Below are 112,664 nucleotides of genomic sequence, written 5' to 3'. Positions count from 1 at the left end.
TTGTTTACTCAGTTGGCTAAGCATGCTGTGGCATTTTCTTTGAAGACCAAGTCCTGGTTACTTTCTCAGAGATATATTAAAAAGGAACAAGAAAATCAAAACAAAAGAACACACAAAAACAATGAAAATCAAAACAAAAGAACACACAAAAACAATGTCACAAACACATTGAATTGAGTACAAACTTCACTTGCAACTGCATCGCTTACATATACTGTAGATATGCGTATTGATGAAGTAGTGCATTGCTTACATCTACTGTAGATCTGTGTATTGATGAAGTAGTACATTGCTTACATCTACTGTAGATCTATGTGTTGATGAAGTAATGCATTGCTTATGTCTACTGTAGATGTGTGTATTGATGAAGTAGTGCATTGGGAGACATGACCTTAATCTTCCACACAGGGAAGGGAGTGTGAATTTCAAATGGAATCACCCATTCAGGTAACCCTATTTGAAATCTGCACTCCCAGTGTTGGAGATCAAGATAATGCCTTCCATAGGGGGTGTATGGATTTCAATTGGAATAGCCCACATTCTCACTTCCAATGGCATAGTCCAATAACACACATTTAACAAATCAAGCTCAAAATTTGACCTTAAAGCCATATTATAACATTTGCTGAGGAGAACGCCCTCAAAAAAATTTTAAATTCTGTTTTTTACACGATTGTAATCTACTTTAGTCAAAAAAGATACTCTGCAAAAATCAAGACTTTAGGTGCTGTAGTTTTGTCAAAATCCGAGATCTTGAATAAAACGATGGAACCGGAGTTTTATTATTACGATGGAAATATTAGTCCAACACATATGCACAGTACGTACACGGCGTGCGGGATACACATACACACACACACCCCAAGGATCGTATCGTATTACAACCGCGGGAGTAACATGCATGGGCGCTAGTAGTAAATTCCAATTTTCTATGCTTTACCTCACTTGTTCGGATCAAAATTAAACTGGGACATATCTGACAGTAACATTTATGGAAAATAAATACTAATCTATTTTTACAGAAATGTTATAATATGGCTTTAAGTTTAAGAGCATTATTTCTGTACCCAATTTTTCAAAGGTCATATCACATATTTGTTAGGAAATTTTCCAAATAATTTGTGTCCCTGAAAGTTATAGTTTGTTTGACTTAATAATTGGCAAAAAAGGTCCAACTTACGCTCACATATTTTTATAAAAGCGCCAGTCAGCGCCAGCAACTATTTTAGTGTAAGTGCTGCTGTCACCTGCATGTACACCATTCTATATCAATGATGAGTCTTGCTTTTTTCACCAATATAAGCTGAACAAATTATAAGGGATTCCAATGTATCTCTGCACTACAATGATAATTAAACTGCGATATTGGATGACTTTGTATCAAATTACCAATATTTTTGTTCAAACAATCAAACAAATGTTAAAAACAAACACTTTCCACACAAATGCAATATTACAGATGTCAAGTAGTGCTTTAATATTGAAAGACAAATTTAGATATAATCTTGGCTTTTTATTACGTCTACATTTACTAGCAAACTACTTGAGAGCAAGGAATATACACTGTGGCTGCTATGATAATGCTTATAAATAGAAAAGCTAACAGCCTTGATCCATGGCTTAGTCATAGTAAGTCCGCATGTTACAGGTTTTGTCTGCAACTTTTGCTCCTATACTGCGGTTTACTCGCCTCATACGGCAGCTATTTTTGCAATTCCTGATTTGCTGTCTTTGAAACCTTATCTTATCTATTTTACAAAATTAGATGAAGAAAAAGTCGTAAGATTTCAAACCAGATGATTTCTAAATCTGTTACACCATACACCAGAGCCTCAAGATTTTAATTTGGATAAGTACCGGCATAATTCGCTGTCGCAGTGCATGTAAGTAACCATTGGTTACTGCTCCAAGCCTGGGCTCATACACCTGTTCGAATTTTGATATGCCATAGGCTTTGTGTTGTGATCATTTCGATCAGTGGTTCAGTAACAAAGAAGCATGATCCAGTTGACCTAGCAACGGTCATATTCTAATGTGCACTATGACAGCGAATATCAGAACTACCACATCTGCATTTTGGCCATTTTGAGAATTCATAGGCCATGAGGATGTGTTTCACTGAGCCTTCACACTGGTTTGTGGCTTCATTGGGTTTGCAATGAACATAAGTCTTTGTGTCACTGGGAAGCCCATTATTTTCTTAAAATTTTGGTACCAGTATATTTTGTGCAGAGCCCTCAATTTAACTGATTCATAATTAAATGGAAAATGGTAGTGAAATAAATTCAACAACTAGTGGTATCATGACGTGAGAAACTATTTGTGCTCCTGTACCACAAGTTAAGGACAGATTCTGCAATTTGCCAGTTAGATAACTAGAGATGGGTTGGAGCTATTTTCTGAGTGAGTGGTCAAATTTTGCTATAAAATGTTATAAAAAAGAGCAAAAATTTTTGAAATACTTTGACAAAACACTCCAAAATGTAAACAATGTTTTGGTCAATTGGTAACCAAGTGAACCACATGATTTTAAAAAGATAATGTCATTTTATGTCATGTTAACCCTAACTGAATACAAGTTGTTTTTTTTTGCTATTGGATGGGAAAGAAGAAACGAAAAAGGAGAGAAGATGAACAAAGAAGTCACTTGGTACCCCCGGGATTCGAACCTCGGACCCCTCGCATGCCTAGCAGAAGATCAGCGACCTGTAGCCACACAGGTGACGCTTGTCCGGCCAGGGATTCCCTGGGTATGCATGACGTAGGCTGATTGCATCATTACATCACATGCAATGCATGCACGCAGGAGCAGTGGTTTTAATAGTGAGATTTAGTGAGACCTGGTTCAGTTAGGGTTAATTAATGTTACGCTTTTATACTTTAGCTTGGAAAGCTTTTACTTCTCAATCTTTGAGCCTTTACTTGCTCAGTTAATCAAAACACTGAAACACAAGAAAATCATTTCATCAAAACTTCAGTCTTTCAATCTATATAGTATTATGCAGACTTTCTGAGTATTCACACAGTAAATTACAACATTTGAAAATTCTTAGTGTTGGCCTGTATGTCACACATTTTGTACTGCTTAAAGTTATCTATACAATAAAACAAGTTTTATACATTTTAGGCATCTGTACATTATATTCCATTCATTATAATGAATATTATTCAAATGATTTCAGTATAAAATATTTTACCTGACTGTTTCACAAATTGATACCATGATTGACCAAACAGCATAAATATAGGTCATTTTGATCATCACCGCTCAGGCTTTTTCATAAATAAGAGATGTACATATTTTAACATCATTAATGAAGATTGCCTTTACATTTACAATTTACATTCACAAACTGAACCAGTGGCGTAGCTAAGGAGAGGGGCAGATGCCCCCCCTCCGATGAGAAGTCTTTCACCCCCCCCTAAAGCTCTCTGAATGCTGGCCTCCCTGATCTTTAAGATTTTACTTTTTACTTTTTCTTGTACTTTTTAGCACATTTTTTACCATTTTCATGAAATTTTAGTATTTTCTCGAACAACAATTTGTAAGCAACATTTTTATACAAATTTTTATGTTCCTCAACGGATCTCTGAATCCCTTTAACCATGTAAACTGCAAAATCTGAACTTTATAGTTATCTCTTTTTGAGCAAATCAATATCCATCTTGACTATTTGTACAAGTTCTCCCAGGCTTGTGGTCTGTTATCATAGAGCTATAAATAAATGTCCACTATTTCAGGCCCCAATAGAGTATTTACTTTACTATTTTGTCATCTAGATTCTCCATAGAATATATCTTTTCATTTCATGAGTTTCATCAATGGTGGGACAAAGAATTTTTTTCGGGGAGGGGGATTTGGAAAATTTGTCTCCAAGTTGCCATTGTTTGCCCAAATAGTATGCTTTTTATTGATTTGTTTTGGGGGAGGGCAAATGGCTTCTCATGCCCCTAACACTACCACCAGTGACATATTCAAGATTTTAGTGTGAGGTGGGGGAAAAGCTAAATTTTCGTCCCATTTGTCAATTTTTTGTCCCATTTGTAGGCATTTTAATAACACTGTACTCTTTGCCAACCACATTTTATTCCTGAAAAATCTCGGGGAGGTGGGAGGGGCAATTTCCCCCCAGCTCAACCCTGGCTATGCCCCTGAGTCTACCACTGAGTTTCATACTGATACACAGCTTTTGATTGGTTCATTACAGACTCACCAATGGCGATAATAGAGATCAGAAAAGCAATGCGGATCAGGGGTATAGCACATGAATGAAGATGACGAAAACTTCATCTAAACCAAACATAATTTTTTTGCTGTAAAATTGGAAAAGCATGCAAGGTCACCATATTGAATTCACAGGAACAATCACAGGTTTGAATAAAACCATTAAAACCATGTGTCAAAGTGAATTCCGGGGGTGGGGGAAATATGTGTATCTTCAGCAATTTTTAGCAAGAGCCCAAAATCAAACAATAACTTGCGTCTTTATGCTTGAGCATCGTTACAAAGGTTTGCACGCTCTAAGCTTAGAGTGCATTTTTGTAACAACATGTTACACACACAACACAACAATTCCAAAATAGGAATTATTTATTTGTGATTGGATCAAAACTTTTAAACTTTAGTCATTATTTACACCAACACAGGTGTACAACAAACTTTGAATAGAAGTTTACGGGACATATAGTGAAACTATCTTCACTATTTTGCCCTCCATGAGCGACACTGAACTGAAACTGGACACAAACATCAAACATGGCAGAGTTGGTACTCCTTGGTTCTACCTCGTTGGATACAACTCACAGACCTGATTTGCCTGATTGCATCCAACTCTCAGTCAGTCTGAATAAATTGAGTTATTTTGGCAGTCACTTTACTATTTAACACTGCCAAAGGCCTATATAAAAGCTATTTCTTCAGACAAAATATTCAAGACATCTGATATATACCGGGTGTCCCCCAAAAAAGGTTACATGTAGATTTTTGAAAATAATCTAAGTTTATGTTAACAAATATAAATATCCTTTTCATGGCATAATCTATGTGCTCTCTACTAGCACCCCTGTGAGTTTCAAGTTCACAACCTACGTACTTAGCCCGCATTCCAGAAATTCCTGACCAAGCTCTTTACGTGACATAATGCAACCCGAGGTTCATTATGTCACCGTCATAGCCACCGTGTATTTGGCGGGGCACAGCCATAGCATGTCAGATGCGGTATTTTATTCTGCTAAACAAAGAATAAAACTTTTAGTTTTATTTCAAGAGTTCTATCAGAAATGTAAAAGCAAACAGCAGCGATTTCAAGTCAACAAAATCCAAGCAAGGTCTAAATGCAAAAGATTGTTATTCATTTTACTCTGTTAATGACATGAGATACAGCATGCAGAACTGCTTTTCTTCTCTAATGACCATCTTCCTTTTTTGTTACCACCAAGAGTCAAGAAGCTCTAAAAGTGATTTATTTGCAATGTACAACATTTAATTTTTTTATATGTTTCTTTTGTGCAACAAGTTCAACAACGAAAAGTAAGTGAAACATAAAAAGTAATAGAGAAAAAATCAAAGGTGTGCTTGTGTTCAACTTTCGTTGTGCGATATTTTGATGGTTAGCCACTCTGGACACGCCTGTCATCTTGCACTCATAAGTTAAATTGCCTTGAAGATACGGAATTGAAACTTAGCAAACAGTTACAAGAAGGATGAATAAATAATATCTGAAAAAATGACATTGTTTTATTGTACCATGACAAAATGCAGTTCATTTTCTACATGTAACCTTTTTATGGGACACCTTGTATATTGGTTAATGTATGCTTTCACCTAAACAACACTGGTTAAAAAGTTTTAAACAGCTTTTAAGCCGTGTATATACAAGTAGATTTAAATTACCCTGTATAGTATTCATAGCATTATTTTATGACTATCAAAACAGTTTGGTCTGGAAAATTTCTCTGCTTTTCTTGTCATTTTAGGGGTGGTGCAATAATTACATGTACCTGCCTAGGTGGTGAACTACACAAAATTATTGCACAGCCCCTAATGCTATTCCAAATGTAGACCTACCTACATAATTATAGAAGTAGGATACATGTAAAGACTAACAATTTATATGTCTGTAGTATAATTATGTACAAATCAAGTACTTACATTTCAACCAGCGAAGGAGGAATAATTCATCGCATCAAAGTTACAAGATGTTCAAATAATTCATGTACATATAAAATAGATTTTCTTACAAATGGCTAAAATACATCAAAAGTTGCTTCAATATATACACTGAGTAATAACATTATCAAATGCCTTGTGGAATAAAATGATTCTGATATAACCTATATAATTGTAAAATGAGCTATTCCAGTTGAAATCCATACACCCCCTATGTAAGACATGACCTTAATCTTCCACACAGGGAGTGTAGATTTTAAATGGAGTCACCATTCATGTAACCCCATTTGAATTTCACACCCCCTGTGTAGAAGATTAAGGTCATGTCTTCCATAGGGGGTGTATGGATTTCAACTGGAATAGCCGATTATAACCAACAACATACGAAGATTTCAGATGCAAGACATGATACATCCAATACTGCCTGGTCTTAATTCTTAATGGATTCATAAAATATGACAAATCAATTCACTCAGGATAGTAAAAATCCTGATAAAAATACTACACTCTTTAAAAAAAGGTTCTTGGCTGTCCTGCTGACCTATGTAAAACCTTCAAGATGGTTCTTGAAAATTTAAAGAATACCAAATTGGTTCTCTCTGGCCTTTCAATAACCCTTTTCATATCTAAAATGGTACTTTCTAACCTTGCTAGAACCATTTTCTGTTCTTTGTGAACCTTTACAGGTTCCACAAACAGGACAGCTCAAGAACCACTTTAAGTTCTACTTGGAACCATTTTGTCTTAGAGTGCATATTGGTCATTTCCCAATATCTTTTATACTGTTTTCATTAGTTTCCTATTTTGATAAAAGCAGAATCTCAAATCATAGTCTTCTATTTCAGTGAGAAGAGTCACTTGGATTTATCATGTATCATTTAGGCATTCATTTTGCCTTATAGCATTTATATCTTTAAAAAGTTATACATACATATTTATATTCCATAATGTTGTAATAATAAGTACAATTTAGATACAAACAATTCTTCTTTTATAAGGCAAATCATTTCGTAATGATGATTCAACTTTGTTACCATAATGTTATTTAATGTTTATTATTTACAACATTTTAATATACACAAAACACTATAAAAATGAATTAAATCTAGGAATGGGAAAGAAGTTTATCGGATAAATTTGTTCTAATTAGTTTTTGTACTCCTGACTTCAAGGTCAAAGGTCACTAAATAATGTTTGATTAGGGTTAACCTTCTGAGAATTACTGCCTCCATACAGCACTTGATTGGTTAATTATACCATATATTAATTTGAGTGACCAATTAAAATGTAGCTTATTTCCCGGCTTATGCACAATCCTCTTCAACACTATCACTCTTCTTAGGGATGAAATGAAAAACTCGACCGGCGGTTGACAGCGCGCCGGTTCCGTCAGGTCCCGTCCGTTTGCTATTGCTCTAAACAATGGTAACCTGACAGAACCAGGTGGAACCAGCGGTCAACCACTGGTAGAGTTTTGATTTCATCACTTACCATGTTACCAAGTTTTCCTGTAACCAATCAAAAGATTTGCCTGGCCATTTCTGGCCATAATAGTGCAATTTTCCATGATTTTTTTGGTCTGGTGGGGGGCACCAACCAAGTTTGGATAAAGGAAAATGCCTCTGTGCACAGACTCTGACATCAACACCCACCAGCATGCCTCATTGTGGTTGACTTTTTACATTTCAGAAGTACTTGTGGCAGTGTTAGTAATTCAAATATCCACTAAATCCACTAGAAACTTTTTAAATTACTGACCCAGTAACTTTTTATAATTAATCGCCTGGCTGACAAGGAACAACAAGAGGAGAAAGTTCTCCACTATGTCTCAGTCCGGGGGTCTCCATGGTTGAAGGTATACAGAGTTGAGCCACAGTTTTGGGTACCTTTTCAGCGATTTTGGTATATCGATGGGTGGGTTTTCAGTGAAGACCAATGCGCCCAATTGGGTACATTTGGGCAAAAGTGTCCCTAAAAGCGCCTAATTATGTCAAATCTTGGTGCGTTTTGGGTGTTTTTTGTGAAAAATTGGTATACTGATGGGTAGCAAAAACAGCAAAAAGTAGGTATAGAGAAAGTCATCGTCCGAAAGTCTGCGAGGCACATCCCTATACACAATTTTTAGAAGACCTCCCTGGTCTCAGTAGTGTTCTAAACTGAAGGCTACAACTACAAGCTACATGGCGATAAATGAGGCATTGACTTCTGATTTTCACTCTATTATAAGAAAGATTATGGAAAGAGTTGAAAGAAACTATACATAATTCCTGATGCTTTGTACTTGTATATTCATTATCACATAACACTGAATAAAAAGCACCTTTTTGTTAAATATAAAATCCATTCAATAAACCACAATAGATACTCCCTTAATATGCATAATGATAATACACACAATACACTGAATACAAAATCTATCTGAGTACAAGAGTTAAAGCCATAACCAGTGATTTCCATGGAAAAAACGTTGATATTTGAAAATAGAGAAAGAATCTCATGCTGTATCAAAATGATCCAGGGTCTTACAGTCTGTCCACATAGAAGTACAAAGTAAATAGACCTCGGAAACTGGAGGTATGAGAATAATTATTTCAGTGCAATGCGTGTGTATGCTTCTTTGGCGCACCAACTGATGCACGATTTGTACTTGCTGAGTAACCACACTCTTTACGCGTCACATTTTTTTAACACGCAGTGCGTGTGACGCAAGGCATATGCCACACATTTGGTTTGTACATCTGTGAACAGACTGTAGCCAGTTGGGGTGATGTAAGGAATATGTAGTAACAGCTCAGTATAAACAGATTGGGTGAAAGGTGATGTGAGTGAACCTCACCATCAACCACCTTTTGAGGTGGTTAATAGTAGAAACAGTTTGTGTGACGATAGTGGGTGACACCAAAAGTCAATTACTATAGATGTGTTGACTTCTGACGTCAATGCCTGGCTGTATGCATGCGCATCATTACAATTTCCATTGTTGTTTGCCTGGCAGAATCCGCACACATCATATTTTTTCAGGGCCTGTGGTTTTAAAATTCCCGCCACAATAAGGCTATTGAACAGTGTAGTTGTTGTACGCAGTTCGCTGAAGCATATCGATATACCAGCCCCTTGCCTTTGTTGATAAACATTGAGGTCAACTCATCTATACAATACAGCAAGCAATCAATCTTGAAGGTCACACAAAATATTTTCTGGACTTCTACCATCCCCACTAAATATGTGAGTTGTGAATTGTTACCTTGCATTTGCATTACAGCAGAAACCGTCCTGTTGATGGTGAGAGGATTTAAAATGCAGGGAAATAAAAGAGCAGTAATGCAATGTGCTCAGTATAAACACGCTCTAAGTGCACATATCCACAATCTCGCTCACTCAGTCAAATTAGGATGTTTATTGACAATGACATATGCCGCAGTACTGTGAGATCTCATCGTCACCTCAAGATTAGATTATTGCATTGGACTTTTTAATGGTATCACTGGGGAAAAAATTACACCATCTCCAACTTCTCCAAAACTACTTGCCTAAATCTTACCAGAAGCAAAAACACACAAACATCACCACTGTTGTACGATCTTCAAAAGCTACTAATACCACAACATATCCAGTTCAAGATTTTTCCACAATTATAAATATTGGACTATACCAGTTGAAATCTATACAGCCCCTATGGAACTGAGACAAGAATACCAATGACCTGAAAGGAAAGTGACCTGATATATTTGGAAAATCAAATTCTTTAAAACTTACGAATGCAGATTTTGGTATCAGGTGAAAGCTCATATTTTTCTCATTAACATATTGAAATTAGAAGTTCCAACTCAGTGTATTTCTGAAGATATCATCAAAAAACTGTCCAATTAGTCTCAAATGTGGTATACCACAGTTGAGACTATAATTCGACAGTTTTTTGATAATTTCTTCGGAAATATACCAATTTCAAACGCCTAATTTCAATATGTTAATGAGAAAAATATGAGCTTTCACCTGATATCCAAATCTGCTCTGCATTTTGATGGGGTAAAGTGGGGGTTGAGGTTGTCAGTCAGGTTACCTACCTTTAATCTCCTACACAGGGAGTGTAGATTTCAAATGGAATCACCCATTCATCGAACCCCATTTGAAAGTCACACTCCCTGTGTGGAAGATTAAGAGCATGTCTTCCATAGGGGAGTGTGGATTTCATCTGGAATAGCCCAGTTGGGTTTTTCTGTTGCATAAATACTGCCTACAATTATCTTAAGTTGTAGAAACCACTGATTATGACTTTAACCAAAAATTTGTATAAAAAAAATTTCTCATGGCACTATAATTCTGTTGTTACATCATCATAGACTCTTCCACCACCCCTGTCTTTCTGTACTGCTGAGTATCTAACGGATGAATTATATTTGGCTTCCTTTAGTTTGTTACGGTATACTATAATAGCTACGAATACTGTGCAGACGAAAGCCACTAGTAGAATAGGTAGTACTATGCTGACGGCATCTGTAAAAAAACAACATGGAAAATACAATTATTTGTAGAAATAGGATTTGAAATTCAATACCATGACTTAACCATAAGGGCTGCAATCTAAAGGCATTTGGACTGGATTTAGGGTCTATGTGGTTATAAGTGTCAGCTGTGATCCCTGCCTCCGGGTACTTGTGCTAGGAACTATACTTTGTCCCACCGGGAGTTGAAGGTATAGGTAAGTATCTTGCTGATAACCGTATCCAATCACACTTACCTAACTGTGCATAGCATATACATCACACGTACAAGAGCGGTTTGTCCGCAATGCACTACAAAGGCACTGACATCACCTTCAACTCCAAACTGGACAGAGTATAGCCATCAGTCCTTATACTCTGTTCAACTTGTAATAGGCGAGACTCGTAATATTATGGATTGGGCACATTTAGTTGGCATAGTGCCGCCAAATACGCTTTGCATATTGCATGACTGATGCACACTTAACAAAAACTGAATAATTCTTGCCAATTACAAGTTGAACAAAGTATAGCAGGGGATTGGGGAATTCCAGTTGAAATCCATACACCCTATGGAAGACATGATTTTAATCTCCCAAACCACAGAAAGTAAGAATTTCAAATGGGGTAACATGAATGGGTGACACCATCTGAAATCTACACTCCTTGTGTTGGAGATTAAGGTCATGTCTTCCATAGTGGGATGGATGGATGTCAACTGGAATAGCCCATTTGATCCATGTCCCCACCGGCCAGGATTTGGTCAGGGCCAACAACTTGTTGTGAACTTTACAATATCCAAGAAAAAATAAGAAATCTAAACCAAATATTCGATCATGTTATCTAAATTTACAGGTTAGGTTTCCAAATTTAGAAATCTTCATCGACAGAAGTGAAGAAGCTCTGAGTTAAATTATAATGGGCTATTCCATTTGAAATCCATAAGCCTCCTATAGAAGACATGATCTTAACATTCCATACAGGGAGTGTGAATTTCAAATGGGATTACCTGAATGGAATTTGAAATAATACACACACACTGTGTGGGAGATTAAGATCATGTCTTCCATAGGGTGTATGGATTTCAACTGCAATAGCCAAATGTCAGACTAAAAGAAAACCAACTTGGTTTCCTGTAGGTCACTCACATTTTTTGAGCAATTTTAATGCATTTACGTTTTTGATTTGAAAAATCCAGTAAAATTTTTATTTTCATGCAACAAAGACTAAGGACAACAAATTATTTAACAAAACATTATTAAAAATACAAAATTCAGTGCTGCAAAAACTTACAGCTTTTGTATTAATCCTATTTTTTAATTGACTTGAAAATAATGATAAAATAATGTGCAATATAAGGATAAAATACTTAATAATACTGACCTTAAAATATTTTTAATGGATTTTATGTTTTCGTTTTCAGGCCACCTACATGAAACAAGCTTGTTTTTTTCTGTTTTTGCCTTATGACATGTTTTTATTTAAAAAATAGGAGAGAGAGAAAATGTACTTTTTGAACACATTCCTTCACTTATTTAAGAAGATAAGTAAGAAATATATTAGTTGTAAGCATACTCAGAGTTAGCGTAATATCAAGTAGGATTATACAGTTTATGGAATAAAGTTGTCTAATCCCTCAATGAAGTCTTGACAAAATCAGTTCTCAGTAGAGTGCTTCATGCTTGTATGGAATAGAATATCTCATTTGGGTGTATGAAATCATGAAATCTACTTCTCCATGACCCTGACTAAAATTTTATAACATAAATTAAAATTTCACATTTCAAATGTATCTGCCCTTCTGTTTAGTTCAGCACATTATCAAATACTATATATAGCAGACAGACATATTACATGAAAGCAATTATGACAAGCCGCTGTGTTGGCTACTATCATTCAATTTTGTCCTTTATTCTTAGTACTCTGTTACCATGGTTACTCACATATTCTAGCTGCACTGGGATGGTGATCATCTTTTGAATGGTTGTTGTCGGTGTCATTCATAGCGTTACGTTTCGTGTTTGCTGTAAATAGACAAAAATAGCAGATGATTAAAAAATAAATTGATGGTATGTAATTGATCATGATGTATCCAAATGTTATGGCTCAACAAAAAACATGGTCATGGAGAAAATACTAAAAGGGCTTATATTTAACATTAAATTTTGTTCTTTCCATCCTAATTTTACCCAAAATATTTGTCAGAGGGGGATGGTCATGTCCCCCAAAACTTGGTTACACCAACATGTACTACAGTATATTTGTGCTTTGATGAAATAGTGCATGGCTTATGTCTACTGTAGATCTGTGTATTGATGAAGTAGTGAATAGCTTATGTCTTCTGTAGATATGTGTATTGATGAAGTAGTGCATTGCTTACATCTACTGTAGATGTGTATATTGATGAAGTAGTGCATTGCTTACATCTACTGCAGCTCAGTGTATTAATGAAGTAGTGCATTGCTTACATCTACTGCAGATCTGTGTATTGATGAAGTAGTGCATTGCTTACATCTACTGTAGATCTGTGTATTGATGAAGTAGTGGATGGTTTACATCTACTGCAGATCAGTGTATTGATAAAGAAGTGCATTGCTGACATATTATGTGTATTGATGAAGTAGTGTGGTACATTACATATACATCTCCATAGATCTGTACATTGGTGCAGTACATTGCTTTCATCTATTGTATTATTGTATTGATGAAGTAATGTATTGCTTACATCTATTGTAGTTAAATTGATGTCGTGTATTGCTTACATGTCAAATCTTGATTGAAAAAAAAAAGAATAATGTCAAATCAGGCCTTTTGGTTTCTGCATTCCCAACAACTAGACCATTTGAGGTATACAAGTCAAACATGAAAAAGTGTACTGTTTTCTTGCATATTTTAACCCAATTGGTTATATTATTCTCTCATTTACAATCATGAAAATGCATTATTCACTTCCCTCATTATTATTTTTTTTATCAAAACTATACGCCTACTTTCTGTATTATTTGGTGCTGTTCCCATTTACAGCTTAATTAATGAAAGATTACAATTCAGTGATATATATGAGCGGTATTCAAGTTCTTATATGATATTGTAATCCCGGATAGTGAGTTGAGCAATATTCATCTATAGATCTAGGTTGAGGATATTTCATCAACATCTTGATTGCAGATGTAGAGAAGAAATCCAGTGTTGATTACATCTCTACCCACAATGCAATGCAAATATTGGGAAACAATTCACAGGCTAATTGGAAAATGGATGAACACTCACCACATGATATGTTTTGTCCATGGTGAAAAAACAAAACAGTAGACTTTACACTGGTTTAGGATATTGTCACCCAACTACTAACTTTAAACACCAATGACCTCTTTTGTTAAGGCCAAGAAAAAAAATGTTTACTTGCCCTCAAATGAATTTTAACAATTGGGTCGGCCAGTCAGGATTTTTTTTTAATTACTAGCAAACTCTACTGCATGTTTGTATTAATTAAGGCTCAAAATATGAAAAATGGTGTCAAAATGAATCAACGAACATTACAAAACAACTAAAATGTTGAACACAAGCTCTAAAATACATCTTTTTTTTACATCTTCAGAATGCAAAAATTTGAAAAGAAAAAAAACACTTTTTCAGGAATTTCCAAAAATAGGGTCGGTATTCTTTTGTACAGAAAAAAACTTTTTTCCAATTTCCAAAATTAGGGTCGGTCCGTTGAGGGCAAGCAAACATCTTTTTGGGGGGGGGAGGACTAAGGGTGAAAGTGTGGAGGTATGTAAGATGTCATGCACCCTGTGGTACATATTTGTGCAATGCATTGTGGGCCTGTGTTATATATAGTGAAAAGTAGGTTGGTTGAGGGAGATTAATGTCATCTGTACTGGATGTATGTTATGCTGAGACATAAAGCCAAAATCCATAAAAGTATTAAAGGTTATCTGCAAAATTCCGATGCCTTAGAGAACAGATTTTTAGTTTAGTGATGATATAATGGATCCTGATTGGTGTCATATCCTCTATATTATCCAGCCTTGGGGTGAACACTTATATTCAAATTATGTTTTTGCCTGGAATGCTGGGTAATAGTATATATGGTTGAGGCATTTTTCTGATCTGGTACAATATTGCAAAATATGTTTTAGAGAAGGGGTGCTTTTTATAAAATGTGATGCGATCAAGCTAAATGAGTCTAAAATGTTGATCAAAATCAAAATTCAATTCTTAATTTCATTACATGAGCCGTATTCTCAGAGCCTTGAGGAGATGACACCAGGAACAGAGATGAGGGGACATTCTTTCTAAGTCACATATTTGATCCTTTGCTTAAGACCAACTTTTTTCTGGGGAAAACAGACAGCATTGGTCTTGACAAAGAACTCTAAATAACTTTTAACCCCCTGAGCACTACATGCCGATCTAACATTGCCTCTGATTGGTCAATTACATGATATCTTCATTTTAATCACCAATCAGAATGGAGCTTTGTAAATAATTCGCCCCAATTTTTTTATGTGGTGAAATTATTCTAACAATGTTGCTGATTGGTCCAATTGATAATGAAAATTTCTTTTTGGCCAATCGACAGGTAGTTCTCATGGGGTTAAAGCTTACCAATAAATTCTGCTATAGTTTCTCCTGATTTACATGTTCCTTTTACTTGTTGTATTGATGCTAACCACTTCAACTTGTCATCACATATGATTGGATTCCTAGAAATATCTCTGAAATAAACACAGACAGACAGACAGACAATTAATTATATGATGGAATAGAATACGATGCATTATAAGTCTATCCCCATGGTCATGTTGACTCTAGATTAAACCGTGCTGTAGCTGCATGTCTAAATCAAATGTGGACCGAAGAATTTGACTAAAAGCTTCAGCAAATACCGAATTCACAGATTGGAAATAACTAATTGAAGGGGAAAGCTTTACAGAATTACAAAGTCTCACGTCTCGGTTCACACTGTTCAGCTATTGCAACAATTCTTCTTGTCATCATTTTTTATAGCATAGACATGATAGAACCAGCCATCATCATCTATACTCGGGTTCAGCCCATATGGGCTTTAATATTTTTTGCTGACATATTAAATACCAGTTGGAAACTGAACAGCTTCCGACAAAACATGAAAATCACTACCCTTAATGCCGACTTGTAAGTGACTAAAAAGTCAAAAAGGCTGTCCTATTTTGCAAAAAGCTTGAAATTGATGCCCTTATTGCAGCCCACGCGGGCCGTGCCACAGGCTGAAACCTTTTCGGTGTTTTTCTGCGCAAAGATGACTTCAAGTTTGATTTGAGTGCCCCCCCGCATTTTTGTGTTCATTCCTTTTTTTTAAATTATGATCACAAGCTTTAATCCATTTCAATACCATACTCACACTAATTAATGCCCCTAATTAGCAATTACAAAGTATCTCGTTGCATAAAATGACAATATAAATACAAAATTACACAAGGCAGCCTTTTGATGTATCACATTGGGCTATTCCATTTAAAATCAAACTCCCCTGGGGAAGATTTTGGAAATATCTTCCACAGGGGAGCTCTTTTGAAATTCACCCTCCTCTGTGGAAGATTCAGGTTGAATCGTATTCAGAGGGTGTATGACATTCAAACGGAGCTGCCTAATGTATTCATACTCCCCTGTGGAAGATATTTCCAAAATCTTCCACAGGGGGAGTATGGATTTTAAATGGAATAGCCCAGTCATTCAAACTACATGTTAATGATATTGTGTAAAGCATTTAACACAGTCTCTTCCTTCACTGTCACTAATTATTATTATGTTGCTTCATTCCACTAAAATAGCGAGTTCAAACACGATATAGTAACGATAATCGTCTATCCAGACAGAGTCAGTCATGGTTATCGGTCATAAGCTGATTACTGTTTGGTGGTAAGATATCTTTTTTTATTGTAGTGCTTTCCCCATTTCATTTCAGAATCGTAAATTTAAAAGCCAACAAAAATATTTGTCACCATAGGCTTTAATTTGCAGCTGAATACTTCAAATTGTGAAAAATGAATACTGTTAAAATGCAAATTTTCATGGTTCACTAATTTTTGTGCTTTTCACACGCAACACAGCTACCACGAAAAAAAACCACGCAAATATGTTCTTTTAAGGGATCTGGATACCCCATCCCTTAATGTATAGGTTTTTGTAAGGAAATTCAAAATCGCGAAATTAAATACAAACAATGTAGTTCAAACTTGGCAAAGCGCGAAAAATTACACATGCAAAAAATACTCATGCAAAAATTACCACTTTTACAGTATACTACTGAAATAGCCCACTATGGAAGCCCACCTCACTGAGACTTAAAACAAGTGATACACAGCTGGCAAAATAGATTTCAATTTTGACATCTTTAAGGCCATAAAGTGTGATTTGTTTCAAAGTGACGCCCTCAATTTCTCTTAAATTCTTACTTCTTGCATGATTGTAATGCCCAATGGTGTACTAAAATACCATGTGAAAGACAAGCCTGAAGTGCTTTAATTACAGTAAAATTTAAGAGTTTTTATAATAAACTCAGGATCCCGGTTTTTCATTGTGTTCTCTGATCGAATTAGTGATACACGCATTGACAATAACTAGGTACTGGAATGAAAAGCAATTATACCACATAAGTGGTTTCCTTAATTTTATCCATTATTTTGGCTTAAAATGATCAGAAAACCTCTTTGACAGTTTTTACCAATATTATGTAATAATCTTAGGTAAAGAATAACAAAATTAAAACAAAATTTTACCAATATTATGTAATAATCTTAGGCACAGAATAACAAAATTAAAATTTGATTGGAATCACACATTATGGCTTTTAGGGTCCCTCGCATAGATGTCATTTATTTTTGAATAGGTACTTTTGTGAGTGTAATGCACCACAAATCATTTAAAGTGCAACATCCTATTTCCCTGGTACCCCTTTAATGTGATACATGTGTTACTTATCACACTGTTGAATTTTTGATAACTGGTAATATCTTATTAAAACTGATCAACTAAAGATGAAGTGTTAATTTGGTCCACTAATTGTGACATTTTAACCCAGTGAGTTCTATACCTGCTGATTGGCTATAAGAAGACTGTTATGATTTATTGAGCCAATCAGCAACATGGTAAGAATGGTGGTAGGACTTAAGAGGCTTAACCCCATGAGTTCTACTGCATGCTGATTGGTTACAAGAAGACAGTTATGATTTATTGGGCCAATCAGTAACATGGTAATGGTGGTAGGGCTGAACCTGCTGAAGAGGCTTAACCCCGTGAGTACTACCTGCCGATTAGTTACAAGAAGACTGTTATGATTTATTGAGCCAATCAGTAGCGTGGTAAGAATGGTGGTAGGGCTTTAGAGACTTAACCCCATGACATGAGTAGGCCTACTACCTGCTGATTGGTTACCAGAAGACTGTTATGATTTATTGAGCCAATCAGTAACATGGTAAGAATGATGGCAGGGCTGAAGAGGCTTAACCTCATGAGTACTACCTGCTGATTGGTTACAAGTAGACTGTTATGATTTATTGAGCCAATCAAAAACATGCTAAATGGTGGTGGTAGGGCAGAAGAGGATTGAGCTTAAATATCTAGAAGCTGTAATTTAATTGGCTACTTGGTTGATTATATCACGTAATTAACCAATCATAACTTGTGACAATAATTCATTTGCATAATTGAATATGGATCATCGTGCCTAAGCCATGATACCCATTCATCGAGTGAACAGCGTATTATCCATTAGTTGAGCACAGTGGAGCGATGTATTGCCTGTGCTTTTCTAAATACTTCACTCCTTGTTGACTCTCCAATAGGGTACAGACGTAACCAGCCCGTCTCCTGATGTTTAGTTTAGATTGGTCAACAAGATGGTGAATATATTGTTACCATGTCTTGCACGTGAATTATATTCAATTATACTAATTGTGCTGTAATGTGACTCTGGAAAGATTTATTAAGATATACATTTATTAGTTTGATCCATTTGTCTGAAGATGTAAATTCACAATAAATTTCATAAACACAATTCTATTTCATCTGGTTCTTTCGTGTTAGTCATTCCCTTTCCCGTTCATTATCCCTATCCTTTGGGACTCCAAATCTGATACCTTGCTTTACGTTTTTCTTTGGCTAATTCCCCAGTTTTGCGTCATAATATAACTGTTGTAAGAAAGACAGCACTCATGAGGTTAAAACTGACCAGCATCAACCAAAGATGAAACGTTATTTTGGTCCACTTATGTCAGACAGTTTAAGAAATGTGGATAAATTATTTGTGAAAGCTAAAATCTCTTGTCAACAAGTCATAGTTTCTGCGTAGGATTGAGACGTTTTCCTTGGAGGTGCATATTTATATTGTTTGTATTTTGAAACATGGTGACAATTATGCAATAATAAAATCCCCTCTAAAAGGGAGTGCACAGGTCCTATGGAACTCACATGCACTCTAAATTACAAGGATTTAAAAATAAATCCTTAAGACTGTAGTTAGGGACCAATCAATTTTAGATTTAAAATTAATCTTATAGATTTGAATTTTAAATCTTAAAGATTTAATTTTAAATCTTAAAGATTTAATTTTAAATCTTAAAGATTTAATTTTAAATCTAACACTTGATTGGTCCCTAACTACAGTCCCTTGGGATTTATTTTAAATCCTTGAAATTTAGAGTGTGACTGTCCCCACCTTGGCTCTGCATAACTGTGAAGAAGTAGGCAATGTATGCAGTATATAAAACAAAGGTCTTCTGATCAGCCAAGAAGATGGTGAACCGTGATGTCACAACCAAAGAACTTAATTTGTAATCCACGAGCTATGATTGCTGAATGAGGTTTTAACCGGATATGCTACAGGCCATTTGATTGCAGTAGCATCACTCCCCCTTGCTTCAGTTCTTTAAAGGCCAGCCCAAAAATCTGGAATTTTACGATTTTAATGTGCATTGAATTCAGGGGTATTACCTTTATGTTTTAATATCTGGGAAGGCACTTGATCGCCCATCAACATCTCAGAGAGTAATGCGGCCCAAATGCGTTCCAATTTTTTGATCAATATCAAAGACCCTTGGTACAAGAGTGGATTCAAAATCTACCATTGTACACGCACAATGGTAGAATTTGTATCAACTCCTGCATTTAGGGTCCGCAATATTGATCAATAACATTGATCGTGCATGGGCCGCATAACATAACAGTTTTTAGCTTTTAGGCTGCGTTCACATAGAAGTATACTATTCGGGTATACGGTGCACGTTTTGCAGGTGCACGCATAGAGCTTAAATCGAGCAAGACAATTTCATAATACTGGGTCACATAAGGCTACGATCACATAGAAGTATACTATTCGGGTATACGGTGCACGTTTTGCAGGTGTATGCGTATAGCTTAAATCGAGCAAGGTAATTTCATAGTACCGGGTCACATAAGAGGACACTATTTGAAAAGGCCGTATACCTGCTGCGTATAGTAGTATAGTGGGAATAAGTGGGAATCGTGCGTGTTCGATTTTAGTGCAGTGTATACCGTCATAATTTTAAAACTAAACCAAATGTGGGTAAATTAATTTTTTTTTAAATAGATGCACTATCTAACTCTGCACATTATGACACCTCATTGAATGCAATGTGACCTCTAGAAGTAAACTTACAAGCATTTGTTTAGACGAAGAAAATTGGTAAACTGACCTATCATGCCTAGACTCGCTAATCGCTATACGAAATACGCTCATTCGATCAGGCTGAGTTCACATAGTATACTCCTATGTGAACTCAGCCTGATCGAATGAGCGTATTTCGTATAGCGAATACCGTATACCGTATACTTCTATGTGAACTCAGCCTTATGGAATTATGTTTCAGTTTGTAATGTTATCCAACCTAAAACTAATTTATTTCAACTAACAAACAACAACCTGAAGCTAAACACTAATTGTACTGTTCAGTCCCATAACATGGTTCAACCATCATTGTCTCAACTGGGAATGATACATGACAATAATTCCTGTTTACAATACACCATGACATGCATTTACAGAAAGCAGGGCAAGAGTTCTAGAAACACCTCTAGGTATTCATATCATCTCAGCAATATGTATTATGCATAAAAAGATGTGTGAGAATTCTATATCCGCAAGAATCAAGCCTACCCACAATTCATTTATATCTTACTCTCTTAATTTGGCCGATTGAAATATTTCAAACTTTTAACAATTGATGATAGGAATCAATCTAAATAGATTGAAAAATAGATTGAAATGGTTTTTTTAGTTTTACTGATTTCACTATCCAATCATGTATTACTCCTAATGTACTGCCACATAGCATGTGTTGCATAAAGTTTGGAATGAGATTTCAAACTTTTTAGTGATATTGTACATCTATACTTTTGGGAGGTTGCTCCTACTGCAGTTTTCAATATAAGTAGTTTCCTATTCGCTACTTGCACGGTTCCGCCATTATGCACTATGTGCGGGGAGAGCCTCTAACTGGCAGCATACATGAAAGGAAGAATTATGTAACCTTACACAGAACGTTATGACTAGTTCAATTCCCATTCATGTATGCTGCCAGTTCGAGGCTCTCCCCGCATATAGTGCATAATGGCGGAACCGTGCAAGTAGCGAATATATAGGGTAATTCGCACGGTTCTGTTATGTGGGGAGAGCCACAAACTGGCAATAGACATGAAAGAAAGTATTATGTAACTTCACGCTATGTTATATGACTGCTTCAATTCCCATTCATGCATGCTGCCAGCTCGAGGCTCTCCTTGCATAATAGTGGAATCGTATACTGAAGTACTTACTGCAGTGCATTATGGGAAGACATTAAAATCCACCCACTGCAATCATTCCATGATGAAAAGAATACGAAGAGAAACAGAGAATAGTTAGAATGTATTCAGTCAAATGGCATATAACTAGGTCAGATCATATACAAAAGACACATTACTTAATGTCTTCCTCAATCATCCAAAATCCATTAGACCATTGAACAAAATGTCTTCACAAGGGGGTTTGAGAGCCAATTGGATGGACAATATAATGGGTAAAATAAGAGGGACCTGGCAAGATTAGGACCTGGCAAGATTTGGCATACATATATGGGTAAAATAAGAGGGCCTTGGCAAGTTTTGGCATACATATGTGACCTGGCAAGATTTGGCATACCGGTACATATGGGACCTGGCAAGTTTTGGCATACATATATGGGTAAAATAAGAGGGCCCTGGCAAGTTTTGGCATACATATGTGACCTGGCAAGATTTGGCATACCGGTACATATGGGACCTGGCAAGTTTTGGCATACATATATGGGTAAAATAAGAGGGCCCTGGCAAGTTTTGGCATACATATGTGACCTGGCAAGATTTGGCATACCGGTACATATGGGACCTGGCAAGTTTTGGCATACATATATGGGTAAAATAAGAGGGCCCTGGCAAGTTTTGGCATACACATTTTGGGATATAAAGGGGTGGGGGATGGGCAAACTAATTTAAAATTAACTTTCCCAGAGGTAGATAATCATTGTACATTCCATACAGTGGCTGTGGCAGGACAAATAGAGAGTGACACGATCAGCTTTTTACTACAAGAACTCTCACAGATTTTACTGGTGGTATCAGTTATCAGTACGATTACAAAAGAATGGAAACAAACATACAGGTTTATATGAAATACGTTTGCTGAATTTGCTGATTTCAGGAAATTTTTACTTTGCAAATATGATTTCAATAGAACTTGAATATTTCATACAAAAATCTTGCCTTTTTGACTCTATAGACAGCGTGCAAAGAGAAACTATAATTAATACACACCTATGACGTCGCGCTATTGTTTTAGCGCTCCATTATTTTCCACGAATGGAGCGATGATTACAATAACACGCCATTCAGTAAATGCCTTTCTCTTTTTCTGAAAAGCAAATACTTTTCAGGGAAAAAGTACTGTCATTTACGAATGTAGTGTTAATAACAATTGCACTTTCGAAAAGCATGTATTTGCGTAAAGTGCAGTATTGTTATCATCACTTCATTCATGCAAAACAATGATACGAAAAAACAACAAAACTATGATTTTCATTAATACAATAAATTAAGGAAGCGGATAGCAACATTTGCACATTATTGTTATGGGACATGAGAGCACATCAGACATATCGAATTACATGCTGAATACGAGGATTGTCCTTCTGATATAAAAAAAATAATAATTTTGATTTTGTGAAATTCGTGATATAATACAAATTTTATGGCAAATTATTAAAATGTCATATTTTTTATTTTAACATTCCTCGAAGTATACTTTATAAATCTAATAAATGATATGTAATGAAACTGTAGGCCTATGTAGGCCTAGCTGGGATGAAAAGCCGAATTGAAAATTTTTACCTTTCATATTGAACATAAACATTTTTTCCAAAAAGACCTACATTTTTAGTGTTTTGAGGAAAAAAAATCTGTAATAATGAAGGTCAAAATTTTCATATGATCAGTGGCGTAACTAGGGTTGAGTAGCGCCGGGGCAAGAAACAAAATTTGCCTTACCCCACCCCGAGACGTGGGCAATTCTTGAAACACTTGCGCGCGGAGCGCGCGAAATTTTGGACAAATAAGGTCTACCACTAACTAATTTTGGTTACTAGAAGTTCTTAAAATCGGTCTTAAAATGTTCTTTCAATTGATTTTGTGCCGAAATTCGCGCGAAGCGCGCGAAAATTTTGACTTTCATCGCTTGGAGGGGCGCAGAATCGATACTGAATTGGTCAATTTGGCGCCCCCCCCTAAGGGTAGCACCCGGGGCATGTTGCCCCCCTCTGCCCCCCGGTAGTTACGCCACTGAATATGATGGACAGCTGTTCATCCCAACTTCATAATCTTTAGGTGCATATCGTTAGATTTATACAATTTACTTTTTTACAATTTACAATTTTTAATAATTTGCCATAAAATGTGTAATGTATAAATCGCGAATTTAATAAAAATCAGAATTATTTGATATCAGAAGGACATTCTTCGTGTTCAAAATCCAATTCGATGTGTCTGATTTGCTCTCAGGTCCCTCAAATATATTATATAGGCCTACGCGTGAAAACGTCGCTATCCGAGCCCTTAAACATAAATTTACAATGCAATCTGTGAAAAGTAAGGCAAGATCAAAACGGGCAGGTTAAAAGTTGTATATACTTATTATGCAAGATGTGTTTTTACCCTCACTTTGGTGGAAAATGCTTATTTAGGCTTAACTTAGTAAGCCCGTAACTTTAAATTATTTGGACCTTTCTTTCTACGCTTAGTGTTTTTTATATCATTTTTTTTTGTTCTTTATATTTTTATACGTTTTCAGTGGCTTGGGACCAACGTTTAATTTGTTACATTTTGGGCAACATTGCTACATAATACACATTATGTATCATGTATTTAGGCCTATGTATCTGTTTATTTTTAAATCGTTTGCTTTGGGCATGTTTAATAATGATAAAAGCCACAGTAGGTCTATTTTCGGTATAATTTTTATTTCACTTTAGTACATCTGATGTTTCATCTGATAGTATTTTGGCATGTTTGAATATTTACTTACATCGATCAGTAGGCCTATCCGATAATTAAATATTATAATGTTAGGGACGCCCAGGGGACTGGAAGTTGAGCTTTTATTTAAAGCGTATGAAGCGGCGAAGTTTGTTTGTTGTTTTTTTTGCCGCCGAAGTTCAGGGACATAATAGGCCTAGGTAAAATGGGTTGCAATAAGGCCAACCAAATAAAACAAAGTTTACACATTTAACATTTTCGTACCTTACTTGCTTAAAGTAGAATCATACCTGATTTAGGTCCTTGCTGCTAATCAACGATATATATCCTCGAATGATTCCATCACAAATTATAATTACTAGTATCCAAGATAAATAAATAGTGTCCATAATTGCAAGGTTGTCCAAAATCGAACACTCGATTCATAGAGAAGAATATCATTGCTCATGATAGCGGCAGGTCTACCTTTCTTGAGGTACAAAACTGCAATGATCTGCATTTAACTATTTCATATTAACCTATGACCAGTTTGCCAATTTTCTTTATTATGCAAAATACAGACCTAAACGCAACTACTTCAATCATGTCAATAGTTAACACATTAGAAGTGGGCATAAAGAACTATTGATTGTACTTCTAATCACTTTAATGATTTTACGAATCTACGTTTATTCAATTTGGGTAACAAACATTTTAGATCTTTATAATTCAAGAACGTGGTTACGGATGATTTAAACTAAACACCTGGATCGTGATATGATGGGTAATTCTATAGAAATTTTACATAAAGCTGAGTCCGTGTATTTTTCACCCGCACCTAGTACGATCATTCTATTAGTGTATTTGATAGTGTATTCAGTGTGAGCAATTGATCAATTTGTAAAGAGCATCAAATTTCAATAACACTCCATTCGTGGAAAATAATGGAGCGGTAAAACAATAGCGACGTCATAAGTGTGTATTAAGTCGGTTAATGGCGCGGATTAGAGCGTGAGTGGCTAAGAATGGCCTAGGGCCTCCGGCCCACGGCCATTCTTAGCCACTCACGTTCTAATCCTTGGCCATTATCCTATACTTAATGCATGGGAATAAAGAAAATGATAGTCTAGCTACATCTTATTTAAGAAAATCCTGCACTCAATAACATGTCAAAAGGGATCTTGAATCATTATGTAATGTGATGAAGGAAACCTTAGTCTTATGTCAAGTCAAACTAGATCAATTTGACTTGGTTCCTATAAAAGTCTTATAAATAAAGCCTATGTCTAATGCTTCTGATCATTTTAAATGTCTATAAAACATCTATCATGCTACTGATTATTCTAAATGTCTGCTACAACTCCATCATAAGCTATCATTAAATAATGTGATTCGCTTAGGTATGTGAGTCCATGTACGAGGGGATATCAAAAAGTTATAAGCCTCGTAGATGAAATTGATAGGGTTGCAAGACTTATGCTTTTCTAGTAGGCAACTATAGTCGACTAAATAGTTGTGACTATAATGACTATTTGGCAGTTACAATCGGTTGATTTTGTGTCACCTTGATGCTGAGCATCATGTTGATTTTATTTTATGCAGTACAACACACCATGATGCATCAACAAGTATATTACCATTACAGAAATTACATTGGCAGAAGTAAAATTGGTTTATTTCTCATAGAAATTAAAGATTTCCCGCTATTTTCATGTTTTCTTTGAATATTCCAGCCAATTTCATCAACAGAATGCATGACGTAAGTGCCTTTATAATTTCTGTTAACTTACAATAGTCCTACTTCTTTGTAAGAAAAATTTAATTTATGTCACAAATTCCACCAAAACCCTTGAAATCCAGGCATGAGATAGGCTCTACTTATTAGATCTTATATGAGACTTCACACTTAAGGGCAAAATAGTTTGTTATGATTTTGTAAATTAAAAATTCAAATCAAGTAAAATGTCAAAGTAAAATCAAAGACATTTTTTTTTTTTTACAAATGGACTATAGAGATTATCCGTGTTCTATAAGTTGCATATCCTATCAGCAACTGCGCTACCTTGTTTAGGATTTTCAAAAGAAGTACCTGCATGTGCAGCCATGACTATTTCAAAATAGCCTGCCAAAGTCATGCAGGTAACTCCGAAGTTGTGCATTTAATTAGTTTGAATGAGGAAGACTATGGGAATCAGCACCTTTTGTTAGAAGTCACACATGAGTAACGTGGATAACCTCTATAACATTAAAAATCCACCTCCCCCTGGAAGATTTTGGCATATATCTTCCACAAAGGGAGTATGTTTTTCATGTAATCTGTCAGCCTTAATCACATTGAAACCCACACCCACCTGTATCATGGCTATACCTATCTCTTCCACAACTGTAGTATTTCAAATGGAAGTTACCCAACTGTCTATTCTATCCAAAACTCATACTCCTTCTGTGGAAGACTTTGGCTAAATCTTCCACAGAGGGAATGTCACTTGACTTGCTCATGGTGAGCATACACTGGAGTTATTTTCCTTAACTCAAGGGTTGAAGGTACTTACAAGGGCATACAGAAATCTGTTGTTCAAATTAGCTAGCTTTTAACATGTGTACAGTAAATCCTTGGACATGCTCAATTTTGAAAGGTTGCACTTCTCTTCAATTTTCTGATTGAATATTTAAAGCCATAATGTGTGATTTGCTTCACAGCGACGCCCCCAATTTTACTCGGATTTCTACTTTTTGCATAATTATAATGCCCAGTAGTATACTAAAATACCACGTAAAAGACTAAGCCTGAAGTGCTTTAATAACAGTAAAACTTTTTGTATTAAAACCGGGTCGACCCAGTTTTATTCAGAGTTCAGCGATCAAGTACTTGCTAATGTGTACCGTGGATGTCAGCTTGTATGTACACACATCGAGCGCGATGCTCTGTGCAGTTACATGTAATACGATCGGCGAGCGTAGTACACACATTGTACTCTCTAAATTCCTAAGATTTAAAAATAAGTCCAAGAGACTTATTAAAATGACAAAACTTTTGAAAGACTTAAAATTCAAATCTTTATTAGAGTATAATTTAAATCCATTGGATTTGAATTTTAAGTCTTTTCAAAGTTTTGTCATTTTAATAAGTCCCTGGAATTTAGAGAGTAGGCGTTGGAATAAATCACAATTTTCTTCGTTATACCTCATTTGTTTGGCTCAAAATTAAAAGGGACTAATGTGATCAGTGAATACATACATTTAAATAAGAATCTATTCTTTATGCAAATCACACATTATTGCTTTAATCAAAAAAATTGATTTCTCAAATCTTTTGCTGATTACAAGTGGGAAAATGTGTTTTTGATTGAATATTCAGTCAATTTTTAATTTTCCATTTTTTTAATCAATCAAGAGGAGCGATTCTCAATCTTGTAGCGATCGAAGTAGGGACAAATCTTTTCTAATTGAATATTCAGTTGAAAAGATTGCTTTTTATTCTATTACCGACTGACGTTATGGGCAAATTGTTTCAAATTGAAAATATTCTCTCTAAAAAGTTTGAAATCTCATTCCAACCTTATGCAGCGCATGCCATTTGGCAGTAAATTAGGAGTAGCACTTGATTGGATAATAACATCAGTCTACAAACAGATTAACAGTTACACCAACTAATACCCTGCGGTGCAAGATTTTGTCCACCTCAATCCTGGCATTCCCCGGTTAATACCAACCCGACCCAACCAACCCAACCCGACCCGACCTGTCCTGAAAAAATTGGAACAAACCCACCCGATTCAGGCCAATTCATTTTTTTTGCACACCGTTAACCTCATTCCGATCCGTTCTAGCTTTTAAAATCGGATCTGATCAATGTTAAATGAAAACTAAGAATGAACTACATGTATGCAATCACCCATATTCATAATAATAATACCACATGCACTTGCACTCACCTGAAGTGAAATTTCATTGTGAATAAAGAAAAGAGTGAACACAACGCCGCTGTTGTGGGCTACTTCCGGTGATACTCGGCATGACAGGGTCCATAATTCAGCTATAATATACTTTTGGATTTGTATAAAAGAATCTCTGAATTATCTGTTTTATTAAAAATCCTGATGAACTTATTTGCAGATCTGATAGTAGATGGTTCATTTAAGGTTGGTCTAAACCCTGGAATTATGGAAACTTTCGGGCCTCATAACTGCTAAATTGTTGGTCTAAAGTATACAAAAGTATACATAAATTTAGAATGGCAAATATTTGATAAATTCATATGTGAGGTCAAATTTGGGCCAAAATGCTCATTTTTGGCCCCAATTATTTTTTTTTAAATTTAAAAAACGGCTATTAGATATTTTTATCTAGTTTTTAAAAATGAATAAAAAAAAATTTGGCCCAAGAATTTTTTGTTACGTTTAACGAAAAAGAAGTTTTTGGGGATTTGGGGCCAAAAATGAGCATTTTGGCCCAAATGCTCATTTGAATTTATCAGGTCTTTGCCATTCTAAGTATGTATACTTTTATATACTTTAGACCAACAATTTAACAGTTATGAGGCCCGAAAGTTTCCATAATGCCAGGGTTAAGACCAATCTTAGTCCGTTTATTTTATAGCACCCTTTCCTATTGATAATGTGTTAATCATTTATAGCCAAGATACTTTCTATACTGTCATTGATCATTACTCTGTTGATCCATTTCCTCACCAAAATTGACTCGCTGAAATAACAAGTTTAAACATGATAGTGCCGTCGATATTTGTGCGGTCGGAACTCTGTGGTTGGTGTTTGTTATGGTTATTCGGCAAAACCTTGAGGAATTGCATCTGTATGAGTAGGAAAATGTTATGAGGATGCTTTTAAAATGTGATGTTCTTATAGGTACAATTATCAAGATTTAAAGTTCATAGAATTTATATAGGCTATGCTTTATTACCAGGGTATGTGGAATAGTTTCTGACATGCTTTTACTTTAGTAAGGCCAGAGAGAAATAGTGTAAAAGAGTAATAAAGCATGCAAGAGAATAAGAGAGTAACTGAGAATAAATGTGAGCGAGAAAAAGAGAGAGAGAGGTTATAAGAATGAATGTGAAAGAGAAAGCAAGACAGGGAAACATTACCTTCAGTAGACAGTAACACCAAATAATGCTATCTTCAGTAGACAGTAAAACCAACTAATGTTATCACCAGTAAACAGTAACACATAATGACGTTATCTTCAGTTAGACAGTAACAACAAATAATGCTATCTTCAGTAGACAGTAACACCAAATAATGTTATCTCTAGTAAACAGTAACACCAAATTATGTTATCCTCAGTAGACAGGATCACCAATAATGATATCTTCAATAGACGGTAACACACAATAATTATCTTTTATCTTCACACTGTAACACCAAATGATATTATCTTCATTAAACAGTAACACATTATTATATTATTGTCAGTAGACTGTAACACCCAAATGTTATCTTCAGTAGACAGTAACACTAAATTACATTATCTTCAGTAGAAAGTAACAACAAATCCTGTTTTCAATTATCAAGATTTAAAGTTCATAGAATTTATATAGGCTATGCTTTATTACCAGGGTATGTGGAATAGTTTCTGACATGCTTTTACTTTAGTAAGGCCAGAGAGAAATAGTGTAAAAGAGTAATAAAGCATGCAAGAGAATAAGAGAGTAACTGAGAATAAATGTGAGCGAGAAAAAGAGAGAGAGAGAGAGGTTATAAGAATGAATGTGAAAGAGAAAGCAAGACAGGGAAACATTACCTTCAGTAGACAGTAACACCAAATAATGCTATCTTCAGTAGACAGTAAAACCAACTAATGTTATCAACAGTAAACAGTAACACATAATGACGTTATCTTCAGTTAGACAGTAACAACAAATAATGCTATCTTCAGTAGACAGTAACACCAAATAATGTTATCTCTAGTAAACAGTAACACCAAATTATGTTATCCTCAGTAGACAGGATCACCAATAATGATATCTTCAATAGACGGTAACACACAATAATTATCTTTTATCTTCACACTGTAACACCAAATGATATTATCTTCATTAAACAGTAACACATTATTATATTATTGTCAGTAGACTGTAACACCCAAATGTTATCTTCAGTAGACAGTAACACTAAATTACATTATCTTCAGTAGAAAGTAACAACAAATCCTGTTTTCTTCAGTAGATAGTAAAACCATGTTATCTTCAGTAGACAGTAACACCAAATTATGTTATCTTCAGTAGAAAGTAACAACAAATCCTGCTTTCTTCAGTAGATAGCAAAACCATGCTGTTATCTTCAGTAGAGTTACACCAAATAATGATATCTACTGTAGATAGGAACACCAAATGTTACATCCAGTAGGCAGTAACACCAAATTATGTTATCTTTAGTAGAAAGTAACAACAAATCCTGTTTTCTTCAGTAGATAGTAAAACCATGTTATCTTCAGTAGACAGTAACACCAAACAATGTTATCTTCAGTAGATATGAACACCAAATGTTATATCCAGTAGACAGTAACACCAAATCATTATATTATCTTCAGTATAGAAAGTAATGTTATCTTAAGTAGATAAGAACACCAATGTTATTTTCAGTAGATCGGAACAACACATGATGTTATCTTCAGTAGATAGGAACACCAAATGATGTTATCTTCAGTAGATAGGAACACCAAATGTTATCTTCAGTAGATAGGGACACCAAATGATGTTTTAACATAGGCCTTTATGGAGACAGAGAAAAAATTAAATGAGACAGAAATCAGAGAGAACCAAGTAACAAGATATGCTATAGAGCAAGATTAAATGAAACAAGACACCAAAAGGAGAAAAAGAGAAAAAGTTTGATAAAACTGAAAAGAAATGAATGAGGTGACAGAATACCACATAGGGAATGCATGCAATACAATGTATCCATGATGCTACATGTAGTTGTTTAAATGCCATTGATACATAATATGTGCAGAGCAATTGAAATTTCCTCAGAAACTGTTGCACACATATCACAAGGGACCACATTCCAAGTTTCACGCATTTCATTTTTAAATGTCATGCATACCCAGCAAACACGTCTTTATACAGAAGTAAAGGTATAAAAACGTTTTAATAATATTCATAACACATTTTTGAAAAAGTTCCTTGACTCGACCCACAGCCTCATCCTGCATTTTTCTACATCAAAACTGAGATTATGGTATTAGAATAAACTCATATTTTTCTCAATACCCCAGTGAAATTTAATGCCCGCGATATTTTTCGTTTAAATAGTGTGAACAAAAACATAGTGATTTGTGGTTACCACTCTGGAAGTGTATGTACTATCCTATGGGCAATGCTATACACATTTTTTTCTTCTCATATCAAAACCGCTGGAGCAATACAACTCAAAATTTGGAAACATATTATTTTAATGGTTGTTAGGCCTCAATCTAAGATAGCAAACAGAGCATGAAAATTGGACCACACCTCTTTAACTGTTGACAAAATATTTTGCAAAAATGTTTGCCCAAAATATTTTACAATGTTTTTAAAACGTGAATGAAGGAGAGGAGAAGAGCGAGAGAAAAGAGTGAGGGAGGGGGAGAGATAACAAGAGTTTGTCATAAAATGGAGACGGATCATCGCAGGCGACTACAAGCTTTCTCCAACTATCTTGGGCAAGCGAAACAATTTTGTTTGGCTGCAGCATCCTTTCAGTATCTCCCAAGAGGTGCTGGACATATACTGTAAGTACAGTGTGCGTGGCAGTCCAATTTTCCTCTTCCCATGTGGTGGAATATAAAAGGGATATTCATTCACAGGCTCGTCATCTTCAAGATGCAGTATATGGCCGAGAAATTTGAGTTGATGAATCTTGACTCTGGCAAACAATTTTGTTTGGCTACAGCATCCCTTCAGTATCTCCCAGAAGGTGCTGGACATACTGTAAGTACAGTGTGCGTGGCCGTCCAGGTTTCCTCTTCCCATGTGGTGGAATATAAAGGGCATATTCATTCACAGGCTCGCCGTCTTCCCGGTCGTCTTCAAAACGTGGTATATGGCCGAGAAATTTGAGTTGATAAATCTTGACTCTGGCAACCAGAGACGGATATAGATGAAATGAGACAAAAATTACCAAGACTGAAGTAACATAGAGAATGCATGCTACCTGTAGATGTTTAAATGCCATTGATACATAATATGTGCAGAGCATTTGGTATTTCCCCAGAAACTGTTGCACACTTATCACAGGGGAACACTTGCAAATTTCACTTTTAAATGTCATGCATCTTTTAATAGCGCATTACAATGCTATGCACATACTACATAGCATGAACTGATTGGAACTTAATAGCTTGCCATACTTTGCATTTTCAACAAAATGCATACAAAATTGATACAATTTGTTTGCTAAGCATACAAGCGAACTTGATGCAATTAAACTCCCTCACCATAGGCATAATATTATCAAATGCACTTAAAATGAGTCGGAATAAGGCGTAATAAAAACATTATTAATTGATCATGACTACATGTGGCATGGATTGATTTACTAATAGCTGCAATCTTCTCAAATTCAGCAAAATTGTGTACAAAAATGACATGATTTGTTTGCCGAGCAGACATCAAATTTTATGCAATTTATTGAATGCAAATCTTTTAAGGCGGGTCGGAGGAAAGTATGACTTAAAATTGAGACAAATAAAGCTGACACACAAGATAAATGGTATGGGTTCTATAAAGGAGGTACCAAGGCTTACTTCATGTGCCTGATTCTACTTGGAAGGGATAAAATGCCAAAAACTTTCATTTTGATATATTATTGGCCTAACTCAAGAACTGCAAGACCTATGGAAATAAAAATGCAATTATTGGCTTCCTCGACTCATATCCTATGATCAATGTACCAATATTAATAATCCCCTGGACACTACTGGTCATCTAACAGCACTTCTGATTGGTTGATAACTTGAAATACTCATTTCAATTGCCAATTATGATTAGGCTTTAAACTATTTATGGTCAAACTTGCATTTGCAGATGCTCTTATTAAAACCCTCCTTGATTGGTTCAAAATTGGACACAATATTCATTTTGGCCAATCGGCAGGTAGTTTTCATGGGGTTAAGAAGTGCATTGCAGTTTTTTAGGTAAATGGTTAAAACTGGAAAAATATGGCTCCTGCCACCCCACTCGCCTTATTGAAGTCCTTAACAAAATATTATCCTGCGCACGTAAATGAGTCCAAATTATGGGTAATGGGACCATTAGAATATCAATTTAACATGACTTTATAGCATGACTTGAATTATACTAAAAATATTTCACATAATTTGCGGCAGAACTGTATACACACTTGACATGGTTTGTTTGCGCTACATCTACACTTGATGCCATTATACAAAGTGTATGTCATTAAAAACCACTCAAAATAATGTTATCCAATGCATATAAATGAATCTGAAATAGATGTAATGGGAAAAAATCAATGAAATAATAATTGCTCCTGATAGCATATTTTCAAGTATATTTTCAATGTATGAATATTATGAATATGAAATAAAAATTCCTTTAAAAAAGGAATGGGGCGCCCAATGTGAGCTTGGACGTGATATGGTGAATTCCATGGTGTGTAGATTTGGTATTATAATGATTTTTCTAGGGAAGAGTAGAAGATGATCAAATGCAAGAGAAATGTGTTTGATTGGGGAAGGTGTTCTGACAATCCAAATATATACTTAGTCCACCTCAGATGACCTGTAACAATTTTGGCGCAGAATTGTGATCGACATTACTTAATTCACCTCGGATGACTTTGATCTGACATTCAACATTTTTGCGCTTACACCAATCATGTCCATAAAAATCTAACTCTTACAACTTCCGGTCAACTCTCTAATTTAAAACTCTAAATTTCTGTCTGTTTGCCTTTTCTGTCTTGTACCATTTAGTACACTACATTTTTTTACAATTAATAATATAAGCAAACATTGCTGGGTAGATAACAGGATTTAGTTACAAGCACTACCTCCATGATCCAATCTTGCATTTTCTGAATGAATTGAATTGTCAAATAATGTCGTAAAAACTTTATTTGTGAACGGATTTTAATCGTTGACAAAACAAAATGTATGTTTAATATATCAATTATTTCAATGAGAGCAGTTCCATTAACTTTCTTCCATAAATAATCACAGAGTATTATCTGTTTACAAAATAAGCGGTTTTTTAATTGTATATTCAGATTTAATTAGCGTGCAATTATCATTATCAGTACTACTCAAAAACATGGCCTTGCTCATGTTTACATTGTATAGTCACTGCCTTGTTTGATCTTAGGCCAATAAAAAAAATGTTTGCTTGCCCTCAAATGAATTTTCAAAATTGGGTCGGTCGGTCGGGATTTCTTTTTTTTTTTCTTTTTCTTTTTTTTTATTACTAGCAAACTCTACTGTTTGTATTAATTAAGGTTCAAAATATGAAAAATCAGACAATTTTGGTGTCAAAATGAATCAACTAATATTACAAAACAACTAAAATGTTGAACACAAGTTTTAAAGTACATTTTTTTTACATCTTCAGAATGCAACAATTTGAAAAGAAAAAAAACTTCACAGGAATTTCCAAAAATAGGGTCGGTATTCTTTTGTACAGTAAATAGAAAAAAAAAAACACTTTTTTTCTGATTTTCAAAATTTATAGGGCGGACGGTTGAGGGCAAGCAAACATCTTCTTTTTTTTTTTGCCTTATGGTCAACTTGCACTACATGTAGGATCCACAACATGCGCATCTATCAGCACACGGTTCTTTAACCCCAATAGATTTGTACATTCATTGAATGACTTTGAAACTTTGGGTACAAAAACTCATACTCTGCAAATTAGGTCAACATTTGCACTATGATTGTTTAATTGAGGTTATTGGGTTATGTCATTGAGATTAGGCTATTGCAGTCCATGGTGTTGGTCACCGTCTATCGGGTTCTAAGAGGTGGTAAACTGGTTTAAGTCATACAAAGGTCAAAGGTCTCGGTTTATTTGGTGTTTTTATAAGTCCATTAATTTTGTATTTTAAAGGGGGGTAACCCTATCGGTTTAGGATATGGATTCTCTTCAAACTTACATACAATGTCAAATATTGTCCCCTTTATCAATCTATGTGAGAAAACGGAACAATTTCAGCATAAATGTGAATAATTAGCATATTAGCAAGCCAATACACTGGTACGAGTGAATTGCATTCTGGTCAGGCATCCCGAAACAACGGCCGAGCGCATGTCCCGGTGGAAACAGGAAGTGTTTGCCTTGGCACTGAAAACCCTCTATTACCCTCTATTGATACTGATTAATCTTAAACAACATTACATATCACTGCGCTCATTATCATTCTTGACAAGATAGCCCATGCTGTATTTACTTCGCTTAATTATTTCTTTATTTTTAGCTATATGATGCACATTTTCACATATTTATGATTTTTCTTTGTTTTATTTTTAAACTAATTTTTTAATGGGGGGAGGTGCTCGCATAATTTTTTTTTTTTTCCTCGTATCATGCTTGACAATATAGGTCATGTTTCCTTATTTATTTCCCCTCTTATGTATTTCTTTATTTTTGTTTTTGTTTTATGTCATTATAGCGCCATCTATAGTTTGACATTAGGGACCTATTTGATGTATTTTTATGGACTAATTGGTACTGGGGTGAAGTCTTCCGAATCTATTCCGATTTCATTCTATGACTACCCAAAACTCCCGTGTCGTGTAAAATGCGAACAACTGGTAGCCTGTAAAAACCGCTGTTTCATGATTTCTCCGGAAATACATCGACTTGGAGCGTCAAATTTCAGGATAGTAATGAGAAAAATAGTATTTATTATGTGATACCAAAACCTCATTAACAATGAAAAAAATCGGGGGGATGATGCTGTCGATCGGGTTACGGACCTTTAAACAAAGAATATACGCACAAGATTTTATCCTGTGCATATCAGAAAACAATAATAAAATAAAATCCAAGCAAATTGTGGTTTTATTTTTATGCTGGGCATACTTTTAGCAAAACAATTGCGAAGTAAATCTAGCAATAGTGAAATTAGAAACTTTTTGCAAAGTCATGCCAATAAGGTGCCCCGCCGTTGCGGGCGCCCCAAAAATATTGCAGGTTTTATTAATGTAATCAGAGCTCCTATCAAGATACATATCAGAAATTTGATGTTTAACAAAAATTACAAAGACTGCAGTAACATGATAAGCTAAAGAGCAAGATAAGATAAAAGTGAAAAAAAAAAGTTTAATGAGATTAAAAAGGAACAGATGAGGTTACAGAATATCACATAGAGAATACATGCCAATACAAAGTATCCATGATGCTACATGTAACACATTTTTGGAAACGTGATGCACAACATTCTAACAGAATGTTATATATTTAAAGTTCCTTGACGCGATCCACAGCCTCATCCTCCATTTTTCTACATCAAAATTGAGATTATGGTATTAGACGAAAGCTCATATTTTTCTCAATACCCCAGTGAAATTTAATGCCAACGATATTAATGTAATCAGAGCTCCTATCAAGATACATATCAGAAATTTGATGTTTAACAAAAATTACAAAGACTGCAGTAACATGATAAGCTAAAGAGCAAGATAAGATAAAAGTGAAATTTTTTTTTTAATGAGATTAAAAAGGAACAGATGAGGTTACAGAATATCACATATAGCGTGTTTCTATTAAGCATCCGGAATTTTTCCAGTGAAATTGTTAACCGGATAATAGCAGAGAATGACGGCTAACGGTCAATTTCTATTGGGGACTGTTATCCGGAAAATGCAAGCAGCCGTGGCCGGATCGTCACACTTCGTGACTTTGCCGGAGAAAGGTCATATCTCAGGTCATTGCAAGTCTTGTATGGTTGACGATGGCGATCGTAACTTGCTCACTTTTAATGGGAATTTTAACATGTTAATTCTACCTTCAAATGAATCTTGGTAGATAAATCCGTCCGTGCTATACACAGAAAAGATTAGCCTAGCCTACAAATTACAAAACATGTTGTATTATTGAAGTTGTATGCCCGGCTTACTATCGACCTACACACACTTTACACCGCTGTAATCACTGAACATGCTGAAACCTTCTCGGGCCCTTAGGCCTATTCCTTCATTCAATTCAGTTGTCCACACAAAAAGAGGATTTTCAGCCATGATTTCTGATTTATTAATAATCTATACCTTAATTTATGCCTCTTTTAACAATGTTTAAAATATTTTTTACTCTGAACGAAAGTTGTACGTTGTATTCGTCAGCTCAGCTCCAAACACACACAGCTGATGAAATGGTAAACAAAACAGAACACACATTGCGATCATGACCGTGTCAATTTCCAGTTTCTCTCCTGTAAGCGCAGTCTGTCGGAACGATGTCAGTTTACATTGGCGTTATCCGGATAATTTCTCCGCCATTATCCTACTAAAAGTAGGATAAATTCCCCGGAAAACGCTCGCCGCTATTATCCGGAGAATAGCGGAGAAGGTCAGTTTCTATTGGGCACAGTTAATCTCTTAGCCGGTTTTTTCCCGGATAATGACCCCAATAGAAACACGCTAATAGAGAATACATGCCAATACAAAGTATCTATGGTGCTACCTGTAGTTGTTTAAATGCCATTGATATGTAATATGTGCAGAGCAATTGAAATTTCCCCTGAAACTGTTGCACACATTTCACAGGGGAATTTTCACGCATTTCACTTTTAAATGTCACACATCTTTAGCGCATTACAACAATGCTATGCGCAGACTACATAGCATGCACTGATTGGAACTTAATAGCTTGCCATACTTTACATTTTCATATAAAATTGATATGATTAACAGATTAATTGTAAAAAAATTAAAATTCTGTGTACAAAGCCTAAAAGTGAAGGATATGTCATTAAAATTGTCATCAGGTATTTTTTTAATGGAAAAATTGGCAAAAAACTGAGGAAAACATGCACAGTATTGACAAAGTTTAAGCCCCATTCAAATGTGAAAAATGACAGATTCATTTAAAATGTCTTATTTTGTCTTAAAGGAGTATTTCGTGATCCTAGCATCCTCTATTTATGTCATTTTTCATTAGATATCCATGAAAAAACCTATTCCCAAAATTTCAGTTGATTCTGATTTTGCGTTCTCGAGTTATGCATGATTATGTGTATTACACTGCTCCATAGACAATGCGTTGTAATTTCGTTCTGGTGCACCAGAACGAAATTCAAATTTCACGATATCTTTGCTAAACGAATCAATCTGCAAGAAATATTTTGTACATAAACATTATGTAGCCAGAGGTTTCCAGTGATATAAAAATCTCAACTTTTTTTGAGAAAAGTGGGGGGATGAGGCTGTGGATCACGAAATGCCCCTTTAAATGCAGGGTTTCATGTTAACCACTAGCAGGCTGTGTTAGCACACCTATATGACACTAACATATTTGTAACAATCTGAAATTTAATGATTTTTACGGTTCTCTGGATGTGCAAATCACTGAATGGGCCTTTAAAACTAGAGTTACGTGGTATGTAATTAAGGTGGCCCTCACAACAAAGGTGTGTAAATAACAAAGGTTTGTAAATACAAATAATATGTATTTGAAATGTTGCACAGAGCTTCTGGTAGATTAAGGTGTGTCCATAAGGACTAATGCTTGCTCTACAGTGCCCTGATCATCTGATCATGCTGATTAGTAAATTACACAAAATAATAATCTGATTAACCAATCAAAATAGAGCTTATAATTATATATTAACAATTTTAAGCTTAATCCCCTTCAGCCTTACTGACTATTCTTATCATATCTCTGATTGGCTCATTACATGATATAGAGCTCTTTGTAACCAATCAAAATAGTTCTTAGAGGCTGATAATTCGACCAGTATGTCCATGGTGTCAATGGCAAAATGAACCACATCCTGGTGACACTTTTAAAATTATTTCATTCCTTTATTTTTATATTTGTACGACAAAGCATGAATCATACATTTGTTTGCAAATTATTCAAAATAAAAAAGCCAAAACAACAAAATCAAACATTCAACATTTTAACCTCTACCTGTATACAATTTCAAAACTAGTCAGTATCATAAAAAACTGTTCATAATCACAAATTAATAATTAACACTATCTTATTAATTGATAATTAGTACCAGAAGGGTCTTTGCAACACATCAGTGAACACCTTATCAAATATCTTTCATATCTCATCAATATTAACCTATATAGTGAGAGATATGCTTGAGGTCTATTTTGTATCATTCTTGAAAGTTACGTAAAAGAAGAAGTTACTAATGTCTAGGAAGTAAATTTAGAGAGGATAATAATAAGGCCATTGTCAGATGTGCTGAGGGGTTGTTTTAGGGACTTCTGCCCAAAGGTTTTATGTTATTGACTTTTTCTGTTTAAGCCTATGACTAGAATGCAGAGCATTAAACTCATCTAAGTTTACCTAGAGAAATTTGACCTTTTCATGCTCTTAACATATTCGACCTATATCTAAATCTGTAAACCTGTAGTTTTATAATTTAGTTGATTTAGTTGGTAACATCAACTTAAAACATGGTGTTAAGTTAAGCACCCACAATATTTGTGAACTAAGACTTATAAGTTGTTCAAATGATTTCTTCCTCTAAATAATAGACAAATCCAATTTTATGCATTTCTCAATGGCAGCCATAATTATGGCCATCCCACCTGAAATGTGAAATGGTGCAGCCTTGGCGGATATTTTAAACTGCATTCCATCACAGGTGTCACATGTACACAAAATAATGGTGAAATTGTACAACAAAATATAATATAACATTGACTTTTAAGCAGCTTTAATCCACCCAAATTATTGGGCAGTCGCACACCAATTAAGGGCGGAGGGGACCCAGTAATGGCCGAATGAATTCTGACCATCACTTGGCTCGTTGGATGTATGTATAGGGCCAGATATTTCATCCAATGGACAAACAGAAACATATTTATTAGTGTTTTAAAGAATTACTTGAACACCGACACATTTAGATTCTAAACTTGGATATTGCTCTGCTAAGACAAATCTTATTTTAGATTTTAAAAAAGTAACAGAAATGTCAACAGGTCAAGGGAATGATGTTATGATACTAGTAGTGATCCCTGGAGAAGAAGAAATGATGATTAGCAATGACATATATAACTTTGATATGGACATCAATTAACATCATATAAAATGATAAATGTCACTTAAATGCTTTTATTATTTTGGATTAAGCAAACCAGGGAACGAGGAAGGAAGAAAGTAATCTGAAAGAAGAAAGGAAATCAGGGAAGGCGGAAGAAAGAAAGAAAGAAATCAAAGAAGAACGAAAAGAAAGAAAGAAAGAAAGAAAGAAAGAAAGAAAGAAAGAAAGAAAGAAAGAAAGAAAGAAAGAAAGAAAGAAAGAAAAAGAAAAAAAAAAAAAAAGAAAAAAGAAAAAAAAAAAAAGGAAAGAAAGAAAGAAAGAAAGAAAGAAAGAAAGAAAGAAAGAAAGAAAGAAAGAAAGAAAGAAAGAAAGAAAGGAAAAGAAAGAAAGAAAGAAAGAAAGAAAGAAAGAAAAAAGAAAGAAAGAAAGAAAGAAAGAAAGAAAGAAAGAAAGAAAGAAAGAAAGAAAGAAAGAAAGAAAAAAAAAAGAAAGAAAGAAAGAAAGAAAAATGAAAGAAGAAAGAAAAAAGCAAGAAAGAAAAGAAAAGAAAGGAAAAGAAAAGAAATGAAAAGAAGAAAGAAAGTAAGAGAAAAGGAAAGAATGAAAAATATAAATAATAAGAAGGAAAAGAAAAGAAAGAAAGAAAGAAAGAAAGAAAAGAAGAAAGAAAGTATGAGAAAAGGAAACATTGAAAAATAGAAATAAAAAGAAGGAAAAAAAAGAAAAGGAAAGAAAAAGAAAAGAAATAATGAAAAGTCAGTATCCCTTAAACAAAGGAAAACAAAGTAGCCGCATGTTTGTATTGTCCACATCTCAGAATCAATTATATCAACATCCTGCACATCTTACTTGTTCGCATTACATGGAAGTACTACCTGCTTATAATACATCTCTTAAAGCGGCAAAAACAATCCATTTTCTCGGTACAACCTCGTCCAGGTATCCCAAGAGTGAGGTTTCAGTTGCGTTTGGCGACTATCTCCAAATAAAATCTATGGAACATGATATGTGATGCGATTAAATCAGTCGGAACTTGGAAATATAAAATTTTCAGTTTCTTACAGGATAGTAAAAAACATTTACAAAGCTGGATTTTGCCAGAATCCCCATTGAAATTGAACCACCAGTTCCAAAGATATGAGCAATTAAAGAGTTTCCAAAACAAGAGGAAACAAAAGGAAATGTTTCCTTTGTTTGACTATACCGTAAAACCCCGTCTACAAGCATATATAGTGTTTTTTATAAAACCTTAATTAATTCGATGCAAGCGTTATTATACCAATATCGGTCTTAAAATAATACTTGTTTGTATATGCTTGGATCCGTAATTTATTTGTTCAAACTCCATAATGGCGACTGGATTAATGTAGCTTTCATCAGAAGCACACTATATGCTTGTAGACGGGGTTTTACGGTATCTCAAAATCAATATTGCCGAGTTCCGACTGATTTTGCTTGATCGCATCACATATGATATTACCCTGTGTGTTCATCCAGTTCCCTGTTGGCTTTGATCTTACTCATTTTTGAAGCGGGGAAAACATGGTTGTTTTGGAACATGATATCACAAACAATTACTTGCAGAAAAATGATGATACTGGTAAACTCCCAAAACAAGAAATGACATCTCCGGTCTGTCATATTGTCATTATACTGAATGCAGTTCCATTTTCTATTTGTTATTGATGTTTGAAATAAATCAGTGGGAGGGAAAGAAAGCATTAACATAAAATTTATGTGGGCGAGAATTTTGTGCCAGTTGCATTCAGAAATATTTTAATGTCAGCCAAATTGAGCCCAAAATGAAGGTGCATTTGATGGGCCAGTGCGCATGTAGCATGCAAACTTTTACCATAAAAATGGTTAACTAGAACTTGTAATTAATGTGGTGTGTAATTAGGTGTGTAACACCAAAGGTTTGTTAAATATTTGGCAAATTATGCAAATAAGCTCATTAAGAAAGCATGGTCCACCACTATCCGCAAACTTCAAGGCGATCCAACAACAGCCCCACAGCAGCCCAAAGTCACACCCAACCAGGTTGCCCACCAACTGCTCCTGAATGGAAGAAGTGGCCAGAAACATAAGAAGACCAAATTAGACCTGAAGAAATACAGCGGAGACCCCGGCTTCACCAAGCCCTTTACTATGCATGAGCTGGAAGCAGGAATCGCCAAACTCCAACCAGGGAAAGCAATTGGCCTTGACAACATCGCAACTGAGCAGCTGAAGAACTTTGGTCCAGAGGCAAAGAAATGGATCTTACAGCTCTACAACACCTGTCATCGCAACCACAGACTCCCTAAAATCTGGAAGAAGTCTCATATCATCGGTCTGCTGAAGCCAGGGAAAGATACATACATCCCAAAGAGTTATCGACCAATATCGCTTCTCAGCCATGCCTACAAGCTATTTGAACGCCTCCTGCTCAACAGACTGGCACCTGTGGTAGATGGGCAACTCATTCCAGAACAAGCAGGTTTCTGTCCTGGCAAGTCAACAACAAGCCAAGTTCTCAACCTTACCCAGCACATTGAGGATGAATTTGAGGAAGGATTAGTAACCGGAGTTGTTTTCATAGATCTGTCAGCAGCTTACAATACCGTCAATCATAGATGCCTCCTCAGGAAAATCCTGGAGCTAATCAAAGATATCCACCTGAGGGAGCTCATCGAATGCATACTTGACAACAGGATGTTCTTTGTTCAGCTTGGAGACAAGAAGAGCCGGTGGCGAAGACTCAGGAACGGACTACCCCAAGGCAGTGTTCTTGCACCTCTCCTGTTCAATATATACACCAATGATCAACCGAGAAGTGAAGACACCCAACGCTTCATATATGCAGATGATCTTGGCATCAGTGCACAACACACCGACTTCACTGTTGTGGAACAGAGACTCTCCAAAGCCCAGGATGAGCTCACACCATACTATGAGGAAAACTACCTCCGTGCCAACCCATCCTAGACACAGGTGTGTGCTTTCCACCTCCGCAACCATGAAGCTAAATGTCAACTGAAGGTGACCTGGTCTGGAACCACACTAGAGCACTCTCGACCACACACTCTCATACAAGACCCACATTGAGAGGACAAGGAGCAAAGTTTGTTCATGAAACAACATTTTGAACAAGCTCACTGAATCCAGATGGGGAGCTCGATCAGACACTCTCAGATCAACAGCCTTGGCCTTATGCTACTCTAGTGCTGAATACGCCTGCCCAGTGTGGGGAAGATCAACTCATGCCAAGAAGGTGGACCCAGCACTCAACTCATGCTGTTGACTTATCACTGAATGCCTCCGATCAACACCAACGAAAGTCTCTACACCTTAGCTGCTATAGCCCCTCCAGATGTACATCGACAAGTGAACAGCATGCAAGAGCGTAGCGTCAGACCACTGATATGAAGCACCCCATGTTCAACCAGACTGCTGCACCCAAACGCCTTAGATCCAGAGGAAGCTTCCTAAGCAAAGTTCATCATCTCGGGACAAGGAATCGGAAAGACTCAACCTGTGGAAAGAGAGATCTCCCAATTCACCAGCTATGGGACAGCAACCCAGTGAGCAGCTAACACCTGGATCTGATTCCACATGGCCTGAGTGGCGGTGTCTCAACAGACTAAGATCAGGGGTCGGAAGGTGCAAGGTCGCTTTGCAGAAATGGGGCTACCTACCAGTAGGACAAAACACTACCTGTGAGTGTGCATCAGCCCACCATATTCTATCACCATACCAAATTTGAAGATGATCGGTTATTGCATTCAAACTGCAGAGTGGATTCATGGAAATTTAGGCAAAATATGCAAATAAGCTCATTAATATATGCAAATAACACGACACAGAATTATACAGCAGTTACAGCACATCAGCCCACCATATCCCATCACCACACCAAGTTTGATATAATATTGGATGGCTGAGCATGATACCATAACATATCGGATGAGTCATAAAAATATCGGACGAGCCAACGGCGCAGTTCGATATTTGTATGACTTAATCCGATATGTTATGGTATCATGCAAATAAGCCATCCAATATTATCATTATTAGGTTTTCTTAACTCCTAATAACCCTGAAAACATAATAATGAAGTTGATCGGTTATTGAATTTAAGTTGCACAGTGGATTAATGGTTTCACTTCCGTATGGACAGACAACCAACCATCTGGATGATAACTTAAGGCCCACATAATGTGTGGGGCCAAACTTGGCCATAAAAAGTGGACATAAATTGCATCAAAACATGATTTTATAGTTAATCTGTCATAGGAAGAATGACAATAAAAGTATTGGTTTAAAAGATTTTCTTTTTTATGAGAATACTTGTTTAAATCTGCTTTTAAATACATATCAGAATATTGTATCATTTTCTGTTGTAATGTTTTCATAAAGTACAGTTCATTTACTTTCAATTCACTATAACAAATCACATAATGACCTTCATTCCTGGTTCTAGAAGTAGATACTTATTTCAGCTTGATGTACGATATTACTCATGCTATGTTCTAATATAGCCTGTATATAAATACCAATAAAGCATGCTGTATGAAGTGAGTGTAGTACTGCTACATAAATGATACTCCTCAATCCACACTGATTCATGTCAATACTCATAATGCATTGATACAGGCAGGAAGCTTAGGTCTGATTTCTCGAAGATTGGCCAGTGGTCAGGCTTCCTAAGCCAGCAGGCTAGTCCTACCAATATGGATCCATTTTATTGATTTATCTTTCTACGTGTTGTATGATGTGAAATTGTAAGCACTGGTATGTCATGTATGTAGGATTAATTTGGGCTTAAGGCTGGTGGCTTAGGAAGCCTGACCACTAGCCATGCTTCAAGAAAGTGGCCCAATTTGAAACTTAATAGTACTGTAGTCTTGCCCCCCCCCCCCTCGGATGTTGGCTGCTCTGATATTGAAGATTTTAGGCCTTTTTAAATTTTCCACCTTGAAAGTTGCCTCCCCTGCCCCCATCTTAAAAAGTCCTGACTACACTACTGCTATCAGCACTTGAAATTGCCTTTATTATGCAAATAATAAATGTCCATAATCTACAGCATTTGTTCATCTTCTGGGAATATTTTTTTTTCAATTACAAAGGATTTGTCGCTAATTGCAGTTGACAAATGGTTAAACAGCAATGAAAATCAAACATTCTCAAATGACAAAGATTTGTCCCTTAACTTCAATCACTAAATTATTGAGAAAATGAGAACCACTCCTTCAAATCATGAGTGAATATTCAGTTGAAAAAGATTTGTCCCTAATATCAGTCTGCAAATGATGTGATCAATATTTTTGATTGAATATCCAATCAGAAAATGTAAGACACGTTCACATACTTGATCCAGATCAAAAACAGTTCAGATTGGCTTGATTCCATAAGCACCCTGTATATTTTTCGCATATACCATTAGATATTAAAGTACCATTAGGACTGCTGTGCAATGATTTCAGCCATGCATGATCTACTCCTCTCAAAACATCAATAATAGGCTATTCAAGTTGGAATCCATACACCCCCTATGGAAGACATGACCTTAATCTCCCACACAGGGGTGTACATTCCAAATGGAGTCACCCATTCAGGTAGCTCCACTTGAAATCCACACTCCTTGTGTGGAAGATTAAGGTTGTGTTTTTCATAGTGGGTGTATGGATTTCAAGTGGAATAGCCCAGATTTCATTCACAGTCAAGACTGTGAAGTTGATACTTGGCTTTACACTTCATTTATTTACCGCTTAATGCACAATTTTATGATGAGGAAAGAAATTATATGACTACATGATGTTAGAAATGTCAATAAACCCATTTTTAGTTTTTATAATATTCAAAGATGTCAAAATCAACATGACGATACAATCCTCCTCCAGTTTAATTCAAAATTGTCACAACTCAAAGCAGTCTTAAATTATATATAAATATTAAATTCAAGGAACATTATATGATTAAAGATAAAATGGTAGAATAAGTAAAAGTAAAAGCACATTTTGCTGAAATTTGGCACAATAAGTGAAATGCATGATGGAGAAGGCAAGTTTTGCACCCACAAAAATTGTTGTGCTCAAGCAATTTAGGTCTTGCAAACATTGACTCAATCACCCATAGTCTAGATACAGTATTGTGCAAGGGTCTTGTGTAAGGTGTCTGACTTTAAATCAAGCCCGTAGACCAACACAATCCCTAGGCCCTATCCACCAAAAGGCAATATTTGTGGATATAAGGATGTGTTCAAAAAGGTCTTAAGGGGTCTGTCATTTTCTTCGGAAGGGGGGGGGTCATGAATATACTGGGGGTCATAGAATTTTAGACCAAATATAGGGGGGGTTATAATTTTTAACACGCAAAATAGGGGGGGTTATAAAATTATTAAGGACTGGTGACTCAAAATTTTCTTTTAATATAACATTCAATATGCACAATCTTTCAATGTATAATGCAAATTTTTGGAAGCTCTGCCCACCTTCTTTGCACACACGATCAAATTTTAACACACTCCGCACACTTTCTTCACTCTAAAGTTTTGGTTCGCTCCTCGCCTTTGTCTGTAAAGGGGGGGTCATAAAATTTTCGACCCAAGATAGGGGGGGTCGTAAAAACTTTTTGCGCGCGATAGGGGGTCATGAAAAATTTACTCTGGTCACCGACATATTCATGACCCCCCCTGCCGAAGAAAAATGACATCCCCCACAATTGGACACAAAATTTAAAGAAACACAGGACAAAATTTCTTGAAATTTTAGGTGCATGACATGCCTTTTTCCAAAAAAGGTCCACATTTTAAAAGTTCTGCATCCCTAAAATATGCACTGGAAAAAACAACAATACTGGCCACAGGCATGCTTGAAAATGCAGTGGTGAGCCTCTTTTATATGCATGACTGTGTCTTGCAAACTTTGGTGGTGGCTACGCATAGAAGAAAGTGTGTTATTGTGTTTGTAATGGAGTGCTTGGAGCCTTAAAAAGTAAAACATAGCCTATAAAAGTTACAGTCATTGATGTGTGTGCTCTATAATGTGTCTGCTGCAAGTATTTCTGAATCATGTTTTTTATAAATGCTTGTCAATTTATGGTTCTCTTATTAAAGTAAACACAGAACATATAAAAGGGGCCTTTGGGGGTACAGGCCTGTACAATTGAATATATATGGAAAATATTCAATGTTGGTATCAGCAAGAAAATAACTGATGATCTCCCTTTAATTCTATCTGAAATACTACTGATTAAAGACTAGTTATGTTTGTACTCATTTTAAGTGCTTAACATACTCAGTGTAAGGGACCGTTTACAAACACTTGTTAAGGGGGCCTGATGCAACAAAATTTCATCTTGAAATTTTTTTGGGGCCCCTTTCAGATCTCAACAATTGCAGGGGCCCCTTTTTGACATGAAAATTATGGGTCAACCACATAGAAAATCATATAAACTCAATTTTTCCAGGAAAATTTTTGGTTATTTTTTTCAAGCCCCCCCGCCCCCTAGGAGGGTTAAAACTTTTTAAGGACCCCATTTTTGCATCAGGTCCTCCCAACAAGTGTATGTTAAAGGTCCCTAAATAATTATATTCACAAGACGTACAGATTCAACAACACCAAAAAAAACCCACCAGAAACCACCATTGTCCTGATGATGTATTGAATTAATTGCTTTGTAATATTTATATGGAAAATGGAAAAATTTAAACTTCCTCCAAAATATGTAAAACTATCTCAAGAACATTGAGCCAATAATTGTAGCCTTTTGAATGTTTATATTTGTTAATTTATGGAAATACAAATCACAAAGTCTGAATATATTGTTAGATTTTTACATTATTTTACTAAATAAGACGTTCACTGTCATGTGTCATTTTAAAGGTATAATGTTCCCTCCACTTAGTTGAGATGAGACATTTGATACCTAATGATAGTAGGTTTTTGTATTAATGTCAAATTGTCTGCCTCAAATGATGCTGCTGATGCTAGAATAGAGGGGTGTATTTTCTGGTTACATCATTAACTCTCTCCACGCAGGTGTCAACTGCAGAGGACAAGTTTAAATCTTTTTCTTTTACAAAAAATTATGAATTGTAAATGTTCATGACCATATTTGGAACGAAAAAAGCATTAAAATGAGTACAAACAAGCCTGTGATAGCTTGTGATATTTTGAGAAAATATATCAAAACTTTGACTTTTTATGTTGGCTTACTATATGGCACTACTTTGGTAACATTAAGTATTTTCCTAGCTTGTCTAAATTACAAATCACATCCTTTTACCATGTGAGGGTCACTGAAAAAGGGTGACCAAAGCCCGGGGGGCACTTCAATTTGAAATGGATATAGGTGTAGGGCTGGCACTTTCGCACTAAGGGGCATTCGGTGAGAGCAAAATGTCAAAAATATGAGGTCATTGGGTGAGAGCATGATTTTTGGCATTCGGTGAGAGCAAAATGTAAAATATAAGGGGTCATTGGGTGAGAACATGACCTTATTTTTGAATGGAATCTTTTGGGGAGAACCAAAACAGTGCCACAGAAACCTCAAAAATCAAATTTCTAGTTCTAAATGGCTTCAAATTTCTTTGTTTTTTTCAAAATAAGTAACAAAATCAGTGATAAATGAAAGTTGCTGTTCAAATTGAACTTGATCAAATATAGGGTCTTCGGGTGACAGAGCATGTGTTCGTAAAAAAATATGGGGTCTTTGGATGACAGCGATGCTGAAAAGGGGGTCTTAACAGCTTACATACTCGTCACCTCCAAAGTTGGAGTGCTCCCCCTGGACCAAAGTTATGTCAAAAGGAGTAACATGTTAGTCAAGTAAATTTAAGATACACAATTTTACAATATTAAGGCCCCTCACTTTTAGTCAAGATGAGATAACTTGACACCAGAAGATGTTGCATTTTTCCAATCCAAATGTCAAAATGTCTACCTCACTGATGATTGTATTTCCTGAGTAAATCACTTGAGGAGAGATATCAGAGATAGACACACGCTGTTCAAATAATAATATCTTGTTCCGCTCATGTGTACAACCATGTTGATATTTCAAAGTATAGTGTGTCATTTATTGTAAATTATTCAAATAATAAGATTTAATAGATGAATCGTTTGATTTATCAAATTTGATATTGTATAGATTTTAAAAGTTTTGTCATGCACAAGATCTTCATTGTCTATTCAAATAGGGTTTTCACATTGTCATTTCATTTTTGCATAATTGCAAAAAAACAGAAACAATATTGTGTGGATTGAATTCAGTTCATGAAGAGAATATCTTAAATATAATTTAATATTATAATAAAAGTGAATTTTCAAATATAAACTGCTTACCCAGCAAACATAAAATGTTTTACATGAAACATTTAAATGTCAGTTTATATAATGGGTATAAAAGTTTTAATAACATGCAGAAAACATTCTCTAAAATGTTTAGGTCTTTGGGGGGAAAATGTAGAGGCTACCTGCAATATTTTCATATGATATGGCCGGCTTTTACTCCCAGCTACATACACTTTAAGTACATATCATTATATTTATAAAGTTTACTTGGAGGACTCTTAAATGTAAAAAATATAAATTCTTAATAATTTGTCACAAAATTTGTACTATATCACGAATTAAAAAAAAATGATATCAAAAGGATATTCCTTGTATTTCAAAGTATAGTGTGCCACTTATTGCAAATTATTCAAATAATAAGATTTAATAGATGAATCGTTTGGTTTATCAAATTTGATATTGTATAGATTTTAAAATTTTGTCATGCACAAGATCTTCATTGTCTATTCAAATAGGGTTTTCACAATGTCTTTTCATTCTATAAATTAATTTTTATGATGATAATAAAGTTCTATTAAATATAAGTTTTTGAGTTAATATTTCTACTTTCCATAATTGCAAAAAACAGAAACAATATTATGTGGACTGAATTTAGTTCATTTCATGAAGAGAATATCTTAAATATATTATTTTGAGTTTTAATATATACATGTAAGCTGCTTACCTAGCAAGCACAACACATTTTACAGGAAACGTTTAAATGTCAGGCTAAAATGTTATAATAACATACAGAAAACTTTCTTGAAAGATTCAGTAGGTCTTTTTGTAAAAAAATGAAAATCTTCAATACTAAAGGTCAAAATTTTCATATGATGGACAGCTTTTCCTCCCAGCTATACATACACTTTAAGTAAATATCATTAGATTTATAAAGTTTACTTGGAGGACTGTTATATGTCAAAAATATTAACTTTTAATAATTTGTCATAAAATGTGTATTATATCACAAATTAAAAAAAAAATTTAATATCAGAAGGATATTCTTCATATTCACAATGAAGTTTGGTGTGTCTGATGTGCTCTCAGGTTCCACAAAAATCAGAGCCATTTAAGTGTTGACAATTTTGCAAAAACATTGAAACAAAAATATTTTGCAATAACATTTTGACACCATTTTTAAAACGTTGTTGTAGTTTTTTTCATATAAAATGTTTTAAAAATGTTTTTTAGGACCTTTATATAACCCAACATTTAAATATTATTAAGACATTATGACCAAAACCAAAACATTTTTGTGTTTTTTGTACTCTAGAGGAGATATGATGAGCTTTTGGATGAAAAGATGTCAGAGGATCAGTAACATCTGATTTAGACTATCAAGTCAATAATTTAGTAATAAATATACTTGCCCCAAAAATGCCAAAATCTGAATTTTGTTAATATACCTCCAACCTGATATCTCATTGTCAGCTTCTGCAAGTAGCAGCCCATTTATTTTCCATGATGACAGGGGCGGATCCAGGAATTTTCAATAGAGGGGGCGCCGAGCCACTGTGCGGCTTGGCGCCCACACAAAGTCAGGCGCAGCTCTGCAAAAATACACAGAGTCAGGCACCGATCTGCAAAAAATAGAGGGGGCACGCGCCGGGATGATAACCTACGGTCATATCAAGCTGATGAAACAATTTTGTTTGTTGTAAGTGAAAACCAGGATTCAGGAACGGAGGAAATGCAGAAACTATGTACATCTACAAAGAACACATAAGTAGACCAAATTGAAGTTACCATAAAATACAATTTAGCCACTTGAAGCTGACATAAGAAAAAATATTGAAAATTATGTAAATTGACAAAACTGCACTTCTCTAACGAAAACTGTTGCTTTTTAGCAATGGAAAAGATTAGAGCAGATAAGAACTGTAATCAAATTGAATGTTTTTCTATGCCCCAAAGACATTTATGCAGAAATTGTCGGTATTGGAAAAAAAGGGCTAAGTGGAAGCATTTTAAACCTGCTATGGATATGGCACTTGGTAACTGAACACCAAGGAAACTAATTTGAAAATAGCAAGTGACAAAAATGGTTGGGTTTCTATATTTTTAACTTTCAGCTCTAAGACAGAACTTAAAAGTCATTTCATATAGATGGTCCCCAAGCAGATTCTCATGATCTAAGTTAGAGACATTAGATATAACAGTATAAATTGGATGCTGGGATAAGTTTTTTTTTAGATAGGCATTGCAATTATAATCTGTTAGAATACTTGCATATCGAGCTAATCTCGTAAGAAGGATACACTCACATTTTCATTAAAATCTTTTACAACATTTACTGTTTGTGGTATATCAAATCTTATTTTGGTTCTGAGGTCACCTTCAAAAATCTGGTAAAGTTTTATCACCATATTGGGAGTGAAATTGTACAAAATAATGCAAGCGTACTGAGATGTTGATGCGTCTAATACACACGCCCCGAAGGTGGGAGTGCATTAGACGCACCAACATCTCAATCAATTATACACAATCAATGTACTCCAAATGCTTTTCTAACCGCTTTTCTGATTGGTTACTTTGATATAGGCGCGTATGATACATTATAATGAAGTGTTGGTGACATTCCAATGTATTATCATTCCAAGTTTGAAGAAGCTACCATTTACAAAACCAAAGTTAGTTAAGAGTGGAGGTACATCATTTGATGTTGCTATCTACTGAAGATAACATTTTATACATAACATATTTTATGGTTTGTCCCTGATTGTCCCTTTAAGTTGTTCAATAAATGGCCTCTGATCTAAGTGATTTGATACTCGTTTTGTGCGTAAATATAGCCCAATGCATGCATGCAGGGTATGATTCTTTGCACTCTAAGACATTCTGTTCCAGAGTTGGGCTATTCCAATTTAAATCCACACACCCCACATGAAGTCATGACCTTAATATAAAAAAGGGGGTGTAGATTTCATATGGAGTCACACATTCAGGTACCCCATTTGAAATTCACACCCCCTGTATGGAAGATTAAGATCATGCCTTCCACGGGGGTGTATGGATTTCAACTGGAATAGCGCAGTCTGCTCTTACACAAATTGAAAAGAGAATCAACCAAAGTGTTCATTTTAAAAGATTGCCAGCATTATTCTAGATTGCTTTTTAGATGGAGCTATAAAGGCTATTCCAATTGAAATCCATACACCCCCTATGGCAGACATTACCATAACCTCCCATGCAGGGGTGTGAATATCAAATGAAGTCACCCCATTCAGGTAGCCCCATTTGAAACTTGCACTCCCTGCGGGGAAGATTAAGGTCATGTCTTCCATAGGGTGTATGGATTTCAACTGTAATACCCCAATGTCTCAATATGGCAGAGAATCTTCAGTCAAGCTTGTTATGAAACAAGAAATGTAACGCTAGGATTCGGATTCCACTTATAGATGTGATTGTATAGCCTATGTGTAGCATATAACTTCCAGATATCGGGGTATTGCATATCAACAGTTCATTCACATTTTGTTTCACATTTCACTTAAGAAAACCATTAAACACTGATAACTTTACAAAGGACACCTACTAGCAAATGCACAGAACTAGCGTAATAAGATATTTAATTAGCATTTTAAGCATAGCGCATTTAGCAAATAAGATAACATTTTTTATTTTCAACAACAACAATAACAACTACAGTAACAAAAATACTGAACAACAACAAAATTGTCAATAACAACTCTGACAACAGTGAAGACAACAACAGCACAAACAACAACAGCAACAACAATAGTATCAACAACAACATCAACTATAGCAATCACAACAGGAACAATGGTAACATCAACAGTAAGAACACTGAGATACCACCACCTGCATGCCAACCTCTATATTTATAAATATGCTTTCTACCAACGACTGATACCATTGTGGAACAAGAGGCTTTTAACTTAGTTGCGATGCCCTTCATCAGGCAGTTGCAGCCTCTGGCAAGAGTTGGTAGACAGCAACTCATCAAGTTTTTAACCACACCACACCTTAAGTTTCTTCAGCATTTAATTTTCTGCACTTTGGACCACATGCACATTGTTGCCAGCTTCCGGGACAGCAGTTAATGCTTTTATGGAAGTCACTATCAAGTATCAAGTACTAACAACCACAATAACAATAATTATAACAACAGCACCACTAACAAAGAAACAGCCTATTATATTATCCATCACACAGTCCTCTTGAGTTTTAGCCATCACTGACACTGACAGGTATTCAGCCTTGTTGCTGTGTGACTTGTCACCTTGTATGAATTTTAATGTTTTCATACACAGCTATGCTTAAATTTCCTGCGTTATAGTCCACTCAAACTTTTTGTGACATCATCACAAAATACCATAGATTGTAAACTATCTCAAGAACCACTGTCTCAGTGCTAGATTTGTTTGGACTTATTCCAATACATTTTCAAACTGGTTTCAAATCGATATTAAAAATACTAATTTATACACAAATTTGTTTTTAAATAATTCACCAATCATCTAAAATGACTGTATCAGTCTGCATAGGGTTTTTGGTATTCCTGCATGGCTGCACAAGGACAGCTCCGTAAGACCACATGAGACCAGCCTACGTTGTTTTCATACTAATTTATTCCAAGCTATGTACACACTTTGTAAGGTTTTGATGAAGTAAATACATGTTGACATGTTTGATAGGCTGAAAATAATGCAACATGATGAATTGTGATGAAATGAAATGAAATGGACTGAAGCAGACGATGGAATGAAGCAGACGACACTTAACCCCTGGACACTACTGGTCATCTAACAGCATTTCTGATTGGTTGATAACTTGATATGCTCATTTCAATTGCCAATTATGACTAGGCTTTGAATTTTTTATGGTCAAACTTGCATTTGCAGACGATCTTATTAATACTCGCCTTGATTGGTTCAACATTGGACAAAATATTCATTTTGGCCAATCAACAGGTAGTTCTCATAAGGTTAAGCTTAATGGAACGAAGGAGATGACACCAACGCTTAAAATAGGCATGTAAATTGTTTCTTTTAAGAAACAAATTGCTCCATTTGATATAAAAGGTAAAAGTGTCAAAATGTATTCATGTTAAACATATTAAAGATAAAATTGGGCATTGAAACAAAATTTTTCTCTCTAACCAAATCATGAATATAACAAGGGAATATTAAATACAGTGGGGGCACTAGAGGGGGGCATTGGGGCCAAATGCCCCCAGACAGAAGCTCTGCCCCCAATTGCCCCCCCCCCCTGAAAAATTGAAAAGAGGGGTGAAAAGCCACTTTTAGCCAAAATTACGTGAAAATGCCCCCCTGCCCCAGTTAGAGCCTCTGCCCCCCTTTTCCCCCAGAAAAAAAATTATGCCGCCACCACTGACTAAATATTTCACTATTAAGCCTATACACATACACTACCCCTGTTAACTTGAAACTGTGTTAAAATCAGCAGAAGGATAAAGAAGAACTTTTAAACTGCTTACCGGGTCAATTTGACCACACTGTTTTAAGAGAGCACGGCAGCATTTAATTTTATACAGTACGCTATAGGAAAGTTTCACTGGGCTAAACACTTAAACACTGAAGTGAATACAACGTAAGAGTAAACACATGACTCCCACAAGTATATTTAGATTCTCAAAGAAGTATCTGACATGTTTACTTTTAAATTGAAAGTAAACATACTAACCTTAAGAAAGTAAACACATATTGCATTTACTTACTGAACAATTCAAGCAAACATGGTAAATGTTTAGAATCTAAACACTTGAATTTGCAGTGTTTACAAGGTATTTTTACCAACCTATATCTCACACAACTGGAAGTTACCCAATTTGTCTATTCTACTTGAAACCCACACTCCCTCCCTCTGTGGAAGAGGTCAGCTAAATCTTCCACAGGGGGAGTAAGGAATTCAAATGGAATAGCCCCTTTTAATTTACCAGCAAAACATTTGTTTTAACAGCAAAACTCTCTGGAAAAGTAAAAAACAATGAATTCTACAAATTACTAAATTAAGAAGATTGGCTACTTACATAGTTTGAAGATTTGGCACATTGCTTATTTCTTCTAATGTGGTTAAACTATTTCCATCTAAATATCTGTAAAAAGACAAAAAATAAAGCAGAGAATATAAATAACTTGCTAGTTACTCTGAGAGGGTTGTGATATGGTTCGAACCCACAACCTTTGGATCCATAGGTTGGAATTCCGAAAGGTGGTTTAAATTAAGCCGGTGCTAACTTAAACCTGGGTCTAACTAGTCCCGGCTTAAGCCTAAACCTAGGTTTAAGGTATTTTACGATTCCGAAAGCTCGGACTAGTTAGACCTGGGTTTAAACCTAGGTTTAAACTTAGACCTGGTTTCGTAGCCGCATAGTACTAACTGTGGTGTATACTATTACGCATATTACACCGAACTTTGTGCATGGGTATGATGTTTCAATTTATTTAAAAGGCTATAATAGTAGGGATGCCCACTCTCAATACAGTTTCCACTAGAACGATTTTTCATTTACTGTGTGCGTGCACTCACACACGTATTGTCTATGGAGAAACTGATCGATACAAGAAATCCCAGGCATGTTAAATGGCGTACATACTTGTTTTGATCCAAATGTAGGCCTATATCAGGGTGTTTCAAGAAATTCCTGATTCCACCAGAAAACATTCACCAAACTTTTTCCTGTTTGGTCAGTAAATAGAGAGGACCTTCCTGCATGAAGAGATCAACTTTTTAATGAAAAATTTAATGAGATGAGAACTACAACAGGTTGAAGTGACACCATTCCGTGCATCAGGTGTTCAAACGCAATTATCTCCGAATTTGGAGTGAATCAGACAAGCAAACTTACATACTCATAAAATTTAACTATTTATGAAGACAAAATGTGTAGGATGTTAAGAAATTTAAGAATGTTTAAGCCTACCATGCCCATCTCAAATCATGCACTTCCCGTGCACTTCTCACTACCATGTCCATTTCATAGGGAGTATAAAAACCGGGGACCATCATGGCTTCCATGCACACAGTGTATTGCTCAATGTAGTAAAGATAACCTTTGAGTTGGAGCAAATTTCTCAAAATTGGTAGTGATTAATGTTACCAAACTTATGCCATGATGAAATATAATAATTTTTGAAGATAAAATGTGCTGACCTTAAAAGATTGAACAATGTTTAAGACTACCGCTTTTCATTTGAAATAATGCACTTATTGTTCATCTCCTCTATGGAGATATTTTCCATGGCGGCCATCTATGATCATGCTTGAGGTTTCAACAAACAAACCATGGGTTTTGAGGTCTTATAGTTTTTGTTGTATGTCAACAAAATCGATTAAATTTTCAGGATGATCTTATTTTCATGTTGTTATAAGCAAATATAATGTTCCAGATAAGATAGTTAATAAATACATTAAGAAAAAGTACCTTAAAGTTGCACTTTCTGTTAGTATTCCTTTTGGACTTTAACTTTTTAACATGTTCTAGCAGCCCTATATAAAACCGTGACACTCGAAAGGCCATATCTCTGGAATGAAACGTCCGATTAAGATTATTTAAACGCCAAAATGTTTCTTTCATCAATTCCCATCCAATAAGTTAGGTCTGAATTAATTTAAAAGTACTTCAATTTTTAGTGGACATGCCTAATATTCTGAAATAGGCATTTGCGTGGGAAATTGTGAATAAACAGCGGGTAGTAGGGCCTAGAGTTGTTATCTTTTTCATGTTTCTGAGTTTATTGATGAAAATGGTTTTTATTTTTTTAAACCAAATACGGAGATCTATAATCCATGTAAGTTCAGTCTTATTTTACTATGATTTCCCCAAGTTTTTTTAACAACACTCACGTTGCATCATTGTAGGCCTAACAGTGATTAAGCTAAAATGGTATTTTCTAAAATACCGGTGCAATAATTATGAAGCCTGGGGGAAGGTAAAATAAAATAAGGGGTGGGTGGGTTGTTTTGGCAAGCCAAAAGAAGAGCAAGCATATTTTACCCAGCTATTTTTGCACACATTTATGTGGCACCTTTTAATAAAACGCTCTAAAAGGGGCTTATCCAACAGAGTATGAAAACGTTCTTTCCGTTTTTCACATGATCAATTATGCTCGAATTTGCATATTGGGTTCCCACAAATTTGACATGGTGTGACGCAAAAGTTTTTGGCAGGCCAAGGGGGGGAGACATGCAATTTTTAGCAGCCGACAGGGGCAAGCAATTTTGTCAGGCTGAGAGGGGCATTCAAAGTGGCACGCTGTTTGGAAATTTCCGTAAGGATAGGATCATGAGGATTGGGCCTGTAGACGGAATACCCTCCGCGCTGTAGGTTTATTTCGTTCGTTACATCATGACTATCGAGGAGGCATCACATCATGCACATGGTTCTCTCTTTTACGGACAGCGCGGTGGGTAGGCCTATATAATTGAAGATGCCTGGTGTATCCTATTACAGGCATAAAATAGCTATAATTTAGATTCAGAATATTAAAACAAAACACTGACCTATTATAATACAAAGTGCAAACTGTGTAGCATATTTATTTTATTATATTAATGTTGAACATGATACATAATCCATCACTTCAAATAGTGAGGAAGTAATTTTTAACCACCTTAGTACATTAAATAAAACTAGAAATGAATGAATTCGTTTCAAGTAGCATAGAGGTTTGTTGTTTATTTATTTATTAAAATTATGTCAGGCCTATATTGTCATGTCATGTCATGGGCGGCGTTGATCCGTTCTGAAAATGGAGGAGGGCAGGGATGTGAAAAGGTATGTCAGCACCGCACGTATGAGAGAGATATGCCCTTTCAGAAGTCAAAATTTTAATGAAGTCATTTGGTGGACATTTTACATTATTTTTGGTTATTTTAGTGCAGATCTCAAAATGGCTATTATACTGTAGACTACCCGGTACTTTTTTTGTACTTATGTTAAATCGATAGGGGCCTAATCACAAAAAAAAACAATAAAAACAACAACAACCAAACAAACAAACTTGTACATTTTTGATTTAGTTACCAAAATGCGAAGGGGGCATAGGCCTTCTCGGACATTTGATATTATGTCCCCCTCCAGGATAGACGCCCATGCTGGTTTCATATAGGAAAGTATAGTGAAGACTAGTAGACCCTTAATTTAAAGTAAAGCCACAATTTTTCCGTGTTACAAAATTTAAATTCCGTGTTACAAATTGGACGATTCCGTGATTTTCCGTTTTACATTATAAAGCACTGAAAAGTGAATACAAGCATGTTTTTAAAAGTGTAATTTGTCTTATATAATTATATGTACCTTTTTACTGTAGTCTCCCCTCATGCTTAATTTTAATGGGGATGTTGATCAACATCCTCATTAAAATTAAGCATCATCAATTGTCTTGTGTGTACTTCCGATAACTGTATTGGCCAGAAGATTGCATCGTAGGCCTAGAATAAATGCTAGAATGGATTGTTTAATGGTTGATTACTGCTAAATTATCACTTTTATTTGTTTTCTTTTGCAAATCAACACAAAAGTTACACATTTTACACAGTTTTCACTATTTTGTGGCATTTTCCAATTTCCGTGAGCAAACCCCGAATTCCGTGAATTTTTCCGATTTTCCGTATCACGGAGAAATCATGGCTTTACCTTAAAGTGTTACCTAAGGACATGTTTAAAATTATTAATACCTTTCTAAGACTTAATAATAATTACTATAGTGTGTGAAACGTGCAACGTAAAAAACTTGTCTTCATTTCCATTGAGTAGTATACACAAACTAGTATTCCGGAGTAATAAATATCGATACCAAAAGTCTCATGTATGTTATCATGTTTGTGTTACACTATTAGGCTTAAAGGCCTATAACATTCAGCAAGGTAAACATTTTCATGTTAAAAACACTTGTGCTTGTACTGCTCATCGATTCTGTAGTCCAGTGGATCTCAGCCGGGGATCGCCGTTACTTCATCATGTAGATTGTTCTGTAATGAAAGAAAGAAAGAAAAAATTTAAATATGAATTAGACCTATATCCAAATCTTGCCCCCCACACTCTCAAATTTGAGATTTTGGCATGTGAAGAAAATTTATAATTTTCTCATAATTGCTGTTGTCTGTTGAGATGTTTCTTTTACTAGGCCTGGTATTATATTCATGAACAAAAAGTACATAAAGATTTGTACGAAGTCTAATTTAAATTTATGCATTCTAATTTTTGGAAAAAGCATGATTTATTCTTTTAACCAATCATTTCAAAAGTAACACACAAAAAGTAAAAATTAGAGCAAAATTGTGGCATATACTCAAGATTTTGAATGCTTAAACATGTTCCAAGTCTTTGATTTTTGTGACTCGATTGTCAGAAAAAAATGTCGAAAATGTATGTTTTTGGCCTTTTTCCCCAAGAAATTAGTACAATAGTGAACGTTTTCTATTATCTACAGTCAGTACCAAATGAATGATTACGATTGAGCTAGGCAGATTTGATAATGTATTTTTTTAATCCAATAAAATCCAATAAAATCAGTGCTTTATTTTTCTGGAATGGGGCAGTAAATTACCTCATACCTTGTACATTGCCATACTTTTAAACTTACCAAAATAACCTCAAGTTATGGTGCATGGGAATCATCCATATCACTCAGATTAGAAAACATTCCTCTTGACATTACATTGATAGTTCGACCTGTAAATGGAAAAAACAAAGTATACCATTTTATTTGTCAAAGGTACTGCTGTTAATCAGTCGCAGAGTTTCATTAAAATTTGCAATTCAATAATGTAGTAATATTTAGGCCTACATGATCATGATGGTATCTAAAAATCATACTTCAGTGAGCACTGAGAATTCAATCAAATTAATCAGTCACAGGAATGATGAGCAATCTATTGATATGCCTGATACGCCTGTTTGACCAAACTTTCATATAAATACCAGTTATACCACGATGACCTGATAAATGCCCTAGCACGAGTCAGACAAAATATTAAACAAACGGTAGATTTTATATTAAAATAATTAATTAGGCGGAGCTTCAAGTTCAATAATAAGCCTGGAACAGCCTGAGTCCAGGCCTAGCCAGTCAGTAAACATAGAGCCTATGTAGGGCATGTCATCACATAATTATGCCCTATGCCCCTAAATGGTACAGACCGGTCACCGGTATTAAGGCTAGGGCCTAGGATGTTCTACTACCAAGCTTGAACTTGAAGTCTGGCCTATTATTTACATAGACAAAATTCTGTGGGTAGGCCTAAACGTTTTACTACCGGCTTCTAACACCACAACATCACTCTACCGTGAGTAACTCCTGAGTCCTTACATCTTCATTTCAAGCTGTTTCATTTCAAGCTGGAACTCATTGGAAAAAAAGCCCGGACTTCCATAAATAAGGGAACATTGAAAAAGCTTTGTATTATCCGAGCTTCGTTTGCTGATAAAAATCCACAAAGCCTCGGCTAGGCTATTCTCATGTGCACGGTATTTACATGTAATTTGTTAAGCCTAACCTAATCGATTCCTAAGCTTGACTAAAACAATACCACAGCCTAAAATCATCACTAATAATGAGTGAAGATTTACATAATTAGGCCTATATAGGGGCTTTTAAGTGGTAAAACAGTATTAATATGTCACGAACAAGCCGACGTTTCTTACCTTCACTGTCATGATGCGGCCCTATGCTATTGCACTGTGCCGTGAGTACCGGTATCGGTATGACTGTCACTGCCGTGTATTGCGCTGTCACTGCCATGTCCATGATTGCAGCTGTGTCCCGGGAGCTGTGTACAAGCTTGGCCGATCATCTCCACTTTTAAACTCTGGTTACAATGCTCACAACTCTTCTCTATTCATTATGGAACATAATCCTTTTATTATGACTTCCAAAAATTGGTTCTGTGGCACATTTTTCCAGTTGCAAATACCACGAAGTGCAGTGGTCCGTTCCGTAACAAGCAGGCCTCCGTGGTTGGTATGCAGACAAATGCACTTAAACCTGGACTTAAACCTACCCCCTGCCAGGTTTAAGTTAGACCCGGCTTTTGCGACTTTAGTACTCAGCTTTAGACCCAGGTTTAACTTAAACCAGCTACGGGAAACGCAACTTTGGTTTAAACCTAGGTTTAAACCTAGGTTTAAAAAACCTAGGTTTAAACCACCTTTCGGAATCCCAGCCTAAGTCCATAGGCTATTTTACTATGCTAAGAGTAGTTCTGTCAGAAAGGTGTTTGGTTTATTTGTTGCAATTTGCATTGTTGTCCCAAACCCACCAAACAACAAATGTACACTGCCCTTGTTCACCCTCACTCAGAATATGCCTGCACTGTATAGGATCCATACACAACATAAGATATCCAAAAAAAATAGAAAAGGTACAGTGCAGAGCAGCTAGGTTTGTGATTAGCAACTACAAAAGATCTGATGCTACTGTAACTAGCATTCTAAATGATTTAAATTTGTGCTTACTGCAGGAATTCCGAAAATACATCCACCTTGCAAAAATTCATTCAGAAGATAGGAATCCAAAGTCCTGATTATGTTCATAAGCAAATCGCTACAACCACTACACAATATCAGCCTCTGAAATTCCGGTCCGTGAAAGTATCAAATGTGTATATAAATCAGCGCTCGAGTCATGCAACATTGCAAGTTTTAAAACTGCACTCTGTGATTTGTAATGTACATATTTGTTAGTCATCATGTAGAATTGTCATTTTGTATATATTTTAGGGTATATTTACTGATCTGTTTTCATCGGGTTTTTTTCTATTTCTCTATATGTTGCTTCAGCAATTTGATTGAGTATATGGTTATATTTAGATTCAGAAATGTCCAGCATGTAGAATCATGGTAGTCAACATTTTGCTGTAACTGCTTTCCCAACTAGATAGAGTTTTGAAAATTTGGTGTCATATGAATCATGCCATTGCCCTCCTTGCTGCATGGTACTGCTTGTTACAAGAAGGCAAATATCAGAGTCCATAGGATGACAAATCATGTATTTAACGCAAGAGTTCTCCCTATGTAAATGCACTTATAGTTGTGATGGGGACAGCTGTCACCAAACAAAAAATACTGGGTCTCCTGTTACCTAAGGACTGTTTGTTTAAAGAAGACTCACCATCTTGTACATTCATACAGTATTAACTAACCATTGAAAATAGCATTATTTGATGTTACTATCTACTGAAGATGACTTTATTTGATGTTGCTATATACTGAAGATAACTTTATTTGATGTAGCTATCTACTGAAGATAACTTTATTTGATGTTGCTATCTACTGAAGATAACATTATTTGATGTTGCTATCTGCTGAAGATACATTATTTGATGTTGCTATCTACTGAAGATAACATTATTTGGTGTTGCTATCTACTGAAGATAACATCATTATGTGGTACTGTCTACTGAAGATAACATCATTTGGTGTTACTGTCTACTGAAGATAACACCATTATGTGTTACTGTCTACTGAAGATAACACCATTATGTGTTACTGTCTACTGAAGATAACACCATTATGTATTACTGTCTACTGAAGATAACACCATTATGTGTTACTGTCTACTGAAGATAACACCATTATGTGTTACTGTCTACTGAAGATAACATTATTATGTGTTACTGTCTACTGAAGATAACACCATTATGTGTTACTGTCTACTGAAGATAACACCATTATGTGTTACTGTCTACTGAAGATAATATTATTATGTGTTACTGTCTACTGAAGATAACATCATTATGTGTTACTGTCTACTGAAGATAACATCATTATGTGTTACTGTCTACTGAAGATAACATCATTATGTGTTACTGTCTACTGAAGATAATATTATTATGTGTTACTGTCTACTGAAGATAACATCATTATGTGTTACTGTCTACTGAAGATAACATCATTATGTGTTACTGTCTACTGAAGATAACATCATTATGTGTTTACTGTCTACTGAAGATAGCATCATTTGGTGTTACTGTCTACTGAACTGAAGATAACATCATTATGTGTTACTGTCTACTGAAGATAACATCATTATGTGTTACTGTCTACTGAAGATAACATCATTATGTGTTACTGTCTACTGAAGATAACACCATTATGTGTTACTGTCTACTGAAGATAATATTATGTGTTACTGTCTACTGAAGATAACATCATTATGTGTTACTGTCTACTGAAGCTAACATCATTTGGTGTTACTATCTACTGAAGATAACATTAGTTGGTATAGCTTTCTGCTGAAGAGATAACATTATAGATGTTGCTATCTACTGAAGCTAGCAATAGTTGGTGTAGCTACATGCTGACTCTACTGAAGATAGCATTAGTTGGTATAGTTTTCTACTGAAGAGATAACATTATACGAGGGTGGGTCAGTATGTAATAAGAGTTGACTTGTGACGCCATATGTGGATTGTTTTCATGGCATTTCTCAATGATCACATGAACACTTTACCTTTGTCTTTCAAACAACACATGTAAAAATTACATCACAGACATGATTATGTAACATCATTAGCATAAAGTCAATAGACTATGGACACTGCCAAATCATGTAAAAAGGTGGGCCTTTTAAATTACAGCAAAGGCACGTGTTTAAGAGAACAGCAAAAGTACAAGGTGCATATGGCTAGTGTTAGGCAGGAATAAACACTAGGTCCTCAGTTTGCTTTTGGTAAAATATGAGACTTGCCATTAAACTGGAAATGGGACGTCTGGGAACTTCAACAACTTAAAGGCTTGAATGGAAGCAACATTATTCTGCAAAAATGGCGAAAATGAAAAAGCAATTATTACAAATGACATTGATTATCTCCAAAATGAAACAGATTAAAATCTAATGACTGGTCACGTGTGAGAGCTGGTACTAACCAGCTGGTGATAACTGGTGCAAATCAAACAACAATCTGCGCATGTATAGGTGGGATGACTGCAGTGATCGAATTTAGGAAAAATAAATGGTTGTCCCACGGACAACCAGATTACAATTTCTGGTTGTCCGTCTAAGTTTTTGGTTGTCCATAGGCCTACAAATGTGACTTTTGGCTAGATTTATGGTTGTCCGGCGGACAACCGAATCAGTATTTTTGGTTGTCCTGCGACTTTTTTAGTTGTCCCGGGCAGCCGGACAACCAAAATTTCGAACCCTGGATGACTGATACAACATGCTGGAAATGCACGAAAATGGCAAAATTCCATGTAAATAGGGCCTAAAATATTACAAAATGCTATGAAAATTTTAATTTAAATATTCTTATGAATTGTTATGAATGATCTCAACCTCAAATGAACAGAAAAGTTTTAAAATAAATTTCTCATTCAAACGATGGCCTCTCTCTCTGTACCACTACTTTTTGTATAAATGTAACAATAGTAGAATAACAGTTATATTTTAATCACGGATTCAAATATTTTTTAGGGAGATTCCCGTTTTAATGTTTGGGGATTAGTCAACAGAACTGGCAAGAAAACTTAAATTTCAACATTTCAATGTTTATAGAAAGAAAAGCCTTGTTTTTGTCAAAAATAAAACATATTTGACCACACATTTTAAATAAACTAAAACCTTTACAGTCCAACAAACATGGTTTAATGAACTGGTAGTTTGTGTTCTATTACTGTTCCAAAAGGCAGCATTCTCCATACTTTAATTCCTGAGAAAATATAAAATATACAACAATACCTAATTTCAGCGTCTTATTTCCCTTAACAAAAACGACTCATTTTCAGCAGGTGACTCTAGACCATTGATTTTATGCTAATGCTGTTACGTAATCATGTGTGTGATATAATTTTTACATGTGTTGTTTGAAAGACAAAGGTACAGTGTTTATGTAATCATTGAGAAATGCCTTGAAACCAATCCACATATAACGTCACAAGTCAACTCTTATTACATACTGACCCACCCTTGTATATAGATGTTGCTATCTATACTGAAGATAGCTGGTGCAGTTTATATGCTGACTGTACTGAAGATAGCATTAGTTGGTATAGCTTTCTGCTGAAGATATAACATTATAGATGTTGTTATATCACTCATACATAAATTCTAGACAGTTCATTGGTTGATTACCATTTATCATTTTTACTATCACCCTCTCCGTGTGATAGTCTTTACCATCATGTGCTCTGTCGTAGTGCGCCTGCGCCAAGCCGTTCGCTGACTCTTGGACTCGCCGATTTAGTTATGGGGTGGACCCCAAAATGTGAAGTATATCACGGCAAAACATGGTGTTATGTTGCTGAAAAAATGTATTTCCTACCTTAAATAGTATTTTAGTAATAGAATTTATGCAGGAGTGATATAAAACAAATATTAAATGTCTTAAATTAGGTGTAATGGTGAAATATAATCACTGGTGAAAGATGGATTGTTCCATTCCACTCGCCGTTCCGCTCGTGGAATGGAACAATCCATCTTTCACCTCGTGATTATATTTCACCATCACACTCATAGACAGTTAATATTTGTATACTATCTACTGAAGATAGCAATAATTGGTGCAGCTGTATAATTATGCTGACTCCACTGAACATTAGTTGGTTATAGCCCAAATTTCTAACTTTGATTTTAATGGATTAAATTGTGTCGCATAACGACTCGCACATGTCCATATGTGACACGATCAAGGGAAATGAGTCGGATGTCGCTAATATTGATTTTGAGATATTGGCAAAGAATGTGTTTAAATTCTTTTGTTTTATATTGTTTTTAGCGATTGGTAAATTGACATAACTTGGCAAAGGAAAGTCGTATTAACATGGGGTTTGCGGTTTCTGAAAGCTCTAAATGTCTTCTTAAGAAACAAATATAAAACTTATTTTCGACCAGGTCGACATGCGACTCATTCCCCTTGATCATGTCACATATGTCCAAATTAGTTATCACCAGAGGATTTATGACCTGTCATATGGACATTTCACCACAAACTAATTGACTCCTTACATCTCTTGTATTGTCTTATTGAGTCATTCCATTTAAAACCCATACACCCCCAAGACATGACCTTAATCTCCCACAAAGGGAGTGTAGAGTTCAAATGGAATCACCCATTCAGGTAACCCCATTTGATATCCACACTCCCTGTGTGGAAGATTAAGGTCATGCTTTCCATAGGGGGTGTAAGGATTGCAACTGGAATAGCCCATTGATGCACTGATTAAATTACTAGACCCATCTGCTTCTTGGTTCTAATGATGCACACCAGTCAGCTGCAGGGTATGTGACAGTGTATGCACACCTCACCTTTGATTTAATTAAATTACTTATCTTGTCATGTGTTATAATACCTGTCCCCTAATTCCACTGTTTTTTATTCAACTTGATTGCTTATTTGTGTTGTCTTCACTGCTCAATCACTCACATAAACACACATTCAGGTCACTAAATGCCTGATACACTTGTTCCCTAACTTTTGCATTTACTAATGGAGTACTCTCTTTATTTACAATTTGCTCACTTACTTATTCCCTTCCTTATTAACTTACTCACTGACTCACATGCACACCCCACAGTCACACACACCCCCTACATACAACAATGCTTTTATAACCTGCCATTTCGTTAGGATCAAAGCAGGTGTGATATTACAAACAAAATCAAGATAGATTAACAGGCAAAATAAAACAATGAAGGTGCAATACAATAAATGCAACCAACAACATAACAAATTATATTGTGGAAACAGGTAGGATTTCAATTTCAATTTTTTTTTCATGCAGAAATTTGGTTATGAACAGAGCTATTGGGATGGGAGATCATTCTATTGCCTTTAGTGAAAGGAAATAGACTGATCCATCAGCAGTGGATTTATTGCTGTCTCTGTGAATATGAATATTGGGTTCTACAAGTCGGGTAGTATCTACAGATGAGCACGAGACGATGTTTAAGTAATTAAGTTTGAAGCAAGGTGTGACAAAGCAATGTGGTGTATGTTACTATCTGTTAATTGGCTTTTAAATGATGTTTTAGGCAATATCCATTGCCGGGATCGGGGGGGGGGGGGGGCTGCTCCTGCCGAAAAAATTGCAGGGATAAACTGGGAAATGGGGACAAGAGTATTAAAGTGTCCTTAAAATGACTAAAAATGGGACAAAAAATTGACAAATGGAGACGAAAATCTCGTGTTCCTTCACACCAAAATCCTGGCTACGCTACTGCCCGGGATCCTTTGATGTTATTTGGATGCTACAAAATATTGAGATTTTCTGAAATCTGAGAATTTCTCTTTAAAAACAAGAACCAGAATTTTGAATTGGATCCATTCCCGTTGATTGTTTGTACATGCTATAGACGATCAGTTGGGCCTACTTCTGTCCCCTGGTGGCAGATTTTCCTCTGGCTTGCACCTCAATTACAAAGTCTAGTTACACCACTGTTACAATGTACTTCCTTCCATACTTTCATACAATGGATTTATGAATAAAATATAAATATTATACAAACATTAATATTTATGCATTTGAAGCTTATAATTCCTTGTAGAAAAAAAATTCAAATTTGTATTGGAATTCACAAGCACATCATTAGCCTCAAGTGCATAACACTCATATATAGTAGGAATCACATATATAATCCCACTTGTGTAATGTATAATTCTAGTTCACCTGATTGCTAGTTGCATTATGAATAAGTCATATCATCAGATACTAATCTTACGTACTAGCATTTCAAAAGTTCTGTTCATACCTGGTTTTTAAGTCTTGGAGTCTTAGTCTTGAGCAATCATTGATGCACATAGTTATATACGAACAAGTAAACCTGAAACTTGTGTCTCAACCCTGTTTGTAAAGCAGTATTCAGACTTTTTATTGTACGTACAATATTGTATGCAACATATCTACGTTGTTTAATCTATTGCCATTCTATTTCCAGTAATGTTTAAGTTCTAACGAATGTTTGATGACGTAAAATCGATAATATATTTCTACTAGATATTACATGTAACATATTATCGATTTTTCGTCATCAAACATTCGTTAGAACTTAAACATTACTGGAAATAGAATGGCAATAGATAAAATAACGTAGATATGTTGCATACAATATTGTACGCATAATACTGGAGTCTGAAGCTAGCTTTAGCGCCACAATTTCGTACAATTTCATGTTTTCAAAAGTAAGCGATAGTAAGCACATATGCTAACTATCGAGTTTTTACGATATGTGGTTTTGTCTGTGAGCACTGTTCATACATTTGAACATCATTCATTAGGGTTAAAGGTCAAAGGTCAATGACCTTTAATTTGGCATTTGTTGTACATGTATTTTGATAAATTTTCTTGACATTTCTGTACTTACACAACTCCAGAAAAATACTTTTATCCCTGGAAGTAGGCTAGATATGAAAAAACTTTGAAAAATAACAAAGATAAAATTCCTAGCTACACCACAGATCAAAACCTCAATTGACTCAAAAATCACCCCTGGCACATATTTCTGGCTATACTATTTTCATATTTGCTGACATTAACCTGAAAGGACTAGATCAGGTCACAAAAGTTCATTCAGGTCACTTGTAATCTAGAGTTTTAAAATTTCTTGAGTTTCTTCATCATGTGAACATTACTCTCAGAGTGAAGATCAAATGGCATATACTGTAATGACACTTCCCTATTCCCAGTTCAATTCTTGATGACACTTTAGCTTGGTAATGTGTATATATATGGGGCAATTATAGTAGATTGCATTTTCACAGATTAGACTTCTGTTGCATGTATACTGCATCATTTCTTCCTCCTGTTGATGATATACAATAAGCTATACATTAATATTGATTCTACTAGTCTGTAACTTGTGAAGGTTTGAACTTTTAAAAATAGAAATTACTTGTGATTGTCTTAAAACAATAATGCGACGCCCTTAATTGTGCTTGAATTTCTATTTTTTGCATGGTTGTTATGCCCCATGGTGTACCATACCGTGTGAAAGACTATAAAGCCAGTAAAATTAAAGAGTTTTTGATTAAAATCGGGGATCAGGTTTTTAATCACCAATTTCCCCATAGACCCAATTTCCCCATAGACGCTCATATAGCGTTCTGCAGCTAAGTGGTATTATTTCATTTTACCTCATTATTTAAAACCTCCTTGACAGTTGTTACTAATATTATGAAATAATGTTTAGCAAAGAATAACAAAATTAAAATTTGACCAAAATTGTCAAGTCTCTGTCTTTGAAATAGTGTTAATATCATTTGGTCATTCAAAAGTGCACAATTGTAGACATGCACTGGCAAATATATTTTCTAGACAAGAATTGCTTTTGAGGAAAATGTGCAATTGTTTGGCAGTGAATAATATTTGTGTGTCCCCTTAAGGGCTGGGGTATGAACGTTTGGACAGTATTTATTGTGGGACATTAGAGCACATCAGACATATCAATTGCATTCTGAATACGAAGAATGTCATTCTGATATCAAATAATTTTGATTTTTGAAATTCGCAATTTAATACACATTTTATGGCAAATCATTAAAATTGATATTTTGATATTTAACAGTACTTGAAGTAAACTTTATAAATCTGATGATTTATACTTAAAGTGTATGTAGGTGGGATGAAAAGTCGATGATAAATTGAAAATTTTGACCTTTCGTATTGAAGATATGGATTTTTTTTCAAAAAACACCAAAAAAATTAGGTCTTTTTGGGAAAAAAATCCATATCTTCAATATGAAAGGTCAAAATTTTCAATTGACCGTCGGCTTTTCCTCCCTGCTACATACACTTTAAGAATATGTCATTAGATTTATATAATTTACTTCGAGGACTGTTATATATCAAAAATTTGAAAAATATCAAATTTTATAATTTGTCATAAAATTTGTATTATATTGTGATTTTCAAAAATGAAAATTATTTGATATCAGAAAGACATGCTTCAGTATTCAGAATGCAATCTGATAGGTCTGAGGTGCTCTCATGTACCACAAAAAATACTGTCGAAACGCAATAAACGCTCATTTTAGATCCCTTAATATGTCCACATGTGCAATTCTATTTAAAATCCATACACCCAGGGAGTGTGAATTTCAAATGGGGTTACCTGAATGGGTGACTCCAGCTCCCCGGGCCAGCTCCATTTGAAATCTGCACTCCCTGTGTGGGAGATTAAAGTCATGTCTTCTAGAAGTGTATAGATTTCAACTGGAATAACCCAATATTAATAGTTGGAAACTTTATGGAAACACATAACATCTGAAGAGTTTCAGTGCCTTAACAGACAACCTTCATGTAATCAAATAATTCTCTGACTTGAAAAGATTTCATAATTCATTTTTCAGCATTATATCATATTTTATGTCTAGTTGCCTTGCAGCATGATATGGACACAGGTGTAGTGGACGATGATGAAATTAAATTTGTATTTTTCTAATCAAATTCATGTTTTGCCAGCACCCTACAGCCACTCCGACCTTTTCTAGTGGGTCATGTAGCCATATCAATTGAGTCCTAAAACTGAAAGCAAATCATATTTACATGATAGGGATACTAAGAAATAAATATTTTATTCACCACTACACTAGTCAGGAACAGTCAGTTACTCTGTTGACCATTACTGTGTCACCCGAGTGACAGTAACAAATAAGTAAGTATCGCATTCCTTCCATTTAGTGCCCAAGGCACTTAAAAGTACAGGAGGCATTATATCACAGATATCAACATGTTAAAGTGTTAATAAAAGTGTTTAAAAAACCCTGTTTAACTTAATATAATGTTGATCATGTGGAATGCCTGATACTTATGTGTAAAGTATATAAAAATAAATGTATTGAAAAATACCTGTGTTTTGTGTATATATTTTTGTCCTTTAGTTTATAGTAGGAATTCTGCAATCTCATTGGTCAAAAACCAATTGGATAAAAATCTGTATTACCTGTGTATTCCTCATTAATATTGTAGGCAGGTAATATTTCCCGTATTACCTGCATAGTCCTAACACGCGAGCGTCTGTGTAACATGACATGCGCGATATCCTAAGCCTCACACGCATACTTCACACGTGGCATGGCTGCACTGTTAAAAAGCAAGGAAGAAAGTGGCCTACTTTTCAGTAAGATTATCAAACTAAATTCCTTCAGCAAAGTTTACGAACAAGTCGGAAGATCACTAAAGGATAAAATCGGTACCTCCGTTTGTTCTCACAAAATACAGGAAAATATCTACGGTGTGGTGCCGTAATTCCATTCAGCCTTCGACTTCATGGAATACAGCACCAGACCGTAGATATTTTCCCGTATTATGTGAACAAACAGGGGTAACTAATAATATACCAGCACAAATATAAATTACCATTTAAGGCGGCCCTAGCTAGCAGTGTTTGCACCCAAATATTGAGACAAATATCGCTGACACAAAAGAGGAATGGTATGGGTTCTTTAAAGGAGATCCTATGGCTTGATATAAGGCATGTCATTTTCTCATCGTCTGCAAGATTTTTCTTGGGAGGGTGAAAATGACAAGAACGTTCGTTTTGATACATTATTGGCTTTAACTCAAGAACCACAAGATCTACGGAAATATGTGACGTGTCATGTCAAACGGAGACACTTTTGGGCAGGATCGTAAATAGAGAAATAGCCCAAAATCTGCCCGGGGGTGACTTTTTCACAATTTGGGTTTGTTGCGAATTTGTGATGTTATTAATGTTTAAAATATTGTCTGATAGTTTCAGACCGGAATATAACTGGAATCTTGTATTATTTTCAACATTCAACAATATTATCTCAACATTGTCCATAATATTTCTAAAGGCCGATATCGCAATTTCCAATTTCATAATGATAATACCATAACTTACGAACTCAATATCTTCACTATAGGAATGTCCGATTTCATTGGGAAAAACAGCGTTGTGGAGCAAAATATCTCTATATTTAAGATATGTAAAAACCTCAAAATTGATAACCTGCCCAAAAGTGTCTCCTTTTGACATGACACGTCACATATAGATGTGATTATTGGTTTCCTTCACTCATTTCCTGATCAATGTATTATATTATATTATAAGAAGTAATAGTAAACAGTTAAATGGCTAAAACCTAGAAAAATTCTTCCCTTGCCATCCCACTCGCCTCAAATTATTGCTTTCTCCATCCATACATTATGGTTTTGTTAGCAGATTTTCCATATGTTCTGGGCAGTAGTGGTCATGGTAATAGTAATATGCACCATAAAGTACATTATGATACAGTATGGCTAGGTTGATGGATGTATGGGAGTATACAAAGCAACTGAAATAACTGTAAAAACAACTTGACTATGGGATTTGACATTTAAGAGATGATTTATGAATGCCTTATAAATGATACAAATGGACATGATGAGATCTTCAGGCATGACCTGGTTCAAGTATGGGTAAAAGTTAATTTATGATACATATATGAAAACTGATTTGAAAGTATGGGGATATGCCTGCTGTGGATATTTATATGCTTGCTGTCTTTGGTCGAGAATGAACACAATTAAAAAGTAAACAAATAACTTGTTAGGCGATGATGCAAAAAAAAAGACGTTCTACGAGCCTGACCAACCCAGATTTTCTGTTTTGGGTCTGGGATTTAAAAGTAATAATGTGTCCGGGTAATTTGTTGTACTTGTATGCATGTAAAACCAGCCATTTTTGGCAAAAGGTGGACTGAGTTTGACGGAAAAATGCAGTATGCATGTAAAATCTGCTGGTGTGTGCAAAAAGTAGATTTTTTGATTGATGAGCGAAGCAAGGGAAAAATAAATTTGCAAAATTTGGTGATTTTTAATGTCATTTAACTGATTCCCTAAACTCACTTGGAAAGGTTCATCTGCCCATAGAACTTTTTTTTTCTCCACCTTCTGACCAAAATATTATTTACCAAGTTCTTTTATATGTGCTCATTTTTGGAGACATGAAAAAAGGTTCCCATTCATAGGTCATGTTTAACACAGGTTATGAGCGTGTGGAGAATTTTGTTAGCTGTGCAGTATGACACAATACTTGTGTGAAAAGAATGATGGAGAAATTAATGATTGAATGAAAGGAATGAAAGGAATGAAAGTGGTGAAAAGCTGCAACATCTCCTGCTATGGATAAAAGATATGGGTTTAATGGCTATCAACCACTTCGCGTAATGAGTGCTGCAAACTGAAAAGAGTGCATCAATGTGGGTTCTTACTGATTGATGACCAAAGATGAGTGAACATCTTTGTATATAGTGACGGATCCAGGGAGAGGGTGGTGGGGTCCCAGGCCCATCAAATCTGAAAATAAAAATCATGCAGAATCAGTATTATACTTCAATGATTTTAGCCAATTTCAGCCTCTCAGCCCCTGGTAACTTAAGGGATCTAAAATGGCGTTTATTGCGTTTCGACAGTATTTTTGTGGGACATGAGAGCACCTCGGACCTATCGAATTGCATTCTGAATACTGAAGCATGTCTTTCTGATATCAAATAATTTTCATTTTTGAAAATCACAATATAATACAAATTTTATGACAAATTATAAAAATTTGATATTTTTCAAATTTTGATATATAACAGTCCTTGAAGTAAATTATATAAATCTAATGATATATTCTTAAAGTGTATGTAGCAGGGAGGAAAAGCCGATGGTCAATTGAAAATTTTAACCTTTCATATTGAAGATATGGATTTTTTTCCCAAAAAGACCTAATTTTTTTTTGGTGTTTTGGGAAAAAAAATCCATATCTTCAATACGAAAGGTCAAAATTTTCAATTGATCGTCGGCTTTTCATCCCACCTACATACACTTTAAGAATATATCATCAGATTTATAAAGTTTACTTCATGTACTGTTAAATATCAAAAATATCAATTTTTAATGATTTGCCATAAAATGTGTATTAAATTGCGAATTTCAAAAAATCAAAATTATTTGATATCGGAATGACATTCTTCATATTCAGAATGCAATTCGATATGTCTGATGTGCTCTAATGTCCCAAAATAAATACTGTCCAAACGTTCATACCCCAGCCCTTAACCATTTTTCAAATCCTGGTCCGGCTACTGTTATATGCTAAGCAATCTCACCACATGATCAAACAGTCTGTTTGAATTTGCAAAATCGCACCAAAATTTCATTCAATCCTTAATTTCTTGATTATTGTGTACTCTTGCAAGACAAGTGTGGTACCACACTGCAGTGAGCAAAATTTCCCCTACATCATATCAATTTTATTGCTTTTAATTACTTGTGCTACAAACATTGACCAATTAAACAAGTGGGGAACTATTCTGTAGGTGACTGAGGTGTTTAGTTGGTCATTCCCTCTCTATAGTCTCATTTAAAAAAATCTTGCACTAGTGTAGTATTTGTGTACCATAAATTGACTCAATATGGAAGTATTTCCCATGCACCTAAGCATAGCATTGGTTTATACCATATATACTTCTCATCTTTATATCAAGGGAACATATATCTGTCCCTCAGACCTGAATTCAAAATGAAAATGAATATTATCTTTGTCAATACTGTAAGTGATGAATTTCAAACCCCAGTGATTTCCAGTATTTTGGTACTTTAATCTCTGTAGTATTAACTCTCTCCACACACACATTTTGACTGCAGATGACAAGTTTCAAATTTTCTTTAACAATTCAAAAATTTCAGAATTGTACATATTCATGACCATTTTTGGAATCAGTGTGAAAAATGCATTAAAATGAGTACAAACAAGTCTTATTTTGGTTCAGTAGTTCTTGAGATAGCTCTTGATATATTTCTTAAAACCTTTTATTTGAATGGCCAGCATACAAAACTAAGTAGTGTCAAATGTCTTGGTGAAGAATAAAATTTTTAAGCTTACAGGGGCAAGTGAGTTGTTATTTTGTTTCTTTATCATTCTTTGGAAAGCCTGCCAGCAGCAGAATATGTGTGAAAATACCCCCTGGGGTATATCTGACACTGTCATGACTTTTTAAAAAGAGTGTGCTTATTTTTAAATGAGAAAATTAATATCAAATACACCACCATATGCCAGTATAGAAGTGCATGTATAATTCAATTATGACTATAAAAGTCATTTTCAAATGTTGCTTTGACTTAATCAGGTGTATGCCATGGGTGGGGCAGCTAGGGGCCCAGTCCTAACAATCTAAACTATAGCAGGTAACCATGATTGTTCTAAATATAGTGGATGATTAAGGGCCATTTTTTCAACCAGCATAATGGACCATGAAACAGTATGTATGACTTACAAGTTTGTGCTGTTTGTGAAATGTGGATAAAAGGGGTACTTTGGGAAAAACGTTTTTTTGTTTGACCATATTCATTTTCGCCCCAAACATGTAAGGGCTCATATTGAAATTCCCTTACACATGAAGGTGTGCGCCATCCTGCAGCTTTCCTATGCTAGCCTTCTTTTGTTAAAATCCTGTGTGATTATAACACTGCAATTAGCCACTTAAATTAGGAGCGCGCTTTCCTGGGTTGTGCGATGAGCCATAGTCAGTTTGTTTTCTTCCCATTCGTCATGGACCCCTTCAAAAGGCAGGGTGTATCACTGATGCATATAATCCATCTTTATAATCCGTTTTATGACCGAGCTTTCCTGAGGCGTGGGCTTAGCGAGGGGGATCCTGCCTTCTTTCTGGGTGAAAGCGTGGTAGGGTATTTCAATATGAGCCCTAAAGCATATAAAATATCCACAGCAGGCATATCCCCATACTTTCAAATCAGTTTTCATATATGTATCATAAATTAACTTTTACCCGTACTTGAACCTAGCCAATGGTCATGTCTGATGAAGATCTCATGTCAATCATTTGTACAAAGTCCTGGCTTGAGTAAATATATGGCATTCATAAATCACCTCTTAAATGTCAATCCCATAGTCAAGTTGTTTTTACAGTTATTTCTGTTGCTTTGTATACTCCTATACATCCATCAACCTAGCCATACTGTATCATAATGTACTTTATGGTGCATATTACTATTACCATGATGACTACTGCCCAGACCATATGGACAATCTGCTAAAAAAAACATAAGGCCCCTAACAGTCAATTTTGAGTTTCCCTGTCACATAATTTCTGAAAACAAGTGAGGTAACTTTTTCATTAGGCTTTTCTGCCTTTCATTATATGACCAACACGCATGTAAAATGTGTTGTTATTTGCCGCTCACTCACTTTAAGATGGATGTTTAGCCCAAATGAGATTCAAAAGTATATTAAAAAGAGTCTGCAAGGTTGACAGCAAAATGCATGTTTTGATTTTGATTTTTCCACAAAAAATAAAGTGATATTCATAATTTTTTTGGCAAATATAACCAGTTTTTATAGGTATTTTTTGGAAAATCACAATAATGAATTCAAGTGAGGGTCAGAAAATGAAGTGAGGGCGGGTGACGGGAAACTCAAAATCGAGTTTCCTTGGCCTAATGTATGACCAAGTGCAGGAGTGCTTATAACTCCCTCTGCAATTGATTTTTGGAACCTTCAAAAATTTCACAGAAAGTTTACAATTTGGGGGTACATTTGACTTTTTGGTCCAAATATGCTATTTTTTTTATAGACAAAGCAGGCCTTTGCAAATTTATTGGGGGTGCATTGTAAGCTTGGGCAATATTGCGCCCAGCGATATATCGCCATATTAAATCCTTATTGCGATGACGATATGCAGAAATGGTGACAGGCAATATTGGTCTCCCATCCAGCATCTGGCCATGACCGACTTAATGTTCATTACCCATCATGCAATGCAATGCGATATAATAGTGGAATTGTGGAAACCATGCACAATTAGCAGCGTTTGTGGTGAAATCTCGGAAGTACTGCCGATTGCACTTTCAAATATGGCGAGTGTACATACGTAAATTGATTCATACTGGTTTTAATAACCTTTCGGAGCTGTTTTGAATGACGGCAGTGGATTGAATAAGTAGGCCTATGTTTTGTACTTGTTTATTTGTATACTTGTTGCTTCACTGCTTGCCTGGCAGTTTTGCACCCGTATAACAGTGAACTTCTTTGAACTTCTGATATGGATAAAAATATCGTCAGATGGCGATATCGCAATATATGTTTGGCCGCGATATGCGAAAGACTGACGATGCTCAAACCTAGCGCATTGCTCCCTGCACCCCCTAGCTCCCCCTGTCTATGGGCCTGATTCTGGCTATGCATCGGACTGCTTGATATGTTTGAAGTACAACACATTTTGACATCGCTGACACGTCTTTGTTTTGCTAAGCTTATACCTGATCATGTCACATTATTTCATTTATGTACATAATACTACAACAGATGTGGAATATTTATATGTCCATGTTAAATATCAGATAACAACTGGGGTTCATGACTTCAAGTTTACTGGCAGGCAGTTCAATATAGACATGGAATATGTCACTGAACTTGTGACTGAATGCTGTTAATAGCTGGCTGCATTGGAATAGCTCTTTGTGGGGAGGCAGGGAGGGAGGCAGGCAGGCTAGGACCCTGGGTCTATGACACCCCAATCTATAGACTGACCCCCTATTAATCGATCAATGATCAGTTTGATGACTGAGAAAATTATGCGTCCTTTTTGTGTCAAATTTATCCCTGAGGGGCCCCCCTCATAATTTGGAAAATTTTCAAAATGAAAGCACAAATGAAGCCATTTGATGCACCATTTTCACCCTTTTGGGGGTTATTTAATTATTCTCCAACCGCATATTTTTATGGATTTCATTCATGGGCCCGACTTCTCTAAATTCAGTAAATTTTCATCGTCAACCGTGTAATTGAATGGGATTATTTTGAAATTTTAAAACGCTTGAAACATCACAAACAAATAGGCCTATGTTGATAAATAATATAAATACAAGCTAAAACCGTTGGGGTTCGATAATGAACCCCACAAAACTAACCGACTATATTGGAAAATGCCATACGTCCGGGCGGTGTCACAAGTTGCCGGCTCGATCATGTCATCCGCCGCCTGGGCCCGCTGGTTTTAGGCATGGACGTAGTAAATCTAGCACCTTTTGGCAACAGAATAAGTTCATGGTACAAATGTGCATGAAGTGCGCGAAAATTTGCGATATTGAAGCTAAACTGGTGATGGTGGAAAAGGTAAATAAAGTTGCGTGAAGCGCGTAAAAATTGGCACTTTGTAGGCTAAAATGGCCAAATATGAGGTTACTTTGGTCAGAAACCACATACAGGCGTCAACATTGGGGGAATGATTGTATGGACCATCTATCCTATCAAATTATTGGGGGATTTATACCCGGCATATCCAGCACCAAAACCCACATCCCGGGATCTACACCTTTATGGTCGCAACGCAGTATAGGCCTATGTTAAGTTGCATTGTATTATGATATGCCGTATTTTTATGCAGGATAAAATGATATGAATGGGGGTGTCTGGAAGTTGGAAATATTTTAATCAGGAGCGTAGGCGGGAGGTAGTCGCCCCTCCCTCAATCACTAAAAGCTGAAAAGGTCCACGCTTTGCGAGTGTAGCGAGCACACAAAAAAGAGTTTTTTATGCTTTTTCAGTAAGAAAATGTCAAAATATGCCCATTGCTCTCTTTCTCTCCCCTCCCTTTTTTCTCTCCTTCTTCTCTTTCTCCTTTTTCTTCCTTTTACCTCTTTTTTTTGCAAATCATAGGGGGGGAGGTATCTTATAATGTGAATTAAAAACTAGCAAGTTTTGCAAGCAAGAGTAGCTCGAGAAAACTCACTTTCCTTACTGTTTTGTGTAAATGTTTGAAAAAATGTCATACTACTTGATTAGAACATTTTGTCATAGTACTAACACAAATCACAACCATATCATGCCACTTTTAAGTGGCATGATAACAACATTAAAATGTTGTTCTATGTATAAAGTGTATTGAGTTTATCTCATCCCTGGAGACTAAGTGCAATGTATGGGCAATGAACTGGGATAATAAATAGTTTATCACCATAAAGCAACATTAATCCACCTTTCAAATTCTAAACCATACAGAAAGACATAATAATAATATCAAAATTGAAATATTCACAGCTTTATTTTTAAATATTTCATCTTGCTTTAGAAAATTATTTAATTTTCATAAAAATAAAGAATATGAGATTGACCATAACTATCTGCAACTGAAAAAGTCTAAAATTCAAATTATTACAATTTCAAAAGTGCAAGCATATGGTGCAAGGCAATCTCATCTGTACTTGTGTGGACACAAATGGCAAGCGTAATAATAATATCTAAATTTATATAAAATATTCACAGCTTTAGTTTTAAATATTTCATCTTGCTTAAGAAAATTATTTAATTTTTATGAAAACAAATAATATGAGATTGGCCTTACCTATCTCATCTGTGCTTAGGAAGCTCTCACTACATTTCTACTGGATACATAATTTCTAAAACCCATCATCAGGGGCTGATCATAGAGTTTGACATTTTGTCTGCATTTTGCAGTTGTAACAAACACAACAGTAATTTTGCTGGAGTATGTTCTGTTTTGATAAGACATCAAGAAGAAGAACAAAGTCCCAAACAAAGTTAATCATTTGAGCAAAAAAAAATGCAGTTGAAATCTGCACTACTTTTGGGCTCTCTCACTTTGGACTGGCCTCATCATGCACCATGTTCATCAAGTGTGTGAAGGCCACAGACTGCGGTATGGACAGGGGCATAGCCGAGAAGGGGGGCATTTTAGGGTGGTCACCCCATCACCATTAAAGGTCAAAAAGGTCCACTTTGCAAGTGTTGCGGGTCAAAAAAAAACATGTTTTATAATGCTTTTTTGGTCAAAAAAGGTTCAAATGTGCTCATTTGTGAGCATAGCATGAAAGCAAGCAAAAAAAAGTAGGTTCTTTTAAGAACATTAAAATGCTTTCTTGGTCAAAAACGTTTTGGGAAACGGTTTACTTTTGGGGAAAAAATGGTCTAATTTTTCAAAATCGGCCGAAATAAATCCTCGCTATGCAACTGGGTATGGAAAATAGAATAATCACATCTGAGAACGGATGTTGCAAGATCTGTCACACTTAAACTTTAAAATGTGATTCCTAACACAGCGGACCTAGGCAGTGTACCAGAGGTTTGGTGCCGGCCATATGCTTGTGCTTGGGACATGATAATTCCATTTAAAATATTTGTTTAATATTAAAAATCAATGAGAGATAATACTTACAATTGTTTTAAGGCAGGTAAATTACTGAATGCCCCTGATGTAACTCCTGTTAGTTGGTTATCACTTAAAACACTGTTGAAAAAATATATACATCCACGATTAACACACGTTTATCAATAATTTACTAATGTACCATTAAGCTTACTAATTACACTTAATAACCGGAATTTAGCATTAAATATACGTATAGCAAACTGGACCAAGTTCATATACAAATTACAATTAAGTCGACAAAATGGTTCATTTTCGTTATTAATACATCCAGTAATAGGCCATTAACTGGGTGCCTACCCTATAATTATGTATGTAATGAATGCTCATCTCTGGAACAAAAGAAGCCGATGATGTGCATTATATCCTGCTATTTGCACATCTTTCTTCGTGTTTCTACTGGGTAAAGGTTGCCAGGTATTGTGGTTTAGTGTATAGGGTGTTACCAGTTAACATGCTCAGTAGAAACAGATCAGTTTGCAGTGCTTGGAAGTTGGAGCTCAAATCTGAGGCTAATTTTATGAAAAGTTAGCCAAAAGGCTCTGGGCACTTCAAATGGCAGTCTCCAGAACAGAAAAAAATGTTGATGGGGGAGGGATGATATCCTCCAGAATACAAAAAGAGCTTGCAAAAAGGGTCTTGTGGCACTTACCCCATAGTGCAAGGATATGGATATGTACACTTTTACATGGGGGGAGTACATTGTATATATAGAATAAGAATATAAATTGCTCCAACTGGTTTCATCTGCACACAGTCCACTATTTGACACGGGTTCACCATTATTAATTAAGACCTGTGTGTAGAAATGATTTTGTCTTCATTTAGTGTAATTACCCAAACACATTTTAACTTCAGTTGGTGAAAGAATGAAAACAATGAAAATCTTTTAGACTGTATATTCAATTGGAAAAGATTTCTTCCAAACTTCAATCCTTAAAAGATTGCGAATCGGTCTCTTGGATGATTAAAAAGATTGAAAATTCAAATCAATTGACTGATTATTTAGTCAAAAATGTCCTTAACTGCAATCGACAAAAAATTTAAAAATCAATCTTTTAGATTGAATATCCAATCCGAAAATAGAAATATACTTACATTATTTCTAATTTTTGAAACTTGACTAAGGCATTTTCTCCTAGATTGGCTATAGAATTTGATGAAACATTTCTGCAAACAAAACGGAACATAAAACATGTATCAACATAACAATCAATGTCCTCACAAAGAAAACACAGAAGAAAGAGCATTTTCACAAAAATGACATCTATCAATGCCAAACCATCTTGTTTGCATATACAGCTGATGCAAATACTTACCCCTGCATCAAATAATTCTGCAACTACAAAAATTAAAAGAGACGTTGGTAGTTTCTCGACGTCATACAGGGAATTTGGTGGTAATAAGGCAGTTGAATCCTGAAGCATTATTACAACATAATGTACCCCCGCTTCTGGCACTCCCGTCTATCCGCGGTACTCATGCTCGTCGGCGAACTTTGAAAACTTAATTTGCCTCTTCAATAATGCCCCTTTTTTCACTAAAACGCAAACAACATTTCTAAAGGGAGTGTGAATTTCAAATGGTGTTACCTGAATAGATGATCAACTCCATTTAAAATCTACATCCGTGTGTGAGATTAAGATCATGTCTTCCAAAGGGGGTGTATGGATCATTGGCTTAGGAAGCTTTTCAACACTGGGGGGCTAACAAAACAAAAAAGTTTGGTGACCCAACCTCGGTGTCAGAAAATTTTGCGCTAACTAGGTGAAAAACACCAATTTTTCCTGGTATGTGGTCACATTTATTTTACTTCATCTGGAATTATTGGGGGGGCTGAGTCCCCAGACCAAAATTATTGAGGGGGCCGTGCTCCCGCAAGCCCCGGTTCCTAAGCCTATGTAGATTTCAACTGGAATAACCTAATATTTTACAGAATCACTCTATGTATATGTTTAAAATGCGATGTTTTTGAGCCAAGCAACGTATACCACCATAGGAAACCAAGCGCTACCAAGCGAGGATGCAGTTCACGTTTCTTGTCAAGCAGGCAGGCTTTGTACACCTCCATACACTAGAATCCACAACATGCTCATCTATCAGAGGCATAGTTCTTAAACCCCAATACATTTGTACATTCATTGAATGACCTTTGAAAATTTGGGTACAACAACTCATACTCTGCAACTTGAGGTCACATTTTGCACTATGATTATGTAATTAAGGTTATTGGACTATGCCATTGGGATGAGGCTATTGATATGACAAGTGCCGTATGTCCCATTAATAGCTCGTCAAGTATTGACACTTGAAGGCTACTGGTAGGTGTGTATCAAACATATTAATGAAGATGTATAAGAGCAATGACCTGACTTGTCTTGTACTATCTATTAACAGATGAGTGGTATGCAACAGAATCATGATGCTGGGTACCCCCCATACATAATGACTGTGCCTCTTGAACCATATATCTTTTCTCTTGAAGATCTGTGCTGAAACATCACTTGAACAGTTATTGATCTATGTGAAGGCAGTGACTTTGCCTTTACATCAAGATGTGACTCCACCGGCCCCCGCATTCCGTGCATCCGCGGGTATTCATGCTTGTCGGTGAACTTTAAAAACACCCCCTTTTGCATCTCATTTCGCAAAGTTTTCAGGGGAAAAACACCCCTTTTTTAAGTCGTTTTGTGAATTATTTGGCCTTCAACAATACCCCTATGTTCGTTAAAACGTGAACGATATTACTAATATACCCTTTTCTGGCAGAAACGCGAAGGGTTGGCTCACAGGCCCCATGGCTAAATGTATGAACTTCAATCACTTGGCCGGGTACACACGGATGCGCAGAACGGAAAATTGTGAAACTGCGATATTTTTGTAAAACCATATAATAAAATATTTCCTCTTTTCTGGTAAAAGCAAGAGAAATGATATTTCAATGAAAATACCCTTTTTTCAATTTCGCGAACACATGATTTGAAAAAATGCCCCTTTTTTTGTGTTTCTTCATCTGAAAACACTCCTCATCATCATCAGTCGGCTGCGGAGCCAACTGATTCTCCAACTATTGCGATCTTGGGCAAGCGAAACAATTTTGTTTGGCTGTAGCATCCCTTCAGTGTCTCCCAGGAGGTGCTGGAAATAATGTAAGTACAGTGTGTGTGGCTGTCCCGGTTACCTCTTCCCGTGTGGTGGAATATAAAGGGCATATTCTTTCACAGGCTCGTCATCTTCAAGACTCAGTATATGGCCGAGAAATTTGAGTTGGTGAATCTTGACTCTGGCAACCAGTGTGGTGTTGGTCAGATTGTAGATGGTTTCATTTGGAATCTGATCCACACGCTTGATGTTTAACATGACTCTGTAGCAAGATGTTGCAAATGCATTGATCTTGTTTTCCATGTCTTTGGTGATTACCCATGACTCACACCCGTACAGAAAGACAGTAATACAAGTTGTCTCAAACAGCTTGATTTTTGTTTCGATTGGCAGAGATGGGCTTCTCAAGAAGCGTTCCACTTTCCAGAAAACTGGAACAGGTGCTCTCGCTTGCCCAGCCAACAAAACTGTGCGCATATAAAAATTGACAAAAATTTAGAAAACAGCAGTATTGAAAATGCGCAGCTGCTTCATTCAATTGTGTGTATAGCTGTACTTAAATTCACATTAATTTCATGATTTTCTTTTTAAATTTAGCAATCACTGGTAGGCCTAATGCCTTTAAAGTTCTACAAACAGCTAGTTAAAAAAGTAGGACTGATTTTTTTAGTCACAGAACATCTATATTGCTCAATCAAGAAGAACTGCGAAAGTCCACCAACTGCAAAACCCGAAGAAATTGGTGGACTTTCGCAGTTCATCTTTTTATTGAGCAATATAGATATAGATGGTCTGTGGCTAAAAAACAGGTCCTACTTGTCAGACCACAAACAGCTATTACTGTATGCATGTACCCCTTGCTATTCCAAATGACACTTTCTACTTTTCTGGTTGCCATGGTTTTTAGTTAACAAGTACTTTCAGAGCATATTTTTTTTCCATTTTATTTATAGTAACACATATTATTTGCACCTGCTTTGGGGGATGGGGAAAGAAAAGTACTCAGTTGACCCTAAACACTAAGGACTTGAACTTTTCATCTATACTATGTAAAATATTAAAGATGTATAGCTTTTTGGGCGCCCGCTACGGCGGGCCCCTTATTTGGCTTGACTTTGCAAAAGCTTTTTATTTCGGTCTTGCTAGATTTACTTTGCAACTGTTTTGCTTAAAAGTATGCCCAGCTTAGAAATAAAAACACAACTTGCTTGGTTTTTATTTTATTATTGTTTACTAATATGCATGGGATGAAATCTTGTGCATATGTGACCGTACAACGAATGAGCCGTAAATGTCCTCAATTGTATTCTGAGTTACAGTGTAAAATGGGCATGAAGGTCATATTCATAGGTATTTCAATTTGGTGCTACGTGTATCTCATTAAATGAGGTACACGTAGCACCAAATTGAGGTACATATGAATACGACCTTCATGCCCATTTTACACTGTAACTCAGAATACAATTGAGGACATTTACGGCTCATTCGTATGTACGGTCACATATAGGCCCGTTATCCTTTGCTTAAAATACAAAATTTGGTGTTCATAAAAACACCAAATAAACTGATGGCGCTGTGCAGTTTTGGCTGTTGGTGCCAGCGAGGGGAGACAGGCGCTTGGTGTGTTTTCATGGTTTTGTTTTATGGATTAGGAGATGTTAATAATTTTGGGTTGCTTATTTTTTTTTTTTTATAAACATTATCAGTGCAATAATATATCTGTTTAAATGAATGAAATGAAAGGTACTTTGTAAAAGCAAAATAATTATTCACATATTCTATACTATCAATCATAACAGTCTTACCCCCTGCTTAACAAAATTCAACAATATTCAATATCCAATGCAATATCCTCACTACAACAAAACTCCCCCACCCCACATGATCACAAATTGACACGGAAGCTTCATACCATTCATTTCAATACAATTTATTTCAACCAAAAACGATCCTGTCATATATACCTCCCCCGCTCAAACACATATCTTTTGCATTTAATCATCTTCCCCTCTATCCTAGAAAAAATCATTCCATTACCAAATCTTAACACCATGGAATTCACCACATCACGACCAAGCTCACATTGGGCATTCCTTTTTTAAAGGAATTTTTAAAGCAGGACAAATTAGGGGCTGTGTAATAATTATGAGCCAAATGGCTCACTAAAAATTGCTTGCCTACCCCTCCAGCCCACCAAAATCCCTTGCCCCTCCTCTCAGTCTGCCAAAAAACTTTGCCCCCCCCCCTTTGTCCTTGCAAGTGCACCGAACAGAAAAAAAAATGCATATTTAAGCGTTTGTTTTCCTAAGCCTTTTTAGAGAATTTTATTTAGAAGGTGCCCAATGAATGTGTGCCAAACATCACTTGCCCCCCTCTCAGCTTGCCAAAAATTCCACCTCTCAGCTTGCCAAAAATTGCTTGGCTCCCCCTTTCGGCTTGCTGTTTTCTTCATTTTGCCAAATGTTTCATTTCAAAAATTTCTAATGAAAATTTGACTGACTATAAATCTTTTATTTTGAAGCAATTTATACACATTTCTTTTTTACACTTTTGCTATAGGATCACTGAATAATTATAGGCTTTTAAGACCTGACGAAGTTGCTGATTTACTGAGCCTGCTATGATGCATTTAAACATTTCTACAAACTGTCACATATTATACTCTAGTTGCTCTACCAAAAAGGTATAAAATCAAAACGACAATATAATAATATATTGCAACTAGTAAGGTCTATACAATAAGCTACAATAATTGCAACCACTTTTCTTCACTTTATTTTTGGGTCCAAATTGCTTTTTTATTAAGCTATGTGTAAGATGCACCTAGAATACAAATTTCAATTAATTAGTTAGTGATGCTTGTGCCTTCCCAATGAGAATAGCAACATATTTTGTGTATACTTTCATGTAATTATTTGCTATAGTTACATTTTGTAAGAGTAACTTCTGTCGTTCTGATGATGGCAAGAGGGTAGCCCAGGGGGGGTACTTAGTACAAATGACCATACGGGGACGTGCCGCTAATATGGGTAGCATTTTCGGCCTTTTGGTATATCAATGACCCCTTTTTCTAAGCCAATTTTGGTATATGAATGGGTCAACAATTTTTCAATTTTTTCGAAATATAGCCCAATTTTTACTCAATCTAGCCAAAATTTCGAAAATTTGACTTTTGGTATATCAATGGGTCCAAATTTCTTTAAAAATTTGTATATTTATGGGTCCACTTTCAAATTCTCAGCGGCACATACCTACCAAAATCAAACTTGAGTACCCCCCTCCCCCACCCCCGGAAAAAAGTGAAAAAGAAATCCCAAATTTATAAAGAAATCCCAAATTTATAAATAAAAAATACAAAAGGTAAGCCATTCATAGGCCAAGCTCATATTATTTTGTGTAAATATGCAAACTAAATATGGTGTGAAATGTTCTAACAAAAAGTAGTACTACTTAAAAGCCATAAAAGACCATAATTATTTGCATTTTATTTCATGCTGGTCTTGAAAAAATCCATTTATTTGTCATTTCAGGAAATGAACACTTTTAGAAGGTTTTAATAATTTTCTCAAGCATATGATATGTCTTGATTGTTACAACCTTGCAGGCTTGCTGTATAATAAAACCACAATGGATGCTCCATGAAATTGTTATTGACATAGTCAAGGAATTTATAACCTTAGTGGACTGGGAGTGCATGGTTTTCCCTTTAAAATCCTGAAAGTGCCCTGTAAACATTTTTTCCATGTTCATGTTTGTAATATTTGATGTAAAAGAAATTGAAAAAGAATTTGAAAAAGAAATAATGAAAGAAGGAAGGAAGGAAGGGATCCTGTAAATGTGTGCTAAAATTCTTTGCCCCTCTTTCAACCTGCCAAAAATTGCTTTCCCCCTTTTTGGCTTCAATACCGTCCTAATTTTACCATCTGCCAATGGCCATATCTTCAATACGAAAGGTCAAAATTTTCAATTCATTGTTGGCTTTTCATCCCACCTACATACACTTTAAGTATAAATCATCAGGTTTATAAAATTTACTTCGAGTACTGTTAAATATCAAAAATATCAATTTTTAATTATTTGCCATAAAATGTGCATTACATTGCGAATTTCAAAAAATCTAAATTATTTGAGTCAGAAGGACATTCTTCGTATTCAGAATACCATTCGATATGTCTGATGTGCTCTAATGTCCCACAATAAATACTGTCCAAACGTTCATACATGTACTACTTCCCTTAATCAAGTAGGCCTATACACAGGTTGAAATAAAGATTTCTGTGCAAAAGCTCAATCTTGTCTAAAAAAAAAATCAAAAAACTACATTCATTTTGATAATGAATCTAAACCATCGATTAATATTATATGAATCCTCTGCATACATGTACTTGTACATGACATTTATAGACTGGTAGTACACCTACACAATGATACACAATACATTATTGTCTTTTTCAAGGTCATTTACTATTGGCCAATTTTGTGGGATTAAGCTTTCACACTTTGAGCTGTTTTGCTTATTTTTAAAATCACAATTTTTTTTTTTGACAAATGAACTATAAAGCCCACACAATCAGGAACATTATTCACACATTTTCATTTTTACAACAGCTGTTTGGAGTATAAAAGGGCAAAAATACAAATAGCGTAAATATACGGACTTTTGCAGTATTTTCATCAATATTGTCAATACAAGTTATTTTTAGCAGCAACATCGTTTTCATGAATAGGCTAAAGACTGCAGTTCTGAGTTTGTGTACAACAATGTTTTCCTACAATTTGGCTTTTAAAATATATCACAATTGTGTCGATAAATGCAACAAAATTCACACAAATTGAGTTGTTTTTGCAGACTTTACTTTGACATTAAAGGGAATATTGCCTGGGTCAATGCACATAAATAGTAGAAGAAGAAACAAGATATTTACAACCACAATATGGTGGGCCTAATGTATATTGTATTTAGTAAAACAGAACAAGTTGCTATAGCAATGGTTGCTATGTACGGCAACACTTATTCAATACCGGTAACAAATTAATAATAATTAAAAATATGCTATAAATGGATCAAATTGTTGATTAAAACAAACATAGCATGTGTGATGTATACTGTTCGGGCATTGTTATGAGAAAAATCAGTAAAATTTTTATTACTTCTGTGGTCTGGGGACGCGCTGATGATCAGCGATCACATAAAATTGGCAAGGTATTCTCCCCTTCTATGCGCCGACAACCAATGGGTCAACTGTCTTGATCGTTGATCAGCCAATCAGCATGGTTGTTGTTTATCACTTGTGTACGCTAAGCGCACAGCACAGACCCCTGGGTTCTCTATCCAACAAAATCCACATTTATAAATCACACTCATACTGTGAATTTGAAACAAAACAAATCCACATAACTAGTCAAAAATACCAAAGCAATCAATGATTCACTAATTCAGAAAAAAAATCATCAAAAATCAGATTTATGCATTTCTATAAAATGTATAGGTGTAACCACAAGTGATTAAAACTAAAAGCGATGCAATAAGTCATTTTAGAAGTTGGAAGAGTCTGCCTGTAGAGACACTCACAGCTAAATGTAATTGAATGGCGCTTCACACTTTAGGCTAATGAAATGAAATGATTAGTTTCCCGTCACATTTTTTTTCAGTGAAATATGAGGTCATGATTTCATTATTCATTATTTTGGAAAATTTCATTATTGTTAAAACTTTCATTTACATGGCTATTACCTATATTGTTGATGAAAGACCATTTCAAAACAGGTATTAATGTTTAGATCATCCTTACAGACATTTTGCAACAGATTGAGTAAAGATTTGAATTTGTTTTTATTTTAATGAAAAGAAATTTGCAATTTTTGTAATCACTAGAAACATGATGAGGTAATCCTTAACTTTTCATTATTTACCACATAATGCTCTACCTCTACAACTAAGAAAAACTGCTGATTATGATCAGCAAGGGATGTCAGACATTTTGAGAGTTTCAATTTTGATTATTTCCATCTCAATTTTCAGATAATTGACTTTTTTATGAAAATAATGAAAGTTTTGGTCAAGTTGAAAAGGTGATGCGGGCGGGTGACAGGAAACTAATAAGTTCATTACATAGGCCTTATCACCAGTGCTGATTACATCCATGCATTTTGCTAGCTTTTCATTTGACAAGAACATTTAAAATGTAATAAGAATTATATCCTTCAGTTTTAATGAGCTATTCCTACAAAATGTCAGATATAAATGTACGCTTTTGTTGAGATTATTAATTGTGACTTTAATTAAAATGTTATACTGCAGACAGTTAAACACCTCATGTTTTCAAACAGTTCACTATAAATGTTAAAGGCACTAAGTGATCCCTGCAATAAAGGAGTTCATCTTATTAGCCTTTCAACAAGGCTCTGCCTGGACCTGGCCTGGCACCGTATATAGTGGGAGCGCCAGCCGCTCGCTGTCGCGGCTTCGGCGCTCAGCTCGCGGCTTTGCTGCTCGCCCCCCCTAGGGTCGCAAGGTCTTTCACAAAGACTATCAGCTTATAGGAATGGCATTAAACGGGAGGATAAGTCATTCAAATTACGAATACAGGTATTTATTTCAAGTGTCCATACAGACAAACTCCCCAAACATTGACCAAAATCTGACCTTATCAGGTCCAGTTGTGTAGCACTGAGCCTCGGAGGGGGGGGGTGTCCATGGACAAGGAGTAGAAATATACCCAGGAATAAGGAGCTCTGTGCAAATTCAATAGGGAAATAGACATAGGCGTAGATCCCGGGGGGATGGGGGGATTTATCCCTCCAATATGTTTCTGACCAAATTAACCTTATATTTGGCCATTTTAGCCCCAAAAGTGCAAATTTTTTACCGCTTCGCGTGAATTTATCCCATTTTTGCACCATATTTGAACAGTTTAGCTTCAAAATGGCAACATTTTTCGCGCGCATTTGTACCATAAACTTATTATGTCGCCAAAAGGTGTCGGAATTCACTATTCTTCAAGAACATTTTCCAACCCCATCCCCCAATGTCAAAAAGAAACCTACGCCACTGGATGTCACCTTTCAGTTTTCCTCATTATTTTGTTGATATTTCTGGAAAAAAATGGTTCAAAAACAAGGGCCATCCCTCAATTTGTGACCATTTTTATGCAACTTCAGAAAATTGTACTTTGGTTTGGTCCTCAACAGATGATGAAAGTTCGATAGGTAGAAGGATTGGGCCAGAGGATGATTTAAGGAAGCCCCATCATGCACTGTAAAAGTGTTATCACTAGAGTTTCAACTGCCACTTTACTTTTCAAATCCCATTGAATTCTGTGCAAAAGATGTTGTTTAAGAATTGTGTGTGTGTCATTATTACTTGGTCGATTTCAGAACAAAAGTGATGTATGCATAAAGGATAATTCACACCTTCTGTAGGTAACATAAAATGTGAAATCGACTAGCATTTTGAATGCGTTTTTATTGTAAATATATCAGTCCAAATTCAAATTTAACCATGCCCGTCAATGCAATGTGCGAGCAGTGGTGTCATGTTTACTCACACAGCTGTGCTAACCGCAAGTCAACACATCCCAGTGGTGTGGTGGGAAGTGCTTAAATCATCCTCTGGTCCGATAGGTAGAAGGATTGGGCTATTCCCTGGCTATTCTAGTTGAAATCAACACCTTCTATGGAAGACATAACCTTAATCTTCTACACAGGGAGTGTGAATTTCAAAAGGGGAATTGGTGACTGCATCAGAAATCTATACCCCCAGCGTGGGGGATTAAGGTTGTGTCTTCCATAGGGGGTGTACGGATTTCAACTGGAATAACCCATTTGAGCACAGAAGAGAACCATGATTGTGAGGAGAAGATGATGAAAAAATCCCAACTGTTGTTTAATTATTCAAGACAAGTAGCTATACTAGCAAGTCTGTGTGTCAACAGAAATAATTCATAAATACCATATGCTTTAGCACTCCAGAGCTAGTCATTTCAATGTTGAATATTTTAAAGCAACATTAACTTGATCTACATGCATTGTTTAAATTATTATTTCTTTATCCAGCCTGATTTTTTTTTCAAGGGTAAAATTACACCCCCTAGCAACTCACAAGAAAAAAAAAGAAAAGGAAATATTCCTTGTTCTTAGTACTGTTTAAATATGTACGCATTCAGTGCACACCTTGATTAGGGTATAAAATAGTGTAAAATTGCACATTTTCATGTGCATGGCATTAAATGAACCCAATATGTATCAACTTTCAGTGGTATAAAAATCTCAACATTTTTTGAGAAAAGTGGGGGGATGATGCTGTGGATCACAAAATGCCCTTTTAAGGGAGGGGCAAGGATTGCTTGGCAAGCTGAATCGGGCAAGCACTTGTTCGCATGTGGGAGGGCAAGGTTTTTTTGCAAGGGGGGTCAAACATTTTGGCAAGCCATTTTGAAATTTGCACAGCTCTTATTGTGGGGAAGAATTTTGGTCATACTGAAACTCAAAATCGATCCATATATTTACCCTACAAAGCATCAATTAATTAAACGGCTATCTCTTAAAACCCAACAATTTTTGTCACATTTTGGCCATATTATTATATTCTTCCTTGCCGTTGCTGACCCTCGATCTTTTAATGCCCTTGAGCCTATTCGCACTTGACCGATCATGAACTCACTATAATGGAAAAGAGCTCAACTCGATGCTTTTGAAGCTTGACCAGCTCTGTTGAAAACAAATAGCTACAAATGCATTTTAAAAATAAAACAGAATAAGCTATTTTTGAGATAGATAGCATATCAGTTACCATGGTTACTTACATGAGTAATACTGATGCTTGCACGTCTTCAGGTAATAGTGTAAGCCCAGCATTTGAACAAGTCACTGTCTTATTGTCACATACACACGAAGAAGTATCGCCACGACCTTCAGTGTTACTGCACTGACTGTTCACCACTGACGTTAAACTCACTAGCATCAACAATAATATCAACATCATTGAAAAACCACGCTTCTCCCTCATCAATGGAAAAATTGTAGGTGAGCGCTCGATCCTGTGAACCTCACAAAATATTATCATATTAAATGTCCAGGCACCTTTTACTTTCCGTGTTTACACTATACGTCCATTCAGCTCACCTGAGCCGATTTGTATACGTTTCTCAAGTGCAAGCTACTTCCGCATTCTCTATGAATGAACACACCTGAACTTGAGTTTCATCTGGTAGCTGGTTGTGTGTTGAACGTAAAGAGCACAACAGGTGTGGCGCTGTTGCAGTACCTGGACTGGGACAGGGCTGGGACAGGCCTGGACTGGGACTATTATTAGGCTACCCTAGATATTTCAGAATGTAATTTAGTGTTTGTAAATAAAACGTTACTTTTTGAAACAAAAGATGACTAACTCAAATCATTATATGTGCAGTTTATGAACAAGAAAAGTACATGTATTTGGTGAAATTTTGAATAACCTTTATCACACATGCACCATTCATTTATGAAAACTGGTAAAGATGGCGCTCTGCTGGTGGAATTATACTACTCCCGATAATAATTATGTTTTTCCAAATGAAACGTACCTCGATCCTAACCATTAAATGCGAACAGACGAACAGTTTCAAATTTTGTATTACAGCAATTAAAAAAAAAAAAAAAATCAAAAATATACATTTCAGGGTAATGTAGTATAGGGCCTAGCTATACTGCTGATATCAGTACTGATGAAGTAGCTATGCCTATTTACTGCTGATAAGTAGCGATCTACTGCTGATATCAGTATTGATGAAAAAATAGCTTTCTTCTGCTGACATCAGTATTGATGAAGTAGCACTTCTGATCATGATGAAGAAGCTTTCTACTGCTGATACTAGTATTGAGGAAATAGATATCTACTGCTGATAACAGTATTGACGAAGTAGCTATATATCAACTACTGATAACAGTATTGACAAAGTAGCTTTCTACTGCTGATGAAGTGACCATCTACTGCTGATAACAGTATTGATGAAGTAGCTATTTACTACTGATAACAGTATTGACGAAGTAACTATCTACTGTTGATAAAGTAGCCATCTACTGCTGATAACAGTATTAACGAAGTAGCTATCTACTACTGATGAAGTAGCCATCTACTGCTGATAACAGTATTGATGAAGTAGCTATCTAACTGCTGATAACGGTATTGATGAAGTAGCCATCTACTGTTGATAACAGTATTGATTAAGTAGCTGTCTACTGTTATGACGAGGTAGCTTTCTACTGCAGACATTAGTATTGAGGAAGTAGCCATCTACTGCTGATAACAGTACTGATGAAGTAGCCATCTACTGCTGATAACAGTATTGATGAAGTAGCTATCTACTGCTGATAACAGTGTTGACGAGGTAGCTATCTACTGCTAATAACAGTATCGCTGAAGTACTATCTACTGCTGACATTAGTATTGATGAAGTAGCACTTCTGACCATACAATATTGATGAAGAAGCTTTCTACTGCTGATACTAGTATTGAGGAAATAGCTATCTACTGCTGATAACAGTATTGACGAAGTAACTATCTACTGCTGATGAAGTAGCCATCTACTGCTGATAACAGTATGTATGTATGTACTGCTGATAACAGTATTGACGAGGTAGCTATCTACTGCTGATAACAGTATTGATGAAGTGGCCATCTACTACTGATAACAGTATTGATGAAGTAGCCATCTACTGCTGATAACAGTATTGATGAAGTAGTCATCTACTACTACTGATACCAGTATTGATTTTGCTGAAGTAGTTATTTACTGCTGATAACAGTATTGATGAAGTGGCCATCTACTAGCCTATACTGATAACAGTATAGATGAAGTAGCTATCTACATGCTGATAACAGTATTGATGAAGTAGCCATCTACTACTGATAACAGTATTGATGAAGTAGACATCTACTGCTGATAACAGTATTGATGAAGTAGCCATCTACTGCTGATAACAGTATTGCTGAAATACTAGCTACTGCTGATAGCAGTATTGATGAAGTAGCCATCTAAGTAGCCATCTATAATACTGCTGATAACAAACAGTATTGATGAAGTAGCCATCTACTGCTGATAACAGTATTGATGAAGTAGTCATCTACTACTGATAACAGTATTGCTGAAATACTAGCTATACTGCTAATAGCAGTATTGATGAAGTGGCCATCTACTACTGATAACAGTATTGATGAAGTAGCCATCTACTGCTGATAACAGTATTGATGAAGTAGTCATCTACTACCGATAACAGTATTGACGAAATACTAGCTATACTGCTGATAGCAGTATTGATGAAGTAGCCATCTACTGCTGATAGCAGTATTGATGAAGTGGCCATTGTGATGTGCCCTGAGTAATTTAATTTAATTTGATTATTTAACTTTGTTTACAAGCTGAAAGTATGTCATGAGATGGGAAAGCCCCTTGTACGTGCAAGATAATGGTGTGGAAAGTCATTTTTGGAATTCCCCACAATTATTGTAAACAAAGTCAGAGCTATGTTTGGAACTTGGAAAGCCCCAGTTCATTATTGCACCATCAGGAAAACCCCCCAGGAAGTGATGTAATGTGAAAGGTGAATGTGTATTATTAATATTGGGAAATCCCAAGATTGCAGCAATGTTGTGAAAATGTGATTGAAGTAATGGTTTATTAATAGATGATGGGTTTTTTGCATGAGTACTGATATAAAAAGCTGGAGACTTTTGTTGGGACTTTACAGAATGCCATGGGAGATTGAGATATTCCACATGTGTGTGATGGTCTTCGTGCTTCAAAAAGAAGTACATTTTAACCAGTTTATATAGCCAATAATTGAGCTAATTTTAATACAGCAACGAAGAAGACAGCGAGCACACAAAAGTGCTCTTCCTCATCAAAGGATTAAAAGTTCTTCTGTCAAATTGCTGGAGTTTGCTGGGTTTGTGAAGGCCACGCATCTGTCAAGAAACAGTGGAGCTGTGTTAAAGAAACCTGTTCCCTGGAAAAGAGTGATTGGTGAAAGAAACACCATTTTTGGAGAAAGCAGCGCAAGGAGATATATTTGTGGAGAAAGCAGCGCAAGGAGATATATTTGTGGAGATAACAGCGCAAAGGAGATTGGAGGAAGCATCATCATTTTCGTATGAGGAATTTATACGCAAGGATTTATAAATGCAAGTGTACTATGGACTTCGCTGATTTTCGCAGGACAAGTGAATAAGGATATATTACATCAGTCGTCCAGAACATTGCAAGAACTCTAGGATCACCAACAAGAAGACAGCTGGTTAAGTACTGATATAGTAAAACTGTCATTGTGTGATTTTATTGTATATGCGATATTGTTATTATATGTACCAATCATACTCTGTTTTCAATTAAAGACTTAGATTTTGTTAGCTTAAACAAACAGTGTATTTGTGTTGTGCATTCGTGTGAGTTCGGGAAAAAGGTGATTTTGGCCTTGAGTAAAGTACGACTCGTAACACCATCTACTATACTGATAACAGTATTGATGAAGTAGCTATCTACTGCTGATAACAGTGTTGACGAGGTAGCTATCTACTGCTAATAACAGTATTGTTGAAGTACTATCTACTGCTGATAACAGTATTGCTGAAATACTAGATACTGCTGATAACAGTATTGCTGAAGTACCTATCTACTGCTGATAACAGTGTTGACGAGGTAGCTATCTACTACTGATAACAGTATTGCTGAAATACTAGCTACTGCTGATAACAGTATTGATGAAGTGGCCATCTACTACTGAAAACAGTATTGATGAAGTAGTCATCTACTGCTGATAACAGGATTGATGAAGTAGTCATCTACTTTTGATAACAGTATTGATGAAGTAGCTGCTATCTACTGCTGATAACAGTGTTGACGAGGTAGCTATCTACTACTGATAACAGTATTGCTGAAATACTAGCTACTGCTGATAACAGTATTGATGAAGTAGCCATCTACTGCTGATAACAGTATTGATGAAGTAGCCATCTACTGCTGATAACAGTATTGATGAAGTAGTCATCTATATACTTTTGATAACAGTATTGATGAAGTAGCTATCTACTGCTGATAACAGTATTGATGAAGTAGCCATCTACTGCTGATAACAGTATTGATGAAGTAGTCATCTATATACTTTTGATAACAGTATTGATGAAGTAGCTATCTACTGCTGATAACAGTATAATGAAGTAGTCATCTACTGCTGATAACAGTATTGATGTAATTGCTTTCTACTAATATCAGTATCAGTATTGATTAAGTAACTATCTATATTATAACAATATCGAGGAAGTATATAGTCGTCTACTAGGCCCCTATATTGATAACAGTATTGATGCAGTAGCTAAATATCAGGGTCGGATCCAGGAATTTTTGATAAAGGGGGCGCCTTTTGGTCGACGATGTGTTAAAGGGGGTTACCCCCTCGAAAACTCAACGGTTTTGGCCCATTGTTTGCTGTTCATGGCCGAATTTGTTCCTTTTTTAAAATTTCTTACAATTTTTGTATTTTTAAGTTACCGGCGCCCTTTGCTAGTAAAAAAAATAGAGGGCGCGCGCCGGCTGCGCCCCCCTAAATCCGCCCTGGCTTTCTCCTGCTGATTAGTAACGTGCCCAATATGGGGCAAGTTCGCCACTAGTTGCAAAACGTTTTTGTTTGCTCTATCCTGTTGCTTATTGTAAGGCCTATAGTTCTGGGATTGTGGTCGTATAGCTCGATATAGGGCTTTCACATGGGCTAATCAGATCCCTAACCTTAAAATTGACATCGCTGGGCTGGTCAGAACAAATAGGGCGAACACTCCCTACTCTCCCCTACCAGTGTAATATAGTGCTTACATTATAATGCATAATTCGTAAACCGACGCAAAATCGAAATCAACTGAAATTTTTAAAATAAGCGTTTTTTGTGGGTATCATATCAAAATTGTCATATAAAGAGGATGTTAGGATCACAAAATACTCATTTAAGCAGAAATAACAAGATAACGTGTAAGAAATCACACTGGCTACCGTAAAATGGGGTCGGTCAAATATATTTGTTTAAATGGTCATTATTTTCGTACAGCAATATTGTTTTTAGTCATATTTGGTGTCAATTTGTTAAGAAATATGTTTGGAAGAAATAATAGTCGTTCATGTCCAATTTCCTCGAAATTTAAGACAAAATTGGGATTTTTTGACCAAAAATTAGCATTTTTTTACCATTTTTTCAAAAAAAATAAAAATCAATATTTGTGAGCAAGAATATGTGCTTGATTAATTTTGCAAGGGGTCAAATGTCACAAAAAACAACAAACTGCCCATATAAACCGAAGATCAATTTGTTTGATTTTTTTTTCTTCATGGAATGTAATACTCTGACCAAAGTTGCCCCAAATTCGGGGTAACTTTGGTCAGGCTCTTTTTAACCCCTAGGGCACCCTTACAAATTTATTAAAAAATCTTTGAACTTGAAGGTGTAGAAGGGAACCCTAATGTCATAAAAAAGAGTTAATTAGAAATTTTATTGGTTTTATTTGGAAGCAGTGGTTTAAAAACCCTGAAAAGTGCCCAAAGTTACCCCATTTTACGGTATTTTGGCTGTTGGTGCGAGACTTCCAAAAAGTGTACATTTCTTACTGAAAAGTGTCCTTGCGCAGATACAAAGTGCCCTTTTGGACTTTTTAAAATGCCGTATCACCAAAAGTCGACCTTTTGTCAGTTTTTCTCCCACTTTACCTTCTGATTGAAATAAAGAGAGCCACCAAAAGGGGACCTTTGTTGACCCCCCCCCCGCCCGTGGACAGTGGCGTAGCGTCATAGGGGCACGTTGCCCCCCCCCCCCCAATCGATTGCAAAATTTAGAAACTCCCATAGGAAAATTGTCAACCTGCACTGTAATTTGGGGTTATTTTTGTTGAACCCTTTAATAATAATAATAATGATAACAACAACAACAACAACAACAACAACAACAACAACAACAACAACAACAACAACAACAACAACAACAATAATAATAATAATAATTAATAACAATATAAATAATACTAACAATAATGAATGTGCTTATAAAACAATAATCTGATAACGAGATTATTATTTAAAAAAATATATATTCTTGCTGTTTTATTTGATATTTGTATTATTGACAGATAATTTATAAATCTATTTTAACTTTTTATATTGATTTGAAAATTAGTCAATATTATTGATATTGAGAAACCACGTCAACATGAATAACGTTTGCACCCCCTTGATGAAATGGATCCGTCAATCTTGTTTACAAAATAATTAATTATGTATGTAAATTATTCGGGGTCACGCCCCGCTGCTTGGAACTCTGGGAAATAAACTCATTGTACATCAATTTTCAGTCAAATGAGCGAGTGTTTGTTTTGAAAATTCACAGCGTCCGAATCAAAATTTGATAAATATTTCCTATTTTAGAGATTTATGAAGGAAAACATTACACGAACTACGTGTCATCATGTCTAGTGACGTATTTGCCGGTAAGTTTTCGGACATTTACTTTGTAGATTGCTGGAAAGCAGAGGTTTTCTGGCACGTTTTTCGTGCCAGTCTGCTTAATTTGCTCACCATTGCAAAATTTACCGGATGTAAAAGTAAAAACATTCGAATTAAACTATTTGTTTTTAGAAAATTTGACGAATGTTATTGACAGCTAGACCAAAAATTGTGTTTAGAATATTAATTCGCTGTTTTGGACGACTTTAAACTGGTAGTACAATTGATCATGAAGCTAATTTTGCTAACTTTTTCATATCGTTTCAAACGTATTAAAAGCGTCGCGTCACACCAACGTGTGAATTTTAAATTTACGATCTTCAGAAAAAAAATAGGCACACATATCCTTGTATTTTAGGTTCTGTGGGTAGTTGATAATCATCACTCTTTATTCATTATATTTTGCAGCCCCTACCAAGATGAAGAGACCGTCTAAGTTCGATGAATCTATTTCGGTAAGTTAAATTTTCATACTTTGAATTTACTCGTGTCATGTGTTGTTGAATTTTTTCTCACACTAATTGCATCGTCGCCATCTTGGAATTTTGCTATGTTTTGATAAAGATTCCTCCTCGTACAAGTACAACAGTCAACAGTGCTTGATGCGAAATAGAAATATATTTAAAAAGTCAAACAAATCGGGTAACACATTGCGTACACTTGTAGCTTGACGATCAATCATGAGGGAAAAACTGGGTAAAGGATTAATTTTCTGTCAGATTTAGTTGACTCAATATGCAGTGTCATTGAGCAACTGCATGCAATCTTGACCATCTCTCCATTCCAGCTATTCTACATGTATGTGCCATGGTGCATAAATGATGTAAATGTATACAGCAGAACAGTGAGAACATTAAGATAATTTCTATAGCATCTAGTGTTGCTTTTAAACATGCTGTTCTCCGATCCCGTGCGACGTGCAAAGATGTCCGGGCCGTGCTGACGATTCTTCCTCAAAAGTACCGAACTCTGGAAGTATTTGGACCAAATTTCCCCTTGGCCCTCTTCACTATGATTCCACCAGGGTGATATCTCCATGATGAGTGAGGATAGGAAAGAGAAGGCTGTAAGTTTGTTTCGGGCTAACATGATGTTGGATCAGGCTTTGTTGCAGTGTTCTGCCAGAATCTGGAATTCTTCTCAGCAGTCCTACATAGTACGTAATTTATAGACATGAATGATAAGACATGTACATGTAGTTGTGGGGTTACCGTTCGTTAGTCTTGGTTTCAGATGGTAGCTCCGTCATTTCTAAACTAATAAGCCAGTGTGTCTGGTTTGTTTTGAGACAAAGGAGCACATTGGATGCCGTCTGGAACCAAGATTAGGCCTACCAGGATCCCGACCAGGATATATTTTGGGGTCGTACGAGTTAGTTCCTGCAGTAGCTGAAGTATCTACAGTATTCAGCGAAGTCCTTCAGCGGTGTTGGACTGCTCTGTCTGATTATCGCATAAAAAGGTTACATGATGCTATGCAGCTGGATCAATGAAGGTGATGATGTGATTCAACCAGGAAAGTGCCACTTCCCTGATTCAACTAGCCATTCAGAACCACACTTACCGTACATGTTTATGGCATTAGCAGCAACAAATCGACAGACTGCTGAAGAACCTTTCTGAAAGCTATAATTTTGAAGGCTGTGTTGGGATCTGCCGAACTTGTTGCTGGACAGGAATGGAGAGTAACCCTTGATCATGCAAGACATGTGATCATGATTTTTCTTCCTCTTGCTAACTAGTGTAACATACCGTAAAATTAGATCATCTAGCGGTTACACAACTTCGCACACATCTGGCTCAAAAATAATTTTATACAGGAGAAAACCCTACCATTTCAAGTCAATTGTTGGCAATTGTACTATGATATAATAGTTGCAGCTTATCCATTCTGATCCATGTGTTCATCGTACAACTTTCCCACCGCTTTGATGTGGCATAGGAGGTAGACGAGAACGTGTGTTATTGCGCAAATGGGGCTGGTCAGCTCTGATCATGTTGTAACTGTTGTACACCCTCGTGATGCTACCCGCAAGTTGTTGCCATACTGAGAGTTCCATGATGAACACAAAATTAGAAAATGTTATTAAATGAGTATTTCCGATACAATGTTTAGTGCCATGGGCTACAGGTCACCAGGGTCATGCGATGCAACAGAGTGAGGTGCCTATATTTCATGTGATATCAATCAAGACCCCACTTCAATGTGCCACATATCGAAAAGTGCAAAAGAGCTCTGATAAAGCCAAAGGGGTGTGAGTTAACAACCCAGGAAGTGACACTTCGTGATAAATGGGATCAAATTCCCAAATAATTTCCATGATAGGCTGATAAATTTGCATGATAGTGTTCCTTGAATACTGTATAGCAACAGCTTGGATAGCTAGATTACTGCAGGCCTATACCATTAAAATTATAGTTTGATAAAAGCTTGTTGGTAGCAGGGCTCGATTGGAATCGGCTCAATTTACTCCCAGGGATTTACTTCATACCCAGGTGCACGCAGTCGCATCACTCACATGTACATGTAGATTTTCTCCAGTGCATGTAGCCCCGGCATGTAGCTTTCCAAACCTATCTGCACACTGCATCTACAAGTAGAAGGATGCTTATTAATTTGAGCTCATGTAACTAATCTTATGTGTTCTAGTAAAATGTTTTGATAGCATTTTGTTACATCTTTGTTACTGCATGTAAGTTGTAACATTTATTTTGTACATATGCCGGGACATATGCACCAGCGGTTGGTAGGTTTAGTTTAAAATTGGGCGTGTTTCTCTGAATGGCCTTATCTGGTGACATGGAGAATTGTTGAAAGAAAGACAGTGAAATGTTGTGCTGGATTTGTTGTCCGAAATAGCGGGACAATTGGAATTCTTATGTTGTATGTACAATGTACCTGACAATAACCCCGGATAACGTTTGTAGTTACACAGAAGATGATTTGCGAGAATCAAATGATTCCCGCAAATGTATTCTGCAAGAATCAAGATTGATTCGCGCACTGCGAAACGTAATTCTGACCATATAACATCAGCAATGAATATTTTGTGATTCTGGTACTGTCCAACACTTCTTCCTATCTTCCATTACTCTTCAGCTGGTGAAAGTAATCCGGACAGGGATATGTATGATATGGGATGGCAAGTTGTCTACATGTACATGTACAATGTACTACTGTTTGTGGGGGTAAAAGACTATTCATTTACCAACAGTCTGGGGTAGCGCTAGATTGCTTTTTGGGGTCCCGGACTCACCAAAATAGAGTTCGGACCCCCTGTTTTTAAATTTTCTGCGAGTTCAGGTGTCCCTGAAGACCCCAGTTTTTTCAATCTAGCGCTATTGCAGACATACTATTTATACTGCGTGCAACTCGGACTCGCCAAACTCTACTCCGGACCCCCTACTTTTTAATTTTCTGCAAGTTCAGGGGTCCCTGCGGACACTGGAGTGCTTAGGTCTAGCGCTACCCCTGCCAATAGTTATAGTCATACTGGTCTTTGCTGCCATATAAATAAAAGTTTCCCATTCATTGTATTATTGATGCCCTTGTCCCAGGGATCGGGGCAATTATTCAAGGCTTTATGACAAGCCAACAGTTCTCCAAGTTATTAAAGGGTGGGGAAAGTACTGGAATACTGCATCAATGCTGACTGTTGCATGTTGGAGCAAGGCTTTCATGCTGTTAATCTCGATAGCGACATTGACCCAGTTCAGGTGGCAGTTCCCGTGTATACTAATACTATTAAGCCACTGTTTCAGGATGATGTTGTTTGTTGAATGTGTGTGAATGTACGAATATGAAGCTTTTGCGTTGTGTACGTAGTTGTTGGTTTTCATTTTCAGGGTTTCAGGCGTCACGCAGTCATATACTACTAGCTTCCATGGATTTTCATGGAATTCGTACTATACTGCATGCAATTGAATAGGCATCGATTTTTTGCCGAAGTGCCCGCGTGGCAAACGGCCAATTTGAACAAGAAATGCCGTTTTATCAAGGATTTTTATACTTGTTGCGTTACACATGTCGTTATTTCGCTCATAAAATATCGAAAATGAAGTGTAAATCGTCAAAGACGTTGATATTGTCACCGTAGTTTTCTTGTTTACCTCCGTGTTTACCGCGGGTTCGTGCTTTGGATTGCGACATTGTTGTGTGGTTTGTCAATGAGGTTTCGGCAACTTCGTACTCGAAAATCAGCCTTGATTTTGACATTTTCCATGTCGCAAATTTCGGATGAAAAGTTCGTAGTACATAGGAACAGAGATGTTTAAGCGTATTATATTGACATTTCAAAGGAAAACTGCGTAAAATTTGCACATGCAGTGAATTATTTGTCGGGTTGTAAACAATTCGAAATGGTTTAAAGATGGGATGTCAGCCGCACTCGCGTCTATCAAGGTCTTTACATAATTATGCGAAAATAAACAAAACGTCATTGCTGACTGACGGAATGTTCCATTCGGTGGAGGGGTGAGGATTATATAGGAAATTTATCCCGCGGTGCTGATATGATCGTAATGATGGGTAGTGTATGTGTACTGATTCTTCATCAGTTCCCATGACCCAGGGTGAACCTCAATCAATATTATTTACAGTTTAATTATTATGGACGGATTTAATTGATGAGTGAATGTTGAGTTCACTGAAGGGCATGGAATTTGAATGTCACAAAACTTTAAAAAAAAAAATTATCTGCACATGCCATATTTTCCCTGTGCTGTTTTTTTTAATTTAATTTTATTTGTTTCTAAACATGTTTTATTAATTAATTTATTTAATTTATTCACAAATTCATTAATTTGTTCATTCATTCATTTGATTGTAAACAGTGGTCATGATTTGTTAGTGTTTTGTTTAGACTTTGGACCCTGGACCCATTTATAAATAATTGTACCGGTACATAATTATTATTATTATTTTTAATATATTACGGTAATAGATTGTACAGTATGGAACATTGCCAAACACATTTATTACTTCATATGTGTATTTGTTTCAAGGAACATTTCGTGATCCATAGCCTCATCTGCCACTTCTCTCAAAAGAAGTTGAGATTTTTATACATACATTGGAAACCTCTGGCTACAAAAAATAAGGGATCTGGAATAAGCTTATTCCAGATCCCTTAATCCACTGAAAAAAAAAAGAAAAGAAGAAAAATCACCCTAAAAATTAAAAACTTTTTTGTGGGAGATTGTATATTTTTGCAATATCCCCAGGTTAGAGCAAGATTCTGGGTTAGGGTAAAGGCTAGTTGGGCTAAGGTTAAGTTACAGTAAGGTTTGGAAGATGAGTTTTTGATTTATGTAAGGCTCTGAGTAATGAGTATGACCAAAATGGGGAAAAGTTGGGGGAAAATTACAAAATTGTAAAAAAAATGAAAATTTTGGTCACATTACAAAAAAAAACACCCTGTAATTTACACATAAATACAGAAAAGTGGCATCTCTGAAAGAATCATCAAATTGGATAAACATTCTGTCAACAGAATGAAATTATAGCACATTGGCTGGCATATAATGGAGCAAATCCAAAATATGATTGATAATCATGCATATCATATATTTCTTGTAAAAACAAAATCAGAATCAACTAAAATTTTGCTTCCAATGTTTTTTTTTGTGGATTTCTACTCAAACATAACAGGATGCTACAATCACAAAATTTATACTCCTTTAAGGGTAGACGAGGTATTGTTGGTCGAAGCAACCTAAAAATCGATTTTCATTTTCTAGATCAATATATTATTGAAAATTAATACCTTAATGTTTTGCAAAAGTTCATTCTACAAATCGTATACTTTGCAAACTTGCTTAATTTATTGTTGTTAATGAGTTATGTACGTTTTACAAAAGTGTTGTTGTTTTAGCCCTCTTTACAATGTAACTCAAGAACCGCAGCACCTATAAAAGTGTTTCTGTGATATTTTAATTCTTCTACACGCCGCTATGAATTGAGCAATGCAGTTTTTGCCAAAGCTCACTACCATTCGTAAGATGCTGTGAACTACCAAATCACAACAGTTTAAAATAATTAATAACCTTAAAGTGAATTAATTTTTTGTTCAGGTGGTATATGCCGTGCATTCTCTAAATTCAGTAAATTTCCATCGTCAACCGTGTAATTGAATGGGATTATTTTGAAATTTTAAAACGCTTGAAATATCACAAACAAATATGCCTATGTTAATAAATAATTATACAAGCTAAAACCGATGGGGTTCGATAATAAATGCCATACGGCCAGTCGGTTTCACAAGTTGCCGGCTCTATCATGCCACTCGCCACCTGTTTTTTTTCTTCAAAATTGTTACAAAATGATTTATGATAAGATTATGGATATATGTATTTGTTCCTGCTTTTCACAGTATTTAATAATTTTCTCTTGATTTTTCTTTTCAGCCCAGCAAGAGAAGAATGACTGACTTCAGTACATTTTGTACATGGGTGCTTGACTATGAGGCTTCGTTACATAATGAAGCAGTAAGTTATTTGTTACATGATAAATAATAGGCCCTAATTAAAAATTTACTTAAAGCAGAAAAAGGAAAAAAGTGGCAAATTGAAAGCATTTAATAGGGAAAATAGTATTGATCTATTTTGTTTTGTTGAATGTTATTCTTGTACTAACTCAATTTGTGCCATGAGTAAGTAGTTTCTTTTGTTACTACACTACGGGAAATTCTTAAACCCTGTTCCTGCAATCTTATTGGTTCTTACCCGTGTGATATGACACAACATTACACAAACCAGCGCGTGTGCATCCAGGGCCGGATTTACCTTTTTGGGGACCCTGGGCCAGGCCAAAATTTGGAGGCCCCCAAACGCACTGTGAAGGCATGTGGCCAAGTTTGTAGATTTTATAAGGACATTTGCGCGCGCGCGAAAAATTCAATTTTAGAATACTTTAGCCCATATTGAAGCTGAATTTGACTATAAATTTTGTAATTTTTGTACACTATTTTGGGCCAAAACTGGTGTTTTTAGGCTAATATGGAAGATACACACCGCACAGGGCAATTTTGGGGGCCCGGGCCCATCTGGCCCTATGGTACATGTAAATCCGGCCCTGTGTGCATCAACGCAATACGCGTACCCGCTATTTGAACCAATCGGAGGCACATAGCAACAACGGGACTGATCGATTTTAAGCCATAGGTAGTTCCTTGTAAAATGTAGAATCTAATTTGATTAAAATGTATGATATTTCTATTTGAATTGAAGTGTTTAAGAATGAGAATAAAGGTATTGTTTTTAGCCGCTGTCGTGCATCTATCGTCTCATATAACACGAACGACAACATTATTTTGGCGTAAAACAACTCAAAGCCGCCTCGTTGTTTTACTTAAAATAATGATGTCGCCCGTGTTATATGAGACGATAGATGCATACCAGTGGCTAAAACCAATACCTTTTGAAAATATAAATATTTAACATATAAAAAATTATGCTCAAGAACTCCAAACAAACCAAAAACACAAACACTGGAAGACAAAAGAAAAATTGATGAAAAACAAGGGAATTATTCAGAACCAAAGTACACTGGATAATTTTTGATTGGAATAACTTTTCCAAGTTTGGTCAGATTTGATCAGATCATGATTGGTGTTGTTATATAGGTCATACCAAAATGTTTTTTTTTTTTTTTTTTTTACAGGATAGAGTAACCAAGAGAAGTACAAGTCCTCTTGACAGTGAAGGAAACAGTGTTGGTAGCAATAGCAGCGAGTCAGATTATGCATCTCAAGTCTCAGATTTTGACAGTATCTCACCGGTAGAGCCAGCCCCAGTCCCTGTGTATCAGTATAGGTCATTCAGACCACCAAAGAGAGAAAGAGGTAAGACATTGATGCAATCTCGGGGGTGGGGTGGTCGGGAGGGGGGAGGGTCAAAGCTGGGGGGTCATCTTAGTCAAAAGGTGGGTACAGGGATATGCAACAGGTTTGTGTATTATTTTCAGGCTTATATGTTCAGATTTGGGTCGCAAATTTAAATTTTGTGTTAAATTTCAAGGTGTGCTTTTGGAAGTGCAAATTTTGCATTGTTTTTCAGCAAAATATCAAAAATTCCAAATTTCAGAAAATTAATATTTTTTGGTCAAACTTTGTATATTTAGTACACCCCTGATCTCGAACCATCTGTCAGGAAAATAGTTCTATAAAAGCAAATTTCAGTATTGATAGAAAGATGCAGAAATTGTTTAAGGATTTGAGGAAAATGTTTGCGAATTTGAAGTTCAGTACAAATGCAATATTAATCACAAATTATTTTCTTAGTAGTTTTAGTTAAAAGTTGTATGCTCATTAACACTAAAATTTCAAATAATTCAATTTTGTTTTTTGTCACTTTTAACCAGGAGAAGATTGGGACCTGATAACCTGTTACTGCAATAAGCCTTTCTCTGGACGGCCAATGATTGAGTGCTCAGAATGTACAACGTGGGTCCACCTCTCCTGTGCCAAGATCCGCAAAACCAACGTCCCTGAAGTATTCAACTGCCAGAAATGCAGAGACTCAAAGCACAAAATCCGCAAATCAAATCGCGCAAGCGCGCCAAAGAAACAGTTCAAAGAACTCTACGAAGATAGTTAGTAGTAGAAGAGGGTTAAGTCTGTACATAGATGTATTATACATAAGAGTTTTTAAATATCGTGATGTGGACATTTTGTGGATATTAATTTTAAGCAGGGATGGATGATTTCATTCACAAGGGTTGGGATACTGAGCAAAATGATGAAATTTGGAATACTCAAGTGCACTTACAAATAGACATTCCATTTTGGTATATATTGGGATCATAGTAACTTGGTAACTTTTCCACTTTATAGAAGATAATTTATGTAGGCATTTTCAGGGTGATAATTAGGTCTGCAGAAACTTCACTGATTAATACTTTTTAGTCAATATGTTAAAGGATTCTACAGTTGTATTGCTGAGACACAATGGCACAATAATTAACAGCAAATTATATAATGCAAGTTTTCATTCCATATTTGACAAGGAAGCCCTGCAAAACTCTCCATTCAAAATAAAGTCCTTGCCAGCATTAGCTCACAGAACTCAAACAATTTGCTGAAGATTATTTAGCTTTTTACAGACAAAAAAAGTGCCTTGATAAATTTGTTATCATATTCCACCATTTGCAAAATGAGGTGGCAAATTTTTGATACCAAAGTTTCAAGAACATTTCAGGAAGTTTTAGTTGAAGTATTCTTCATAACGTTTTAATATCCACCAAATGTCCATATGAAGTTGAGAACTATTCCAAATTAGGAAGTATGACTGATGTATAAATTAATCATATTGTTTTGTAAAAAATACAAAAAGAAACAAAAAATGAAAAAGCTAAGTGCCAAACTCAGAGGGTCTTTTGTATTTCTTATTTGGAATAGTTCTGAACAAAACCAAATGTACATTTTCTAAAAAGGAAAATATTTTTGATCAATAATATTTTGTACAGTATTTTGCACAATGTTGGACTATTGTGGCTTTACAGAGTGATGAAGTAGGCTATAGTGTCAAGAAATTATATGGGACCTTTTATCTATTTTGGGTTGGAAACTGGTGTGTGTTGCCAACAAAAAGGTGAGAGTTGTGGACTTTGCCATGTGTGTGTGTTGCTCAGGGAGGGCAAATAGTGTAACCGCTAGCATATTTCGCATCCTGCAAACTTAGATTAAAATGTATACATTTTTTGCAGTTTTCATGGATGGTGATAATGGGTGTTAAGCACCGCAAGCGCAAACCTTTGTGTAACGGTCAAGCCAGTTCAATTTTGGAGTTTTGTCAATTTAAATGCAGGAGGTACACTATATTGGTCTGTGTGTGTGTGACAATCCAGTATTGCAGATTTATGATAGCATTATGCTATGGGACTCTTTGAGTTTATTCACACTCTTTCAGCTTTTTGGCTAGCAAAGAAACATATGTTTAGAATATTATTATCATGTAAGAGAAATGAATAATGTTTTTGATTGATAGCTAAAAGTAGCTCTATATGGCCAGTATTTCAGAAGAGTATATGATGATTGTATATGAGAATCAAATCTGTATTAAAAGTTGAGATGTAACCATGGTAACTGAATTAAAATAACGCAGCCAATTCTTAACATGCCATTTTTCAACTCGGTTATAGTATCACTGCCAACCACTTTGTCATATCTTGATACTATATACATGTTCTGGAGTCCAATTTGTGGATGTATGTTCCAGGGCCCACTTTGTGAGAGATTTTCATCTATATTGTTACACCTGTAACATTATAGCGCTGATACTGTGAAACCAGGCTATGGCACACAGTAAAAACTAATGCTGCATTGTAAGAAGGCTGAATAGGTAGCATGGTCGCTTGGTCCTGAGGGGAACCAAACATCATTACCCTGTTTAGATCAAATGTTGATAAGTTAGGAGGGAAAATTTATAGAAAAGTTTATAGGAAATCAGATTGTTGAAATCCCTATTGTATTTATATGAAGTAACAATTTAATCAATAATTTTAGCCATATCTTGAATGATAGAAAACTAGAGAAAGAAAATTGCTCAAACATTATGAAACATGTACTCTGTAGTTTACAGGGGAGGATTTTGCTGATTTTATGCCAATAAAATGGTGCTAAATAATGTAAATTTGGTAGAGGCAGACAACATTGGCTAGTTTGTCTGATTTTTAACCACCAAGTCCTGTGCCTGAATTATTGTGGTTAAAATTAACGTTGGTAAATTGGCAATTTGAGCTCTTTAGTTATTGTTTCAGATGGTAGTAGTTCATGAGAAAACACATGAGCACCAAAGTTAACAAAAATTATGTGACTTATTCAGTGTAGATGGTTCCATGCAAACATGGAACAACAACCATCTGCACATAAGCCTCATAGTTTTTGCAACCAAATGCGCAAATCACATTAAATATTGGAAATCATTGATCGGATATTTTGATGCATATCTTGCCGATCCGATTACCGGTTTAGCCGTAATGTATGCATTTTACATAGTTTATATATTCATCACTGTTACACTAGTTTATTTATTGTTACCAGAGGCATACAATCTGACTTTGCTGCATTTTTATAAGGTGGGGGAGTGGAGGGTGGGAAGTTTTTGGGGAGTGGAGGGTGGGAAAAGTTTTTTATCACTCTGTAAAGTACAATGTGTTTGACTAAATTATATCACATTATTTAATTGGCTCTTTTTGAGAGCTGCCTTATTTCTGCAAAAAATCTTGCTGTCCTATTTATGCAAGAAAGAGGTCTCTTGCTAAGTTTTCAAAATGTTTTACCATTTTTGTTTTTACCAAGTTTGGGAAAATAAAGGTAAGAGTTCTTTTTGGTATATAAGGGCTGACATGTAGCCACATATTGCACAATGAGCCTTTTTGAGCGCACAAAATTAGTGTCAACTTAGGTAAGAGGGACACAATGATTTTTTTCCACATTTCTGATTAACTTTAAATTTGTGTTTCATAAGGCATAGAAATATGAAATATTTATTTCAAAGGTCTAATGGTGTTAATTCAAATGAATAGAAATCTCCAAGTCCATTTTACAGATGGGGTTGTACCTCAACTTTTTTGGACAGTTGGGCTGCTAATCTCAAATGTTTTCGGCCTGATTACAAAATATTGTTGGTGGACACTGCACATACATACCTTGCTGGCACTGACTACAACTTAATGAAATTTTACTCACCTACCAGTACCAGCAAGTTACTTGCTACTGGTATGTATGTCCAATGCCAGTGCGTGTTCTTTATGCACACATAAATATTATCCTTGGTATTTCATGTTCTGACCATTGGAATTTTAAAAACTATCTTTGCTACAAAACACCAAACATGTCATTCTTGGAGATATAACCAAAATTTTCTGAAATCTGAAATGAACTTGCATACAATATCAATGCCATTCAATCATCTTATTTTTATGCCTTAATCTCAACTTTGTTTCTAGATATAGTATATTGTTATCAATTTTTTTCGGGTCTTGTTTCGGGACATGATTTAGGCGTTTCAGTGACTTACCAGTGATTTTATTGTTTTATTCGTTGTGTGGCAAAGCAGTGTTAATGGGCAATAGTGATTTGTAATTTGTGGTTTTTGGCAATAAGCAAGAAATGCTAGCCTAGTGTAGGTTAAATGTTTTCCCAAAATTAATAAAGATAAAAGTCAACAAAAAAATCTGAATTATGTACTGATTCGGTGAAATACGATTCTGATTATTTGAAAATACAAGAATTTTTGATTAAAAATTGTTGATTCTGATTTTATTGTTTTTCCATTTTATCAATGAATTGTGTTTTATGTGTTACTTTTTAAAACTTCAGCATTCTATCAAATTATGACCAACTTACTAGATGAATAAAACTCGGATTTTGTTGAATTTACCGATAATTGTTAACAAATATGCTCAAGCTCGCACAAATAAAATCCAAATCAAAAATTCAAGAAAGTAAATGTAATGAATTAAATTTGAACCTAGTGGAACTTCACACCTTGCATCATTTCAGGGGCTCAGGGCAAAAAGATCCTTTTTGCAATAGCTGCCCTCTGTTTTATGTGTTATTAAGTGTTCAATATGCCAAATATAACACCTAGCAGTTATTGCAAATAGGATATTCTTGGCTTGAACCCCAAAGTTTCATTTTTTACCAGATACTATTTAAATAACTACCTCATTCATACTTTCTATATTGATACAGTTCCCATTTTCTTCACTTTAAGTTATTAAATATTATAGAAGTTGTGAGAAGTTTTTTGCTATGCATGAAATAAACTGAGAAGTTGCTGACATAAATTGTGGTTTAATGTCAGGGAGCAATTCATAGAATACCCACTGCGTATCTCATGCTGCTTAATTTGAAATAAGGAATTGGGAAGGATTAGGTTTTGGGATGTTAAAAGCAATATTGTAATGTTTGCTGAGGATGCCATCAATTTGTGTCAAAATTGAAATAATGATTTTCCAGGATTATACCTTCACAATCTAAGTGCTGCAATGAAATAGCTATTTTTGTTTCATTTTGTTAGGCTCAAAATTGGAAAGATAGTTGATAGTGAAACTAACATTCTGTGGATAGAAATTAAAATTGAAATTTTTTTTTCAGAAATCCTACAATATTGCTTTTAGTGGGGCTTTTATGTGTGATATCAATATCAGTTAGAAATTCACGCATTGGTGACTGGTCGTTTGTATTCGCCATAATTATTTTTTCGCTTCGTCCAAGAAAGATGGGTGGTTAATGCGATGGGTGGTTAATGCGATGGGTTGTATGATAAGTAATACATTTATTGAGA

At 35.6% G+C, this 112,664-nt stretch overlaps 2 protein-coding genes and 1 long non-coding RNA gene across 3 annotated transcripts; 1 reads left to right on the top strand and 2 right to left on the bottom strand.

Annotated features, from left to right (window-relative positions):
• Positions 1-10,402: 10,402 nt before the first annotated feature.
• Positions 10,403-93,063, bottom strand: LOC140165435 (uncharacterized). Its single transcript, XM_072188737.1, has 7 exons — positions 92,668-93,063; positions 81,860-81,931; positions 80,771-80,842; positions 55,680-55,745; positions 15,262-15,371; positions 12,594-12,674; positions 10,403-10,663 (listed from the first exon to the last, which is right to left on the bottom strand). The coding sequence occupies exons 1-7, from the start codon at positions 92,925-92,927 to the stop codon at positions 10,482-10,484; spliced, it is 843 nt and encodes a 280-aa protein (XP_072044838.1). The 5' UTR covers positions 92,928-93,063; the 3' UTR covers positions 10,403-10,481.
• LOC140165434 (uncharacterized) lies at positions 59,433-61,350 on the bottom strand. The gene is made up of 3 exons (XR_011860717.1): positions 61,299-61,350; positions 60,238-60,326; positions 59,433-59,623 (listed from the first exon to the last, which is right to left on the bottom strand). It is a non-coding gene; the product is annotated as an uncharacterized lncRNA (long non-coding RNA).
• A 6,154-nt stretch (positions 93,064-99,217) lies between the features above and the next one.
• Positions 99,218-110,449, top strand: LOC140166458 (PHD finger protein 23-like). Its single transcript, XM_072189936.1, has 5 exons — positions 99,218-99,359; positions 99,784-99,830; positions 105,780-105,860; positions 107,035-107,215; positions 107,734-110,449. The coding sequence occupies exons 1-5, from the start codon at positions 99,338-99,340 to the stop codon at positions 107,967-107,969; spliced, it is 567 nt and encodes a 188-aa protein (XP_072046037.1). The 5' UTR covers positions 99,218-99,337; the 3' UTR covers positions 107,970-110,449.
• Positions 110,450-112,664: the final 2,215 nt, after the last annotated feature.

This window comes from Amphiura filiformis, chromosome 12 (genome assembly GCF_039555335.1).
Source record: "Amphiura filiformis chromosome 12, Afil_fr2py, whole genome shotgun sequence".
NCBI classification, from domain to species: domain Eukaryota; kingdom Metazoa; phylum Echinodermata; class Ophiuroidea; order Amphilepidida; family Amphiuridae; genus Amphiura; species Amphiura filiformis.
This window is presented reverse-complemented; position numbering and strand designations above follow the sequence as displayed.

Bases quoted from the DNA above. Each gene is read 5' to 3' on its own strand.
- LOC140165435 (XM_072188737.1), bottom strand. From the start codon at position 92,927: ATGATAATATTTTGTGAGGTTCACAGGATCGAGCGCTCACCTACAATT. The intron at 15,372-55,679 runs GTAAGTAGCCAA...TGTTTATTTCAG, and splicing joins GTGCCAAATCTTCAAACTAT to AGATATTTCTAGGAATCCAA. The intron at 12,675-15,261 runs GTAAGCTTTAAC...GTCTATTTACAG, and splicing joins AACTATAGCAGAATTTATTG to CAAACACGAAACGTAACGCT.
- LOC140166458 (XM_072189936.1), top strand. From the start codon at position 99,338: ATGTCTAGTGACGTATTTGCCG. The intron at 105,861-107,034 runs GTAAGTTATTTG...TTTTTTTTACAG, and splicing joins CTTCGTTACATAATGAAGCA to GATAGAGTAACCAAGAGAAG. The intron at 107,216-107,733 runs GTAAGACATTGA...ACTTTTAACCAG, and splicing joins ACCACCAAAGAGAGAAAGAG to GAGAAGATTGGGACCTGATA.